The sequence below is a fragment of the Pagrus major genome, chromosome 22 (genome assembly GCF_040436345.1).
Source record: "Pagrus major chromosome 22, Pma_NU_1.0".
In the NCBI taxonomy this organism is placed as follows: domain Eukaryota; kingdom Metazoa; phylum Chordata; class Actinopteri; order Spariformes; family Sparidae; genus Pagrus; species Pagrus major.
Window position 1 is genome coordinate 16776002 of NC_133236.1, and position 119539 is coordinate 16895540.

General features: G+C 40.0%; 9 protein-coding genes across 14 annotated transcripts in view; 4 read left to right on the forward strand and 5 right to left on the reverse strand.

Annotated features, from left to right (window-relative positions):
• Positions 1-16181: 16181 nt before the first annotated feature.
• On the reverse strand, positions 16182-19289 carry LOC141017721 (cysteine-rich venom protein TEL1-like). Its single transcript, XM_073492451.1, has 6 exons — positions 19260-19289; positions 18549-18570; positions 17558-17652; positions 17205-17292; positions 16461-16594; positions 16182-16280 (listed from the first exon to the last, which is right to left on the reverse strand). Exons 1-6 carry the CDS (start codon positions 19287-19289, stop codon positions 16182-16184), a joined length of 468 nt encoding a protein of 155 aa, XP_073348552.1.
• A 4576-nt stretch (positions 19290-23865) lies between these two features.
• On the reverse strand, positions 23866-26816 carry LOC141018387 (serotriflin-like). Its single transcript, XM_073493348.1, has 6 exons — positions 26743-26816; positions 26490-26580; positions 24988-25130; positions 24772-24866; positions 24204-24286; positions 23866-23994 (listed from the first exon to the last, which is right to left on the reverse strand). The coding sequence occupies exons 1-6, from the start codon at positions 26752-26754 to the stop codon at positions 23867-23869; spliced, it is 552 nt and encodes a 183-aa protein (XP_073349449.1). The 5' UTR covers positions 26755-26816; the 3' UTR covers position 23866.
• Positions 26817-34299: 7483 nt separating this feature from the next.
• LOC141018092 (macoilin) lies at positions 34300-46311 on the forward strand. The gene is made up of 11 exons (XM_073492976.1): positions 34300-34470; positions 35948-36089; positions 36201-36327; positions 37041-37164; positions 38096-38274; positions 39495-39957; positions 40056-40214; positions 41418-41588; positions 43787-43913; positions 44605-44779; positions 45761-46311. The coding sequence occupies exons 1-11, from the start codon at positions 34394-34396 to the stop codon at positions 45949-45951; spliced, it is 1935 nt and encodes a 644-aa protein (XP_073349077.1). The 5' UTR covers positions 34300-34393; the 3' UTR covers positions 45952-46311.
• A 3664-nt stretch (positions 46312-49975) lies between these two features.
• nrbp1 (nuclear receptor binding protein 1) lies at positions 49976-61011 on the reverse strand. Of its 2 annotated transcripts, none has more exons than XM_073493009.1 (18): positions 60406-61011; positions 59906-60149; positions 59692-59814; positions 58032-58133; positions 57783-57872; positions 57649-57689; positions 57359-57453; positions 56742-56825; positions 56600-56658; positions 55920-56018; positions 55685-55817; positions 54609-54699; positions 54333-54383; positions 53865-54000; positions 53476-53529; positions 53085-53148; positions 52334-52389; positions 49976-51613 (listed from the first exon to the last, which is right to left on the reverse strand). In XM_073493009.1, exons 2-18 carry the CDS (start codon positions 60119-60121, stop codon positions 51518-51520), a joined length of 1590 nt encoding a protein of 529 aa, XP_073349110.1. In that variant the 5' UTR covers positions 60122-60149; positions 60406-61011; the 3' UTR covers positions 49976-51517. The 2 variants fall into 2 exon arrangements, with proteins under 2 accessions (XP_073349110.1, XP_073349111.1); XM_073493010.1 differs by having other exon boundaries at positions 59906-60146; positions 60406-60495.
• Positions 61012-62753: 1742 nt separating this feature from the next.
• capn3b (calpain 3b) lies at positions 62754-78776 on the forward strand. The gene is made up of 23 exons (XM_073492372.1): positions 62754-63126; positions 66420-66489; positions 67650-67768; positions 68556-68689; positions 69153-69321; positions 70234-70317; positions 70410-70501; positions 70793-70870; positions 71246-71406; positions 71511-71680; positions 71783-71794; positions 72340-72548; positions 72704-72740; positions 74004-74027; positions 74239-74325; positions 75155-75232; positions 75343-75400; positions 75597-75661; positions 76618-76686; positions 76771-76849; positions 77179-77295; positions 77571-77629; positions 78286-78776. Exons 1-23 carry the CDS (start codon positions 62809-62811, stop codon positions 78310-78312), a joined length of 2316 nt encoding a protein of 771 aa, XP_073348473.1. The 5' UTR covers positions 62754-62808; the 3' UTR covers positions 78313-78776.
• Positions 78777-78781: 5 nt separating this feature from the next.
• znf106b (zinc finger protein 106b) lies at positions 78782-90577 on the reverse strand. 3 transcript variants are annotated; one of them, XM_073492371.1, is made up of 21 exons: positions 90557-90577; positions 89868-90016; positions 89160-89221; positions 87269-87472; positions 85840-87159; positions 85399-85753; positions 85239-85299; positions 84731-84885; positions 84577-84637; positions 83734-84496; positions 83600-83649; positions 83341-83483; positions 83004-83138; positions 82636-82752; positions 82285-82476; positions 81852-81914; positions 81453-81572; positions 80593-80664; positions 80417-80488; positions 80128-80274; positions 78782-79985 (listed from the first exon to the last, which is right to left on the reverse strand). In XM_073492371.1, exons 2-21 carry the CDS (start codon positions 90012-90014, stop codon positions 79929-79931), a joined length of 4296 nt encoding a protein of 1431 aa, XP_073348472.1. In that variant the 5' UTR covers positions 90015-90016; positions 90557-90577; the 3' UTR covers positions 78782-79928. The 3 variants fall into 3 exon arrangements, with proteins under 3 accessions (XP_073348472.1, XP_073348470.1, XP_073348471.1); XM_073492369.1 differs by lacking the exon at positions 90557-90577 and adding an exon at positions 90494-90530; XM_073492370.1 differs by lacking the exon at positions 90557-90577 and adding an exon at positions 90283-90479.
• A 78-nt stretch (positions 90578-90655) lies between these two features.
• On the forward strand, positions 90656-92866 carry churc1 (churchill domain containing 1). Its single transcript, XM_073492373.1, has 4 exons — positions 90656-90856; positions 91112-91247; positions 92284-92354; positions 92516-92866. Exons 1-4 carry the CDS (start codon positions 90818-90820, stop codon positions 92606-92608), a joined length of 339 nt encoding a protein of 112 aa, XP_073348474.1. The 5' UTR covers positions 90656-90817; the 3' UTR covers positions 92609-92866.
• Positions 92867-94892: 2026 nt separating this feature from the next.
• Positions 94893-106732, reverse strand: ttbk2b (tau tubulin kinase 2b). 2 transcript variants are annotated; one of them, XM_073492611.1, is made up of 15 exons: positions 106635-106732; positions 103525-103647; positions 103282-103429; positions 102472-102545; positions 102226-102366; positions 102009-102113; positions 101398-101463; positions 101219-101311; positions 101007-101132; positions 100759-100916; positions 100316-100505; positions 99393-99607; positions 98809-99277; positions 96957-97654; positions 94893-96180 (listed from the first exon to the last, which is right to left on the reverse strand). In XM_073492611.1, exons 2-15 carry the CDS (start codon positions 103591-103593, stop codon positions 95829-95831), a joined length of 2904 nt encoding a protein of 967 aa, XP_073348712.1. In that variant the 5' UTR covers positions 103594-103647; positions 106635-106732; the 3' UTR covers positions 94893-95828. The 2 variants fall into 2 exon arrangements, with proteins under 2 accessions (XP_073348712.1, XP_073348711.1); XM_073492610.1 differs by lacking the exon at positions 106635-106732 and adding an exon at positions 104119-104289.
• Positions 106078-119539, forward strand: part of mideasa (mitotic deacetylase associated SANT domain protein a) — a 13769-nt gene continuing 307 nt past the window's right edge. The window contains exons 1-14 of one of the 2 annotated variants that reach the window (XM_073492608.1): positions 106078-106588; positions 107049-108810; positions 110932-111150; positions 113354-113708; positions 113797-113863; positions 113941-114077; positions 114178-114281; positions 114991-115066; positions 115196-115284; positions 115808-115891; positions 117268-117411; positions 118036-118155; positions 118403-118566; positions 118915-119539. The exon at positions 118915-119539 is cut by the window's right edge and continues 307 nt beyond it. In XM_073492608.1, coding sequence (XP_073348709.1) covers positions 107320-108810; positions 110932-111150; positions 113354-113708; positions 113797-113863; positions 113941-114077; positions 114178-114281; positions 114991-115066; positions 115196-115284; positions 115808-115891; positions 117268-117411; positions 118036-118155; positions 118403-118566; positions 118915-119176 — 3312 coding nt within the window. In that variant the 5' untranslated portion in view covers positions 106078-106588; positions 107049-107319 and the 3' untranslated portion in view covers positions 119177-119539. The remainder of the gene's footprint in view (positions 106589-107048; positions 108811-110931; positions 111151-113353; positions 113709-113796; positions 113864-113940; positions 114078-114177; positions 114282-114990; positions 115067-115195; positions 115285-115807; positions 115892-117267; positions 117412-118035; positions 118156-118402; positions 118567-118914) is intronic. The other variant, XM_073492609.1, reaches the window with a different exon arrangement.

Sequence of the window (119539 nt, forward strand, 5' to 3'; positions counted from 1 at the left end):
AATGCTGGTGTGAACTGGAATGCAGAGGATGATCGCGCTCCTCCTCCTTTCCATCCCCGGCCAGCGCTCCCCTCGTTTCCTGTGGCTTGAGCTGAGGGGAACAGTTGCACACCCTGATAAGCTCACTCGGAGGGAAGCCTGTGCAGGCGGGTAATCAGCATGTTAGATGCTAGCAATCAAGAACAATCACAAACTCTCATCATGTTTATGTTGCGGTGGCTCTTTATGCTATTTAAGTGAACGGCAATTACACAGCATCCCATAGTGTTTCACGTCAAAGGGTTAAGAGGGCGCACATCTGGTAGGGTTCAGGTGAGATGGAAAGAAACTATGGCAACAAGTAGAGGCCAAAGAGAGACCGTTAAGCCTTGAATGAATCGTCAGATAAGGTTTAGATAAGAGACATACCTTTCTGTCAGTCAAACATTGCCTCTTCATAACATAACCATTCCCTCTTACACCAGCAGCTGCGTACTTAAAAGGCTCTGCACACAACTGCAGATGCTGTTAGTCAGTGCTGTTTGAAGACGGCTGAGAGCACCAGAATGCTTAACAGGTGTGTGTGTAGGATTTAGCGCCATGCCTATCGTGTTACTGTGGGATGTGCAACGGGCATCAGTCAAAACAGTGCAGACAGAGGAGCGTGAGTACAGTACGATCACCGTGGGACCAAAACCACATGTGCACAACGTGATACAGAGAAATTGCAGTTATGTGTTTTTCTGTGACAGCAGGAAGATGTACAGTGATAGACTCTCTGAAGCCTGTTCATGCTTTTTAAAGATTTGTGATTGTTACGAAAGGTTAGAAGTTTAAATTCTGGAAGATTTTAATACGTTTTTGGCAGTAGGGTGCAGTTTGCTTGCAGCTGTGGAATTCAGGGCTGCAGCTAACAGTTATTTTCATCGTTGATTAATCTGTCGCTAAACCTTGATTGTTCGGTCTATAAAATGTCAGAAAATGGTGAATAAATGTTGATCAGTGTTTCCATAAAATGTTCTCAAATGTCTTGTTTTGTCCACAACCCAGTTTACTGTTATACAGGAGTAAAGAAACAAGAAAATATTCACATTTCAGAAGCAGGAATCAGAAAATTTCTCGTAAAAAATGAACCCAAATCGAGTAATGGATTTAAGCTCTGTAGCTCTGTAATCAGTTAAAGATGCATCAAAATGTAGGCATTTACAAAAGATTTAAAGAGAATAGTCTCACTTTATGGTAATTAGATTTACATAATACTCTGACGGCATTAGCTGGTTTCCTGTGTTGGTTTGGCTCCACGAAGACCTATTATGTCTACAAATACATTTCAACCCATGCTTACTGATTACAGCTACAGTACAGTATGCGGTCTATTTGGGGAGGGGGTGGGGGTGATGGAGGATAGTTTGGTTACTTTGCAGTGTCGTGGGAGTCCCTTCTATTTGCTCACACACTGAGATAAATCTTTGCTTTACTTTCAAGTTTCCTCAATTACGAAGATAACACAAGCGAGTTGTGGTCCGAGGCTGCTACAAGTACAAAATGTATGATAACACTGTTAAATTTTAATTCTGACATTTCTTCTGGTGGAGAAAGTGACGAGACATGCATCCAAACAGGTCAAGAGCTCGACTTGAACACATAATGCATTTTCCTTTTCAGTTTTAAATGTCAAGCTTATTGTATATTTAGCACACTAAAGGTATGAGTGGAGATGCGTTAAAGGGCACGTAATATACCTCTTTTTTATTTATTTTTGTGCTTTTGATTTCCCACAGTCTTTATCCTTAATCCACCCAGCCTGGAAGGAATTGCTGTCATATTATCTTTGGATGAAAGCCTTTTGGTAGCTAGTGCTGCAGCTTCCTCTGTAGTACACCCTGATGTCATGCCACCTTTTAAACACATAGCCTCCCTGCAGTGAGGTTGTAATTGCGTTATCTAGTGCAGGCTTCTTTAAATGACGCCTAATTGAGGGCTTTCGCCGCACCCTTTCCTCATGTGGCTCCGAGCAACAATCAATCTGCCACGTTATCACCACATCTTAATAAAAACTAAAATGATTGGGCCACAGCCCAGGACTTCCCTTAGAAATAGGAAAGAGAAGGAGGGGTTGGGGGGTAAAAAGCAACCGAAAAAAAAACATCCTGACTTAAACGACATGGGGAGTGGGCTCTCAATGTACAGGATGTAGAGAGATTGGTGGTTTAAGGCATGTCAGCGAAGTAGAAAAGGGAGGAAAAAAATTACTTGTCACGCAAACGACAGAGCAGACCGCACAACTGGGAGGAGCGTTGTGTATATGATGGAGTTAATAAGTCTTGTTAAACCTAAAGCAATTACAACACTTACACACTGAAAAAGTGGCTGGCATCCAGTGGAAACAAACAACAGTCGTGCAAGTTTCATCTGTGTGAAATAAAATCCCTCCTGAAAATATTGATTTAAAGGAATTTACTGATTATATCAAAGGATTTCCAGCAGACACATGAAGCATGACACATGTTGAATGTGTCTTTTGTATGATGTTCCAGCTGTTTAAATGTTTCCCCACATGCTAGTTATTATAGGAGGCATGTTAATTACATAAGGGCTGCACGGATCTACAGTATAGTCCATTTACTTTATATGGGAGACCATCTGTTAGTTCTCTCCGCTTAAAGCTTTTCTCATGACTGTTTAACACCTCAAGCCAAATCAGTGATAGAAACACCATCAATCTGGAGAGACATGGCTAACTTCACATGTAACAGACCATGTTTAGGTTATACAAACAGCTTGATGTAATAATGTTTGCAATTTTCTGAGAAGGTATGCGTTTGTATATGTCGGTGCATGCAACATTGGTTTAAGTTCACTGTTAAAGTCAGGGAGGCGTATTGAAACGCTAACCTTACTTTACCAAAAAGAAAAGATTGGGTAAATGCAGCGGCAGTGTTAGCATTTAATCAATCTACACTCAGTAGACTTAAAGGTAGTTTCAAAGATGGGATTGCCTTATGGAACTTGAAAATCAACTAAGTGCCTTTAAAAGCTTAAAAGCTTCAAGTCATGCTTATTCTTGTGATTCTACTGTGATATAAAGATCGACTTGCTTCTATATATCAACCTTTCCTTAAAATGAATCAAATCAGATCTGCTTATCATCATTCAAACAATAAGCAAGCCAAATTTTTAGAGCCCACATGACTGCATACAATCTTTCCAGTCAATTGAAAGAAGTGACTAGGTCCGCTGGTGAAAAAAACGGTTCTGGTCTCTATGGCATGACAGCTGTACGGGGGTGAATTTTTATATAACTCCTTATTTAAATTATATTAAGGCTTAAAGATTCATTACATGTATTTATGTGGAGATATGGCTGGTTGTAACACTCACAACTTTCATGCAGGAGACTAGAATTGTGCCTTGTAATTAACCTGCAATTAACATTCACCTTTTCACCAACCGTGGCCACAATCTTTGCTAACCAAAACCACATTTATTTGCCATGACCACCATCTTTTCCCGGTGTATATTGTAGAAAGAAGTAATTTCAAAAACACTTGCACTGTGCCCATTAGTTAGTTCCCTTATTGTCCAACTTTAAAGTTATTGTCAGGGTTGGAATATTTTATCAAAAATACACTAAAACGGGCCAGAAACTGCAAGAGGCAATTCTTTACCATCATGTATAGTGAACAATGAGAATACTTCACATGCCTGCAGTAAAATAAGTAGTACCAGCTGCAGTTGGTTATGACAGAGCCATAATTTAGAAGATTATCATGACACTTGTCACACTTGACACAAAACTTGTTTATCATGTTCAGTGCTCCGTGTTGTTTATGACTGCACAGCATTCAGTGGTGAGCTGAGACCTTTCGATTATGCAACTATGGACATAATTACCAACTACGAATCTCTCTCCAGCTCAGTTTATAGTCCCCATGAAAGTTTGGCCTGTCACAGTGAAAATATGTGTTGTCTCCCTCAGCCAGATGCAGATGTAGAAAATAACAGAAAACTTATGAGGAATTTCTAAACAAAGACACACACCCCTGGCTACATCAGTGGCGCTGAGGTGGAGCGTGTGAGGAGTATTAGGAATCACAAGAACCACAACTTTTCCCCATCAACACCATGGTGAAAAAAGCACAGAAAAGGCTCTACTTTTTTACGGAAACTTAAGAAGGCTAAATTTCGGAGCCAAATTGTTGTTAACCTTCTATAGCGGAGCAATAAAAGGCATCTTGACTGGAAACATCTCAAACCTGCATGGTTTGTGCATGGCCCAGGCAAAGAAGGCTCTACAGCGGGTGATTAAAACTGTCTAGAACACCAGGAGTACCCATCTACTGAGCACCAGCGATATCAGTGAAATGAGGTGTCTGCACAGAACCCAAATTATACTAAAAGACAACACCCACCCCAGCCGCAGTCAGTTCACCCTGCTACCATCTGGAAAAAGACTCAGAAGCAACTGCTGCCATATCACCGGACTACAGAGCAGCTTCTTTCCTTCAGGCTTTGGGACTATTTTATTCATCCTCTGCACTTCACCATATAAAATAGTTGGTTTATTTCTGATGTAGCATAAGGGGCCTACTCACATTTTGTCCTACGAGCCTGGTGTTGTTAACTGCCTCTTAATTGAACCTTTGAATCCTGTTATTGAACTGAATCAGCTAACTGCCAGTACGTTAGCATGCTAAAGCTTAGATGAGGAATGAAAGATCTAATAGTGATGACTTTATCTGACCTTAAAATTTCAATATGCTTTAAATTAATGATGTAAACTGAGAAGACATTTCACAATAAACACAATACACATCACTTTACAAAACGTTATGCAAATAATATAGATTAAATGACCAAATATCTTCCACTCACTCACTTCAGATTCATACCCGCATTTACAATTGATTGGTAATTAGCTTTAATACGTCATTAGGCCTCCTAGAAATGTTATTTTTGAAGGTTACATTGCAGCTCTTGATGCTACAGTAACTTCCTGTTTAGCATGACAGAGGACAGCATTATTATGGCTGCCATTTTGTGTCGCTGTATTGCTTGAAATTGAACATTTCTCGGGGGTAGAAATGTTCAGTTTTAAGGGGGGAGGTATGACGACCCCAGAGGTCGTATAAACATTTCTATTGTATGTGCTTTAATTTCCTGTGCTTCAATGCCCCTCTGTTGTGTTACCTGAGTGTGTGTGTGTGTGTGAGAGAGAGAGAGAGAGATTGGTTGCAGGTGTTTGGCTACAGATGTTTTCTGACAACTGAGCTGTGCATTTGTGTGCTCTTCGGATTATCCTGTTTCCCTGTTCTTCTGACTTCAGTGTGTTCATGAGCTTTTAAGTCGTTAGGTGGAAACTTTAAAAAAATAAAAATACTGACATTGCGGTATTTTTGGTTATCTGCAATATTCTTTATATTGTGATATGAAAAAATACTGAAATTTTCACCAGATAACTTGAGTATCGCCATACAGGCTACGGATTCACCATGATGACAACATGAATGGCAGAAAGTCTACTGAGTAGCAATACTGTTAATATTTTTTCAAGTGCTGCAATCTTCAGCCTGAATGCAACAAAACTCAAAACAACTCAAATGTTAACAAGCCGAATTCATTTGCATAACTTGACATCGCACATCCGGCGATGTGACTATTGTGCATGCACACATTGCAGTGTCGATGCTAAAACAATGTATTGTGCAGCCCTAATGGAAATGACATGGAGGCAAAAAAGTAACATTTATGATTAATCTAGGTCACTCAGGTTACAACCTGATACCATATTACATGTGGGCTAAAATTGCCGTGCAATATGTGAATTAATGAAAGGTTCCTTACCTCATCAAAACATTTGTCTGCCATGTTTCTGCGTAAATGTTGAAAAATTGGCACGTCATGTTCTGGAGATTTTTGCGGCCTATCCGAGATGTGGTTTCAACTTGAGGGAGCGTTCACATGAATTTTCCCACTCAAACTAATTTACTGATTATTCCGTTAACACATTAATGCACATTTATTAACTGATTACTTATGCCTTTTCTTTACCAGAAGTTATTTAAGTTTAACTAAGGGCTGGGCGATATGACCTTAAAATTGTATCACAATATTTTTAGGCTATATCGCGATACACTATATATACCTTGATATTTTGAAATCTTCTGAAAAGCACACCTCAAAAGGCCCTACTTCGATATTAACGTTGAAATGATATTGTAGCGATGACTATAGATGTTTTCACATTGAGATTTCTGATAAATAATCATCAGTAATGTGGATGCAATGACTAAGTGGGTAAAGACAAGTATTAGGAAAAGTAGAACAGTAGTAAGTAACAGTGGTAAGTTTAGAAAATGGCATGACTTAAATGTAATGCAGCCCTTAAAACCAGGTAAAAACAACAGTTTTGCCATATCACAATATCCAAAATCTAAGACGATACATGGTCTCATGTCACGATAACGATATATATCGTATATATTGCCCAGCCCTAGTTTAACTTTTGCAACCTGATTAAGTAAATCACTGAGTCGAAACTAGCTAATAGTTACCAAGAACTTGGTAGGGATTTTACACACAAACTTAATGAAGAATTTACAAACAGCTGGTGCAACTCAGTCTTGAACTTCTTTCCAGTTGGACTTGACCTTTCAATCTATCTACTCCCACATCACGTAACTGCTGTACCAGGAATGCATCGGCTGCCGCTGAAATAATGAACCGTGAGTGATTGACCCTTGCATGACCAAGCCATTCCTAAGTGAAGCTTATGGATTTGGCCCTTGCATCTGTCTGACACCAGCTAATGGCAAACAGATTTACTAGGATGAGAAAAAGGAATGTTCTCCCCGTCTTCTGTGTAAATGCCAGGCCCGGCAAACGTCTGTGTCAGATTACCGTGGCAGCAGCGATAAGCAGATGTAAAGACCCGTGGGGCTTATTTATTATTGAGGCCAAGAGTGGAAAAAATAGCCAAAGAACTGCAGTGAGAAAAGCACTCTGGAGAAAACAACACGCTGTCATGAATATTTGTCAGGACGTTAGGCCTCTCTTTTGAGATAATACGCTGGGGTGGATATATGGTTCATGCATTTTTCCCAGACACCAATTTCCAACAATTTCATATAGAAATATATTTCAGGAAATATGCAATATTAACATTGACAGGTACATTTGCACAAGGCACAGAAGCCAACCTTTGAAATGTATCTGATCCTGAGTGCATAAAAAATGTGGTTGTCTCGAAGTTGCAGTATGTGGAAGAATGACACGCACTCTATCCTTTAGGGGTATAACAGTATATCATGGCACAACACATTGCAGTACTAAAGCATCAGTGCTGTGAAAAGTACCCGAAAATTGTATTTGAGTAAAAGTAAAGATATCTGCATCAGGTACCAGCCACCTAAATACACCAGTTTTTTTTTGTTTTTATCAAGATCCTTTCATTATTCCCTGAGAAATTAACAAACATGCCCTATCCTCGCAATGCTAAAGAAAGTGAGAAAAGTTTTTCGTCTCTTTATCCAGATCCGCACCAAAAGTTAATGGGGTCTATTCTGGGCTGAGACCCATCCTCCATCAAAGATTTGTGGAAATCCGTTCAGTCATTTTTGTCTAAAACTGCTGACAAACCAACCAGACAACCAACAAACGGACACAGGTCTTGGCAGAGATAAAAATCCTACACATGCCACTTTGCTAGCATTTTTCCATGCTAATGTGAATATGACTTCAGAAACATCTATAAAGCTCGAGCTCTCCCAAAAACTGGAAAATAGCTACCATGTGAAAACACTCCTCGGTCTGTGAGGCTCAGGCCCTTCCATCAGGATGTCTTTGGGGCCCCGGCATCAAAAGTAACAGAGCCAGGAACTCTTTCATCCCATCTGCCATTACACTTAATTACACACATACATCAGTTGGACGCTGGTTAGCAGGTGCCCGCATACAACTTTAGTTTACACATGGAATATTTACTACTCCTTTAACACTACAGCTGGTATTGTGCTAATGTAGTATATATACAGCTTTGTTGCTGCACTTATTTTTATCTTTTTCATCTATATAAGTGCTGCAGGTCAGTGCTTGTTTAGTGCTGTGTTGTTTTCTTCTGCCTGTATGTTTTGGTGTCAAGTGGGCTGTCACCACCCTTGGGTGTCTGTTATGTGTGGACTATTTCTGTGTTTTTATTGTGTATGTTGCCTCAATGTTCTGTTTGCCCACATGGCAAAATATGCAACAAACAATATACATTATAGTGCTGAAAAATAGCTTGAAACATAAATTAAATCTGTTCAATTCTGACTCCCAAAAGGAACTATGTATTGTATTCATACATTAAATACGAGAGGGAGAAGTTAAACGTCCTCTGCGGTCTGTCAGAGGTTTCATAGTTGGAGGGTGTTTGGAGATTGTAACTCTAGCCAAGTTTGTGTTTGCTCTTCATCATCATGAAGGCACTCTTGTTTGGACATTTACCGTATGTTTAGTTTGATGTATATACAGATATATACAGATCTGCTTGTAAAAAAGCTGCTTTTCTTTTTCATTTAGGGGAGTTACTTTTTGGTACCACCTCCTTTATTAAGGCTTGCAACTAAGGGCTTTTGTAATGTTAATAAATAATTGAAGCTTTATAGATCAGTCATAAACTTTCTATATCAACAATTTAATTTATAAGGACTATGGGAGGATCTGGACCAAAAGCACTTATAAATGGATTGGTAAGATTTCTTACAACATTGCTAACATGCATGCTTAACAGTTTATAAAGCAATTAGGCATCAACAATAATACATATACTACAACCTTTTTGTTTTACATGCACCTTGGATTTATACCAGAGAGAACAAAGAGAAAATATTACTCATGAACATAGGGATGATAAGCTTCAAACATACAGTACAATCAAACCAGTACAACACCTTCACGCTGCCTGCGTGAGGTCCGTTTTCTTTAAAGAGACCTCACGCACAAGAGCTTTAAAGAGTATTTTTAATCATAAAAAGGCCAATAGTCACAACTTTTATGCTCTACATTTTATAAAGGTGTCTTATTTGTAAGTGTTACTCTGTGAAAACACCCCAACGATGACATTTTATATCAGTTTGTTTTCCTTCCAACTTGGAAAAAAATATCATGAGTGTAACAGTTTGTGAACCCTTTTTTGCTTAACGAATGAATGTTTTGCCACATATTGTGTTTGGTATATGCCTACACCCACTTTAACCATTTCCTCCGCTGCTGGCTTGGGACCCCTCTCCCAGTGTTTGTTTAATGTACATTTGCTGGAGGAGCATTGAATGAGAACAGCTATCAAACAGGCAGCGGCTTGGAGAAAGAACAACACCCGTCTGCTCACGGCTGACATGAACCAGGCCTACTGTATTTAGCTGGGTATGCTGGGAGAGATCAGTCTTTGGCCATTGGTTGAACTTGTAGCATCACGCTTGTTTATAAAACAAATGGTCACTCTAACAGGCAGTAGAGGAAGCACAGGGCACACAAAAGCCCCATAATGTGTACTCAGTCCATAGGTTATGAGCTTCTCAGGACAATATAGGGAAGTATGTGGTTACTTTAGTACCAGCTACCACATACAGATTAGAAATAAAGTGTTTACCATGGCTACAACCCTCCTTCCCTCAGGCCTTTATCGATGAAAGTGATCTGTCAGTGTTTCTGCATGTGACGGAGGAGATCTGTTGTCAGCAGGCTTTGGTTGAAGGGGGTTCTTGTGATGTTCTTGTATTTGTGATGAAAGCTTAAGAGGCGAGCTGAGGAGCTTGTTAGCAGGTTTTGTTGTGCTGCATCTCAAAGCACTCAATGAGAGGAAGGAAGCTGCACAGCGACAGCCCTCTGCTTTCATTAGAGGGAGGTTCGAATGTGCTGTAGCACTCAGTGGGCAGGAGCTCACTTCCAAACAGATGACACTTCAATACAGTGGGGTGTCTGTGTGAGGCTTACAGCCCTGATCTGTGGCAGTTACACTGTGTAAAGGGCCGTGAGGGCAAACAGATATAATCTGAATGGCAGTTGAGGCAGTACAAACTCACCTCCCAACTCCCACCTCCCAATTGTGTGCTGTGCTGGAGGCTATATGAAAAATAAGACTACTATAATCCAATCACCAGAAAAGAATGTCCACAGCGAACAACCCCGGATTACATCCAGTGCCAGTGGTTTTAAACAGGCAACAGACCATTCTGGAGTAAATACCGAGTGCACAGTATAATGGCTGAAAAATTGACACCATCCCTGTATGGTTCCCTGTAAACCTCGCCTTCACTAGGCTATTCTGTCTGCCACCAGGCTCGATTTTTTACCTGCAAAAATGAAGCAGGTCTGCCATTACGCAACCAAAACAGGAAGAGGCATTGTTTTCCCTGGTCGCTATCCCCAGGTAACGGTGGAACAACTGCATTAACTGTGGAAACTCTACACAGTAAAAGAAAAAGAAGCTCACTGATTGAGGAGACAAAGAAGGTGAAGAGGGAGAGTGAGAGAAACTGAGGTAAAACAAGAGTGAACAGACGGGCATTTACTTAATTGAGAGTGTTGATGTCATTTCAAAGTCTGTTCCCTTGCTGATATGTGTTTCCTCTCACCAGCGGGACTTAAGAGGGTTCAAAATTGGCATTCTTTCTGCTAGATAAGTCAGAAACAAAACCTGCCTACTTATTAATATAGCTGGGTCTTTACTCTGCCTTTTCTCAGCACTGAGATCAGGGTTTCTAGGTCAAATTCGGACTCTTATGGTTGTTTTTTTGCTTTGGACAGTAGCCAGGCCGTTAGCAGTTGCCACGTTGCTAATGCCGCTCGCCAGGAAACACAAGTAGCTGAAAATGGGAACCGGAGACCAATTGGCCTGGTCGATGAAGAGATTTAGTACCCATCTTTAGCCGTATTTCCGTGGACCCTAATATTCCACTAATAATCAGAATAATAGCCCTCATGTAATAGACTCATGTAAACACCTCAATTGGAAGAGACTGATCAGATCCGGCTTGATCTGAATGAATTTTAATTCAGATCGAGAGGGGTAGTGTAAACCTCACAGTAAATGTGATCAATTCTCTCTCTGGTTGGAAGAAACATCTTCTTTCTGTGCATGTTCGCCTCAAGTGAGAGCAACATTAGGGGACTTTTCTTCTGGGAGGGACAGAAATATGGCAGTTTCAAAACAGAAGTGGTCAGCAGCCTTTTTTGTTTTGAAAATTGAAGTACATGGTCAAAAGGTTCGGAAAACAAGTTATTCAAAAAAGTGTTTGAAAACGTGAATGAAGCCAGAATTCACCAAAGCAGAAACACAGATTTGTTCCCTTGAAACAGTGTGGGTCCATCTCAATGATTACATTAACAGGTGGAACTTGTTGCATGTCTAAAAAGTTATAGTCTGATTAAATGCTTTGGATCATATTTTTCAACTATCACACTAGGTGTTGTCATGCCTCCGCGCCAGCATTAACTGTGGCCAGAGGAATTATGTTTTTGGGTTGTCTGTTTCATTCTTGTGAATGCAATATCTCAAAAAGGCCTTGAGGGAGTTTTTTCAAACAAATCCACTAGGACTGGATAGTTGACTCAGTGTTATGGAGTATTTAATCTTGGTTGTAAAGTCAGTTGAACACATTAAATCAAATACACTTAGCTGCAGTGAGCCCTGAGATCTTTGTTCAGATTCAAAAGGAGTGAGCTGCTTTTTTTCAGCATCCTGTTTCTAATCCAAAGGGACTGTGATGTGACAAGATAACAGCTCAGACTAAATGAACTGTCTTCAGTCTCGACAGACTGATGTAACTGATCTCCCATCGTCTTCCTGCCTGTGAAAATGCCTCTTTGCGTTTCCGCCAACTTATTCCCCTCTTTCTCTTCTTCTTGTTTCTCGTTCTTTTTATTTTTTCACACTTTTATCCCCTTCTGAACAATATTTAATAAAAAAAAAAATATCGAGGGAAATTTATACCCTTCACCTGATTATTTTCTCAGTCTTTAGACACACAGACAGCTGCCTGGCGGAGCTGCAGTACACTGTGTTAACATTTGATTTGGACTCACCAGGTCACATTGTTGTTTTATATAAAATCTACAAAAGCAGGACATGTACATTATTTTTCCCATATGACACAATCTACTGTTCAGGAAGACAAACTGACGCCAAAGTCATAAACATTTTCTGGCCCCGGGACTAACTGTTGAGGCTTGCTGGTGGAGTTGATAAGCCCCACAGGATGGCACAGTCGGGCTTATCGAGCTCGGCCAAGCCAGAGGACCTCTGCTATCGCTGGACCAACTGGCAGAGGAAAAACTCATCCCCTTATCTCCCCTCTGCTGGGGGAATAACACTCCTTCCAGCTACCCTGTCCACTCACTTCAGGTGGTGCTCTCATCTGTGTCCTAACTTAACCTCATGGGGGATTGCAGTGACGGAGCAGAAACAAGAGGCCCAGACTTTTTATTTGACTCCCACATGCTGTGGTATGAAGAGCAAGGCTCTTTTGGCATAAAGACAAGATTGCAGAAATTCGGCCCAAGTGTTTATTTTTAATGAAAGAAGTTTGTTATCACACGACGGGAGCTAATGTCCACACAATAGCAGTGCGTGTGACAGTGTGGCGATAGGAAATCTAATGTTGAACTTGGAGTGGATTACTTTATGAGCCAAAATGAAAACAACCTCCTCTGTAAGTGCAGTGTGGAAATTCAGAACAGGAAACAAAACCGAAGAAGGTCCAGTCTGGATGAATTTCATCTGTGCTTCTCAAGTGTAGACTGCATAAGCCCGACTCATACAAACAACCTTGTTAGAACCAGTAACCTGCTGTGCAGCCGGAACATGTGCAGTTGACCCCTGAGGAGAGGCAGACTCGCTCAGCCTCAGATGTGGCTAAGTAGGAGCATCTTTTCTTTCAGATGCAAGTAAAGCATGCGGTGTGAACGGAAAGTTGCAACCCGACATGACTCAGGACATCCTACTGTTCATGGAGGCGGGAATTAGGGGTGCTGAGGGGGTATAGAAACCATCAATTGATAAAAACAAAGTGTGATGCAGACTCAGCAGAGAGCGAGAAAGAGAGAGGCACTCATGTGGAGGAGCTAAGAGGGAGCTTGAGAATATGAACAGAAGTGTCCACAGGATATAAAATCTTTCTGTGATCATGAAGCCTGAAGTTTTGTCAATCAAGTGAATGAACTACACTGCAGACTGGAGTCTCTGTGACGAGCAGGCAGGTGTGCGTTAACATCTGCATCCTCACTGCACTGCATCATTATAAACTATGAGGCTGTTTGTTCCTGGCATTTATCATGTGTCTTTGGTGATCTGATCACAAGGGGGACAGCTCGTCAGTTCACACCTGGCATGTGACCACTTGTGATCAGATCTCACTTCGCCACTCTACGCAAATAAATGTACATCACTGCGGCTAAACAGACATTACGTTTTTTACACAAAGAAAGACAGAACTTAATGTGTGACATGCCGAATTGACAAGAAGGCCTCAATAATTAAGAATTCGTCATAGACAGTGTTTCACAAAGTTTCTTATAATCACACAAAATGCTAATTTCTACATAATGTTGCTTTAAAATAACAAAAGTTGCTTCCTTAATAGTGTTACATATATTGTAGGATTATTATCACTGAGGCATTAATGTGTGAGCAGCACTTCTGTCATAGCTCGTTCAGGTGGAGCTGATTGTAACTGCTTTATAGATATACGCAAAAATAATAAAAACACTTGTCAATAATTGAGTCCCAAAATCTATAAATTGAAGTGCAGTCTGAATATTTATTATGTAATAATATTTAGACCTGTTTATAAAAAAGAATTTGGCGCCATGGCGAGATGAAAAATGGTTTAAACATTGCCACAAAACTGGCAGATAAAAAATATTACTTTAGCGCTAACTTTCAGACTAAAATGACTCGATAAAATGGATATTATTCGAAAGATAATTGCTAAACATGCAAATAAAACAAGTAACTACAGAGTAAAGAGTCAAATATTACCCTCTGAAATTTAGTGGAGTAAAAGTGAATGTATTTAGTTAGTTCCACAAGAAGCCGCCCAAAAATGTACCTGATGGTGTTTCAGTGTATCATGCTCTCTTTGGCCTTCGAATATTAATCCATTCCCCATACTACCAAAATATTGCAGGAAATCTGGATTCAAACTGCTTGAATCTTGGATATCATAGTCGTCTTTATTATTACCCACAGCAGGCAGGTATGGTCTCAAACTGTAGTTGTTCTTTGGCTCAGCTTTGGAGCAACTCTGTGGAATTAACTTTTCCACCCCACTGCTGCCAAATCCACCCTGTAAAGTGGGTTCACCTTCCTCTTTGTGAGTTTACACCTTACGTACAGTCAAAGGGCATCTGATTCTGCAGGGAGTGTTTGTCGAGAGAGAAACTGTGCCAAAATACATTTCCTTCTTAAAGTCTGCTGAGCAGATCAAATAAAGTATTAAAGCAGAGGCACACAACCTTGAATGCTAAGTATATTTATTGAAACTGACTGACTGATGAGTCACAGCTTATGTTGACATGCGGACATTTGAATGATCTTGTTGGTGCATCGAGGCTGTACACTAAGAGATGACGTTGCCGCTGCAGCCCCACTGATGCTTCAGATTACAGTCTTGCTACAGAGAAAAGAGAAAACAGAAGATTAGTGTGTGCATAACAGACAACGCCACTCACTGAAGTCATCCAGTTACAATTTGTGTGTACATTTTTAGTTTTTGCTGTTTGACTTGGGATGATTTTTCTGATGATAATTTATGCATCTTTACTCTCTTTTGGTTGAGGACTACATTGGAAATAAGTTGGAGATTTTATTGTGTGACCCTTTTCCAGTGGTGGAAGGAGTACTGAAAATCTGAACTCAAATACAAGTAAAGTTATATTACTGAAATATTACTTAATTACAAGTAAAACTACTGTTATTAAGATAATACTTAAGTAAAAGCACAAAGTATTCTTCTAAAACGCTACTCAGGATATTAGTTACTTTTTAACTGTTGATGTTTTATGCATTATCAACAGCAGGCGTTCAATCAAGAGGGTTTCTGTTTCTCCAAATCTTAAGTCTAAATTACTCCTAACTCCTATTCTGCTCTGATCACTGGTCATGATCACCTCTCAGGTTTGGTGTGGACAACAATGTATAGACTGGTGTCTAAACACATTATCAGTGACAATACAACAATACAGTATACCTTTTTACTTTGTTGTTTTGGATACTCATCTAAAGTATTACTGTCCTATTTCTGTCTCTGCAGGTGTATGTGTGTTAATGCCTCAGCCAAACTGTAGTTTGTAGTGAGCAACAAGTGCCGGGGGCGGCTGTGGCTCAGGAGGTAAAGCTGCCATCTACCAATCATAGAGTCGTTGGTTTTGATCCCCGGCTACCGCTGTCTACATGCTTCTGTCAGTGTGTGAGTGTGTACAGTATGAATGTCTTGCACCTGTCTTGCAGGAAACAAGAAGTTTTTATCATAAAATTTGACCAAATGTAGAGGAAATTAGAAAAAAACAGCCTATCTTTAATATAATCCGACTTTAAATACAGTACTGTCAACAGTTGAGGTAGATACAGGCTTTGGCCACTGTCTAAAGAAATATGTATATATATTCATACAGGTAAATTTAAACATTGACAAATACTCATGAATACTATTCATTGTTTACATGGTGCTTATAAAGTGTAACTCAAACTCCAATCAGCCATTCTTCTTTGTTTTTGCCACTTACTGCACAGTTTGTTTTCACAGGCATTGGGACAGTCAGCGCAAGAGGGTCCTTTCTTGTAGGGGAATAGGTAGTTGTAGTTTCCACTGTAATGTAGTCCAAAGCATGAAATATTAAACATATCTGCACAAAGACTTGATCTGAGTAGCAAAACACTGTTGAATTACTACTGCAAATTACTCATTACTGCAGAGCATTACCGTGTTCTTCTTGCATCAACTTTAATATTCTTTCAAGGATTGCAGGTAACCCACAAAGTGCTTCTAACGATGTTATGACATTATTTGTATTCAAATCAATAATGTCTATAATAAACACAATACAATTGATATTACATAATAGAACTTTAACTCAAGGGACACACAAATATCCATGTAATTATTCCCTAAAAGATAGGAAACATGCTAGACTTTCCACTGAAAAGCAGGAAAAGTGTTCTGTACTTACGGAGGAGAGTACTGGCAGACGTAGTAGTACTTATATTTAGCTTTGGGACAGATGGCCATACCGCAGCCAATCAGGTTGGAGTTGGCCCAGACAATCTGTGTAGATAATGACCAATGAAATACAAAATCATCAGGACCTTGTGGCATTAATGTACTGTGTAATATTGTTTTAATAGTCACTGTTTTGGTTATAGAGTCTCAAGCCAGTGAAGGCCAATTTGTATGCAAGTAAGCCAGAATCAACAAGTGCTTGTAAAAAGCATGATTTTACTGCACCTGTGTGAAGTGTCCGACATTGCTTCCTCCCCTTCCATATTTCCAACGCTTTACCTCATCGTACCATTTCTGGATCGCCATGTCCCAGCTAGCTGCTCCCCCGGACATGTACAGGTTCTCTCCAAATTTTTTATCTAGAGTTTAAGAGAAGGAGAAAGATACTTAAGACTTCTTAAAACCTGTAACACCTACACTTGGTTTACAATCATGCATTTCAATCCAAAGGCAAACACAATTAAGTTACCTATAATGAGAAATCAAATTAAGGATGTTGCTCTCAGATGTATAAATGTCCTCCATATTCCTATATAATTGACTTTTGTCTGTCTTTGATAACATTATCTTACAGAATAGTGTTCCAATTAATTTATACATTTTTTTTAAATGATGGAATGTTTGGATGGACCAGTCTGATCATCACCACAAGACCCATACATAATATATTTACATGTATTTCATTCATCCCAGCTACATTAAAGAATTGACACTATAAACTGCTACATGAAACCTGCCATTTCCCATTTATGTACTGCAGGGACTGTTTCTGTCATGTATTATATGGTTGACACGGTGCCTTAAAGTCCTGCTAGAGTAGTCTAGATGTTTAAGATGTCTGAAATTGTTTTCTGTTCGCTGTTTCAGATGATGCTCTCTGATAAGAGTAAAATGCTTATTAAACTGGTGAAATAACACCGTAGCTCTGGCTTATCTCTGGCTAAAATGAGTGTGTTATAATGATCTTACTGCCAAGCTTTCTTGGTGCTGGTGTGTGGTTCAGGGTGCAGCGATCGGCCCATCTCTGAGCATTGGCAGCAAACTCCTTGCTCCAGCTCTGTGGAGAGCAGAAGACAGAGCAGAAATAAGCACATTTAGACAACTACAGTATACAGCATATATACCAGAGAAGTTTGTTATGTGCTTGTTCGTAAAACCTGTATCTCGTACTGATTTAGGATTCAGGATGCAGGCTGGAGAATGTGTCATATCAATTCCAGGACTATTAAGCTAGATCAAGTGATCCATGTTCATAAAATTCAGTGAGGCACACTTTGCTTTGAAAATTATGAAATTATTTCAATGCATAATCAGCATGTTACCATTTTCAACATGTTTGTTGCAGTAGGTTGAACACCTCTTCTCAGGTCGTTGTGCTTGTTCACAATCTCACGCGGGTTTACAGAAGGGCTTGAGGGAGGGCCCCTGGAGCCCCTGGAGCCTCTGGAGCCCCTGGAGCCCCTGGAGCCTCTGGAGCCCCTGGAGCCTCTGTTCAGACGTTTATTCGGGTTCGGTCTTGGGTAGGTGACCCTGTTGGTCGGGCGAGGTATCGACGTACGTCCTCCATTAGAGCCACTGGAACGGGTGATGGTCTTAGTAGTTATGGTCGTACGTCCTCCATTAGAGCCACTGGAACGGGTGATGGTCTTGCGAGTTATGGTCGTACGTCCTCCTTTTATATAAAACTTGCCTACATGAACACAAAACAAAACAATAAAATAGATTTTGTAAAGTTTGAATACATATGAGTATCCTAAATCTTGTAATAATAATTATTAGAAAAACTCACCAAATGCCTTTTTTGGGTGGTAGTTTTCAGATATAAGAGAGAAATAGTGGATAAGTTATTGCACATAAGAAGCAAAATTATTGTACGTTCGGAAAAAGCTTGATTTTTACAAAACAAAAAAATAATTTCAATATAGTTCCCTATTAGAGAGGACATTTTTTACTTACAGGTATCACGATGAAGTCTTTCCCCGAGTTACCAGGCACCTGAAGAGCAAAGAAGGCAAAGGCGCACAGGAAACTCAAAGTGTACAGAGACATGGTTGAATCCAGGACTGTTAACCTCCAAGAGCCACAGGTGTGCTTTATATGCTCATGACAACACAGACATGTGACAAATGAACACACAACCTCAGGGCCATCCTGGTTTCGAATGAACCAGACTGAAGATAGCATTTGTCAACGTGGCACCTGTGAAACGTCAGGTCATCCTTATGTATTCTTTATAATAATGATGACGTGTTCTTCTGCCTGTTCCTTGTACTAGTGAGTGTATGTCCTCACCTCTTCAATAAATCCCTGAAATGTTGCTGTCTGCTAGGGATGTCTGTGTTTGGATCAGTTACCTTTGGTCACGCACTCACCCGCTTGTTAATAGTGTTTTAAAATCTCGATGTTCAGTCCATTCAACTTTCAAATTCAACTTTAACTCTGTTGTCCTTGAGTGGAAATTTGTTTTGCAGCAACATGTACAATGTTTAACATAAATCATAGTAAGATACGTAAAACATATAATAAGAATGTAAAAAAAAAAAACCTCATCAAAAATAAACATGTTAATGGCATTTACCACATATACCATGTACATCAAGTGATGAAGTTATGGGAATCACGTTGCCATGGACTGTATCCACTGCCCCTTTTTCCTGCTTGTAATCTTGCCTACGGTATTTTGTATCTTTCGAGCTCAACATAACCAGCAAAGACCCATTGGCCGACAAACTGTCACCTACCGAGTGACTTCATCCCCTACCTCACTTAACTGGTTGCCGTAACCTGTCTTACTCTTGCTGCTTACAACATACATGTCATTACAAATGACATCAGGGAGCCACAAACTTCTACTGTCCTTATTGCACTTCTTACTTTTGTATTTTTTAATGTGCTCTTGTTGTCTGTGTCTTTGCTGTACATGTTTGTACCTTGTTTTCTACCTGTTTTGTATTTTGTTTGTGCTCTTGCATCTTTTGTGTAGACTGAATGTTGCTTCACTACCACTGACTGTTGTCTCCTTACCTCCACCAAGGAGATTATCTTTTCGCCCATGTCCATTTGTTTTTTTGTTGGTTTGTCAGCAGGATCAAACAAAAACTGCTTAACAGATTTCCACAAAACCTGGATGGAGTATGGGTCTTGACCCAAAATAGACCTCTGCAACTTTTGGTGTGGATCCGGATTTCCAGAATTTTCTTTCACTCGCTTTCTATATGATCGAGCACTTTCAACATTTTTGTTATTTTCTCAGGGGTTAATGCATGGATCCTGATGAAAAAAAATGTACATAATTTTGTGAGTGGTATGTATCAGTGAGTACAATTGGATGCAGATCCAAATAAAAATTCTGATCTGGCAGATTTGAACACATTTTATTTGATATTTGACTTAATAGAATTAAAGGGGACTGCTGGGCCTTGGTGGAGGTATGCACTCTACTGAGTGCCATTTTTTGCAGTCAGTGGAGCAGGATAAAAGATTTGTTCCTCTATGTACTGCACAGTATTCAGCCCTTTTGTCTCTGATCTCTAATTGTACATGGTGAAACTTGCTTTCTGTGCATTTCACAATAAATTATAAAGCAAAAAAAGGCTCTGATATAAATTAATGACCAATTTCAACAAGGGACTTGTGTTGTATCGGGGTGTCAAAATTGTGTTTATAGTAATACAATCACCACTTGCTAAGGCATTCATAAAGTTAGTTAAGAGTGGACCTGTCAACATTGGACGATTCTGCAAAACCCAATGCCAGTTGTTTTTTAAATTCTTGCTTTCTGTAATATCTGCATATGGTGACAACTGTATGGGTAAGGCCAATAAACAGGGAAAATATAAATAAAAATGCTTTATAACATAACACATGAGCTCAGACTTGAGACCAAGTCGGCAAATAACTTTGTCTCGCAGGTTCCTTGACTTGGTAGTCTCCCTCCATCTCTTTATACCCATAAACCCTCATGCTTTTTGTAATTTCCTTTAATCAGATCAGATTAAACGCTTGCTCGTAATGAGCTGCATTCCTCCTTTTTTCGTGTGAAACCAAGACAGAAGTGTTTTTCTTGAAATGTCTGTTTGACTTAGAGTTTGCATAAAAACCTCTACATTTTCTCTGTTTGCATACTTTGGACAAGTATGTTTTCTTTAAGTCAATATGTGTGCAAAATTAAGGTCCTGCGAAAGTTCAGTTAGAAGAACTTTGCATGCTAAGGCTTTTAGTTTATATTTCTTACCATGCTGTTTCGGGGCTTCGGGTGTTGCCAGCAGATATTTGGATAACAGATATCCAGACCAAGATGTCCTCTTCAGTGTGCCTCATTTTGGCTAACCCGTATAAACAGACAGAAATTAAAATAAGTAGATAAAAAGATAAATCGTCTTCAGACAATTGTCCAAAGGTTCTGAGATCGCATTTTGGCCAATGTGATCTGCCAGTGGTGGACTCGGGATGTTTTGAGGGGCAAGGGGTGAAAAAATGAAAATTGCACCAGCTGTATGTGGTGGGACACCAGCGTGCAGAAAGTCATGATACATTTATAGTGAAATAGTTATAAACCCTGGTTTCAATTAAAAACATATGTGATTATAACTACTGCACTTCACCACGTTTTGCCCACTGGAAGGGAACCTTAGAGGGCACTTTATCATATTTAATGTACCATATGGGTGTTTAAAGGGCACTTTCGCTTTATTTTTTCTAACATGGGGGCATCATTGTGTTCTGCATAGTTGATTCACACTCACTTTTTAAGTTCTTCAAGTGATTGGTCATAACTACTTGGATTATAACAGACTACAAACAGAAACTAGAACACTTCCGATAGCAAAATCTTTTTCTTTGCCCACAGATTCTGCATTTATATGCAGATATCTGTTAATATTGATTTAAAAAAATGATTACAAAGAGACACTGTGTACCTTTCAGTTTTGGTGTGCTCCCATAAAGGAGGGGTGGGGGGCCTTTAACATGTCCGTGTCCAGGGGCCCTTGTCTCGTGATTCATACATATATGTTAATGAACAAGCACTTGAATGTTTGAACAAATACAGGAGATACTGCAACACTTTCTCATTGGTCCTGATGCAGGGCACCTCTCACAAGCAGTTCTCCAGGCAGTTTAAAAAACATATGTCTGTGCAATTAGACAAATTCAGGTCAAATAGCTTGAAGTCAATGCTGGAAGTGTAGTTCACGTCAAAAAACATTTACATCTGCACAGTGTACACATTACAGTGCATACATTGATAGAACAGTTGGCTCTGCAGGCAGTGTTTGTCCAAACAGGAATCTTGCCAAAGTAAATTTATTTTTCTATATCTATTGCTGTGCAGGTCAAATAGCTCGAAGTCAGTGCTTGAAGTGAAAAAATGTAGTGCTGTTGCTCACATAGAGCTGACCTTATTATTACCCCATAAATCTAGAATATATTTTATGTTCTTCTTCTGTTTGAGGGGTGGAAGTACCAAAAAACCTATTAAAAATATAAAAAAGGAGGTGATGAAAGTGCATGCAAATTGAAAAATGATATTATTATATTTATATTATAACTATCAAGTGATTTGATTAATTTGAAGCCGACAGTCTTGATATGATGAAAAACTGACAACGCAAAAATGCCATTTGCTAATTAAGCAAAGTGACCCCAAGGGTGGAAGTACTGAAGCAAGAAATACTTGACAAAGTTGAAGTGATGAAAATGCTGAGGAATTCATAATAAAAGTGATTGAATGAATGTGAATTTTAAAACAGTGATAAGTGAGTGATAAACTGTCTTTGACACACTTGACTTGATACACTTTTGTACATTTCAAACAGTGTTGCTGTGATAATCAGCTGGGATGTTACTTTCCAACATTCATTACTCAATTCAATTCCGAAAGCTTTATTGGCATAAAAGTTTCAAACATTATTTTGCCAAAGCAATAGGGGTACACATATTTGTAGAATACATAGAAAAACATTAATATAAAACTATCTACATGTATTTCTAATTTAAAGTGTGTGTGTGTGTGTGTGTAGATGGTGTTTTATTTTGTATCCCTCAGTTTGTTACATGCAGCACACACTGTGCTAGTAGAATCTTAAGCTTTTGATTCTGATCAAATGTGAATATTGGTATAAATCATTCAGTTTTTTTCTCATATCATTATATTTTTCACATTTTAAGGGGAAGTTCATCTCTGTCTCTACCTCACCTGTCCTGTAGTGACCACAGACTCATTCCTCTGTCCTTAGCCAGGACTTGCATCTTTCAACACCTAACTGAACAGCAAGCTTTTTTTTGTTACTTCCACCCAAAATGTCAATCAAAAACCACACCCACTGACTAACTGATCAAGAATCAAGAACTTGCACACCTTGCCTGTTCGTGAGAGAATGAATCCTACAGAGATCCAGTGCACACGTACACAGGTATTTCTTAAAACTAAGCTTTTTCTATGTGTTTTGGCCCTCCGAACACACGTAAACAGCATTTCAGGTCACTGTAGACGGCAACACAGTCTGTCCTGATCCTGTCATTTCTGTCTCCTTTGATTGTGTTTTCTGGGGTTTTGTGGTGTCTTCTTAGTTTGCTGTTTTGCTCATGTGTTCCTGTGCTTCCCCCCTGAACACACCAACACATCTGCTTCGTTAGCCCTGCCCCCAGTGGTTTTCCCAGCCTATCAGCTCCCTTCCTGTTCTCCTGTTTCTTCACCTCCTCAGCCAGCTTCTTGTTATCGGAAGGTCGCTTCTTCGATGCCCCTGGTCTGCATGTTGAAGTGTCCTTGGGCAGGATACTCAACCCCAAACTGCTCCTGATGTGCTGGTCTGCACCTTGCATGGCAGCCACCGACATCAGTGTTTGAATTACTGTAAGTCGCTTTGGACAAAAGCGTCTGCTAAATGTAAATCAGAGCAACACTATTTGAAATAAAATGTCAATCAAGTTTATCAAATCAATTGACTGTTTATCTCTCTGTTTTTGAATTCATGTTCATTTCATCACTTTTAATATTATCTAATAAGGCTGACTGCCCAAGATCACTGTCCACCGCATCTTCTGACCATCCAACCTGACCAGCCAGAGAGCCCCAAGGAGAGAAGGAAGAGATCCAGGATGGGAGCAATGCTAATCCGGCTTGGATTTATGGCTGCCCCTGACTACTGTCTGGTCGCAGAGAACTGAACTCTCCGCCACAACATTGCCATCTTCTTGCTGCTGTTTACATCCACCTCAACGCAAATTTGAAAAATGCACTACATGTTTAAATACTGTGTATATAAATGTTGTATATACTATGTCTGTGTAGCATGATGGAGTTACCACCTTGTATTTTGTTACGTAATTCTATGTTGCATAATGACAAAAAAAATCTACTTCTTGGCCTATAGTTGTGAAATCCAGCTTGTCAAGTGTGTTCTCCTTCCTCCTTATGAGTTGACACCTATACAGTCAAAGGGTACCTGGCTCTGCAGGCAGTGTTTGTCTAGAGAGGAACAGTGTGAGAATACATTTCCTTTTCACTCTGTGCTGATAACTGAGCAGGTCAAATAGCTCTGACTATTAAAAAAGAGGAACACAAGCTTTAATGCTGAGTATGTTTATTGAAACTGACTGAAGAGCCAGGGCCGATGTGGACATGCAGGCATTTAAATGATCTCGTTGGTGCACTTGCAGGAGGCCTGGCACCAATTGGCCACATCGCTGTTGCTGCAGCCCCACTGCTGCTTCAGCTCTGGACAGTTACTGTACTTATCAGCATATTTACAGGGGTTGGCTGGAGGAAAAAGAAAATTAGAAAATTAAGGGATGCATAAATAAAAAACACTTAGAAAACATTAAAACATAAAAATAACTTCTGTTGCAATTAACACTATTAGAAAGTGTAACAACGTGACTGTAGATGTCATAAGGTTTAACTCAAAGTCCAATAAACCATTCTCAAACAAAGTAATTAAGTCTTTCAGTGTTGTATTTGCCACTTACTGCACAGTTTGTTATCGCAGGCACTGCGGCAGTCACCGCAGGTGGGTCCTGACTCGTAGGGGCGAGCTAACTGGTAGTTTCCACTGCAATTTTGTTCAAAGCATCAAATAACAAACATCAGCAGTGTAAATGTTTGGCACAGCCCATACATGTCTGATATTATCTGAGAAGGCAAAATGCTTTTAAATTACTACTTAAAGGTGCAATACATAACACTTGTCAAATTCATATTCAAATACTCAGCATAACGCCACAGTAACAGCTAACTGCTACCAAGTGTAGCTGCCATCAGCTAGTTTGCTCAATTAGCCAAGCAGCTGGTAGTTCAAACTGCTAGAGTTTGGGTGCTAACGCCATTATCACAGAGGCTTTAGAGTGAGACAGGGCTAGTGCGTTAGCATGTTCACTTCAGCATACATCTTTTGCAACACAATACATACCGTCAGAACTGTTGTTAACATTCTGTTGTTGATTTTAGTGACGTTTTGAATTTTTTCAACCAGAATTCTTACATATTGCACCTTTAATTACTACACACCACTGTAATTGTGTTCTGTAGGCTACTCACGGTGGGCAGTAGTGGCAGACGTAGAAGTACTCGTATTGAGCGTTGGGACAGCGGGCAAGAGCACAGCCAACATGGTTGGACCTGTACCAGACAACCTGAGCAGAGAACAGCAGATTAAATAGATTTAATTAATTACAGTTTTCAGCAAATTATGGACAAGGTGTATGCAAGTTAGTCAGAGTAACATGTGTTGTATAAACTGTTACGGAAGTGCACCTGTGTGTAGTGTCCGACCACCCCTCCATTGGTAGATCCGACTCCGTAACGAAAGTCCTTCACCTCGTCGTACCAGGACTGGATCGCGTTGCTCCAGGTGTTCTTAAAGCTGGACATGTACAGGTTCTCTCCACAGCCGCTAGCTACAGTTACAGAGGGAAGAGAGATACTTAAGAGAGTCCTCTTAAAGGGGCAGTTCACCCCAAAATCAAAATACTAGATTGATACTAGATTGTTGTCCTGTGTCTAGATCTAGTTGCCCAGAGATCAGCTGTAGAAATGTCTACCTTCTCTCGAATATAATGGAGCTACACAATTGTTATACATGTTTTCTGTGAATTGATCAATCTACAAGTTGTAAAGTTAGAGTTACAATAGTTTGCAACTAAGGCCGCCTGTAAAGACGGACAAGTAAGTAGATGAGTCTCTGTGTTCGGTGTGATGACGTTAAATGTCCCGGACAACCTCTGTGGTCTCATTTAGGCATTTGTAAGACAAATAAGCGCTTTATAATTAAATTGTGGGTCATTTAATGATGTATTGTAAATATCTTAAGCCTGTGGTAATCATAGATCTTATTTCAGGCATTTAACCGAAGTTCAAAAACCCATTGATTTTGAGACAAGGGAACCTGATGTGCAAAAATGCCATCTAATATCCAGTTTCAGGACTCATTACACCAGCACTCTATTGTATATAAATTAGTAAGATTAGCAGACTTTCGGTAATAGGAGGGAACAACCTTTTGCCTTGTCATGATAATGGGTTAACTTATCTCATTATCTTGGGATAACAAAGCTTGTTTTCTCAAATCTCTGGAAAACTATCCCCTTTTTTCAGGAAAACAAAACAATTATTCAGTGATAATGACATAAATAACTGATGATCTTGAGAAAAGAAATATAATCTAATTCCTTATCATGAGAAAATGTAGAAAACAATTTGTTTGACCCATGACCGATTACATAAATTTACACCAACTTAAAGTTATAGAAACAAGATGTCCATATAAAAAAAACACAAAAAAAACACGTCATATCGCTGAGAAATTAAGCAATACATATATTTTTTAATTCAGTCCACGTCTATCATTGTGTGCAAACACAATTAAATTACCAATAATGATTAAAATAAAATAAATTCACTTCCTATTCCTATAATATAGTTTTTCTGTCTTTTTGATAACACTTTCTCGGATGGTGTTAATCGAATTAATAAATCTAACTGGTGCGACTAAGTGGTGGCATATTTCCATAAGTATCAGTCTGGTAATTGCTCATACAAATACATTTGTATTTGATTAGAGAAATTACACAATAAACTGACACATGAAACTACTCTTTAAAACCTGCCATGACATTTTATTTACATTGTATATGTATTTACTACAAGGACTAATGTTTCCCTGACCTTTTTCTGCCATTAAATACCGTCAATAAAGTGGATACAGAGCCTTAAAATAACTTTTAACATAAAACAAAGAGGTGTTATAATGAACTTACAGCTGATCTCTCTGGAGCTGGCAGGACTGTGGTTCATGGAGCAGGTGTCGGCCCATTTCTGAGCGTTGGCTGCAGCCTCCTTGTTCCAGCTCTGCAGGGAGCAGAGGAGAGATGAGCCATTACACATGTAGCAACTACAGTACATACACCAGAAAATCTCCAAGTGCTGTGTCTGGAAAATCAGTTTCTTTTACTGATATGCTGCACAAGGGAGAACTTGCAAAATCAATCTAGATCCTGTGAGATATGTTACCATTTCCAACATGTTGCTAGCAGTAGGCTGAACACCTCTTCTCAGGGTATTATGCTTGTTCACAATCTCAGTCTTATCGGAGGAAGAGACCAGGACGGTGCCTAAATAAACAAAAATAAGACCAAGGAAAAGAAATGAATGAGTGAATGAAAGTGAATGAAAATCCTAAATCTTAGTGAAGATTATGTATGAATAATAATTCCAAACACTCACCCTTCAGGTATGGATTTCAGAGATGAGAGAGAAAATAATTCAGTTAATTTATTGCTTATTAGTATAAAGACAAAAAATACTTAATAAATATATAATAAATAATAAAATAAATATGTTTTAAGATAACAAATATAGACACCATTTAATTCCTATTTGAGAGGCTATTTCATCTACTTACTGCAAAGGGCTCCATCTCCTCCGCCAAGGTGCCAGGCACCTGGAGAGCAGCAAAAAGGCCCAAGGCACAGAGGAAGCTCAAAGTGTACATGGTGATGATGTCCACGACTACCAACCTCAGAGAGCCACAGGTGTGATTTATATACAAGGGACCAGACAAACACGTGACAAATGAACACACAAACTCAAGGGCATCCTATCTTTCATAGTGATGATAGGGTTTTGTCAACGTGGCACCTGTGCAGGGGAGGTTCCTCCTGTAGTGGTTAGTGCCACTGCACCTGTGAATGTTCTGGATGATGTATGGGAAGCTGTAGGTTCATGTTTACATTGTACATATCTGTTTTTCAACTCTGATAATGGGGCATGTAATATGTTCTGTACATTCTCCTTGTGTGGCAAGGTTATAATAGGAGGCTGTGCGATATCAAACGGAACATGCTATCTAAATTAAACTTTGATAATTAAAAGGTTAAACTAAGATTAGGAGCATTGATAAGATTTGAAAACACTACTTGCTCTCCGGTGTTTGACAGCTTATGAAGATCTTTTTGGACACAGCAGGCCTGTATGTTCAAATCTTTTCACATGCTGCTGTAAAATACATGATATCTGGGTTGTCAATTTCACAAATGGGAAAAATAATCAGTATAATCAGAATTGTGGTGGCAGACTTAATTACTTAAATAAATAACTGCATAGATTGTGTTATCATAATATATTTACCCAAAGATAAAAGATAACATTTATTATCTTGATGTCCAGTCCATTCAACTTTAACTTTATAGTCCTCAAGGGAAAATTTGTTTGGCCGCCAGGTGAAACACAGGACATGTGCATTGTTTTACATGAAACATGATAAAATACATAAACATATCGTAAAAAGATTGTGAAATATCCTGATTGTATATCTGTGCTTAGGAGAAATCGACATTGCAGTGACCTTCTAATTTTGACCTTTAATTGTGTGATGTATGTTCTGGTATCATACACATGATGTGACTTTATTTTGGCACGTACGGACTATTTGTGGAACTTACTCAAGTGCAATATGCTCAGCTGTCGTCATAAAAATTAGATTTTACTTATAAAACATGTGAAGTATGTGAGTTTACTCCTTTGTTGTAAATTAAACTACCCAAAAGTACATGCAATTAAAGCTGAAATTATTTGTCAGCTGAAAGAAAATTAATAACCAGCTATTTTGATAGACATCAAGTCACTTTTTTAAATGTTAAAATGCCAAATATTTCATTATTCTAGGTGTTTTCCCACCGTTTACAGCCTCTTAAAGAAGCCCTCTCTGGATAATTATGTTTTAAGTAATTGTAGTCCAGTCTTGAAGCTGACATTTTCAATTGGTTTCTTTATCGAATTTTAGAAAAAATTCAATCACGTTTTCACTCTCTACACTGCACTGAGGTTACCTACTGCTTAGCTCAGCACACAGTGGACCACAATGTCTGAATTGACCATATTCACAGAGCAGCCATGTCCCTCACACATCACACTCCAGGTGGGACGCTCAACTATGGTACTGCTGTGCTGTGGTTGCTAACTGTATAAACACAGGGAATCTGACAAATCCTTATCGTTTCACTGTTTCCAGATTGATCAGCAACTGAAAAGACAATCCATGATGAAAATCAGGAGAGACATTGGGCATACATTTTTCAAGGTCAAACAACATGTTTGATGACCCATTAGCTTCTGTTAGAAAAAAGCTAACAGTAGCATCCAGCCAATTTCTAGCTAACATTACTGTTTGATAGTATTACACTTCATGATAGGAAAGGCCTAAACTAGTTCTAAATTATCAACACATATCTTGTACACATTTCTTAAAACCCTCCTGTTATCCTTGGGGTCAATTTTGTCATGATCCAGTGTCTTGTTCTTGTTTTTCTTTTATTTTGATATTATGCCCACTGTCATGATTCAGTGTCTTCTTGTTTTTCCTGTTTTATTTTATTATGCCCTCATTTGTCACTTCTTGCTTTTCAGTTCCTCCTGTGTTTTCCCTCCCAGTGTTTTTCCGCTTGTTCCCTCACCTGTTCCTCTTCCCTCCTCACTCCACCTGTTCTTGATCCCCTCGTTAGTGTGTCTGTGTATAGTCTTTGTTCTCCCTCACAGGAGGACACAGGATCTAATCAAACAGTAATGTTAGCTAGGAAGTGGTTGAATGTTAATGTTAGCTAATGAGTTATTAAATATGTAGTTTGACCTCAAAATATGGCCGAATTCCCCTCCAGATTTTCATTGTTGAATAATTTTCAGTTTATCAGGAACCGGTAAGTGATAAAAAACTGCAACACAGCAGTATAACATTATCCCAGCACTGAAGCTTCGCACACTGAGCACGACGAGAAAAATGGCCACCGTGGGAATAGGGTCAATTTACTGTCAGAAAAACTGTCTTGGCATCAGTGATGTGGCTCTGCATGGGCTAAACTCTTATCTGTCAGATATCTGGGAGATGCTTCCTCCACCCTTGCTGCTCTCTTTTGTGGGGTCCCCCAGGGGTCTATTCTGGGTCCCCTAACTTACCATGTTCTATGTCTATGTATGTCTCTTCAAAGGTGCTCTATGTAAAAATATGAAGCATTTAACATGTATTAATCACTTCTTCACTGGCCATATATGAACACGGTCGGACTAGGACGAAAACATCACCTCCGAGAAGATGGAAGGAATACAGTACTGAGGCAGTTTTCTTGCTAGATTTTTAACCTCAGCAAGGACCGCTTACCGAGCAAACGACAGCGACATTTAGCAGCAGTATAGCACTTAATTTAGCAACAAAGCTACCGGTATCTGTCTACCAGGAAACTCCATAGATCACCTTGATAGTGCAGCTGGCCTCTGTTGTCTTTCTCAGAGGCCGCGTACAGCCCTGGTCCGGAGGTGTTCATTGAGAAACTGCTGGTTATCAGTTTGTTAGCAGTTATTTTAGTGACAAGTTAAGCTATCTGTCCAGAGTTTCTCAAGGTAGAGCAGCCCGAGGGCAACGGAGGGAAAACCATTTTCTCCATAAAACATGACCAAGTATCACCAAAAATTAGTGAATAAAATTTAGTAATCTGTGAGGTCTGGTCCATAGCTTCAAACTCTTCTTGCAACATTCTTTTTATACATCCATGGCAGCGTCATAAATTATAGAAGCGTTTATTGAACATCAACATTTTTAATGATTTTCTAAGAACTCTGAAAAGCATTTAAAAATACCTTCAAATTGGCTTTTTTGCAACTATTGGACCTGATACAGGCGTATAGGTGAGATATGGAGCAAGACATAGGTGGAAAAAGAAAGAAATTAGAAAGCTAATATTAGTTTGGAAATGGAGTCTGCTAACGTTAACAAATGCTCGGCTTCTAACATAACACAGTCCCACATAGTTCCTTTAGAGCCTGTTACCACTTATGTTTTCTGTATTATGTCCTGTGTCACTAAAATTAAGAATTGGAAGTACAAAAATGCCCTGCAGTTGAATGACCTGACTGAAGTGGTGCAGTCCTGTGCTTTAATCTTACTTTAATCAAAATCAGGTCATTAATTTCCTCTTCAAATCTAGAAAAGGTTATCCATGTTTATATCTCCTCCAGAATTGGCAATTAAAATGCACTTTACTCTTATCAGTAGATACAATATCAAAGGACTGCAACTAATACTAAACACTGCTGCCAGGCTTTTAACACACACCGGAAGAATCAAACACATCACACAAAACATTGCTGCCCTCTACTGGTTCCCTGTGAGGTCTAGAATTGATTTTCCTTTTTGTTTTAAAGCCTTTAATGGTCAGGCTCCTGTCTGTAAACTTTAATCTGTAGAATAACGACCACATTACATATTTATTATTTATAGCAATTAAAGTACTACCTGTGAAGAACAATCCATTTCGATCAAAGCATGAGGTTACAGCAGAGCTTTTCCTTAGTTTTCCTTTTTTTAATCATCAGTCACGCAGGATCATAGGAACCTGTATTTATCTTGTGTATTTTTTTTTTTCCCCAAAAAAATGTTCAAATGAGTAACCCCACGTGACTAATGACTGAATATAGTCTGATACACAAAGGGCTGTATCTCAATAACTACAAAGAGTTATATCAGATGCTTGGCACTATTGGATTGAAAACAACTTCAATTCCAACAATATGTGCTTTGGTCCAGTGTAAATCTGATATTTAGCCTGTCAAATAATGGATGGAATGGAATGTAACTAAGTACATGTACTCAAGTACTGTACTATTCCATTTTCTGCTACTTTATACTTCCACTCCACTACATCTTAGAGACAAATATTGTACTTTTTACTCCGCTACATTGCTTTTACACATGCTTTTACAACATTGAGTAAAGATAATGTGTTAAAAACTTACTAGTAATAGTAAAAGTGAAAGTCAACCATACGAGAAGTTCCTGAATAAAAGTCTAAAGTATCTGATATTGATTGAATGTACTTAGATATCAAAGGTACAAGTAAAGTAAAATTATACATATATTTACCTGCATGTACGCATATATTGTACAGTATGGGTCAACAGGTGATCAGATCAGATCCGGTATTCAACATTATTCTTTTTATTTGAAGTAGGGTTTTGTTTTGTTTTTCGTTTTTTTTTTAAACTGATTGCCATATTAAATGTGCTACTATGGCTCTGATGCAGCATGCAATCTACAAAGTCACTTTAACTAAAAATAAAATAAATTAAATGGGGTAAAAGAACAATATTTGACTCCAGAATGTAGTGGAGTGGAAGTATAAACAGGCCTGCGGAGTAATGGAATACATACATAATTAGGATACAAAAAAGAGTGAAACCAAATATACTTACTATTAAGATTGAATAAAAGTCTTTTTATTGATATTTCTCTAGTTTTTATTTGCACGTGTTTGGTAGTGAGGTTATTCAAGAGTGATGGAAAGTAATCAAGCTACATTACTTTACTATGATACTTGGATTACATTACTGACAACATTTTTTAATAGGTAATTAGTAACTGTATTGGAATAGATTTTTAAAGTAACCCTCCTAACCCGATCAAGTATCAAAAGTACAAGTAAAATTATTTTAATCAGTGGGGTTATTTAATGACTGAATGAATGAAATTATACATATACTGTATGTATATGTATATATTTACATGTATGTGCATATATATAGTCAGGGTTGGGAGGATTACTTTAAAAAATGTATTCTGATGCAGTTACTTATAAACTGTTAAAAATTTTAGTCAATAACGTAATCTAAGTATCACAATATTAAAGCAATGTAATTTGATCACTTTCCATTACTTTTGGATTACCTCAATACCAAACATATGCAAATAAAGACAAGAGACAATTAATCTTAATATGGTTTTATTAAGGATCAGAGTGATATTGTGTGAGACTCATGAAGTGATGTAATGTGTGCACATAAAAGACTAGTATATCATTCTTTATTTTAAAATTGTAATCGCCCTTTTTACTGAATTTATCTGCGATCTGATAACGTCTTTTTTTCTGCAACTTTACCAGAATACAGTTACCTTTTTTTGTATCCTAATTACGTAATCCCATTACATGTATTCTGTTACTCCCCAAGCCTGTGTATGGTCTACCAATGATCGGATCAGCATGACTAATTTATTGTTCCATTAGAGCTACTTTAAGAAAAAAAATGTTTTCAGTATAATTATTTAATACAACATACACTACTCAAAATGAGTTAGGGATATTGGGATGTGGGTGCATATATGCATAAATGTGTCCAAAAATATTCACAAAACACAAAATAAAGATTCAGAAAACAGGATGCAAGGAGTGCTGCTTCTTTTTGGAAAATAGTGCCCCTCTGGTGGAGACGGATTGAAAGGGCTCTAACAAAGAGAATGTCTCTGGATATATACACTGAAAGCTGCCCAATACCCAGGTTTGAACGGGGAACTAGACTTTTCTCCATTTTTATAACTCCTTTTTTCTCCCAAGGCATCTGAGACCTTAAAAGTCTGAAAAAGTTATTCTACGCATTTAAGAAGTGACTAATTGATGCTTTTCTGAGTGTAATGAAATAATTAAAAGTTTGAAGAGTTTGTGTATGTAAATTTTTCTATTACCTTGCTTACTGTTTGGGATTTTTTTCTGCTTAACTTGCTTAGTCTTTTGATTTTAACTACCTAATTATGTGACTACCAACCTGCTCATACTGACGATGTGACAGTCTACCTACCTGCATAGTTGTCCAGACCAATCATGTTACTGCTCACCCGTCTTCATTGATCATGTGGCTGACTGTCTAGACTAGGGCTGCACAATATTTATCAGACAGATAAATTATTGGCCCAATAATGTAAAAAATTTACATTATCGGTTATCGGCAGATAAAGAAATTATAGCCGATAATACAAAGCCAAAATGCTTTTGTTGACTTAACAAGTGCAGCATCTACACACAGTAGGTGGTGGTATGCACCTTTAAAGTTGTTTTGTGAGCAGCCAATAGAAACAGAGAAGAACAACAACAAACATGCTGTTGTCTTGCTCATAACGCTGAGCTGCTTGGCTGTGTATAGCACAACACAAGGGGAAAAGTCTTGTCACAGCAATGAGTATCAAATAAATAATCTTTGCTCACTACATCTTAGCCTTTCTTACACTCAGGTTTGCAGGTCGGGTAATTATCGGTTATCGTATCGACTTAAAAAAATTAATATTGTGCATTCCTAGTCAAGACCAATCATGTTACCACTAACCTGGCTATACTGATCATGTGACTGTCTGCTAACCTTTAAATGTAAGAACCCAAAGGTGGCCATTTTGTACTGCCCTGATGAAGGCCTAGCTGAAATGCATAGGCATGTGTTTACTGATGTTGTGATTGAACAGCCATGATCAATTAATTAAAGGCTTCTTGACTCATTACACTCTTGGTGCCTCAGACTTTTTCAACAATTCTGAAAAATCCAGATATGCAACAGAATTAACAATCAAGAGAAACACTAAAATATGCCTGACTAATTGTGTTGGGTACAGTGTGTACAGTGTGCTCATCTGCTCCCCTCCTGCGATGAACACTTGTAGGTACAACACCCACTGCGCATGCGCAGAGCCGACGGCCGCCTTGCATTTCTTCCCAGACATCATCACAGGTTGAAGTGAACATCCTCCTCCACCAGGAGCGATCTTCTGCCTTTATTTCTGCTCTGTTTTTCTTTTTCTCCGCCGCTGCTGCTGCCGCGGTGTGAATTCAAACAGCACGGAGGGAGCAGAAGCCATAAGATGAAGAAACGCTATGTGGACGCGAACAGGCTACGGAAAATGAAGAAACTGAAGATAACGGAGAAGCTGTCTGAAAGGTAGCTAGCGCCCGCGAGAGCCGCGTCGCCTGGCGGAGGCTGCTTTTGTTGTGGTGTCCGTCTTTGTGTGAATTTCAGCCGTCGTCACCTGTCTGCCTCACATCTCCGTCACTTCACCCGTGTCTCGCGTTTAAACGGCGAACCGGTCCGGAGCTATAATGCGGTCCAGTAGCGGCTGAGCTGCGGGGACGGGCACGTAGACATGATGTGCGAGTTACTTCAGCCGACATTTGTTTACAGAAAGACAGAAATGAGCAGCTGTGCAAGTTAACGTCGGCCTGCTTCTCCCCAGGCTCTTACATCTGCTTTTACACCAAGTGACACCCTCGTTTAACGCGTTATTCTGGTGTTACGTGTTGATATTGACTGTGTTCCCCCAATAGACCGACGTGAAACAGCTCGTCCTGCACATAAAATCATAATTTGAAAGCGTCTAGACAGAGTCCAGACAAGAAAATGTTGCCTCAGCAGAAAAGAAACCACTTGTTTTAATTGTGCATTGTTTCACATGAGACGGGGAATTAACACAGTTTAATATCTTGGATTTTAAAACCACAAACATTGTCCTCATGAATTAGCTAGGCAGTCACTGCCCATTATTTAAAGTAACTTGCACATGTGTCAGCTATGCTAATGAAATAAAATTAAAAAAAGACCTGTAATATAAACAAAAATACACTCTGTTGGTAATATTGCAAGGTAGACTTGCTGTTGTCCTTCCTTCCTCTCTCTCTCTGTCTCTGTACTCATAAATCTTAACAATGCATTTTTGTTTAATATTTGGCAGATTTATTTAAAATGCTAGTGAAGCAAATTAAAAACACACTCTCGCTAAAATTATGAGGCAAATATGAACTTATATAAAGAATCCAAGATGCTGTTGTCATCCCCTTTCTGTCCCATCGCACTCTTATAGTGAAATTATTGCTTTTTGTTGTTGTGGAATAACTTGCACGTTTACTATCTGTTGTAAAAAAAAATACAAATACACTTTATATAAGTAACATTAAAAAGGGAGATTTGGGCTACGTGCAGTAGGATGCTGTGGTGCTCCCTCTCTCCTCCAGATGAAATATTGCCATGGTTACCAAACAAAGAAGGGGTGATGTGATAGCAGCCTATGGATGAGCAGAACAAAGGAGCAAACCACAGCCCCTGTTTGGCTCGTGGTTGCCTAATAAAATGAATGAGGGAACAGTCATTGTTCTTCAGCACCTCTACTTAAAAGATCGGACTGCATTTGTAAGACGCAGCTGCTCAATTATAGGTTTGGAGACGTGTATCCGGTTTCTAGTTCTGTATTTGCTTCTGCTTAACGCCTTGGCTTAACAGGCTTCATTGTATCTAGAATGTCTTTATTTACCAGAATCAGAGCCAAGAGCAGAAATCTTTGTCCGAACTGAACACACCCCCTCACTGATGTCTATTGATATATAAACAGTGATGGATTTTCTACTATTCTTCTGTCTTTGTGCAGTGCGTACACCGTCCTGAAGTTTATGATGATGTGGACGCTGGTGCTGCTGGCAGATTTCATCCTCGAATTCAGACTGGAGTATCTGTGGCCATGCTGGCTCTTCTTTGGGAGCGTTTACACCACTTTCCACTGCCATGGGCTGGTGAGAACCCCTACTGTGTGATTTCATCTCGTGTGAAGCGGCCCAGATGATTATTATCCCAGAGTGAATCCAGTGTATCTTTACTGACATTAATGTTTTCTTTGTTTGCAGGTTATCTGTGTTGTTTTTGTCTGTGCTGCCTTCACTCTGGACATCTTTTGTTTAATTTTTGTTCCTTTGCACTGGCTGTTTTTTGTGGCTAGCACCTATGTGTTATTCAATTACATATGGCACACAGGTGAGTATGTGGATTATTGTTTGTTTTTGCCCACATGTGTGATAAAATATGCCAAACTCTGTTCTTCTCATAAATATCAAATGATAAGTTTGCCCCAAAAATGAGAATTCAGTCATCATCCTCTCACTCTCATGCCAATGGAAAGTCGGGTTAAGTCTCGTACTCCACAAAACATTTCTGGAGCTTCACAGCAAAACAGTGTTCTCCTAAAAAACTGAAGCACATAAAACGCCTCAAAACAGCTCGTCTGGTATAATCCAAGTCTTCAGAAGTCCAGAGATCCCAAAATTGGTTTTAAGATTTTAAAACATATTTGTTTATTATATTGATTTAAACCCGTGTTGCACAGTTGAGCCCATGCACCCACTTCAGACGGGGCGTGTGCTAACACTGTTAGCTTAGCAGCTACAGTGAAGATTTTGGCTTTAAAAAGGGTTTAAATAACATCTTTTTAATGTTGGACAAGCTGTATGGAGCCTTTTGTGTTTTGTTTTGTTTTCTGTTGTACTTTTCGTTTTAAAACAAGTCCCCATCTACATCAGTTCCAGAAATGTTTTGTGGACTACAAACTTCACTTGACTTTCCTTTGTTGTGAGGGTGTGTAGATATCGACTGTTTTTTCATTTTTGGGTGAACTTATACCTTTTAAGATGCGTAATGAAAGCGGTCCTTTTCTAAATTGAATTTTGAGTATTCTTTCTTTCTTTCCTCAGAAAAAGGCATCTGTATATCAACGGTATCCCTGTGGATTCTGCTCGTGTACACAGAGGCGTCACTGCGACTCAAAGACCTTAAAACCTCTCATGCCAACCTGTCTCATCTTTTTGCTGCACACTGGTACATTGATTTGATACAAATTAAGACCATTGGATTTTAAGAATGTTGATGTCTGACATAAAATGAATTGCGCTGATTTAGAATTAAACTTGTATTAATCTCCTGTTTGATATAATGAAGTGGACTTAATGTTTTTCATCATAGTTTCCTGCAGTCAGTTCACTTTTATGCTACTAGGTGATGACCTGATGAAGTAAAAATGTATTGGTGCACAATATATATTGGGATATTATGAACTGTATATATTTATTGGTATCAGTGAAATTATAGCCGATAATTAGAGATGATAATATGGGGCCAAATTGCTTTTTATTTCATTTCACTCAACCAGCACATCATCTACACTCTGGAAAAGTAGGAGACAGTGTGTACTTTCACAGATGGTTTACAATCCGCTGATAAACACAGAGAAGAAGTGCAGAACGCAATAAATGTTCTGCAAGTGTTCCAAGGGTTTTTACACAACAAATAGTTGTTTTTCTTTTCAAAAAAGAGACAAATCCAACACACTCTTCTGGCAGAAAGGTTAAAAAGCCTTTATTTAGGTGGCTATTTCTTACTGAAATTAAAAGCATTGACAGTGCACGTTAAAGATGAGCTGAGTAGCAACCGCAGCACCCTTTATAAATATACAAGATAACTGCACGCACCTCATCACATCTTGGCCTGTCTTACCTTCAGGTTTGCATAAACTAGAGTGTAGAAACCTCCTTTAAATTACAAAAATGTGTAATTATCCTTTATCTTATTGGTATCGGCCATAAGAAGAGGGTAATTATCGGTTATCTGTATCAGCTGAATAATATCCATATCACGCATCCCTATGAAAATATATAAATAATGTAATGATTAATAATACAAATCTGTTAGCCAGGATGTGTTTATATCACATATTCTAACTGTGTCTTTTCCCCTTCGTGTTCTCATTCAGCATCGGATATCCTGTAGTGTATCTGGGGTTTTATGCCACCTGCTACTTCACCAACATCTTTAAGTTGCGCATACAGAAAGCAGTGCAGAGTGAGAACGACTTCCACATGCACCTCCTGCAGCACTCACTCCCTCCAGGCCTGCAGGTTTACCCCAAGACTGGCACAGATGGCAGCAGCAGTGAGTCTTCTGCACCACTTCCATTTATACACACTTGTTTCTGCCATTTTTACAATCTGCAGGATGATTCTAATTTAAGTTTGTTTGATCCATGAGATCAGAGGGTTGAGTTTCTGCAGGCGCTGCTCTTGTGTTTGTGTGATCATCACTCAAAGTAACCACTCAGTGCTCTGCTGTTTAGTCCAAATGAACAATGGGAAAGGTTTGCCAGAAACTGGGTGTTAAGAACGTCGATTATAAATGCAAAAGATTATCATACACTTAATAATGTGTATCAGTGAAATCCTCTAGATTTTCTACACTTCAATCTAATTGAAGTTAATTCACAAATTCTTCAGTTAATGAGTCATGCTTTTATCACACAATTCAATAACATCCCTTATTTTTCATCCAAGTGGAAATGGTGACAGAACTCGCATGGCAGCAAATATTTCTCAGAGAACACAATTTTTTGTGTCTGCTTGGTGATGTTAATTTGTGGTTTGTGATAAGCGGACGGCTGCACTTTCATTTTAATACTTTTTGATGCTTTTTTCTGGTATTAATACCAGAGAAGGTCAGTTAGGGAAGGAGTAAAGATGAGTCAATCCTGCGTAGGTAAAGTTAGGAACAATCCTTTTGACTGCAGGGAAAAAAACAATGTGTGTCTAAACCATTTTCAAATTATTTTTTTTGTTTTTTTTGTCTATACACAACTTACTCCCAGTCTGTTTAGTAAAATTTCCCAAATCCATTGTTACATATTTCCAGGACAATCCTCTCTCAATTTTCCATTAGATTAACAATTGCGACTAACAATTATTTTCATTGTTGATTAATGAGCCAATTATATTACTTTTTAAACAATTAATCGTTTATTTGTGATGTCTTCAAATTGCTTCTTTTGCCCAACCAATAGTCCAAAACTCCAACGACTCTTAATTTACTATCATAATTGGCAAAAAAAAAAAAAAGCAGCAACTCCTCACATTTAAGAAGCTGGAGCCAACAACGTTTGAGATTTTTGCTTGAAAAATGAAATGTATGTGGGCAGTGATTGTTATATAGATTGAAACTGATGTATATATTTTTGTACATGAAGAGCATAAACAAGCCTTAATTGTTGCAGCTCTACAAAAAAAACGTAAATAATATTTTCACTCTTCATATGCCAGATACAGAATTAAGACCCTAATAGAGCAATGATAGTATCCTTTTTTGTTTTTTGTCTGTACTCACAGGCTCAAAATGGAAGATAAAGCCTGAGTCGACTCAGTATCAGTGTCAGAATGGTGCTGTAGTGGCCCACGATGAGGGACACACAGTGGACTGCCTCCAGATCCGTAGCGAGGACAGAGCAACGGAGAAAGGAACCCACGAGGTGAGGTCAGCTGAATCAAACCGGCGGACGTCATCATCCAAACCCGGTGAGTCCAGAGATCTGCTCCACTGTGGGGCGGGAGGACCAGAATCCTCTATGACCCCGGAAAATCTACCTCAAGATGAGCAAGGAGGCAAAGCCACACGGACGGCTAAAAGCTCCTCGCCGAAAGCCCGCAGAGGCAGCACGAACACTCCTTCACCGCCTGCAGGGAGGACTGAGAAGAAACAGAGATCCAGCTCGAAGACAGTCAGCCCAAACCGGGATGTAACAGACAAGAGTGCCACAGCAGCTCAGAATTACCACGCTGAACAGATGACCAAGTATGGCACTCTTGAAATTGCTTCCGTTCAGCTTGAAAGTAGGGCACGTGAAGATGAAACCAGAGCTAAATATCTCTGTCTTTTGCTTTAATTTTCAGGCTGGAGCAGGAGCTGAGGCGGCTGAAGGGCGAGCTGCAGACAAGCCGGCAGGGTGAGCAGGAGCTGCGGAGCCACATCTGCAACTTGACCAACAGCGAGAGGAGCCTGAGACCAGAGGTTTCCCTGCTCAGACAGTCCAACATGCTGCTCCAGAGCAAGTGAGTCACCCACCAGAACCACTGCTGAGATCTTGTCTTTGGCTCCCTCTGTGGGCTGTTTTACATATTACATAAGTCTATAAATAAAAAAGTGAGTCCAAGCAGAAATGCTGCGAGAACTGATGTTGTCTGTGAAAGTAAAACTGTTTTTTTGGGCAGATGTTTTAATCCTCAAAAGATCTGATGGATCTATTTTTAAGCTGGGCCATAATTAATATCATATGAAGTCATATTTCATGTTGCGGGATTGTGGCTCGCAATTCTCATCCATAATTCTCATCCATAAATGAATGATAAGTACTTGAACTAAATCTTTTACAGCATTAGATCTTAAATTCATGAGAATATTTGATTTTTATTTCTCATTCAAATTGTTTGTGGGCTACTATAACACAATCTGACCTGTGTGATGAGCCTGAATTGGAGTTTGATCATGATACTTCGGAAGCTTAACCCATTAATGACTAACAACTATTTTTAGTATGTTAAGGAAAAGCTCCACAGATTTGTTTTCTGTAAGAGGTAGAAACGCAGAATCTGCTGTGGAAACTGTGAAGACAGGTCGCTACACATGACAAAATTAAAATTTCTGATTTCACCTAGTAATCATGCCTTGCCAATTAGAAGACAAAGAATCACAATCGAAGACGATGAGTTCCCACATGTTTCTATAGGGTTCATGTTTATGGCTGTGTTCTGGTCGACTGAACTGATGACATCTGTTCCTTTTTGAGATGTGTGTTTGTCTGTGTGTGTGTGTGAAAAGTAAAGGGAGACAAAGGAACAATAAAGTTAAGATGGGTTGAAAAACTGAGATTTAAAACAGCTATTTATTTACACTGAAAAAGGAAGACTATAAAAACATGTATTGTGTTTTACTTAGTAGTAAAAATGTGACCACACAGTTTTATCTGGAAAAACAGATTAGTACTCAAAGCACATTTACTCAATCCTTCCAGTCACAGATGAACTCTCTGAACACATTTCCACATCAAATCCACATCCACCTGCCAGAGGCTTCTAATCTTGTTTGAGATGAACATGTTATGCATAGTTTTGATAAGACATGCTCCAGTTTTTTTAAAGCAAGGTGTTCCCCAGTGACAACTAAAACATCTCCTGTCTGTTTTTGAGGCAGTGACCCACTTATTTACAGCCTCATGTTTGCCATTACTTAAAGTGAGTTTAATGCTTTTCCTTCAGGATTCTGTGTCTAACTAAAACCAAGCAGAGGGACAAACAGAGCAGCGCGATGCTGGAGAAGAAGACCAGAGCAGAGACGGAGGCCAGACTCTCTGCCGAGAGACAGTTGGCTGAGCTTCAGGCCCAGAAACTGGAGGAAGCAGCCAGCACAGCACGGAGCCTAACAAACAGGTAAAATAATTTCTGCCTGGAAAGTAAAGCTGGATCTGCAGGTGTTTGCTACTGATTATAATTAAATGCTGTCATGAGCGTATCCCAAACATTTGAAGAAATTGTTTGAATTATGATTATTAGTTTGAGAGTTTGGTTGAGGAGATCGATACCACTGTCATGTCTGTGTTCAGTACAAATCTGGAGCCAGCAGCTGATTAACTTAGCTTCACATAAAGACCGGAAATCTCTGCTCTCTGATGGTCAGAAAAGCTGCCTACATGTAGCGTTGGGAAGTAACGTAGTACAGATATCTGTATTTATTTTATTTATTTATCTGTATCTGTATTTATTTTTCTGACAACATTTTTACTTTACCTCTGTGCATTTGAACACAAATATCTGTACTTTCTACTCCTTACATTTTTACAAAACTCATTACTTTAGTTTTAATGCATTTGAGGGGAATTATCAATTATTTGTATTTTTGCATTATTGCATGGTGTCTTCCCAACATCACAATATCATGCATGGCAGATGTAGCAAGACAACACAACTTAAAAGACGTAAGAAGAGAGAAACAGACAGAGAGTAAGACTTGAATCAAGTCCCCAGGAAGAGCAACAGGCTTTGAAGCCAATTTTCGTAGAGGCCAAACTGTGCAATTACATCGTCACATGATGCCTGACTTTTTGCCATAAGCTTACATTGTGAAAGCAGCTGTAAAAACAATGGATCCATTTATTTGAGCATCACAACCCCCGCAAAATGATTTGTTTCACTGTCAGAATTTGATCCAATAAAATTTGGAAAGCCTAGAATAGCCGCAAGATTAAATTATTTCATCTCTATTTAAGTTAGCCGGGCGCTAAACTGGAAGTTAGATGGCTCGTTCAGCGCAAGTCAGTGACCCTGCAGTCCTCTGCCTTATTTTCTCAATTTTATACTGTGCTCGGGATGCTTTACCAACCCAAAATGTTGGTATTTGACATCCTGGGAATCAACTATCTCTGTGGTGTGTTTACAAACAGCTCAGACAAGTCGTACTGATTCTACGTTTAAGTTTAATAGTCTTTGAATTATATTAATATGAAGTGAAGCTCAGTTAGCTTTGCACAGAAATGGCAGGTAGAAATGTCCTTAAGAGGGAAACTTTTTACTTCTATACTTTGAGTACATTTCAGATCCTGCACTGTCTTACTTTTACTTGAGTAAAGAAGTTGAATCAGTACTTCTACTTTTAGAAGTTTAAGTATCTGTACTTCTACTTGGATAATGAATGTGTGTACTTTTGCCACCTCTGCCTACACGTTATACTACAAAACACCATTTGTGGTTCCTTGGGCTGTAACTAATGATTATCTTCCTTGTTGATTAATCTGTCAATTATTTTCTTTTATCAGTGTCAGAAAATTGTGAAAAAAAATGTGTGTTTCCCGAAGCCCAAGATGATGTCCTCAAATGTCTTGTTTTGTCCACAACCCAAAAATATTCAGTTTACTGTCGTAGAGGAGTAAAGACACCAGAAAATATTCTCATTTAAAAAGCTGGAATTTTGACTTACTTAAACCTATTAATCTATTTTCAAAATGGTTGGCAATTAATTTAATACTTGACAACTACTTGATTAATCCTGGCATCTCTAGTGTTTTCCCAGGGGATATGTGTGGGAGTATTTCGCATATTTATTAAAATATATATTTAAGTCACTGTGAACAGCCAAGAAACAGTCCAGGACAAAACAACCGATTTTTGTTTATACACGTTTGATTTTGTGTGCTTTTAAACAAACAGTATATCAATAAAATTAAAGTTAATCAGTGAGCTTTAGAGGTGTAAATAAGTGGATATGGTTTTCTTTGTACCGAACCAGGCTAGCTGTTCCCCTCTGTTTCCAGTGTTTGTGCTAAGCTAACTGCAACTTAAAATACAGATATGACAGTGGTATCGGTCCTTTCATATATGTTTTGGCAAGAAAGTGAATGACAGTATCTCGTAAAATGTTGAACTATTCCTTTTATACACAAATGATTTTTTTTACAGATTAATATATTTTCTTGCATTGTATTCAACCATCTTCATTAGATGTGTGGAATATAAAGAAACCCAAGACGAATGTAAAAATGTCATGTTTCTTTCTGTGTGAACTGGTTCTTCATATCCAATGAAAGCCCTCTGTCACAGCTCAAAACTGATATTTTCTTCATCTCCTACACCAGGCAGGAACACTGTGAAACCCAAATGTTAAGGAAAAGAGTTAAAGATCTAGAGACAGAGTACAAACAACTACAGCTGGAGTATCAAGTGAAAGAGAGTCGTGTGGTAGATCTAGAGAGTGATGTTGAGGTATCTGTTTTTTTACACTATTTGGGAATGAACCTGTGAGTTTAAGTGTTTGTGAGTCTCAAGTGGTGCGGTACTTGGTTGTCATGTACTCTTTTTGCTGTTTGAGTTTTTTTTTTTAATGTCTTTAGTTCTCTGTGTTTGTAAAATTATTGGAAAAATGAATTATTTTAATCGCGAACATTTAGTATTTTTTTAATTTTATTTTGGCCTGCTGTCAACATGTTGCACTTTGTCATCATATCAGTATGTAGTCGTATCGTATGGGTGTTGTACTGTGTGGTATTTCATTTTAGTGACATACTCTCCATGAAGCATGCTCAAACAGAAGCCAGGTCTTTCATAAAAACATTGCACTGCTTTAATAAAAGAGCACAAGTCACCTCCCTCGAAATGTGAGAAACTGTTCAAAGGGAACACAGAAAGAATCATCCCTCAGAGTGTCTCTGTAATAATGTGCAGCTTTCGTGTTTTTTGAATGGCTGGCAAGTTCATCATCAGTGTGAGGTGATTGTTCCCTCTGTGGTGCATTGGTTCCCGAAGTGAACAAACCTAAACAAGAAGAAACAAGAAACATTGCTGACTATTAAACTTTAAAAAGGTGAAAATACTTCGGAAACCAAAGCACCGACTCCCTCAGGTGTGCATCACACGGAACTTCGCACTTACTGTTTAATGTGTTCTTTGGACTCAGGATTTGGGAAAGTACCGCTGTGTGGAAAAAGAGACAGACATGCTGCTGTCCACTCTGTCAGCCATGCAGGAGAAGGCTCAACATCTGGAGTACAACCTGAGCGCAGAGACTCGCATCAAACTCGACCTGTTCTCGGCTCTGGGAGACGCCCGCAGACAGCTGGAAATCGCTCAAGGTTCTCACTCTTTTTCTTTGTGCATTGTAATTTCTTTCATTTACAACTGACTGTCTCCAGTAGAAGAGTTACAGTGTGTGATTGTGTGTTATTTTGACAAGAAGTAGACCGTGAACCAACAAACAAGTGCTGAGTTTTTGTTGGAAATCTGCATCCAATAGCAACACTGTGTGGCCATAAAACGGTATATTGTGGCTCCACTCCTTTATCTTGAGGCATAGAAATATATATTAAGCTTGGCAGTCACATGCAATTGGATCTCACTCTCCCACTCTAGTTGCAAATAAACAAATACATCACTGGGACAAATGAACACAATGTTTTTTATACAAAGAATGAAATAACTTAATGTCTAACATATGCTGAATTTATAAGAAGGCCCAATTTTTTAAGGATATGTCATAGACAGTGTTTCATGCTTCTCATAACTTAACAACTCACAAAATTGGATTATTTTCAACAGGCGACAAAGAAGTTGCCCTTAGTAGTTAATGTTTACTATATATGTAAAATTTGCCCTGTTTACCGTCAATAAATCGGTGTCAGGTAAGGCACACACTTTTTGCTTTGTTGCAAAGTTTCTCCTCACACAAAAACTCTCAAAATTGTGTGATTGGGCATGTTGCAGATTCTAGATAAATAATGCAAACAGCTGAAACAGACAGTGTGTTCACAAACATCTGCTGCATACATCAGACAGTGTTTAATCAGTTCTGTCTGTTGTGGCTCCTTCTTCTTGTTTCACACAGTCTAGCAGCATTAAATGACCTAAACAAATTGTCCACAGGCTTGTTCAGGCAACTCAGCGACGAGGAAGGTCTAATTTTTCACGTCATGTTACAATCCGCTAACATGGCCAATAAAAAAGTGATTAATACATGTAAAATGCTACAAATTGTTACATAGAGCCCCTTTAAAATATTCTGGATTGCTACATCCCACTGCATCCACCCTCTCATAGTGCTTTCGTCTGTCTGACAGATAAAGTGATGAAGCAGGACCGGGAGATAAGGGAGATGAAGCAGAAGATCGCGGAGGTGATGGCCGTCAGTCCCGGTGTATCCTACGTGGCGCCTCGGCCTCCGATGCCACAGTATCTCAACAAGCTACTCAACTCTGAGCGCTACATGCTGAATCCACGAGCACTGATGTACCAGTGTCTGAAGAAATAAAGGATGCCGTCACCTTTTTTTAGATCCTCAGACCTCTTCGCCGCACCCCGCTAGCCCCCTTTGGCTAATGGATTTTATTACAGAGCTAAATGACACCATGAAGTCGTCTACTTCCAGCAATGAATGGAACCAGAATGATCCTCCACAAATCGAATGCCTTTTGCTGCACTGATGGTGCTAACTTGACATTATTATATACATTTACTGATTCATCACACATCGTTGAAGAGTTTCACTCCAAAATAAGATACCTGATATGCAGAACTGCTGTAGGTGCAACTTTTATGTTGAGATAAAGTCATCCTAACAGCATAAACCATATTTGGGATGCAACAGAGAAAAGCACAACATTTCTTTATATTCAGGAGCTGTACAATTGTCTAAATGAAAACCTGGTTTCAAGTGATAAAACAATGAAATAATTGTCTCCTAAACTCAAGTTAACGCTTTGTTCAAAGAAAGCTGCACCCCAAAAAATAATCTCAGATCAGTAAATTAATTTGTTGTTTACCAATCCCCCAGTATCTTACTATCCTACAGGCCCTCTAACATGTCAGTTAGAGTAGCTTTAATCTGTGCTCCATCTGTGAAAACGCAAAAAAGAGAAATTCTGGAGAACTTAGAAAAAAAATGTTTTCATGTGTGGAAACCAAGTGGGGAAAAGAAATTTAAGGAGAAAAAATATTTAATTAAGCAAAAAAAATATATATTTTTTTCTTTCAGGAGAAATTCTTTTGTTGTTTTTTTCCCCGTGAATGAAACTGAGTGTTTTTTTTTCTTTCCAGGAGAATGTTTCTTAAGCAAACAAACAAACAAACAAACAAACAAACAAAAAAACTGGCAGGACAAAAGAGAATGTGTCAGGCATGGGGTTATGGTGCACGTCAGCCTCTTGTGGTCAAAATGAGTATCACAAAAACAAAAACTTAATCTACTCTAGAAATTTCTCCTACCAAAACTTTTTTTCTCCCTCAGTTTCAAGCATGAAAAAAAAAAATTCTTCCAAAACATTTTTTTTTTTCACAGGTGGAAAAATAAATGAAGGAACTTAGAAATCTTCCCCTGGAAAAACTTTAACAAGTCATGAACACAGGAGAGAAAAGTTTAGCTCAGACTTAGAAAATGGATCACCAGACTTAAAGAAAAGATCTTCACTTGCCCTTCAGGGCCTCGGTACTTCAGTGTATTTCCTGGCAAAAAAGTAAAACTACCAACTCAATATTATTATTAAAAGTATTATACTTATAAAGTTGCAAGATTTTAGAGAGTATGATAACCTTCGTCTTAATTATTTCAGAATAATTTTGATATGCAGCAAAATTCAGTCAAGCATTTAAAACATGATAAAATGTTTAAATCCTGTTTATCCCTTTGAGCCAAATGATATATTAGAACATAAAGATCTGCAACGATTAATCGATTAGTTGTCAACTATTAAAGTAAATGCCAACTGTTTGATAAAATATCTTTTGGTTGTGGACAAAACAAAACATTTGAGGCAGACGTCTTGCGCTTTGAGAAACACTGATCAACATTTTTCACCATTTTATAGACCAAAAAACAAATTGATTAGTCAAGAATGAAAATAATCATTAGTTGTGGCCGTACATTTTGACTTGTGTCCAGCTAAGCCATGACAGTGTGACAATGAGTCGGCATACACAATACCAGTACCCTGAGACTGAAGCAGCTAAATTGAATCCAGCCATCATCATTTTATTATGGACACGTCCAAATATCCTCTGTGGAAAAGGCCCATTTAAGATTTCATGCTGCAGATTTTGGTAAAACGTTTTGACGTGAGAACTGTGAAGCATAATTTATGTCTAGAGATGAAAAACTACATTATGGAATTATCTCTGAGCCCTACAGTATCTACAGTAGTTATGTTCGAGGGCTTCCTTTTCATTTTTAAAATGAAATAAACCTTAATTTGATTAGATACAAATATTCGCTCCAACAATATTCTATAAACAAAAAAAGAATAAACATTATTATTAAGCAACAACATTAACATATTCTACATTTTTAAGGAAAGTATGCAACAAGATGCTCTTGTCTGTGCCTGTAAATAGTGGATTTAGATGATTTGAATTTTGCTGAAATTCAGAAGAGAGTCATCAAATTACTTTTTAAAATTTAAAGTACACAGTATTTTGGAATGAGACCCTTCAGAGTCGCGGACATTTCGGTTTTTACAGGTGTCGGGTTTTTTTTATGCTGAAATCTGGGAGTTTCTTAAGAACAATCTGCAGTGATGTTTAATTGCCTGATAAAATTGAGGAGATGCAGTAAACAAGCTGCGATTATCTGTCTTTGTTTCAACTGACAGCTACATTTTGATGTTTGGCAGCTCTCGGCTCCACAAAGACAAACTCCTGGAAGAGAGAGAAAGTGAAACAGCTGAGCTGAACGGTTGCCTTGTGGAGTGGAGTTGTGTATAACAAGGAATGGTGTTGACCAAACATGGTTCATGAATTTAATTACTGTGCCTATATACATTACTTTCAAACTGGGAAGTAAAACACAAATTTAATGTGAAGAGTAATGTGTTTGAATTGAAGTGCTATGTACTGTTTTTGTAGTTTTTGTTTGTTTGTTTTTTAAATTCACAATGTACAGAATTGAAAATACCCACGCAGTTGAAAAACACTCATGAACTGGATGTCGCCATTTTGGTAGCTTTTTATTTAGAGTGTGTTTCTAGGGTGTTTTATATCAAAAATATTTTTTAGTCTTGCTGTACTTTTATTATACTGCTGTAATTTTGTACGGCAACGTGTTTGTCAGCATGAAATGTGTTTTATTCAACTGTTATTTGAGCACACATTGTGACATTAAGTATGTACATGGATATACTTGTACAAGGGCTACAGTTTCTTAAAATTTTGAACAAATAATTAATTCAAACGGTGATGCTCTGAGCGTAGAGGTCACGCTCCTGATACACCAGGATGGTTTTTTTGTATAAATAATTTAAACAATTGAATTTTGTCTGCTTTGTGTTTTTCGGTATATAATTTTATCTAAAACATATTTCATTTAATTTTCCGATCTTAAAGATGCAATACGTAAGCACTGACCACCTGTCGAATTAAAAAAAAAGAGTAACCGCTAACTGCTGCTAACCTTAACTGCCATTTGCTAGTTAGCTCAGTTAGCCGTGCAGCTAGCAGTCCAGACTGAGAGGTCAGAGAACCAGGAGACAGTTGGTGTTTACTTATCAGATTAATTTGTCATTTAAACCTGCTTTATTTTAGTCCCAAAGAGGTTAAACTTGCCAGAAACATTTTCTGGAGTGTTTTTTCTTTTTCCTGAATTGTTCTTTATACATGCATCCAGAGTTAAGTGAGCCAGGTTATGTAGGCATTTATTTTTAAGTGTTTGACTTGGCTTTCAAACCATGCTGTTTGCAAACTCTAAGCAAGGAACCAAGTATTTACTGAGGAAATTGTTCTAACAGACACAATATATAAGTACCGTCTGCATACATGTGAAATCGATTAGGGTCAGTCATATATTCAACATAAGAAACTAAAGTCAAGTGGACCAAAGACACAGCCTGTGGAACTCCTTTTTACTCTCTCACTTTCTTTTGCTCAAGTTAAAACATTTTTACTTTAATATTGTTATTTGGAGCCAGTGTATTGATATTCGTATCGCAAGAGAAAGTGATGTGATTATATATCATATGCTTTATCGTAGGCAACCAGGACCTGGATGACTGAGAACCTTCATCAACAAAGTGATGTGATATTGCTGAATTTAGATTTTGTCCAACCCCTCATTGTCATCATGTCTTCACCTTAATTCCCACGGCTCTGGGCATACATGCTAATGCTAATCACTGTCATTTGCATCGTGAATGACTGTAGTAAAGCATAAATCATACTTTCCTCAAACATGAAAGTAAATATTTCAGTCTAAAGCTTATTGTAAGGTTTTGTGTACTGTTGAAAAAAAAACCTCATACGGCAGTCATGAATGCGTGATAAACACAATATGACACACCAAAGGCCTGAAGTGCTGATAGTGTAAATTTTTATTTCAGGAAGTGAAAAAAGAGGGTAAATGCGTTGCAGAAACAGAGCACAGTGTCCAGCATACAGTGTACAATATGGTTACAAGCATGCCAGGCAGTCCCACTTGTATCTCGCAGTATCTACAGACCCTGTCAGAAGGTAGTCACAGCATAGATCAGACAAGACTACTTTTTTAATGACGCCATTTCCAAATCATCTAAGTCCCTCCTGTTGTTGTGAAGGAGCCAGAGGCCACAGGACATTTCAAACAGGATATAAAAGTGTACAGCAGTGCAAACTAGCAGAGAGATCCCCAAACAGTTAACATAGAAGGGTGGTCTGAGCCAATGACTGAATATCTAGGTGGGAGTGCAGGTTTTACAAGACCTTAGCCATTAAGAAATTGTTCAGAGTCGCCACAAAATTGTAATGTTGAGACATCTCAGCTGCCAAAACTTGAATCTTTCACCATCATCTTCAACAAACTCCAGAAGCAAGCGCAACGCATGCATCAGTTTCCATTTAGACACAGAAAAGCATACATGCATTCACCAAACCTGTTGACAACACCCGTCAGATCATTTGCTTCAACGTTAAACTCAAACAACCTCTCCAGTATAAAATGCCCCCTAAAGACAACTTTTCATTGACCGCGCCCTAATCAATAAGTGCTGCAATGGGCTACTTGTACAACAGAAGCTACAGTAGTAATTGGACCACAGTTAAGATACGGCACCCCCCTTTTTTCCCTAAAAAATAATGTAAAGATGATGTAAAGAAAGAGCAACTAAAAGCATACATTCAAACAACCACCAACCTTAGTGCTGCAAGTGAATCACAGGACACACTCAAGAGAAGATACACAAATAAATAGTTTGCTTTTTAATATTTTAGCTGCAGCTCTTTAGATTGTGTTGCAGCTGCATGTTTCATGACTACGTTGTACAATTACAGAATTTTGAAGTAAAAGTGACGTTGCATCGGTTGCTTGATGCGTTGAAGAGTCTTCGAAAAACTGATACAAGGTAGGAAGATGCCTCACTCGCTGCTCGAGAGAATAAAAAGAACCAGACTTAACCTTACAACACCATAATACATACACTTCAGTATGCGGGACAAAGATTTTTTTCATACAGACGACTATTTAACAGTTTTAAGTAAAAATATTTAAAATACAGTTTTAATACTGACTTAAGGAAAATACTGCTGTTATCCAGTTTTATGTGGCTTACCTTTAAATAAGCCAAAAAGTGAAAACATTTGTATTTTCCTTTAAGTTGCGACTAGGATTTCCTCTTTTAAAAGAGAAGCAGATGGCTGTATTGGGTGGGAGAACAAACAAAAAAAAAAGATTGAAAGCGACGACCACTTAGTGGCAGCTTTTCCCACCAGAAGATACAATAACAGGCTGCAGGATCTGCAACCAGACCAAGGCTTCCTCCTCTGTCCTCGCAAAGCTTTCCTGCAACTTAGAGATGGAGCAAAAAGCTAGTCCTGTCGTAGAGGAAGAGGAGGTGCTGAGAGAAGGCCGAGCGAGTCCCCTGCTACGAGGAAACAGTCACCGGATTGAGAGAACCGTTCCGGCTGTAGAACTTTGAGAAGGCCTCTTCAAGAACAGATGCAAGTCGTGGCTGATCGCCCTGTAATGGAGAGAAAGCGAGATTAAATATTTCTTTGGGGCTGTTTTATCCGCAAGCTAATGGCATTTTTCCATTACATCTGTTGGTTTGGCTCTACTTGGTTTGACTCAACACATCAGCCCAGCACGGCAGCGAAGAGCATTTCCATTACAACAGGGCTACCTGCTTGAAGGTGTCTCTTAAAATGAAGACAGGCTTCACTTGTGTAGTGGTCAAAGGAGCGGTTATAAACCCTTTTCCTACCGCAGCGCTATCGAAAAGAAAAAAAAAAACCCACTAACGAAGGTCTTGGTGGCAAACATGTTTAGTTTACTATCAATTCTTTAAAATAAAAGGCCTCCATTATTTTGTTATTTCAAAGCTCCTATTATGAAGCAGCAAAATCAGGAAATGCTGGGTTTTCACCAGCAGTCACTTGACACGACCCCTGAAGCAGCTGAAAGCAGACACGATGAGTACATGAACAGTAAAATACAGCAGATATCTGAAAGTACGAACAAGAAAACTGGAGATAAACTACAATAGAAACGCTTCTCTCTCAGCACAGACTGCACAGACATGCGTTGAGTCTTGCAATACAGGCCCGTTTGTGGGAGAGAAGGGGGTCGGCATGCGTAATGGAAATGCAAACCGCCGCGGCTTGGTTTGATTCGCCGCTACCAAAAGTGCCGGTGGAAAAGTGTTCAGGTCAGCAGGATCGTGATGATGAACTCCACGTACCTCACTGATGAATCCCAGCTGAACGAGCTCCACAGCCAGCTCCTGCACGCTCTCATCTGAACAAAAATACAAAGGCAGTCAGAATACTTGCAGCAATTGCATCATTTCAGTAATAACAACTACCAAATAATGTGCTTGTAAAGTAATTAGTTGTTACTCAAGTACCATTAGTGTTGCTGATTGTGAGAACAGCTTCCCACATTGTGTGATCTGGATGTTCAACCAGCATGCACATAAATTAAATCCATAAGCTAAGGGGTGATGTGGTATTAACACCGTGACTCAAATCAACATTGCAATTATTTGTCAATTTTTTGCATGTCATTCAGCCCTAAATAGGATACTTTCAACACACAGAAGGAGGAAGTTTGTGTAAAAGTAAAAACAAATGAGTCCTTTCCTGGCAATGTATGATGAGCCACACTAGTCACCACATATTTTTTGACAAATAACTTAATTTGTGCTCAAAGTAACTACATTTAAGCTGTTGCTAATATGGAATAATCAAGCAGAGAAGTTTAGCAGAGGAGTTGTCTGGTGGCAGTAAAGTACAGTACAGGTTACAGTTAGACCATGAACAAACTCCTGCAGCGCCTCAATACCCCAGAAGAGCCTCTGTTTGAGTGACAGCTATCACTAAAGCCATCTTAAGTTCATTACCATGCACAGTCCCTGAGCAATAAACTGAACAAAATAAAAAAATACATTCAACAACCATTCCGGTACCTTCAAATAAAATAAAGATACATACTTGGTAATAAATCACAGCTTAAGTGCCTGTTCAACTTGTCCTCAAGTTTCAACAGCAGGGTCAGCTGAAAGCAGAATAAAACAAGTCATTTCATAAGTCTAGCAGCACATTATAATAATAAACTGTATATGTGCAGCATTTTTCAAAACATAGTTACAAAGTGCTTAAAAGAACAAGATAAAAACAGTACACACAGAGCACATAATAAAAGCACGCAAAACAAAAGTGATACAAGAAGGATCAGACCAACAACACATTTACTATTTAAAAAGCCTTCCTATAACAGTACATTTGGAGGAGAGATTTAAAAAAAGGAACTGACTTTGCAAGTTCACAGAAAGCACTTTGACACATGACATGGCAATACTTAAGAGGAAGAAACATTACTTACATGATGCTTGGTGCCCTCGTCAACAGGCTCAATATTACACTGCATTTGAAGGACCTGAGAAGCACCAGAAGGACACATCAACATGCAGATTAAGATCAGGAAAGACTGAATGACACATGCGAATAAAGTAATTCGCAAATAATTTATCACCTAAAAGACAACCTGCATACAGCATGTTTTATTCTGCAGGTAGACGACACTACAACTTGTTTTCAAGCAAACAATGGGAACCTTAAAATGTACTTTCAATATTTTAAATATCCTCAACTACTTTATATTCTCCAGCTGTTCCCTACCACGTCTTGGATAATTAATATAGTGGTGGCTTATTTATAAACATTATTAGACACAGATCGCACGTTGCTGCGCTCCTACATGTCAGTTCTTACCTTCCTGGTCTCCAGCTCTGCAGGTTCAGGAGTCGGGGTTTTCACTGAGGGGGGCACTATGGGCGACTTCACTGTCTCCTGCTGAGGCTGTTGTGGACATGGCATCCCAAACGCAGTCAGAGGATAGATCCCGTTCCTGGATCATCAAAGGAAAAGAAAAAAAAGGCACAACCTCAGAACAACTTCAGATGATTTCCCGCTGTGCAGTTGTGCCCTGAATACTGGAGGGTAATTTTAAAAACGAGGGTTTTGCTGACCACGCATGATTATTATTATGTACATACCATGACCTACTTCTCATTTTACAGAACAACAAGTTTCTATTTTTGGCTTCAATTTCATTAGATGGTGAGCAATTGTTGTGTTACTTTACCAGCAGGTCCAGGCATTAAAACTAGAATATTTTAACTACAGGAAAATTCAAAGAATATTTGCTTGTTTCCAGCTGAAGCATACTTGTTTTCTTACCTTACATCTTCCAGGAACTTGTCCAGCTCAAGGGCAGGAAACTGAGAGAGTCTGAAACAAAAGGAAGAGTGTTAGTTGTGCTAAATACTCAGGACAAGACTGTGTCTTTGTTTAAAAGAAAGCAGTAATGTAACATCCAGGAACAGAAATAAAATCAGAATACTATGAGGAACCAAAACTCCAGAAAAATACATGTTACAGACTTCCTTCCTTTAAGAGGTTTTTCATCCAAGTATCTCTTTACATCAGTGTTGTGTAGTTTTGTGATACACTTACTTCATCTGAACTCCATTCTTGACCTCAACAATCACCAAATTAGGGTCCATGTTCTTCGTCATCTCTTCTAAAGCATTTTCTGGAATCATATCTACAAGTAAACAGAAAAGACAGCAATGAGATCAGAGTACTCAACCATGTTTTATTGTGACTGTGTCGCTTTGGGACTTCATGTCCTACATGTTTGTAATTTTCTTCAGTCTTTGGCATATTAAAAATGGCCAATTTCACCTTTTTATGAAAGCAGATTAAGTATCACCTTGATGACCGACGTTAAAATACAGTAGCGTAGGCCTACTCTCTTGTTAACCGTCATCAACTTCAGTTTCAACAAAGCTACTCGAAATATTCTCCTCCTGCTTTGCACTTGTCTTTATCGATAGTTCTAGTCTGCTTACTGTCTTGCCATCACAGGTTGGGTTTAGCTCGTAACTAATCTTGGATGGCGAATGCATGCCCATCGTGCATAAATGTGACAACATAGACACATTACATTGTTATTTTATAGAGGTGAGAATCTTCACTGGCATCACAGGGTTAAGTTGACATCCCTTCCTCAATTCATGGCTGATTAGCTGTGATCACTGTATTCTTACAGTCACAGACTTTAGCCTCAGATGAAACCGGCTCACATGGTTAGTGTGAAATTGTTGTGAAGCTGATGTTACACACAGCTTTTGTCTCGACCAGTTGGTGCTTCTTAGCAAATTCATATAATCTGAAATGTGGCCAGCTTTAAAAATACCTTTTAAAATCACTCGCTGCTGATATCTGCCTTCCTCTGCGGTATCTCTGAACATATGCCGAGTTGGCCTAATGTTCACCCACAATTCAATGCAATACAGCAACATTGCAAGTTACCATTAGAGCTTTACTGTCCAGTCAAGACCTGAAAATCAACAATCAACATAGGCTGCAAACTCCTGATTATGCTCTGTCACCACATTGATCAATGTCACCACATCTTAGACACAAGGAATATTTCACACCTCTAATATTTACTGTTACACCTTTAAAGTGAAGATACCGACTGCTTGTGTTGATACTGACAAGTGTGAGTATTTATTTACACTTACGCTGGTGGCCGACGATGCAGTGTGCAGCCAGCAGCTTGAGTAAGGGCACCTCAAACAAGGCCTGGTGAAACAACAGCTCCTTCGCTGTGGGTCGCTTACTGGGGTCCACCTCCAGACACTTCTGGATAAATTCCTGAAAAAAAAAAAACAAATGGGGAAAGAAAAAAACTTCAGCTTATTGATTTCTCTTCCAAACAGACATTCTAGCTTTAAATGTTGCCTCTTCCTTTCTCACCCGTTGTAATGGGTCCTCGAGGGACTGAATGGCACTGTTTATGGCTTCTTGGGACACATAAGACGAATCTCCATTACTCTGGATTTCCAACACAGCCATCTGAGGAAGTGATGGACAAAGAATCAGAATCAGCTTTACTGGCCCGGTATGTGTACACAGACAAGGAATGTGACTCCAGTTAAATGTGCTCACAATGTACAGGGAATAGTTTTTAAACATTAACTCTTAAAAGAAAATAAATAATTGAAACATTAAGACTAATATGAAGAGAAGAAGATATTTCCAGCAGTATTTACATTAAAAACAGTATTTACATTAAGACAGTGGCAGGATTTATTGGACAGTGTTTTATCCTGTTACATAACACAATCTGAAGACATTGGTCATCACTGCAGACCTAATCATGACCTTTACACAGAAGACTGAAAGATGAGAAACTGTATAACCAACATCCTGATTTCTATTTCTGAAATCACTGATGTGATAAACAATCCAGCGCCAACGTTTAAAGCAAAAAACAACACAAAACATGTCTAAAGCTGGAGTGACTTTCCTGTTAGCTGTTAGGAATGTGGACCACAAGTCCACGACCAAACCTGCATATTTCCCACAAACAAAAGAGTGATTACTCTCGTCAGTATGCGACTAACAGCTCAGAGCAGAACAAGGTCTCCCCTCACCTCTAAGGCGCACATTCCAAAGGAATAGATATCCACGGCTGTGGTGACACTGGCAACAGCTGAAAGAGAAATGAGCTGATCAATATCACATCAACACTACAGCACAATGCGACGGCATCTGAGACAAATGAGAGGATCTTACCTCCGTATTCTGGAGCAAAGAAGTGAAGGCTCTTCTGCTCTTCCCGACAGGTTTTCACATGGTTATTGATCGTGTCTGGAGCAACTGAAATAGTGAGGGAAAAGCCTCAATCATAAATAAAACATTAACATAAGACCTATAAGTTAAGCTAAAGAGGGACTGTCCTGATCTCATTTTCTGAACCAACTCTCGTACTTGAAATGAGTAGAAAGTAGCAGATCATATACCTCATCATTTTTAATTAAGTCTTAATATTTTTCAGAGCTGATGACAGAAGTTGCTAAGGAATGAGACATCTCGCTTCTTTCTCCTCTCTGCTGAGAGTCGTATATACGCAGTACCGATCACGCTGTACTTTTTTTAATATCTTATTCTTCAGTCTATCTTTCAAACTCAGCAGACTGAACAACGTCCAAGAGACAGAAGAGAGACAGATGGACAAAAAAACAAGCCAGCATCCTTAACTTCATCACATTTCATAGGGGCAAAAATCTGTGATAAACACCTGTGACAACTGCAGAGTCATTTGACGCGGGAGTGAACGCCGATTGTAGCCATTCAAATTAAAGAAAAAAGCCAGATGTTAGTGGGTGTCGGTGGGTTTGAAAGGGGTGTACCTGAGCCAATCTTGATGAGGCCATTGTGCTGGATGAAGATGGTGTCACATGTCAGGTTGCCATGGATGATGGGAGGTTCACAGGAGTGCAGGTAGCTGGAGAGAAATCAACAAAGGTAAAGACAACAAAATAACATTCCACTTTCTTGTAAGTTGGTGAATTATAACATTTAAAAAGTCACTTTCAAGACCCAGACCTCCGTAAAATAGCTTATCTTTTGAAGTTGTAGTACATATATTTGCCCACACCACAATTTATTCCTTAACAAATACATTTTTTGTTATACTGACCTGAGAGCAGACAGGATTTGTATGCACCAGCGCTTCCAGGCCTGTCACACCAAAGAGAGGTTAGCAACAACAAAACTTAAAATATAAACTGTGTTTTCTTTACATTTTGATCAGTTACAGCAGAGCTGTCGCACCTTCTCATTCATGGTCTTGTGGTTTTTCTTTGTCTTTTTCAAAAACTGTTTGAGACTTCCTGATGACATGTACTCTGTGATGAAAATGACCTGCAGACAGAAAAGAAATGCAAACAGATCCCCATAAAAACTTTACGACTCAGCACTTTTTATATGATTTCTTCTATATCCTGTGATTTTGCTGAGCTTACAATGACAACAAAGGCATTCTGATTCTGATGATTTGATAAAAAGATGATGATCTCCTACCCTCGCTCTGTTCTCTTTGACATCAGCCCAGTACTTGTGGAACTTCACAATGTTCAAATGCTCCAGCTGGATCAAATTGTCAAAAACTGCTTTGACTTTTTCCTGTGGAAACAATAAAAGAGATTAATCATTAATACATAATCGTCACACATTTTTAACAGTACTCAGAGTGTAGAATATTTCTCTTTGTTGTCTAATTCAAGTTGGATTTACTTTTTAATTGCAAAAAAAGTTCAACAAAAGTGAACAATTCAGCCTGCGTGAGTTCATTATGTCTTAAACACCTTAATCATTTTTAAAGGTCCGGTCATCTCTTAACCAGCAGGTCCAACAGACTCTCTTGTAAATCCCACAGCACTGAATGTGGGTCCATTAAAATATTTAAAGCTTCAACAGTGTGAGAAAACCTGATTTTCTTTCATTTCTGTGCATATTAAAGCAGCTAGAAGACAGCACCTGAGGACAAAGAGGAACAAAGTAAGCTTTGTTTTAGTGCCGTAACCATAACATGAGACTACAGAACAGCTCGTTTCTTCATGCTGTGAAACTCCTCAATTCATATGAATAGTTTGTAAAAGTGCACACATCCAAGCATGTTGTACACAGAGACGCTGGAGAGAAGAAAAACTGAACAATACAAAAATTAAGTCTGATCACTCCACTACCCCTCTATACCTTCTATAGACATGTTCACTCCTGGATTCAACCTCAGCGCTCGCCATAAAAAATACATTTTAAGAAGTCAGAATTTGACCCAGTATAGATTAAAAATAACTACAATAACTTTGAAGAAAAGGCCAGTCTTCTTGCTGATGGTATTGTTTGCTCATGTAGGTATCAGACTTGAATTGAGGCAGAAAAATCACAAGAAAACTTCAAGGCACTTTCTTTTAAACTATTTAAATTTCAAGGCATGGTCATGGTCTCTGACGCGTTTCGGCATCAAGCCCTTATCAGGGAGTCCTAACTTATATTGAGACTGTTTGCTGACCAGGTAAAAGTTACTTTAAGCGCATTTAAAAATGTCCTGAACTATCTAATCTCTGGCCAGCTCACACTATAGGAGCTGTGGGCAACAAGCCTTGCCCAAGGCCACTCAGGAGTAGGGTTGCAGCGATATACTGCTTTAAAGGTCTACCATGTTATGACAATTGACGGTCATTATACTGCGTGCATTTGCTTATCTATGGCATTAAATTCTACCATATATGCATGCTTAAATATATATATAAACTGAAAATCTCATACCGCTGCAACTCCACTCAGTAGCTACCCATCACCTAAACATAACCTTTACTGTACTTTTATTTGAACAAGTGACAGACAAAACAGAAATCACTTCAGAATGATGCAGAAACATCACGCTCAATGCCAAAAGGTGTTAGCACATGAGAGCTTTAAATACGAGTTCTTCTGGTCGGCTCACCCCTCCAAATTTCTGAAAACAGTCTCTGCAAGTACTCAGGTACAGTGTGTACTTTGCAACAAATCGCCTAAGGAGCTTAGAGCTTCTACATTGTTAGTAAAATCACTCAACACAAAACACTAAATCTTTACAACCTCATCAGGGCATTTTATTCCATGCAAGTACAAACGTTGTCCTCTTGCTGAACAATGTGTTTCATTCATAACTGCTTGAGACACAACGAGCAGCACCCACCTCCTGTAGTTTGAAGTTCTTCCTCTCTGAGAACATGACCTCATTCCACACCACCTCCACTCCTTCCTCAGTGTCCATGGCCAAGTAAGCATTATCGATCCCGGGGACATTTCGCTGATTTACCTGCAGGCAGAACCCAAAACAATGCATCAGGCACTGTTTACATTAGGTAAAGGTAAACTCCACTCCTCTGCTCTGCTGACACATCCCATACCTCTTCTCTGCGTTTCTGCCAGCGTCCACACGGACTCTCCTCCAGTATCTCTGACTCATCCTCGCTCTCCTCCTCCTCATCCTCTGTGGCAGCAGTAGCTGGAGGCTGGGTCACCATGGACACAGGAGGAGACACGGATGACACTCCTTGACCTGTGGATTCAGACTTTCCATCCTGGACAGTGTCAGGGGCCTGTTTGCTCTCTCCCTCAGACATATTCCTAGTTGTCAGGCCCAACAGCCTGCTGTGAGACACAGACACAATGTCAGCATCATTGTCAATAACACTGGCTTGAAGTAAAACACACACACACAAAAAAATGCAATTGCGTCACATCTAAAAGCTAGCTTGAATGGTATGAACTTGATAGATATCGCTTGCTAACATAGCTGCAGCATAGAGACTCTGCAAAAGAAGTTAGCTGATTTAGCACCTAACAAGAAAGGCCACAACAAATCGCATTACACATGAGCAGAAGTAGCATATATGGTTGGACATACGTGTTAGAGACAGGAAATGTGACGATGCCAGCTCCAGTTTAACAGCCTCCCTCCGTCGCAGACCAATCCCAGTTTGTGTTGCTAGCTTTATTAGCTATAAATCTTCTCGCTTCACCAGCTAGCTCTGTGACGCCGCTAGCTCCTTGGCTACAGCCCGTTACTAACTTAAGAACCGGCGACAGCAGCGGAAAACCACCGGCTAGCTTGTGCTCTGGTCCACGGGCGTGTCTTTATTCACAGTCACGTTAGCTGTCTCTCGGTGTTTTAACTACCAGCTAGCTAACTAGCTGCTCCGCTGCTAGCTAGTGACAGTCGTAGCAGCCCACCGCCCCTTGCTGCTTCTCAAGACTCTGCTAATGTGGGCTGCGCTGACAAAAACTAGCCACTGCTAGCTAATGTGAGCGAGCGACACAATATTTCAACAGTCCTGGACGCGTTTACTGATTAGTAGCATCACAGCAGCTCAGAGGAGCTCGGCAGCAGGAACAAACAAGAGGTTAATGAGGTCAGTGGCTTTGTATCCTCGGACACAGCGGCTGACTGACTTGAGAGAGCTAGGTTAACATTTAGCCAGATATGATGGCGACAACTTCCAGATGCACACTGCGCCGCGAGCTCGGTCACGTGACAGCCGAGTGCGGTTGCCAGATACAGTTCGTCCGATCCCCCCTTCTGCAGCACTGTCGCTCTCACTGGTGCGACTGGGAGATAGGGTGGGGTTATATGGTATGATGAACATACAGGGATATTTACAGTAATAATAATGATAATAATAACAACAACAATAACAATAATAATAATAATAATAATAATGATGATGATTGTGTAATACAGTAAACTGTGATACCATGAACGTGTGATATTTTCTAAGATCAAATGTAGGTCGGTGAGGAAATTTGCAAGAACAATAAGGCAGATCCTGCATTGTGATGTAACTTTGTCTTGAGAGTAACCTACTGTCAAAATCTAAGACAAGATAATCCTCTATTAGTCCCACTACAGGGGAAATTTGCATTATTACAGCAGCAAAGGGCATCAATCAAAACAGTAATAATAAATAAGTAGAAAATGTAAAGAATATACTTTAAAAAATAGATAATCAGGATCTTTCAAACGCCATTTCCTTTTTTTTTTCTGAGCACTTACTGTCCATGTTGGTTCAAGTTGTTTTGTCAGTTTCTGAGGTCATAATTGACCTTTTAATCTCAATGTAATTGTTGTAGTGTAGTAGGAGACATCAGATTTCGTTGACACACAGAACTGCAGCCAGTTAGTATTATTTTCAGGATGTGCCGGTAAATTTCGGTCTGCTGTGTACACACTGTAGTTAATGGGAACTTAGATGTGACAGGGCACCTGCAAATGATCTGAGACTGAGATGGAAAAAGTCACTAGACGATCATAAATGCGATTCAGTGTTAAATGTCTTTATTTAAAGTGCATTAGGGCAACATTTACTGTGGAAGGCACAGTCAAAAAACAAATTGCCAGACGGCCCTGGCAGATATTACCGATAATAGCTTGAAAAGTATAATAGAAGTCCATTTCTACCAGCGAAAAAAATGTCAAAAATTAGAAATAATCATGGTCCATTCGTCCTTGTTGATACTCAAACAAGAACGCGGATTTTCCTCAAACCTGGCAACCCTGCGCTCAGCAGCCTCCCTGGTCTGGACGTGATGAACGGTCTGTTCAGTCTGACCAGCTGGAGAGGAAGTAAACGTCAAGGCGTTTGTTTTACCACTAGGTGTCATTATAACTGGATATTATAGATGTAGAACTGAAGTTTGGAGTCATTACAATCCAGTAAATCACATGATGTATTAAAATAAGCTCAATTAAGCTCATATATAATGAGTAATTATCAGTAAATATTTAGGTTTGTTGTTAATTATAAGCACTAACTATTAGCTTTTTATCCCCTAGGTCACATTTAAAGGCTAGTGCACACTGGATTCATGACCTGATTTTGATACAATTTTCCAAAAGTGCTTCCTCGTATATTATCTTAGATGTACAGATTTTGGAGAGTCTCCCTGATCAGCACACTGTGATCTGAAACCCCTGTGACCGGGCCAGTGTCTCTCTTCGAGAAGCCTCCTCCCCTCCTTTAAACAGGCCTATATTTAGGTCCAGCCAGCTCCAGGGACGCAACAGTGAGCGCTGGTGTGAGAAGCTGTTGGTTGGTGTGACCGGCTATGAGCAGTGACAGTATTTCCAGCAAATAAAGGAACTAAAAGTGATTACAGAGGACACAGGAAGTTTCTTTGGGCCGTTTTGCAAGTTGAAGCTCTGTTTCCACACATAAGGAAGGACTCCTGGGTTTCTTTTTCTTTTTTTTTTTGCACTTTATAAACTGACTTTGAAACAGAAACACCAAAGGCTGAAGTGTTCACTGATAAAATGGGGGACGAGACATATAAAGGTAAAGTTCCTCTGGTTGAAGACACAAAGGTGAAAGCGCTTTATGAGACTGAAGCATCACATGGGCCTGATGACAAAGCTGAATACCCTCCCGCTGGGACTAACTCGATCTACTCTGCGATTCTAAGCAGAAACGAGGCTGTCAAGGATGCCAAGCGTCTCAAGACTTTCTTGGAACTGCGAGACAAATACGTGAAGAAGAAGGTGGTGTTTGAAGACCCTCTGTTCCCCGCAAACGACTCCTCGCTCTTCTACAGCCACAAGTCTGCCATGAAGATCGAGTGGAAGCGTCCCTCGGTGAGTGCTGGTCGTGTGCCACGCAAAAGGGGCTCTTCTCTAAAGTCCCTGTGTTTCTCACCACTTCCTCCACAACACATGAGTGGGGTGGCCACATGGTTGTGGGCGCATAGCTCTGGGTCGTCACCTTCTACAATCACAGACAGCTGACTCTCACACAGGAGGTCTTCCAACACAAATGGTTCTGACTTAGCCCTGAATTCTAGCAGAAGATATTTAGTTTCGTCCTGCACTGTTGACTCAAAGTGCACAATAAATACACAATAAATGACACAAACCCTGAAACAACACTCAAGTAGCTACACACAAAGTAAAAGTACTCTGTTACAGTGTTATGAGCAAAAATGAGAGAGCTCTTTCAAGTCAAGATGATCTGTATCAGACTGTTATATCAGCATATATATTAGACTAAGTTATAGTTTGTATATCAACAGATCATTATTATTATTAATGCATAAGTAGCTTTTTTCTAGCGAATGTTTTTGTCGAGGGTGAGCTGTTTAACACAAGTGCACTTCAATAAGATCGCAATATCAGGGTATTGGTTGACACATTTTTTTGCAATGAGCCCTAATATGTTGTTATTGAACAGTTGTGACGAGGATATTTTACAGTTTAACAGTAAACCTTATTGTCCAAAATGACATCAGTGCACTGAAACAGTCCATTTCTCCAGGGAGTTGAATAATTATGTTTCCCCCGAGCATCTTTTTCTGTGTTATTATCTCTAAAAAACCCAAACTGTATCTGCAAATACAGATATATCAGTGATAGGCTGGATATAATGGTCGGGCTCGACTTAATTTACTGTCGGTAGTTAAATCTGGAAAAAAAACTTTCATATATTTTTGCAAAATCTTAATCTTCAAGTAACTACAGACGCCAGGTAAATGTAGTGAAGTACCCATATATATGGGTATGTTATATATACCCATTTATATGTGCTCAACATATCATTCTGAGGCGTTATTTATTGATTTTAGATATTAACATGAAATTGCAGAAGATAAAGGGAAGTCCTTATCCTTACAGTCTTTATGCTAAGCTAACTGGCTGTGTTTTTTTTTATATTTACCTCAAAGACTTGGGAGTGGTAGGCCTAAAAATCCTCTTGTTAAATTCTGGGCATTAAAGCAAATGAAGTGCCTTTCCTAAAATGATGAACAAGCAAAAGAGGTTTTTTTTAAGCAGCATTAAATAGAGAAATACTTAAGTAAAGTGCAAGCGCTTCAAATTGTACTTGAGTAAAAGTACTTAGTTACTTTCGATCACTGCCCAGTATGAGCTTGACTGTTAATTTCTCTCAGGTTTGTGTGATTGGAGAGGAAACTTAAGAAAGATGAATTCCCACAATATTACATTATTGTATGTGTCATGTATATGTTTTTATTCTAATTCGAGTCAACACATGTGACGGACTGAGCATAGCAATGATTCAGTGTAACATGAATCTGAAACTTGATCGTTGCCTAATGACTGATGATGAATGCAGCTCCGGCTATTCGGCTGAGATTAGTGATACATGAATCCCATCCAGGGGGTCAGCAGGAGAGCAGCTCTAAATCAGGAACATGAGGCAGCGTTTGTACGACCTCAGTTACGGTTAGTCGTGTGATGAGGGGAAACACAGTCACTGCTGTGAAGCTCCTGAATCAAAACATGTTTCTGATATCTTTATTCCATCCCTTCTATCCCCCTCTTTATTTCTATCACTATAACTCTTGAAACTGAGTATTTTTTAGGTGTAAGAAAATGCTGTTTCGTTTTCTGCCTGATAAGTGTGCACAACTTGTTTATCCAGACGGGTTTCAAAAGGTCTAACGGGCAGACGCAACAGGTGAAAAGTAGTTTGTAGTTTAATGATGCATTATCTAATTACATATTGGCTAATTTGCTTAAATTTCCAGAACCAAAATCTGGCCATTAAGTGAAGCCAAGTTCAAAATTCTTGTTTAATTTTGTTGACACATCAGAGGCAAAAGTTTTACAGAGGGAATTTTGAATATCGCTTTTTATCACTCCATAAATCAGAAAATACAGACACAAAATCCATTTTTGCCATGTTTTTAATAAATCTACATAAAGACAGTTATTTTTTGTATTTTATGTTCTCTGATCAAACAATGTTTTATCAAATGCTGCACCAATTTGCATACATTTCAAGAACAGAAATCTGAACTAAAATAAACACCTGAATATCTATATTTTAAGTTTTCTTTAAACTAATCTGAAAGAGGCATGTTATGAAGCAAAATGGCCCCAAAATCTCAAGATTCACTGGGAAAAAAACAAGATTTCATGTGTAGTATCTCCCCTTGAAGACCAACAATATCCAATATTTTCAAGAAAATAGAAAAAGAATAGCACAATTGTTGAACAGAAATAAAAAGAGACCATGCAATCATCCAACAGGAAATCTCTCTCACAGCAACAAGGAATATGAGCTCATGTAAACACAAACATACCCTGTAAAACCTTCCAGAGGTCAAAGAATGAGAAGAATAAATCATAAAATTCATTCAGTAAGAGTGTGAATATATGATAGAGATGGATAATAATTTAGTCATTTCCAGTAGGACCAGAGACACAGTCCATAACTCTGCCCTGACAGAAATACATAGTTATGAGGTGAAGGCTTCTTTGCATTCAGCACGACGTTATCACTTGTTTAGACGAGTAAAGGGTCGTGACCAGGCGACCTCCACCAGCTGCTTTCTCATTAATGTGCAGCGAATGCAGAGGGGGGGTCATGGTCCAGGCAGGTCCGAGTCAGCCAGGGGAATTTCTCCCACTCGCTTTCAGTTTCAGGGTCAAGTCCTCATATTATGAATCATGTCAGGTGTTGATTTGTAAATACAGATTTTAAATCGTTGTGAGGTTTTAGATGTTGACCAATACCAAAATGATGTAAAAAAATAGGAGTATACATGCACAGAAAAGCCTAAAAAAGTGCAGGTGCTGAGTTGAAAGTGAACAAAACAAATTAAAGACATGATTGAGGTTTCTAATCATCTATTAGATTCAGTATTATTATTATCCAGTGACGGTGAATGGCAGTAAGCATTTTTGTCCGAGGAGCAACATTACCTGATATGTCTTTTTGACAACGAGTTGTCTTGCTGGAGTATTTTTCCTCGTTATAGAGATTGGATCAATACATTTAAAAATGGCAATAATGCATCTTTCATTTCATCTCATTTCACAGTGAGAAAAATTATGTGAACTGTGGGGTTGATATTTTGCAACATGCTCATAAATCACAACCTCTAACTCTCTGTTTTTCTCTCTGACAGGAAATTTGTGAAAACCCCCAGTTCATCATAGATGGAGCCAACCGGACAGACATCTGTCAGGGAGAATTGGGTAACATTTAAACAGTTTCTGCTTTCGAACAAGTGATTCACAAGTACTGAAGTGCACCGTGCTGTTGGGGAGTGGAACTGGAATGGGGAACTGAAATAACTGATCTACTTTCCCTGATTCTCCAGGCTATATATCAAACCTTTATGGTGAATTTTAGGAAAAATAATCATTTTTTAATAAATAGTATTCAGTTTTTTTAATTGTTCTGTAAAGCCTTCTAGTTCTCATTAGTTCTCAGTCAAGTAACGAATACCCTTGAGTCATGTGTCAAATTATGCTGTGTTGTGTCTTTGAATTTGACGGAATTAGGCCTGGAAAGTCCTTGAAAAGTCCTTTAATTTAATGTTTAATTAAGAAAAAGAATAAAAATAAGAATGTGATAGAAAACAAATTTACTGACTGTGGAGGGTCTTGAGGGCCAAAACGAAATATATAAATAGAAATATAGATACTTAAATAATAGTTTAATTAAATGCCTAAATAAATGAATAAATACATAGTTGTATAATAAAATGCTGAAATAAATAAATGAATGAATAATAAATTAATTTGTGCTTAATTGTCATTGTAAATAAATAAATAAATAATGTTTTTATTATTTATTTGTTCATTTATTTAAGCATTTAAATATAAAATGATATGTTCATTAAGCATTACTTTTTTCTTTTTTGTTATGTAATTATGTTATTATTCATTTATTTAGACATTTAACTATACAATTATTTGTGTATTTATATATTTAGTTTTGGCCCTTAAAACCCTCCATAACCAACAAAGGTAGAGAGAAACAACTAATTCAGCTGCTTTCAGTGTCTGATCGATGTTCTACAAAAGATTGTGCAAATTAAGTTTTTTACAGTGAAAAACTTCAAACGTGTCTCAGCTTAAGACAGCTACTTATACCTTCTGTACGAGCAGATGAAGTCCTGTTGGGAGACATGGCAACAAAGTAAAGTACAGCCAAGACATGTGGGATGGAAACTAGAGTTGTGAATATGCTGAACAGCTGCAGTAACTGAGAATTAACCGTACCCCATATACCTGGGTGATGTTGATGACACCTGCAGCAATGTAGTTTTAATCTGTGACAACTGCGGCACTTCACGAAGCGGTATGCCTGGATCAAGTGTTTTCATAGCTCATGAATCTGCTGTTGACAGGTGACTGCTGGTTGCTGGCTGCCATCGCCTGTCTGACGGTGAATGAGAAGCTGCTGTACAGAGTGATTCCCCCCGATCAGAGCTTCACTGAGAACTACGCCGGCATCTTCCATTTCCAGGTTTTTAAACGGATGTTTGACATATTGTGCATTTTGTGGTAGTGGCTCTTAAAGGTCCAGTGTGTAGGATGTAGAAGGATCTATGACAGAAATGGAATATAATATTCATAATTGTACGATACGATACGATACGATACGATATGATGCACTTCCATACAGTACGATACGATACGCTTCCATACGATACAATACTAAATACTTATTATTTTTTACTTACTATTAATCCCCTGGTGGGGTAAAGTGCAATTGTGCATACAAGACACACAACAGGTGGGACAATAGGAAAAAGTAAACACATTTAAAGGCAGTAGAAAAGGGGAGAGCACATATGATTTTTTTGTGTGTTATTTCGGTTTAAGATATTAACAGAAAATTGCAGGACAGAAGATAACTGTAAGTTGCAGATAATTTAAAGAATGTTTCCATTTACATAGTTTGTCCACCATAGAGCACTGAGTTTTATGAAGTTTATTGTTTAACTGTAAAATGTCCCATTTAGTTTGTATCTAAGTCATAATTGTTTAACAACAAAATTTTAAGGAGCCTTACTTTTAAAGAAATAGTTCAACATTATGGAAACTACGCTTTCTGCCGAGAATGCCCCCCAAAACAGCAAAGTAGTTGGCAGACATTATACATTTTTTCAAATGTTTTAACAGACCTTGTTTAACAGATGTGAATCAACTGATAATCGAAAATCTGACATGAGCTTTTCTTCACTCAGTGATAAATGATCCTCTGTCTAATCACTGCATGTTTTAAATCTGTTCTTTCTTCTGATACTCAGTTCTGGCGTTATGGCGAATGGATCGATGTGGTTGTGGACGACCGCATCCCCACCTGCAACAACCAGCTGGTTTTCACCAAATCTTTCAGGAAGAACGAGTTCTGGAGCGCTCTTTTGGAAAAAGCTTACGCAAAGTAAGTACAGTCTGTTAATGTCCACTGCAAAGCTCTCCATGATGTTATTTCATTAAGCTGAGTTCGGTGTCTTCAGTTCTTGTGAGGACAGTGAAAGCCTGGTGAACATGAAACAATTTCAGGTGTTTTAGATGCAAAGTCACCGGTTTTCATCAGTATCAGTGAAGACACAAGGAAAATCACCCCACTGACATCAAAATAATGCCACTTGATCTTAAAAGAAGATGACTGATGCTTCAAACTAATGAGCTCTTGTCTCACATGCATAATATTTGGACTTATTTCAGCTGAAACAATCTTTAAGATTCAATTTTGAGCTAAGTGTCTCATTAAGCAACCCGGCACACAACTCCTCTGTCCTCATGTTTCACAAATTGGCAGCAGACACAGTGTAGAATCCATGCCTTACATGTCATACACTATATGTCAGCGCATTGACAGGAATGATTGACCTCTCTCTCAGGTTGCACGGGTCTTATGAGGCACTGAAAGGGGGCAACACTTTGGAAGCCATGGAGGATTTCACGGGTGGCGTTACCGAGTTCTTCGAGCTGTCTGAGGCGCCCAAAGAGCTCTACAACATCATGAGGAAGGCGCTGCAGAGAGGCTCGCTAATGGGCTGCTCCATAGATGTGAGTGGTCATGAAAAGAGTGAAGTAAAGACCGGGAGAAGTCACAAAGTGCAGCGATGAAAGCATCACTAACACAACACTGACTGAAATATAAAAAAATCTAATTCAACATCAGCTGCAAGAAGGAAGAGGTGGACATGTAAAAAATAGAAAAATAAACCTCATCAGTAAACATTTATTTATATAGATACAATTATTTTCAGCCTGTACCTCTAGATAGAGGTATCTAGAGGTGGAAATAGTATTAATATACTTTTACTTAAATAAAAGACCTAATACTGATACCACAATGTTAAAAATACTATATCACATGTGAAAGTCCTGCACAAGTATGTGCATATGATAAGGAAAATGTACTTTAAGTGCTCAACGCAGAAAAATGGCCCCTGTGACTCTACCAACAGAATAAACCTCATAATTATTCAAAGTGGATCAAAATAATCCTTAAATTCTTGAAGCTGTAACCATGAAATTGTACTGTATGAAAAATGACTGTCAACAAAGTGATTAATTATCTGTCAATCGACTAATTGATTAATCCAAAAGTAATTCTAGATGTACTTTCATATACATTTGTGTAGTTTAATTTATAACAAAACATTAGATTTATACATTATTGTGAGCTCTTTGTCAGTTTTGTATGCAGTATCAATTTGTAAAGTAACTCGTAACTAAAGCTGTCAAATATTTCCCTCTGAATTATAGTGGAGTAGAAGTAGAAAGGAGCATGAAAGAAAAACTAAAGTTAAAGTACCTCAAATCTTTTTTCATTTGATTTCAGAAAACCTAAATTGTAACCATCAAGTTCAGAATAAGTACATTAATAAAGAATATCTTTTAGCGAGATGTATCACCTCAAAATGTCTGTCCAGTCTGAATTTTGCTCTGATGTGTGTTGTATCTGTTTTTCAGGTTTTTTCAGCCAGTGAACTGGAGAGTCGGACAAATCTGGGGCTGGTGAGGGGTCATGCCTACTCCATCATCGGCCTGGCGGAGGTAAAGTAAAATGTCTACGTACTCAAAATGCACATTTGTTTGTGAGGGAAGACCTTTTAAAGTAATGCAAACAGGTTGGTTTTTGTTTCTAGTGTGACGAAGTTGCAAAGAACACCAAAGTTCGCCTGATTCGCCTGCGCAATCCCTGGGGTTTCGTGCTGTGGAAAGGACCATGGAGTGCAAAGTAGGATTTTTTTAAAAACTTTATATTATTATGAAACTATGTCATTTTTGCAATAATTCTGTTTATATGAAGCTTCTTACTGAATAGAGCTAAGATGTATAAGGTTTCTACATTTGCCAGCATCATAAATATTTTATTATGATGAATGAAATCCAATAGTGTTGTTGATTGTTGTCTTTATTCTCAAAAACAGGGAATTATTTCCAAAAATATGACCAAGGCCTAACTGATGCTGCACTGTGATAGTCTTCCTTTACTCTTTATTATTCCTTTGATTTTGTTTTTCCACAGTTCGAAGGAATGGTCGACCATTTCCACCGCAGACAAGGAAAACCTAAAGAAACAGACGATAGAGGCGAGTGAGTTCTGGTGAGTAGTTTAGTAGAGCAATTTAGTCCAGAGTAAAATCAACTACATAATCATGAAACTCAAAACTTCTTTGTCATTGGGAGTCTTCACACCGATCACTATCAGCCTCAGCTGTACTTTTAATTGCTAACATGTTCAGTATTAGTTAACTATACACGTGTTGTCAGTCTAACAGTCTCAAATCCTTGTGTTTTTCCTTGTCAAAATAAAATATTAATTTAGCTTTGTAGTTGCCTCCCATAAGATGTAACAAAGACTTTTTCTTAAGACCTCTCAAATGTGGGTAAAATGGAAGAAACCAGAGGAGGTTTTTTTTTTTTTTTCTTCCAAAAAGTTTCCTCCCCTACAAGCTTCCTCTTTCATGTTCCCCTCCAGGATGTCTTTTGATGATTTTAAGAGGAACTTCACCAAGCTGGAGATGTGTAACCTGACCCCCGACACACTGCAGGGTGATGAAAGACACAGCTGGACGGTGTCCGTCAATGAGGGTCGCTGGGTGAGAGGCAGCTCTGCTGGAGGCTGCAGGAACTTCCCAGGTGGGCCCTTGCTGTTTTCTACTTCCAGCTTTTATTGCAGCTTTTAATCCTCTAAACGCCAATATTTATCTAATTTTTCTGTTTTTACCTCTTGTGTTTTACAGAAACGTTCTGGACGAACCCTCAGTATCGGCTGAAGCTGTACGAAGAGGATGACGACCCAGAGGACGGGAACGTGGCATGCACTCTCGTCGTGGCTCTGATGCAGAAAGGTCGAAGGATGCAGCGTCATCAAGGGGCCAGATTCCTCACCATCGGATTTTCCATCTACCAGGTACTGAGGACATGACCCTATATCACTCAGTCTTCCTAAGACACTGGATAAGCTGATGTACACTTACTGGAGTTAAACTTAACTTCTTCTTTGTGTCTGCAGGTCCCGAAAGAGGTATGCCCATGTTGGAGAAGGATGTTATTTAATGAAGTCAGTGCTTTCACAGCATTGACACTGTATCTGCAGAGAGTCCTGTTTGTTTGTGTGTCTGTGTTTGATTTAACAGTACATGTGGTGGTAGTAGTAGAGGTTGAAACCTCTATGTTCACAGTACAACTCTACTCCTAAATGTGGAAGAAGCATTATTAAAGAAAAAGTTTTACATTTTGGGAAAAATCGTGTTTTATCTGTACGCTGAATATAAAGCTAACACCAGCAGCCAGTTAGCTTAGCATAGCATAATGATCTGAAGCGGGGCCAGCCTGTCTCTGTCTAAGAACTTGCTGCACTCGCACTCGGCCAAGAAATAGTCCAGCACATAATCCTCCATGAACCCACAACTTTTAGTTTTTACGCTTTGTTTTTTCAACAGACTAGACCAACAAGAAAAACACTTATTTCCTGACATTTTTGAACTACTTTCCTTATTTGTGGAAGTCATTTCCAGCCCACCAACGTTCACTATTTCCATGCTTTCTCTGATTTCTTTCCAATCATAGATGTGTGGACAGAACCAGCATCTGCAGAAGGACTTCTTCTTGTACACAGCCTCCAAGGCTAAATGCAAGACCTACATTAACCTGCGGGAGGTCACGGAGCGGTTCTGTCTCCCCCCAGGAGAGTATGTCATCATCCCTACGACCTTTGAACCTCATCAAGAGGGAGAGTTCATTCTCAGGGTCTTCTCTGAGAAGCAGAGCACGTCTGAGTAAGGACCACCGAGGGTCGCAGGCCATATTTGGGGGTGCAGCTGATGTTATTTTTGGGGAGGGCTCACCGTAAAAGTGCAAAATATATCAAAGCCTTGAAATGAAGTCCAACAATAAATGGCAGGGATCCTAATGTGTCTGTGTTTCTTCATAGGGAAGCGGAGAACATGATCGGCTCTGACGGAACGCAGGTTTGTAAAGTGATTGAAGAAGAAGTGGGGTCATAATGTATGTTGATATTTCTGACTGATATCGCAGTGGAGAAAGGACTCAGAACAAACCTCTGGGCTTAAAAACACCAGACACCATTTAAAAATGTATTTAGAAACTCAACTGCTTTCAGTTGCTATACACTTTTTTAAAATTTGTATTAATTTAAATGTATCAGAGAATCTAGGAAGTAGAACAACGATTCATTCATTTTCACGGACAAATGCACAGGTACAGTTCGTGACACAGGTATTCAGGTGCTGTTGTATGGAGCACTTAAACTGACAAAATAAAAAATAAATAAATAAATGCTCAATGAATAAATATACTATTATATGTAATAATATAAATAATATTTAAAAGAAATGTAGGTATTAATAAATCTATAAAATGTGACATAAATTGACATTTCTGTTTTAATTTGCATCTGAGTTTATTTACCATTGTATAAATTCCCCTATTTATTTCATTTGTTTTACTGTTTTATTTATACATTTTTAATCTATTAATTTATGTATTTATTTATTGAATTATGTTTTATCTTGCAAAATGAAAAATATTTTTTTTAAAACTTAAATAAATAAAATTGGTGAACGAATAAATGAAATGGAAAATTAAACAAGGAAGTAGATAAATATGTAAATACATTTTAAATGGATTAAATACAAATTTAAAAAAAAAATCAATTTGTGTCACATTTTAAAAAAATATTTATTTCTAATATTATTTTTGGTGCATTCAATGGCATATTTACTTATTTATCAAGCAGTTATTTATTTCTTTATTTAGTTTTAGTTTAGTTTTTTCAGTCCCCCATACAACAGTACCTGAATTCCTGTGTAATGAACTGTACTTGACCCTTTTGTGCATTTTTGGTGCATTTAACAGCAGATAATATCTTTATTGAGCCATTTATTTATTTATTTGATTTTGATTTTGGCAGGTTCAGTCCTCCATACTGTTGGCCCCTACTATTGAAAACAATATTAGGCTTCTTACTCCAACAAGAGTATCACGTCTGTAACACTGCACTGTCAGTTTGACTTTGATATATTGTACACTCCAGTAGTGTAGCATGCATACTTCATCTACCTCTTGAAATCTCTCTGTCTTGTCCCAATTCATACCATGAGTTCACTCATTGATTTTCCCCACAAGAGTAACTAACAGACTTGAAAATTAGTGTTTTCCTCCTTTTCATCTCATTTCATCCTTCTGTCCCTCCTTGTCTTATTGGCCATCAGCAAGAAAAGAAAAAGAAAGAAAAGGTAATGAATGCAAGTGGCAATAGCTTTGTTAGGCTGCTTTCAAACTTCCTCGCTGCTTCATTCCATTATGTCAGTGCTGGCAGTTATAGTTTGTGTCATAATCGCATGAATAGATTATAACAAGTGGAGTAACTATAAATTAACTCTGTCTTTTCTGTCTCTTATAACCCCTCTCTCCTCTTTCCAACCACTGCCATTACCCACATGCCAGCCTATTGTATTTGTGTCAGACAGAGCACGAGCCAACAAAGAAATCGAGCATGACGGCATTCTGGGAGAAAAGAAGAAGAAACCAAAGGTAATCAAAGGAGCAAAAGTGTTATAGTTAAGCCAAAACACCAACACTGCAGCCACACAGCACGTAGCATCCAGAGACCTTTGCCCTGTCGTAATTTCTGGAGACTGACGGCTCTGAAATGCAATCTTGACCAGGTCAAATAACATTGGTGGGAATGAAACAATCGAGTCTGAAGCCAGCAGGTCTCAAGTGGCTGAGCTGCACCTGTTTTCCTGTAAGGCCTCAGTATATACAGGCCAAGCCGTCTATGTCTTTCTCTAACGTGCTGCTCTCCTCTGGTACTATAAGGAAATGCATTCAGAGCTAATCACTAAATGTAGTTGTTATGTTATGTTATGTTATGTTATGTTATGTTATGTTATGTTATGTTATGTTATGTTATGTTATGTTATGTTACATTATGTTATGGGACAATACATTTTTATCTTAATTTCTAATATTAAACCATAATTTATTTAATTAATATTACTACTCTGAATTTCCAAAGTAACTACTGTAGGAGCTAAAGTTGCACATTATTTTAGTGGATATATAATAGTACAATATCGACCTCTAAAATGTTGTGGAGTAGAGGTATAAAGTGGCAGAAAATGGAATCATTCAAGTAAAGTACACATACTCAAGTGAAGTACTTGAACAAATGTACTTTGTTACTTTTCAAAAAGTAGTTAGTGCTCACTGCTATGATGGAGTGGATCTACAGTCTTATTTTTCATATATTAAAACTACTCAGTGGTTAATTTTTCCTGAATCTTGAAAGCATTTCAGAATTATTTTTTTGTACCAGTAACTGGGTTTATAAATTGATTCTTCCTTATCTGTCCCTCAGCGAAAACTACTTGAACCCGAGGAAGAGACTGAAGAGGAAAAACAGTTCAAAGTCATTTACCAACAGATTGCTGGTGAGGTGAGTACACAGAGAGGAGAGAGTGTTTAAAAGAGATAATGAGGAGAACACAGGCGTGGAAGTCTGAGTGAAATATTTAATATATATTAAATACATCCTCCCTCTATCAGGACATGCAGATCTGTGCCAACGAACTCATGAAGGTCATGAAGAATGTCCTCGCCAAACGTGAGTACACTGGAAAGATTACAGGAGACATATTATGTTCATTTTTAGGTTCATAAATTTATTTTGGGTTACTTCTAGAATAGGTTTACATGGTCTAATGCTCAAAAACACATCAGCATAATAAGTCCCCCTTAAGATCATTATTGCAGTCTTTTTCATGTGCTGATCATTCATACCAAGCTGTCCTTTTCCACAGATAGTGAAATAAAGACAGAGGGTTTCAGCCTTGAGACGTGTCGGAGCATGATTGCCCTGATGGATGTATCCTTTCAGTTGGGTAAAGCTAGAGGAACGTGTGTAGTGGTGTATGAAGGTGACAATAGCAGGCTGTTGGCGACTCTGTCCTGTGGTTTAGTACTAACAGGAAAAACATTTTTCCTGTATGCTTTAGGCTGGCAACCAAATATCCCGTATACCAGTGATGCCATCTTGCGGTGGTGATGTTTGGAGCCAGAGTGTGCGCAGTAGTGACGAGGCGGTGGAGGAATGGTGTCGACTCAATTGCGAGCAGGGCTCAGCTGTCAATCGTGACATTACACCTTCTTTTTATAGCCTCAAATAATTAGTAAAAACCAAACTTATCAGAAAAAAAATAAACACTTGAAGATACATTACCATGATAAGAACAATCTTAAATGACAGAAACTAAATCTATTTGACATGTAGCCTACTTTGAATTTTTAGTTTGGTCCATGTCCCATCTGCTATCATGGAGGTGGCGGGATTTATGACTTATACTGCAGCTAGCCATCAGGGGGCGATCAACACGTTTTGGCTTCACTTTTGGGGAGCTTTCATCTTTATATACAGTAAATGGGTAAAACATAAATTATTTAAGATAAAAGACAAGATAAGATAATCCTCTATCAATCCCCAGAGAGGAAATTCAGATGTTACGCCAGATGAAATTAACATTTTATTGACAAAACATGTATAAAAAAGTGTATATGCTGGGTTCACCTGATTGTAAATTTTCGATGGACTGTACTGCTATTGTAGAGCACTGAGGTAAGGCTCGGAGGAGGTAGGAGGTAATGCCTTTATTTTCAGCAAAAGCGTTGGTAAATTGGAATTTAGTAAATAGTACATTTAAGAATGAATTGTCAATGAACCTTTGGTGACACGATCATAATCTCATTCAGTAGTTTAAAAAAACACACAAAAAAGAGGAAGATTTGGTGCTTTTGATGGTTTTTCCATGGCTGAACTATTCTCAGACTGATGGGACAGGAAAGCTGAACCTGCAGGAGTTCAAACACTTGTGGAGAAAGATCAAAGCGTGGCAGGTGGGACCGTTTTACCAACCTTAACTTCTGCTCATGTTCAACAAATCTACAAGTCTGACTGTCAATATCCTCATGTGCTTTCAGCTGATCTTCAAACGTTACGATAAAGACAAAACCTGCTCCATCAGTAGTTTTGAGATGAGAAACGCAGTTAATGATGCAGGTGAGCAGCATCAAAGAAATACCTTTTAAGATTTAAACACTGACAGGATATTGATCTTGACTACCGTGTATTTCTATTTTTAGATTCAATGATTTTTCAGAGCTAATAATTTAACTTTTCAAAACACTGGTAGTACATAGTCAGTGACTGGCTGTTCACAATATGATTTAATATAATAATAATACTGTGTAAAGGTTCAATTTCAAATTTTGTTCCCAGCTTTGTCCTAACTCTTGTAAGAAATCCCATACTTTCCAGTCTCTTTTTGGAAATCTGTAGCGTGATATGAACTTTTGACCATGTACCTGATCTGTGTTTTGTCCTCAAAGGGTTTCACCTCAACAACCAGTTATATGACATCATAGCCATGCGCTACACAGACGAACACCTCAACATCAACTTTGACAGTTACATCTGCTGTTTTGTGAGGCTAGAGGGCATGTTCAGTAAGTACCAGGACCAAGTACCAAATTATTACAGAACTGAAGTGTTTTATAATGAAAAAGATGTAGTCATCGGCGTAGTGATTTACTTCATCCCTTTACCTGCAGTTTTTAACAGAGTCACTGCTGATAAGAATACACAATATTTCCCCCCTTTTTATGAATCTTTGCATTAACACATGTAACTCATAGGTCTCACTAACTGCAGCTTCGGCCAACTCTATTAGTTTAAGATTTCTAAAGAGATTAATGAAGACAAATGTATTGTGTCTCTACAGGGGCTTTCAATGCTTTTGACAAAGACGGTGATGGAATCATCAAACTCAATGTCCTGGAGGTAAGCCAGTTTCAGTGGTTTTTACAACATGATATCCTAAGTTTTTTATGTAGAAGTCATTATTTGAATGCAATTATCTAAAGATCTCAAGCTAATTATCTTGTTATCTTGAGAAAACGAACTTTGTTATCTCTGGATAACGACATAATCAGCCCGTTAGCAGGAGAAAATTGCGATTAGGTGTGCAATGCCAACATGTATAGATGGCATCTTGACAACTGTAGCAACTGATTTTAGATGAAAGCGTCAGATTAAGTAGTACGCATTATTGGTCATTGCATCAGACTGTACTTAAATCTTATTTATTTATATACATTCAAGTAATTCAAACAAACACTAATGCTGGTAGTCTCTTTTCCTTTTCCCAATGACAATTCTTGTTTGGAGCCTACTGGACAGTTATGCTAAATGCATAACATCTTGTTTTTGCCTTAACGGGTCTCTCAATCAGAACAAAAGACAAATGATCAGACAAGCTCACTATATATGTGGTGCAGTCCAACACAACAGCAACACAAACTACAGCTTACAAATGTACAATGAAGTTCAATCTACACCGGTACTGTTGTTTTTGATTGCATTACAGTGTAAAGTGTTGTGTAATTTCAAAATATAACTTTTTGAGCTCATATTTGTTTTTCTTTTGTTCTTTGCAGTGGCTCCAGCTGACTATGTATTCTTAACTCACCCTCTTGATCACTGATGTAGCTGCAAACAGTTGGTGCTCACAATGATGACCTAAGTCCTGGACAGAATCTTAAAGGGTTAATGTGATATTTTTATGTGATATTTTGATTTCAGTCACCACTCCAGCTATGATGGTGTGGACTAAAAGTCAACTTTATTTTAGCTTAAAAACTGACATTTTATCAGTAATAAAGCTGATTCCTGGAACGTCATCAGCTTTTTAGACTCAACAGTGTGGATGAGAGCAAGAGAATCTGTAAAATCTGATAATCGAGTCACATCAGTGTTTGAAATGAAGCAGGGATAAAAAATGAAGTAAAGAGGTGGTGTAATGATCAGAGTGAACAGATGTTTTTACAAATGTAGACTTAACCTTTGATGCCATGTTGAAAACAATACGTGATGTTAAATGCAAAGCTAGACATGTCAATATTAAAAAATAAATGTTTGAATACAGCAACTGAGTAAATGCACATTTTTTTACTTTTTATTGCTGTACACATACAGTAGGTATTAAAACGATCGAATACACACTGTACAGTATAACATACAAAAATTAAGGCAGCAAGTTACTTTCTGAACGGTTTGGTCTGACAACAGAGACAAAAGAGATGAGTTTCAAATATCTGTTATACAAAGTGATAACAAGGACAAAAGCATTGCCAAGAATGTCAAAATGTTAAAAATTAATGAATGTTTTTTTTTTTTTACATTCAATGAAGCAGGGTATATTTGTATAACCAAATCTCAGTCACAACCTAAGAAATTCAATTAAAAGTTCTCAGGTGTGATGGGAGGCAAAAATCTGAGTCAGGAATTAATTCAGGATACATTTACTCCAAACTGTGATATCAGGAAAAATAACAAGCCATGTCAGTATACAATAAAAAATGGAATACATCCAAATCAAAAAAGAGACATCTGTATCGGAGTACAACGCTAAATCAGTGGAGTACTCTTGTGAAATGACAGAAGGACAGTTTCACAAAATGCTTGTTGAGATTTGATGTATAAATTAAGGATTTTGTTCAGGCTCAGACACTGTGCCATTTCTGGTGTGCTGCTGCTCAACAGATTCAGCCAACATTAAAACCGGCTGCCTCTACTTCAGAGCCAATCGGCAATACAAATCACAACGAGATTGATGAAGAAGGCAGTTCATATTAAAAGCTGGCCTGTAAAAGCTACTCTGAGGTGTTTATGCCAGTGAATAGTCGTGGAAACATTCCAAGAGAGTAGCTTCACATATAGTATGGCATTTCTGAGATGAACAGTGTCTAAAGCCATGTTATGTATCAACCGGGATAAGAAAAGAATGTGCTGACCAACAGATCAAAATTGTAATGAATCGTTTTACTCTTGAAGCTTATTGACTGATAATTTTAAACGCAGGACTGATTGAGTGTCAGAGCCTTAACCCCAAACCTATTATGAAACAGCTTCAGCTATCAATAGCAAGTGGCCTGTCTGGTCTCAGTGAGACCAAAGAGATGTGATCAGCACCACAAAAAGCAGAACAAAAAGGAAAAATGGGACATTAATGGAAAATACAACTGAAAATTGAAACTGATAAATCAGGTGGTGTGTTGTAATAGGTGAAACTCCAGCGTCATCAAGGCTGCACTTTACTGTCTTTCTCCGCGTGGCTCTGCATGTGTTCGGGCAGCTCCTGCAGTAAAAATACAAACCAGACTGAGGAGGTCTGAGGGTAATGTTCAACTGTACTCTTGTTAGTGTGAAGGCACTCTAAGATTGTTTTTATAACAAAGCTTTTAGAGACCGCTGAAAATAAGATGCCGTCAGTTCATTACCTGCCTAACTGACTGCTTTTGGGCGAAAAAAGCGCTGCAGCCTCTCCAGCGACATTTGACCATCTCCAGATTGGGGTTGCTGTGATCTCTAACGAGGTGCTGCAAGAGATGATCCGCCAGGCCGAAGATCAGAGAGCAATTCTGCCACTGAAGACCAGACAAAGACACACGATAGTCAAAAAATATCAAATATTATTATCCTTAAATATCATAAGAGGAATGTTTATCACCTGACTTAAAATATTGAAAGAAAAGTTTAAGTTTCACTCTCTGTGTAATGAGTCCTTACCCAGCAGCGGTGGTTCTTCATCAAGTTGAGCTTCACAGCTTGAACACTACCGTCATAACAGCCTGTATAGATCTGACAAACAATGCAGATGTATAATTTGACAGTTTACAAAATTGAAATCTGTCATGCAATTTTAGATTTTAAAAAAATGGCTGGGTCAGTTTTTATCCACATACCGCACTCTTATGTACAGCCATACACATCACCATGTCACTGTGACCCCCGTACACCTGCAGACGGTCATGGGACTAAAAAAGAAACAAAGACAAAGTTGAAATGACGTCCATCATGAATTTCTCTCATTGGTAAATTGCAAAGACATCTCTGTCCAGATTTCGCTTTGTATTTATTGGCCTCACAGACCACCGCCATTCTGCAACCCTGCCTCTACTTTTGCCTCTTTCTCTTAAAAGGTTCATTAATACAACCTCCTCCACCGTCACGATGTTTGTTGTGTTTCAGAAACATGACTCTGAGCTGCCAGACAAATCTATTTTTGTACTGGAAAGGGGCATAAATGAGCCTTAACTTGAAATAGCCGTTATATTGTCCTCCTCAAAGCCACCAGACTCCACTGACAAAAACAGTAATTTTACCTTGCAGATCATGGTAAAACAAATGTAATTAAAAATTATCCCAAACAAAATAAAACTCACGAAAACTGTCTTTCTTAGTCTTTACACTTTACCAACAATCGCAAACTCTATAAATAAGAAATTCTGATAATGTTCTGGCTCCACACGCTGTTCTTCCCTGCTGTAAATTAGAAACGTCTTCAGCTTCATTAGAAGCTAGATACCATAAAACATCAAGGAAAATATGCACTAATTACCTAACTTCTAATACTACAAAGGGAAACTATCAGAAGTGTAATCAATGAAGGAAAATAACTTTGTAATGAGTATTTTTCGATGACTAAATGAAACAAGGTTCGTTGCATTCTCTGGATTTTTAGGAAGCTAAGAAACGCACTCAAAAATCAGTGTCCAGTTTTTGAGCTACTAGTGATTGTAAAACTGAGTCATAAATACTGTACCTGAAGCTCATATACTCGGACCAGTTTATCCAGACAGGCCGTCACCATCACCTTCCCTAAGATGACTATCGATGTGACAGCATGACTGTGACCCTTGTAGATACGAACCAACTCACCCGTCTGCAGATAAAAGATGGACGACAAAACTGCGTGAAGTTAAAACGGAAAAAACAAATACACAAACCCAGACACACTCTGTATCAATTAACATCTGAATATTTTAAGATTATCACTCAAAATAACCTGAGCTATTGTACTGTTGTGTCACCTCAGTAACTACATCTGTGCCAAAGGCTCGAAGCACAAGAAAGGTTCAGATGAATTTATTTTTAAAGTTAAAAGGTATCAAAACAAACTTCATGCGCCTGTCCATCGATACTCATTGATAAATGCACTTACATGGATGTTGTGGGCATGAACAGACGTGTCACTGGAGCCACTGAATACCAGGTCATTCACCACCTGAAAACAACAAAGGAAGAATGATACAGTACACCTTGTACATGAAATCACTGATGATCTGCATTTCATCTACAAGAAATAAATTTGACCTTTTAAAACCAAAACTACAGCAATTTACTACAGCATTTAAAGGAAACAAACTATTTACAGGATTAAGAAAAAGTTAATTTCATTTTTAGTCATTTTGAGAATCATCTTTAAGTGTCAAAATTTGGATTTTGACCCTGATATGCACGCAGATTTACTGTTTTCGTAACAGAATGAACAGTAAGTAGCCTTGTGTAATAACTACAATTATTTTGTCTTTTTATCTGGACAAAAACATTTTTAAATTTTAACAGCTGAAATGGAAGCGAGTTCATCTCCTCACCTTCATACAGAGTACAGTTTTGGTGTGACCCTCCAGCGAGCGCAGCAGCAGGCCATTCTTGGCATCTCGTACGCTGATGGTGCTGTCGTAGGAGCCGACCAGGAGTACTCGCCGGGCGCCCTCCTGTGCCGTACCCAGGCAGCTCACACCTCTCGGGCCGTGGCACTCCAAGATATCTAACTGCTTCAGAGTCTAATGAGAGACGGAGAGAGAGAGATATGATAACAGCGGAGAATGTTTTTTCTACTTGGTACCAAATGTCATTTTTGTACATTCCAACTTTCTATTGAGGTTTTCGAATGATGCTGTAAACAGACATGAAATTTTGAGTATTCAAATCATTTCACTCACCTTTAAATCATAGCTGGCCACTGATCCATTGGCGAGTCCAGCAAACAGAATGTTCCATGCGACATGCAAACACAACACTCTGTCTGACAGAGACATCTGCTGCAGACACTTCTTAGACTGGAGGAGAGAGCAGGCAAACAAATCACAAAATTAAACAGCAATGTGGTTAAAAACCATCAGTAACTCAACATGTTAATTGTAATTAATGGGTTGGTATCATACTTCAACTTTGGCTACATAAAAACAGCTGATGGGAGAAATTCATGATAGCTGCAGGTGTGTGTTCAGCAAAATAAATGTGCAGCACCAACCACTAAAATGATTCCCTGTCTAATAAGTGTTTACATCACAAGAAGGAATTTTTGTACCTTTATGCTGTAACAGCGGATCGTCTGGTCGCTGGACCCAGTGAAGAGACGTGCTGGCAGGTTTGGGAGCGACGACACCAGCAGACAGTTGACTTTGTTTGTGTGACCCGTGAACACTGCTTGGCATTCCCTGCTCTGGATAAACAGAGACAAAATATAAAGCTTATAGTTTCACAGATTATATATTGATACAGATCCATTGTCTTTGCTGCTCGGTAAAAACAGTCTGCTCTATTCAGAGAGACTGATTTGGTTTCATTATATTTGCCAATTGTCTGAGGAAGGATACACTCTTACAGAAGAAGTGTGTGTCATTTTTGGACCGTGATCAACGCACCATCAGACTGTAGGCGCGTGCTGTGTTGTCCCCCGAACATGTGTACAACAGGCCCTCGTGAACTTGGAGGCCGTGGACCGGGCCTGTGTGGTTCTCAAACGCTCCCAAGAATGGCTCCTCTTCCTCAGCCCCCTCAACACACTCTGGAAAAAGGCAGCAATTTTGTTAATAATGACATTTTCAGAGCTTTATTTATTTTTGTATCCAAACATGTCCTGTGAGCGTTAAATTCAACTCAAACAGGAGACACAATACTCACCTGGAGGAACGCTGACATCTTTGACTGGCACAAGAGTGGGCTTAACTTTTCTGAGCGGTCAGGAGAGAACAAAGACGGTCACATTTCACATTAAGAGTAAAGCAACCAAAGATAATCTTATGTAGTGACCTCACCTCTCATCCTCATTTTGCTGAAGCGTCTGTGTGCTCATGGCGTTGAACTCCACACTGACAGACTTCTGAGGAGGCTCTCGTTGGACAGGAACATTTGAGACGGTCTCCTCATTGTCCGATTCGTCGATATCAATGATCTCCAGGTTGTAGGGCTCCATCATTTCGACGGAGTCATCGCTCTCGTTCCCTGCGCCATCTTTCTGAGCTGCAGCGAATGCATTTTGATCTCTTTCAGGAACAAGGGTTGATACAGGTTTCTCTGTTGTGGGTTCTTCCTCAGAATCACTGTCAGCTTCGTCTCTCGCTAACTTCACTGTTGTTACAGAGTCTTTAAACCTCTCCCTGGTCACTTGCTCCTGCTGCCTGACAGATGATTCAGGAGAAGGACTCACAGATAAAGAGGATATTGTTTTGAGTTGTTTCAGAGAGGTGACAGTAGTTGTGGGGGCAGCTAAGTGTGACGATGTAAGCAGCAGTGAGGGGAGCAAAGCATGGGGAAACAGGGTCACAGGCTGGTTCACAGGTACCTGAGATGTATCAGGGTTACAGGAGACTGTCTGTGGTTCTTGCTTTACTGGCATGGTTGGCAGGGCAAGAGGGGTTGGATGAGGTTGGTTGATTGAGGATGCTGGGTTTGTGGAGGGCGAATGCTGACTGGAGGAGGAGGGGAAGGCACTGAAGGAAGGACGGGGAGAAAGCCTTGGTTGCACGGCAGCAGCAGCCCCTGCTGATGAAGTGGTGGCTCTCTCTGCTACATTTGATTCTGGAAGAGATTGAGTGAGAAAAAGGTGAACTATTTGTTGAGTGTGAAGACATTTAAAGCAAAGATTTAATCTACTGTACCTTGCATCCCCTGCAGGATCTCAATGCGCCTGGTTCTCAGACTGTTGACCTCAGCAGTACACTGAAAGAGCAGGAAGAACAATTTAATGTAATCTCGTGAAAAGACCCCTAAACGTGAAAAGATTTGTGATATCTTCTTCAACCATGGTGGTACCTGCTGTCTCAGTAGCAGGAGTCTTTGGACTTCCGTGTAGGCAGCTTGCAGGGCGTTGCGGGCCTGGATCAGAGACCTGTCCAGATCCTGTAACGAGTGGCTCAGCTCCTCCTCCCTCAGAGACACAGCCAACAGCTGGTCCATTTGGTTCTGGTCTAAAAGGTAGGAAAAAATACAAACTGAGATTTACTGGATGATATTTGGAAATATTCACAAACACGACAGAGAGGTTGAGTTGGTGGTGGTCTATTTGAAGTGGCTGTCAAACAATGTTAGTCAGCTAAGACATACATTTTAAAATGAAAATGCTTTAAAAGAGTGCTTCAGGAAAGGAATCATTGTACTGCTTTAACATTGTTGGATTAACAGTAGACTTCAAAATAATTGAAATCAATGCAGCTGAATCTGAGATATCATTCACATTACCCACAATGCAATATGATCACTGACACTTCGGTCAGAGATTACAAAAGATACAAAAATACAAAAAACAAAATCTCAGGATTACCCTTCTTTGTCTTTGTTTTCCTCTTTTTTCCTCCTGGCTCGTTATCAGGAATGCCATCACGCTGTGAGAATGAAGGAGAATTCAATTCCAATCATAAAAGTATCATCAAGTTAGATATTTCAGCTATGCCTTATACTTAATAATACTGTACACTACTCACTGGCACCACTTTGCTTTTCCTCTTTTTGGCACCACTGTGGTCTCCTAAATCTCCATCCCCGTCCGAGTGTGTTTCCACCTTCACAGAGACAACTTTGACCGTGTGACTGCTGCGACCTTCCTGTGCTGCACCAGGCTGCTCCACAGCCTCCTGCATCTGAGAATCTGATGGTGTTGCTGCGTGAGGTTCATTAACTGTTGTGTCCTGGGCTGCAGGAGGAGGTAGTCGAGTCCAGTGTGCACCTGAAGCACTGCCTGGGAGCGACTCCCAGTGGAAGCCCTCTGACAGAGGAAAGTCCTCTGCTTGTGTTGAGATTTCTTGGTCAGATGAATGGTTCGCCAGTTCGATTCCAAACCTGTTACCACACACATTAAACGGATAAAATGATGATTTCTGCTTGGAAAACACAGGGTAAAGGGATGCATGAAAGAAGAGACTTACCTGGGAAAGCCTTTGATCCTCTCCTGCTTCTTCCTCCTCATCTCCTCGTGCACCTCCCTCCAGTTCAACTTACTCTTTGCCCCTGATGAGCTGAGCAACTTATGCATGGTTGGTTTTTGAATTTTGCCTGATTCATGGGCAATTCGAACCTTGTGGGCGGTGTTCTGGTTGGACTCAGAGGATGCAGTCCTGCCCAAACATCGGGTGAGTGAGGTCTGGCTGTCCAGGGCCTCCCGTGATTCTCTCTCTCTGCTATTTGATGGTCCATTTGAGGTACTCGCAACCACTGAGCTCTCCTCCAAATACTGATTTGTTCCTTGTGTCATTCTGACCGTCTGTTCTGAATTAGCAGGAGCATAACTGGAAGGATGAACACCAGAATGGGATGCAGGAGCAGGGGAGCTGACTAGTGAGGACTGCACGGATGTAGTACCAGCAGAGGGGATGGAAGAGTTTTTGTAGAAGACACCTGCTGGCTGCTCCTTCTTAGCTTCAGCTTGATCAGCCGACCGGGTAGCTGCCTCAGTGTTCTGCCTCCGGGCTTCACGATCGGCTCTACACGGCTCCCTCACACCCAGCGCTCTTCTGATTTGCCGTAGCATCTCGCTGACGTCGACGTCCCGTATTGGAGCTGCGTTAGCAGGTTTATTTGATGAAGCAGGTTGAGCTGAATCTTCTTGTTCCACCTGAGAAGGTCCCGTACTCTCTTTCTGGTCGTGATGAAAGATGATGGCTCCATTCTGAGGGAGTTGATCACTGGTGAAGTCTGCTGCACTATCATACTGCTTCTTGTAATGGCCTTGCTGTCTAATAGCAAGCCATGTTCTTTGTCCTGGCATGTTAGTGGCACCTCCTTGAGCACTGTGTTGTCTTCTAATATTTCTGTCCGTTTGGGAATTTGCAGTTTTGACTTTGCTGTACTGACTGTTGCCAGAAAAGTTGCCATCATACCTCATCTGCTGAGTAGACTGGGTGAACTGGTCCCGAACATAAGGTTGATGCCCACCTCGACCTGCAGGCTCTCTGGACAAACAAGCCGATCTGTCTGGTTTGAATTGCCGTGTTTGCTCTCTTTGGTGAGGAGGTCTTTGTAGACTGGACACTTTATTCTCTTTGTTTTGAGCAACAGCATTTTTGCTTCCATCCTGGTGGGCTTCCTGCACCTGTTTCAGTATCCTCGGTTTCACTTGTTTGGATTTTTGCAGCTTCACTAATTTGGACCCCACTGTGTTTTTTCTGGCGGCTCCCTGTTGCATTTCTGCTTGCTTCTGACCAGCTAACTGCTTCTGTTTCTTTTTTTTCTTTCTTATTTGTTTCCTCCTGTTATGGAAATAGACAGTGTGTCAAAATACATACAAAAAATACAAACAACATACTAAATCATTGAAAGAATAAAATGCACGCTCTAATTCTATGGTGAATCTCTTACTCCTGAGTCTTCAGTATCTTGTTTCTCTCCAGGATTTGGTCCAAGGTCTCTGTGCCCAGGATCCTCTTCAGTGAGGGGGGCTTTGCATTTTTAGACATCAAGCTCTTCAACCTGGCTTTATGTTGAGCGGTGGAGATGTGCTGAGCATACTGTTTTAAACCCATGGAGGATTCCTTACACGCCTGACATTCATGAAATAAATTCCTGTTGATAGAGGAACATAACAAAAGATATGTCAGATGTCTGCAGATGTCAGAATCCCCACTTTAAGCTCTAGAACTGATTTTAAGATCAAAGCTTGATTGTGATTGTGTTATCTCAGTATGGCTAGTGCTGATTCAACACCTGAGTTTCAGTACAATGCCAAAACTATACTTTTTGATATCCAAGTATACGGAACACAAACATGTTTTTCTACAAGCTGATCTTTTTATAAGTCATACTTCTTAAATCTTCCATGACAAGCAACGTGCAAGAACTTTGCCTAAATAAATAGATGCCTGAACACATTTCAGGTGGCACAATAAAGTATTGTGACTCAATATCTAGCTTTAAGGAATACGCAAAACGTTCAATCCTCTTTCTCTGATGATACTAAGCCTCAGACAAAAATGTCTTAAGTTCATAATGTACCTTTCACTTTGAAAAAACTACTGTTTTTTTTAAAATGTGGAAAATGTATATTTCCCGAAACGCCCTTCTTTTGTTTAATTTTTTTTTTCATCTCTGTATAACTTGTTCATATTTTATTAATTTTCTCAAACTCAAGACACCCCATGTTCTGTCCGTTTTGTTTTGTGTTAAAAAACGGTTCACTCTGTGAAAAGACATATCTAAAGATGAATATGTAATTATTGTGAAGATGTGAAACCAAATAAAGGAAAAAAAATTAAAAAAGAAAAAAACTACTGTTTTTTTTAATCTTTCATGAAAAACAGAACAGGTCTAGTAGACCTGCAACAAGTAGTTGATTAACCAATTAATAAATTGAAGGAAAATTAATTGCCTATTATTTTGATAATCAATCAATCAATCAATGGTTTTGGTTATTTTTCAAGCAAAAACATTTGGTGGTTCAAGCTCCTTTTAATGTCAGAATGTGCTGCTTATCTTTGTCATTTTTGATAGCAATTGATGAAACTTTGGGTTTTGGCCTGTTGGTAAGACAAAAGAAGCAATTTGAAGAAGTCACTTTGGGCTAGGGATGGGGCGATTATAGATTTTACTGCAGATCGTAATGAAAAACACTCACAATACATTGATCAGTGGGATTTTTTATTCCTTTTTAAATTATAATAATCGGGAATCAAGATAATAGTGAACATCCTCATATGAATTACTGTGCTTAAAAAAGCTGTCCAGCTCACTGACATACAGTCCTATATTTGTTTTCTGTTTTATTTTGAATTGCCTAAGCCTCTCACCATGAAGGCACAGCTTGCACATTGTATCTTCCACAAAAACAAGTCGTAAATCGGATGTGTGTAAACGACAGGGAAATGTGGTCACCACCATTTTTTTAATACTTTATTTGTACAGGAGGGACTTATGATTTATGATTACTTATTTCAGATTCTTTGATTGTTTGTTTCACACTTAGAAAAGATGTGTGTGCTATCTGTGATGCATGAAAAAAACATTTGTTTCTGAACAAAAATCGGGGTTGAAGTAATTCCAGTGTCTTTAACGCCATTTTAAGCATATTTTGATGATTATTGAGATACTGTGAATTACATATGTTGGACAGGGTAATGGTGAAATGATTCTTCACATTTTTGACATTTTATAGACTAAAACATTAAGCATGAACATAACAAATAGATTAATCGGTTATGAAAATAATTATTAGTTGCAATCCTACACATTCGTATCTTTTACAAACATTACTCACTTGCCCAGCACCGTCTCCAGCTCTCTGTGATGCAGCATGCCATGCATATGCTCTTGTGCTTCCTGTAGTAAAGAGTCATATTGTCAAGATTAGAGATCATTTGTAACAACTGCATTCTATATAACCCAGCACCACGACTCATTTAAATTAGGGATGCACGATATATATTGGACCAAAACATTTTCAACGCAATTATGGAAAATGTACATTATCAGTTATTGACAGGTAATGAAATTTTAGCTGCTAAATAGAGCCCATAATACAAAGCATTTGTTTACTTTTTGTTGAAGCACTCATTACATCTAACTGCTGCACCTGTGTAGAGCCACGCAATGAAGACAAGAGCCACACGTCATAGCTGGTGTGGACGTTTTTTTCTAGAAGTTCAGAAGAAGACAGCATGATTGTAATTTGCAATACGTGTTCTACAAGTGTTCACAGAGGAGTGAAAAAGTCTACAAAACTTATTAGAGCTGTGGGATAGCCAATCAACCATCTACAATTAGTACACCTTAGCCTCTCTCACACTCAGGTGTGAATAAAGTATAGTTTAGGAACTTCTTTTTCAAGTTTAAAAATGTAAAATTATCAATTATCCTATAGTATTGGCCACAAGAGGCAGGTAATTCTCGATTATGGGTATTGGCTGAAAGAAATCCTTATCGTTGCATCCCTAATTTTAAATGTCTCTGTGAAAGAGCCACTTACATGTTTCAAATATGACCTGCGACACAAAGCACAGTAGACATTTTTGACCTTCTGGGAGGGTTTAGATTTGTTGTTGTTGTTTTTGTTGTTGTTTTTCTTCCCTGGGGTTTGAGCCACCTTCTCATGTGGGGTTTGAAGCTCTGCCATTTCTGAACAGGTGAAACAAGAACATATAATAACAGCACACGTATTAAAGCTTTGCACTAATACTAATACTAACTCTGCATTAAATATAGGATGAGTAAATCCAAACTCCAGTGTCTCAGTAGACATCAGGGAATAAAGACTATAGCCTATACGTAGCTTAAAGTTTATTAGTGGCATTTACGTTATATATACAGGTAGGCATTCGGGTGAATGCTGGACACCGTTTATAACCCATAACACTGTCACATCAGTCAGTCTACACGTATACCTGCAGCAAAACGTGGTTATCGAGTCAGACCTGGTCAGCCAGCGACCACTGAGGTAACACGTTTGACTAACGGTGGACTAAAACAGTTGCAGGTAATCGGTCCCTGAGGTCAATGTCACACAAGCCGGTGAGAAAAGTTAATAAAACGTTGGCTAGTTCATCATACTGAACGAAATATGTTGTGTTTAAATCGTAAACAGATTGTAATTACCAGACGAATTTCACATGGCAACAACACTCAACTGCTGCCCCACCGCCATGTTTGTCTACGTACGTTACGCGACGGCTACGTCATCCAATCGCACGCTGGCGACGACACCGGAAGTATGGCGGCGGCCCCTTTTCCGTAGATCTCCAGAACATGAGACGTGGGATTTTGTATCGGTGTCCGGTCATGACGGTGTGTTACAGCTCTAATGAGCTATAGAGACCACCGCTCTGTGCGGAAGAGGAGTATCTGCTAAAAAAAAAAACACAACCCAGAAAAACAGTTTGTTAGCCGAGTTGACGCCTCCTGACGTTTTTAAAAGTTAAAATGTGTAACGGCTGTGTGCAAAAAGAATATCCCGACCGGGTAAGTTGAAGCACCTGTAAGGACCCCTGTTTTATTTTCACGCACGAATGCTAACTTACTACAGTAGCAAAGTAACTAGCTAGCTACTGGCGTTACAATTACCCGCGAGTAACGTTAATATTTGGTTTAAATAACAACCTCAAACGCCGATGCTTTGGTGTAACGCGCATACAGTCGCAGTTTGGGATGTCACTGAGGGAAACACAGTGTTGAGTGATGGTGTCTGAATAGGTGTTGCTGTCTCTTCTTGCTCAGGGGAACACCTGTCTGGAGAACGGCTCCTACCTGATGAACTACCTGGGCTGTGCCAACTGCCATCAGAGGGACTTTGTGCTGATCAGCAACAAAGCCACAGAGGATGATGATGGAGAGGAGATCGTCACATATGACCGTCAGTCTGTCTTCTTCACCTCCAAGTTGTTTTCAGATGCCAGTGAACTGTAATGTTTTACCAGCCAGTTTTCACAAATCAAGTAGTTTGTGTTAGGGGTCGACCGATATGGCTTTTTTAGGGCCAAAAGAAACCAAGGAGACTGATAACCAATATTTGTTGTTCTTAAGTACAATTTTCAGGTACTTTACTGGAGTATTTTCCTTTTCTGCTACTTTCTACTTCCTCTCCACCACATTTATTTGATAAATTTATAATCATTTTTTGATTATATTCTATTAACTGTGATGCTTTACCAATCAGATAGTGTTGTGGGATGGGACAGGATGTTGCATCAGGGCCAAATTTGTTGGTTTTATCTGCAATCTGAAAGAAAGATCAGCAATTTCTCAGGCGTCGTCAGGACCCCTTAGTTAAATATGATATATGTCCCAAGGGTTAGGGTTAGGATTAGGGTCCCCATATGATGACATAATTTTTTTTTCAAAAACTTCCTGTTCAAATATGATGTTTAGTTTTTATACTTATCAGGTCTTACTAATCTCAAATAGCTCGGAGAAATTAAAAATGCATAACAAACAAGAGCTCGGGTCTCAGGAAGTTAATCTTAATGCTACAGTATGCATTGATTTTTGTGCTTCCAACTTTGTGGCATCAGTCTGGAGAAGATCCTTTCCCTGCTTCAACATCACACTGCGAAGGTCCATAAAGAAACATTTTCCCAATTTGATGTGGAATTTAAACCGTTCTTTCAACCTCATCTTAGTTTTAACTCCAAACCTTGATTAAACTTATTAAAACTATTGAGTTTTATAATTTTATGATGCTGCTGAATTTCCATTAAGATGGAGCTGAGCACGAAGATTGGGCAAACTCTCAAATATTGCAGTGAAAGAAATGCAGCTGCACCACCAGGCTCCAATTACTGGTATCTTATGTGTTAATCCTCCTACAAGGTTCCTGTGAAGAAGAGAGAATTACCAGACTTATTCATAAAAAATAATCCACCAATAACTAACTCCATTTGTCTTTTCAGATGTTTGTAAAAATTGTGACCATGTCATCGCCAGGCACGAATACACGTTCTCCGTAGTTGATGAATATCAGGTAAGAAATCTCTTTGCTGCTTTATGACCTCAACTATGCAGATGTATATCTGAGGACAAGCTTTTGAATAGGGCCAAACTTGTTATCTAACACTAACTGGTTAGTTGTTGACACTGTGTAGTCTTTTAGTGTGTATATTAATTCTGTTTTGTGTTGTCCAGGAGTACACAATGCTCTGCATGCTGTGTGGAAAAGCAGAGGACTCCATCAGTGTGTTACCTGATGACCCCAGACAGTCTGCACCTCTCTTCTAAACCTGCAGGTCACGATTCACTTTTTAGATCGAGTGTCACCACCACGGATGACTGCTGGCTGCTCGCTTCACGGGTCCAACCATTTTTTGTCATGCATTCGAAATGTTACGCACACTTTCAATTGTGATTTTAAGGTCTTGGTTGTTTGTGAACTACTGTATGCTGATATCAGTATAACTTTTTATAGCCCTTGACAACAATAAATACAGTATGTATGTCAATTGACAATGTACTTCAAATAAACATTTTTTACTACTAAGAATTGTATTTCCGTTTGCATTCTACTCCTCCAGAATGTGAAGCAGTAACTGTTTTGATGTTATGACGACTATATTTTGTGTTGCAAAGAACGTTTAGCATGCTAACCAGCTAGCCCCGGCCCGTCCAAAGCACCTTTACTAGTGGTATAAACACCAACGCTTCCTCAGTGCTTTGAGCTCCCGGTCCAGACTGCTAGCTGCACGGCTAACTGAGCTAACTAGCTAACGGCAGCTACTGTTGGCAGAGTTTAGCGGTTACTAGAACAGTTAGCGGAGATAGGCTAGACCCTATTTGTTCTGAGTATGAATTCAACAGGTGGCCAATTCTTACATACTGCACATTTAAAGTTTAAATGTCAGAAATGTTTTAAAAATAAAAGTATATCTATCTCCTTAGAGATTAAGAGATTAAGTTATCTATTTAGCCAAATAGCGTATCCCAAAATAGTAGGGCTCACAGCCATGAAACTGTTTTGATTACATTCAGCAGTCTTTACAGTTAATAACTTATTTATGAAGTTGTTTGACATTGAAAACTCACTCCTCCCTCTGGAAACAGCAGCTGACAAATAAACCCATGGCAAGGTCACGAATAAATTTTGAAAAACACATTTGTAATGCAACATAAACAAGAAGTCCTTTAGGTACCCGACAATTGGTCTGGTTTGCATCTTTGTGGAGACGGATTCTACTGCAGGAAGGATAATGAGCCCAAACACACCTCAAAGCTTTGTAGGACCTACTTGAAGACCAAAGATCCAAGGAGTCCTGACTGTGATGGACTTTCCTCCACAGTCACCTGACCTCAACTCCATCGAACATTTGTTTGGACAGGACTGAGAAAGCCAAACATTCTCTGACATTACAAGAAGCCTCGTGAAACACCATCAAATCATGCTGGGATAACATGACTCATCAGGTTTTGCACAAACTTGTGCAGTCCATGCAAACTCCAGTGGATGCTGCTATTAAAGCAAAACATACCAAAAGATATTCTGAAATTTGTGGACATTGTTTTCAAATATTCAACTTTTCACTGAAATTATCCAGCTGATACCATGAGAGTGAGTGAGTTGTAGGAAAAAAATCCAAAATAGAAGTATCTTGACTAGTGTTGTCTGACTTATGGACCCTACTATACTTTTCCCACCAAACTGAGTGGCACTGAAGTTGCTTGTTATTGTGTCAACATCTGGCCTTTTGTTGTGGTTTCCTGTGAAGCTGTCAAGGTTCATTACCAATATGTATCAGCCATACTAGACCCCTCACATCTAACACAGCCACTTCTTCATTGCAAACACGGATAAACCCGTTTGATGTTTCAGAAAGCCCAAAGGACTGTCGTTGTCCATGTCCACATGTTTATTAACTTCCTGTCACTTACCGCTGTTAAACATCTGGCTACATATTGTTCCACAGAGAGAGCAGGCTTCATTTCCCACCACCCCCTCTAGTCAGTCGCCAGCCTGTCAGCAGTCTCTCTTGTGCTTACAGGGACGTCTTTCTCAGAAAACAGCTGCTTGGGCAGAATTTGACAACCAACTGTTCTCAGGGGACATCGCAGTCTGAATCGTTGCGACTGGAGTTTAAGTGGAGTAAAAAAAATCCACTACTTCATCATTTTAGTCAAGATTTAACTGTCTACTTTGTCTTTCACTCATTTGTCTGATCACCGACAGTGCTGCTAAGCTTGAGACCGTTTCTTCTGTAGAAACTAGCTCTTATAACTAATCATTCAGAGTAACTGGGACACTGCTGCAAATATATTTAGTTCTCAGTTTCCATTGTCTGAAGTGCCACAAAACAAATTACATTCAGTTTCGTTTTGCAGTCCGATTTTCCATCAGCATGGGGGTGAGAAGATAAGGACTGAATTCTCATTTTTTGGGTGAACTTATCCTTTAAAACTTGGACAACTAAGTGCAAAAACCATCTACATGGCTAGATACTGCTAGGCAGGAATAAGGAAGTAGTGAGATATGGGTGAACTGACCCTTTAATCAAAATAAAAACTACAGCATGTGTGACCATGACATAACATTTTTGAGATCTGGCATTTATTGAATTTACTCATTTTAAAGAACGAAATGCAACAACATGAGATGATGAAAAGGTTCCATTTATATCAGTTTTCTTCCTTTACCTTCTACATGGTGTATGAAATAAATATGCACATCGTTGCTGGTCTACATTATGATGCATTTTGATCAGAAGCAGTTCAATAAAAATACAGATGACTTAGCGGATTGTACAAATGAATAATAATAAAAAAAAACATTTGCGTTGATACTCATGCACTTTTACAATACTTAAGAATGAGTGCGCCTACATGTACATTCTAAAATGCTGATGCTTTTTGCATGACAAATATTTTCTAGCAAAGTAAAAGCACACTACTACACTGTGATATGCCAAATGAGCAATTCATTGTTACACAGAATAATAAATCTTTTACAGGAGTGAGGTCAATAAGGGGCTGCATGCCCTGGTTCTGTACATGAATGCTGATGTTGGTATACTGCGCGTGGTGTTTACTATTAGTGTTCTTAACGTGAGTAAATGGTTTCTATTAGTGTATACCATTTTCTTAATGGTACATATCTACAATAAGCATCATTTTTTACATCCCTCAAGTATTAAACATTATCTTTTTGGTCTCATATTAGGCCTATATGGAGAGTTAAGAGAGGAGTGAAATGAGAGGTAAGGAGTTGGCAATCTTAAGGTTTTCTCAACCTTTTTCTTTCAGCTGCAGGTATCGAGCCACATCGTCAAGTATTTTGAGAGACACATCCAACAAATGAATAAATAAATAAATACAATTTATCATACATTTTACATTACATACAGTACATTCCCTTGAGTAAATACCGTATTTACACATGCTATCATGGACTCGATGTGAGACAGCCTCTCGCTACAGTTGCACCATCCATATCAGTCACTTGTGTCAAATACAGTCATCGATTCACTTTGCCGGAGCCTTTACCCTCGTGGATTAGACCTCTTCCTCTGGAGCCGTGGCCCCACAGACCCTGCCCTCCGGGCCTGTCCTGTGATTGAGCGTGCCGAATGGGAGGGGAGCCGGAGAAGCTAGATGGAGAGCGGCTGCGTCCCTGCAGTGCCCCGCCCTCGCGGAGCTCCTGGCGGGAGGGGGAGGAGCTTAGCGAGCGCTGCAGGGAGGAGGAGGAGCTGCGAGGCCGAGGAGGAGGGCTGAAGAGCATCCCGCTGCGATCCTGCATCAGCTGAGTCAGACTGGCCAGGAAGTCTGCGTCGCTAGTGCTGCTGGCTCGCACTCTTAACCTCCGCCGCCTGGAGAAAAGAACATAAGACAATATGATTGTGATTCCTTCTGTTTGATGACTCCTCCTCTATAACGTTACAATACTTCAGATTTACATGATCTTTTTTTATTATTTATGGTCAGCATTTTTCAGCAATGGCCATTTAGGGTATCTACATTCTGTAATAAGCTCGCTTGTAGTTTTTGTCGTAAGTGGAGTCCATTCCCGCATTGGATTTATTTTGCCTACCTATTCAAAAAGTAAAGTTAATCGTAATGCAAAGTGTAAATTTCCTACTGCTGCCATTTGGCATTAAAAAAACATTCAACCAGCGAAACATAGGGTGGTTTTTACTCTGAGGCATTCACAGGAAATGAAATGTATTTCTCACAGAGATGAGTGTGACAAGGATTATTAAAAAATAAGATAACAGTATAATTTTCATCACACAGCAGTTTTAAATATTGCAGAGAGAAATAGACAAATGCAGCAGTCCAAGTGGGCTAAATTGAAGAGTCTGAAGCACCTAGATAGAAGGCCAATTATTGTCCGACATATTTATTAAAACAACATATGTTTCTTTGGCTGCACTGAAAATATCATATTTCATATTTCGTACTTCCTTGCTGCTTGAGTGTTTGCTGTAGTATTTAACTGCAATTGCTAATACCACAATTGACCACACCAAATCAACCAGGGCTGATGTCTTAATGACTATAACCTTAAATACATTTCATCCAACAAAAACAGACAAATGAGTGATGTGGATGGTTTTATAAAGCCTTCACAGAACATAGTTCATACCTGTTGTCCACACAGGGGCGGATGGGAGGTTTCCCTGGAGGTGGCCGAGGCAGAAACTTGCTTGTGAGTTGCTCGGGTAGAAAGTTGCCGCTCACTGGACGTGGGATCTTACTTCTGCTACCTGATGAGGAGGACAGAGAGAGAGGGTCTTCTCCTCCACAGTCGGACCTGGAGCCTCGCTCTGAGGAGAGCCTGTCCCTCGGCAAAGCACAAGGCAGGTTGTCACAGGACAGGGATGGAGAAGGTGAGTGGGTGGGGGAGCCGGGGACCGGACTGCTCCAGCGGTGACGCCGCTCCATGTTGAGGTCCTTGCTCGGAGAGTCCAGGACGCTGGGGTCCCGGACTGGGATTCGACTCAATCTTGGGGATGAGGGAGAGTCTCTTCGCCTGAGCAGAGCTGGAGGCGGAGAGGAGGAGACGGTGACGGTGCTCTCCATAGCGCCTCCCACTGCGTCGGCTTGAGGCTGCTGGTTCGGCTCGGAGGAGCGATCGGGCAGACCGGAGTCACTCTCTGGGTCTCTGTCGTTTGTCAGATGAGAAGTGGGGCCTTTGGCTGGGCTTGGCACTGGAGCTAACTCCAACTTCCCTCCATCCTTTAAGATTTCCTCTGGGACTTTATCAGATTCACCTGATGGTGCCTCTAGGGGTATTGCATCACTCGTCTCCTGTATCGGGGACTGTGGCGCACAGCTAGAGGACTGAGAAGAGTTTGATGATTGTTAAAGGGTATGAAGACAATCAAAAACAACAAACAAACAAAAACTCCAAAAGAACCTGAATCAACTTTCAAGAGCATGTCCTGCTGATGGAGATAAAGGTCGATGGATCCTAATCATTTTCTATGGATGGCAGGAGATCCAGCCTCACAGAGCATGATGGACACAGCAAGGCGAGTTCATGTACATGTATAAAAACAGATGAGCCAAAACCAAACAACGCCCAACTAGCTGGTACGTCACCATCCACAAGCTGCAGCTCCTGGTTGTCTGGTGCGTTCAACTGTGTCCTTGCCAGATTCTGTGTGTCTGTACCAAAAGTACATCCAACCCAAGTTGAGGAAGTGAATCGTGAAAAGGTTGAACATTTATGGTTACATGGCAATGGACTATGTTTATGCTGCTTTCACAAAATGTTGGCAGAATCAGGAGCACGGCTGATCATGTATTATTCCGACTGAGCGTTCATCCATTATTCCAAGGTGGTTAGCCCTAATACGAACCATGTACTGTACACCAGATTAACAGCCTAAATTAGCTTCTTTTGTGGTTTTTATAGCAGCAGAGCACTAACCAAGTGCACCCAGATACAAACGAAGCCCCTAGAAAATTAGCTGAAACAACTGTATTGGTATAAATAATTGATTTTATTTTGATGTAGCTGCCAGCGGTGGTGTATCTGCAGCCACTCCTCTGACTTCTGTGGGTCGTTTTCTCTTGTGGGAGACATCATCAGTGTCCGCAAAAATATATATCTCCGACTTTGAATTACTACTCCGAGGCTGACGTGAACCTTTTCCTAGCCAGCTGATCGTAATTATGGTTTACAGGATATGATGTGAACGTGGCATTATCTACCATACCCAAAGTGCAATACCAAGGTTGTATACTGTAGTACTTACGCCTATATCCATTTGTCAATGTTATTGTTTCATAGGAATGTGTTTAAATTCAGAGTGTCTTTGTAAAAAGCATTTCACTGTGAATCTGAGGTTCCTATATTGATGATTATAACTGGATTTACCGATGAGGAACCTGTAAAACCTTGAATTGGGGTTGTTTTCTCAACTGTTATACACCCAACTTCACAATGCTGCTTTCAGTTCATGCACAACAAAATGCTTGATCACGTCTACCTGGTCCATCTGGGGTCTTCCCATCATGACTGAGGGCATTTGTCCGAGCATCCCGGGCAGCCTCCTGTGGCCCAGTAACCACGTGCCAGGCATGGACATCTGCGACAGGACAGGACTGCTCGGCACTGCTGTGGACTGGCCATCCTGTGGCTCAGAGGACTGGTTTTCAGTCTCAGCGGGCGTGTGCATCCCAGGTTTGTCCTCGTGCAGAGCTTCAGCTGCAGGCTTGGTGGCACCAGAGCCGCTGCCTTGCTCAAGCTCCAGCATCACCCACTCCTGAGAGTCTCCCTCCTGGGGCACAGGACTGAGGTTCACGGCCACAAAGCCACTGCTGGCTGCACCCTCTTCTGGATCTGGTGTTGCCGTGCCCGAGTGTTCCTCGTTGCAGGAAGCCGTGTGCTGCCCGTGTCCCCTCTCAGGAATAGATTTCTCCCCGACTTGAGAAAGGACAGGACGCTGTTTGCCCAAGCTGAAACAACATATTTTACGTGTTATGGTGAGTTTCTGTCTGTCTGCCATAAATACAAATTTTGCAAGCTGTAACAAGCGGATATATTGTAATTTGGCGTGAAGTGAGTACTAACTAGGCCTCGAGGAAGCGTTCGATGGTGGGCTTGGGTTCGGGTGCAAGCCTCTTTTCAAATGCCAAGCTTTGGCTGTGCCTCATCCTGCGTAGCAGTGGTGCAGCCCGCTCCAAGAACATGGTCTCTGATCGCACCCGTCGAGGAGAGCTCTGCATGGAGCCGGTGTTGGGGCTCTGGTTCCCCTGGTTCTGACTGTGTTCATCCTCACTCACCACCTGAGGAGAATGAGCAACAAAGAGGCCCAAACCTGAAATAATGCATTTTTTTATGCAGCTTATTCAGCTTTAGGTTTCAAAGGTAGGATTTTTTATATCTTCCTGTTAAAGAAGCAATTTCCTAAACTCATTGCTGTGTCCTATCCTATCTCAGACCTCACATCTTACCTTAAGAACTCCTAACTATAACTGTAAACTTTACTCTTCAATCAACCTGTCATGCCTGTATCTGTGTCGAAAATATTCACAGTCACCACAGTCTTAGCTTCAACACGCTAACATCAGCGTTAGGTTTTCCAACACTTACAGTCTGCGTATCATTTCAATCATAATATTTCTGTGTTAATGCTGTTACCCACCTTCATTGTCACTTTGTTATACCAAAAATCCTAAATATCGACCTCAACTGAGTCAAATTTCACTTATGTTTGAAGTTTCTGTAATAGGCTCCATGTCTGAAAATAGGGATTTTATTCACTAAAGTATCAGTAAGGGACTGGGAGACAGTAGGTGGGCTCACTGTTTTCTACTCAAGCCCAGGAGGGGTAGATGTAGTTATAAAGGTTGGCAGAATTAATTATCATATCTCTAGGCAAAGTTAATGCAGTCTTGGGGAGAGTAAATTTACATCTCAGTGCACAGGACAAGTAGCAGTTACATAAGAGTAATATCACAGCAGTAGGTAAAAACGTTCTACGTTGCCCCAACCTTCCTGATCATCGGCTGGGCATGTTTATGATTTCGGTTGCGGTCCATCTCTTCCCATACATCTGCACCAGGGGTGGTCGGCGTGGGGATGGGCGGGCAGTTGTCAGCATCGCTGAGGCGTTCCCCTTGCAGGACATCTTCAGTGTTCTCCCTCTGCAGCTCGCCCGGCAGCACTGAGGCATTGGCCATGCTGTGGAGGAGAAGGAAGGTCACCTTGCAGCTCATTTCCACAGCACAATTTAGAGCAGCCATTTCTCAGGGATCTCTGACTGTGCAGATTTCTAATCTAAAAAAAGCTGCAGCTATACATTTGCACTCATGTCCAACAAAGTGTGAAGGAAGTCTGAATAGCACAAGTGAAACTGCAATAATGAGCCAGCTGCAAGTAATGGAATAAACGGCTATGTGTAAAAAGTGACAGAGCCTTCTTTGACTGTACATACCCCAAGTACGCTGGTGTGAGGCGAGTGAGCTGCTGAGCAGTGGTTGTTGCGGCAGTGATGGTCAGCACATCCGTGGAATCACATTTCTCCCAGTCATACGGGTCATTCTCCAGCACGTTGTGGCTCTTCATGGCACTCTCAAACACTGACATCAGGAGCTGTCACAGAGAAAACACAACCGTCAGCGTTTGGCAGCTGGAGAGGAATAAACGGTGCGTGCAGAATATGCCAAACAAGAGATGGCCAACCTGATAGTCAGGCTTAGTGAAGTAGTCCAAAGTCAGGATATGATCCAGGAAGGTACTAAACTCAGAGGGAAGGTGCTTGAGCATGAGTCGATGGTCATACGTCTCTTTTAGATTTCCGACTTGTTCCTTAAAGCAGGGAGAAGATAAATGGATTAATGGATACAAATACCATGAATATGTTTCTATACTGACTAAAACAAAGAGGCACATACTTTATCTTTAATTTTCCTCCAGGGCAGCTGACCAACCATGAATTCAACCAACATGTAGAAGAGGGACCACAGGTCGTCGTGACGGCCCATTTCCTACAGATTAAGATTCACATTAATGAGTAGTTTCAACCTTAAAACAAATATGTCGACAAATAGAAATGCTTTCGGTCCATGCTCACCTTATTTTTATGAGCATTGATTGAAGCATATCGCACAGTTCCTCTGAAGCCTGCCACAGGACGAGGCTGAAAGAGAATTCAGATTTAGTAAAATGGAAAACAACTGCAAAGATGAGGAAACTGAAACACAAATAACACAATGTTTGTCCACTAACCCATCTTTATATGTCCTAGATAACATTTTGAGGTATCTATGGATATTATTCAGGCACTTAAACCTTTTTGAGATGGTCATTGATGTCACATGAGAGCCATTAAGGCCAGACAGCAGTCACGTTACAGTCGTTAGGGTCACGTAAATGACATTGTAATTTGATGTGAAATGTGTACATTCGTGTGCCTTTAACTTAAGATACCCTATCATTAATATTGTCTCGTCAAAACACCTGTGCAACCCAAAATGGTACATCTGCATTTATATGACACAGTATCTCATTTTAAATTCTTTTGGATCCATTTTGTAGTGCCACTTCTTGCTGGACTAGACCTCTAACAGTTGACAGACTGTGCTTCAAAACAGCTTCTCAGAGGATAAGTAACTTCTAGGATATCTGACAAAAAAAAAAAAAAGGCAAAACAATGCTTACAGGAAGGTGACTTAGAGTACTTACTGGACGGACTTCCTGGCTGGAGTTGGTAAACTGACGTGCCAAGCCAAAATCAAGCATATAGCAGCATCTGCAGGTACTTGCTAGTCGTCCCATTGCAAAGTTGGACTGCAACAACATAGATAAACACCAAGTTAAACAGTATATTGTTCTATATAAATGTAACTATCGCTCAACTAGCATGCATTCACAAATCATAAAGAGTTTCAGGTCAACTTACAGGTTTAATGTCACGGTGCAGGAAGCCTACAGAGTGAATGCTTTCTATGGCCTCTAAAATCTGCTTGCCGAGTCTCAAAGTTGTGGAGACGGAGAAGGTGGCTCGGGTCATGGTCCTGCGCAAATCTGCCAGATTCCTCCCCTTAAGACAGGAAATGAGTGTTGTGTGTCACATTAATGATGCAGAGTGATTCTGCGTCAGCAGAAAACAACATACTTGACGAGCATTGAGGGGTAAAAACCCTACCTGGAGCTCCATCACCACATAGTTGAATCGATCATTTCTGCCACATCCTACGAAGCGACACACGTGGTCTTTACCTGTCAAAGAAGAACATGTATGTATACCAGTGGGTAGACTCATTGGTCAAAATGTATGCCTGCATTTCTTAGTATTTATATTTATTGACACTGCTCCAGACACAAAGATTAGGTATAAATGTGTGTATACAAATGCTAAATCATGGTTAGTAGAATGGATTACGGGAATGTTTCAGGATTAGTTAGCACAATGATATCTTCATGTTTGAGTTGTTCCTGGAACATCACAATTAATGTAGCTCCAAAACCATTACTGAAACTGACCAGTCACGTTTTTGCAAAGTCATGGCTTATCAACTCAGGGAAAAGTATGCACATGGGAGAAGTTATTCTTTCAAATGTGTTTAACATTGTGAAAGAATATATTTTAACACAAAACTAAATGTAACCAAGTATTTTTATTGTAAGAGTACACAGTATAATGATACCTTCCAAATGGGTATGAAGCCCATTCAACCGTGATGGCTTGTAGCAGCTGTGATTTTTGCCGATGCTTTCTAAGTTGAAACTATGATCGTCGAGTTTCAAGCCATGACATCCCATAAGCATGATTATTAAGTTGCTATGATGGTCCTGGAACAACTTCAATAATTACTTTTTTTAAAGAAAAACATCAACACAGCAATATCAGATCACATCCACTTCCTTGGCTGCACAAATTCTTCGGGGGGAGAAAGTGTTAGTCAGTCATTTTCTGGGAGTTTTCAGTCACTGACAAGGGGATGGCATCACTCACCCTGAAGCTTCTTCAGCACTGCCACCTCCATCTTCAGCACCTGCTTGGGTTGTTGAGCAGACTCCACCTTTAAGGCGACAGTGGCCTGGCTCAACTGATCCAAAACCTCGTAGATCTCCCCAAACCCGCCTCCGCCTATCTTCCTCGCCTGAAAAGAAGGGAGTTTTCATCAACCCAGTGTGCGACTGTGGAGAAACAATTCCTCTTGACTGGGGACATTATTTGGTGATTTCTCTTCCTTACCACTTTCCATCTGTCTCTGACCACGTCTGCCACTGACAGGATGTCTGTGTGCTCTCCAGCCCCACTCATCCTGAGAGCTCTCAGCTACAGCCTGCACCTGGCATCAGTGACGCAAGCACCCCACTGAAAACAGGGAACAGATTTTAAAATTCAGTTCCGTTTTTCCCCTTGACAAATCACTGTGCACTGCATGCTAACGGGCGTGCAGAGGATGGAAAGAGGAACAGTAACTTTTATGCGGATTACACATCCATGTGCAGAACACCATGTACACAGCTGCATAGCTTTAGCTACACCTCACGTCTCCAAGGTTCCCGCAAGACGCTAACCACTCCTAGATGGTCACGAAGAGATAGCAAGCTAGCATCGTCTGGTTTGTTTGACTCCGAGCCAGAACACAACTACCGAGTAGCGCAGCGTCAATCACTGGTCATAAGTGGACGTGAACCGGTCGTTTGAGAGGATTAGCCGCTAGGAAGCTAATCTAGCTAGGTGACGGCGTTCAATGCGGCGGCTCTGGCAGTCCTGTAAACAAGCTAACTAGCATATTTACTAAATATAACCGCTGGCTAGCAAACCTCCCTGACCTCTTACCTCGCTTCGCTGCAGAGTTGCGATACCAGTACGTGTGTAAAATCCAGGCAGTCCCCATGCTCCCTCTTACTAAAGTCAGGTCATTCCAGTAGGCTGTTTATTTTCGAAATGGGATAATGGTGATGGACCATAGCTGACATTAGCTCCAGTTAGCCAGCTAGCCTGCTAATGGATGGGGAATGATGCCCCGTGCTCTCTCATAGCGGCGCTGGTGACGTCACAGCGCTAGTCTCTCCTGATTGATCCGCAAACTCCTGCATCCTGAGACCCTGACAGAGAGGAGCAACAGCACACACTGTTCACACTGCACACACTGCACACACTGCACACAACACACACTGCATCCTGAGACCCTGACAGAGATGAGCAACAGCACACACTGTTCACACTGCACACACTGCATACTGTACACACTGCATCCTGAGACCCTGACAGAGAGGAGCAACAGCACACACTGTTCACACTGCACACACTGCATACTGCACACACTGCACACAACACACACACTGCACACTGCACACAACACACACACTGCATACTGCACACACTGCATCCTGAGACCCTGACAGAGAGGAGCAACAGCACACACTGTTCACACTGCACACACTGCATACTGTACACACTGCATCCTGAGACCCTGACAGAGAGGAGCAACAGCACACACTGTTCACACTGCACACACTGCACATAACACACACTGCATCCTGAGACCCTGACAGAGAGGAGCAACAGCACACACTGTTCACACTGCACACACTGCATACTGCACACACTGCACACAACACACACACTGCACACACTGCACATAACACACACTGCACACACTGCACACTGTACACACTGAACACAACACACACTGCATACTGCACACACTGCACACAACACACACACTGCACACTGCACACACTGCACACAACACAGTACATAACACAGCACAGCACATAACACACACTGCACACACAACATACAGCACATAACACACACACAACACAAGGTGCATAACACAAGGCATATAACACACACACAACATAAAACACACACAGCACACAACACATAACATACAGCACATAACTCACAGCACACAACACACTGCACACAACACAGCACACATCACACGGCACAGCACACAACACAAGGCACATACCACACAGCACACACACCACAACACACAACACACACAGCAGACAACACACTGCACACACAACACATAACACCAAAGTCTGTGACACAGGCCAACATGTGGTCCAACAACACTGCACCACCAGCAGTGTTGTTGTAGTGGTGGTGATGTTTAAAATCACACAACCACGATGTTGTCTGTTTACAGCCTGACATCAGCTTTTTACTTCTAACGACTGTATTTTGATTCAAAAATCACAAAGTGGTGTTCCTAAAGAGCTTACATTCAAAAATCCAATTCAAAAATCTCACAGGCTTTTTGTCGAGGGGAACAGAGTGATACTAACTTCCAGGTTAGCCCACAAAATATGTCATCACCACACTGGAAACCTCTTTTTCAAAGCCTATTGTCGGCACTCAGCTTTCTATATGTGTCACACAACTGTTTTAATGAGCAAAAAAAAAATGGATGAGTTGAATGAATTAAACAGAAATTAACAGAACAGGTAATCAAATTAAAAGTTCTCTTGCAAATTATAAAATAAGATAATCCTTTATTAGTCCCACAGCGGGGATATTTACATTATTACAGCAGCAAAACAACAGAAAAAAGAAAACAAAACTTGCATGATGTTGGGGGGGCTGCTCGGCCTTGACCTCAGTGCCTCTAACATCCTGTCTACGGCCCTGATGTTTAACCACAAGCTTTTTCCGTGTGATGAGCTGAGACTCCGCTCTCCGGGGCGGCCCGTGACAGCAAATCAAACGTACACGGATACAGCTCTGGGAGTGGCCAGACGACCGGATTGGACAACAGGACGTGAGTCGAGCTGTTTTGGGGTGAGGCGGTGCGTTCCGGGGTGCACAACTTTCTGCGTGTTTGCGCAGTTTCGCAGCGTTTCATCCAATGTGGATAAACCGGAACTGAGAGTCTGTGTGACTCGGGGCTTTGCAGGGGCGCTAGTTGAAATCTGCGTTTTATACCCGAGCAGGCCGCTGCACGGCGGAGTTGTCACGCAGTCGCCGTCTCATGTGCGGTTTACTCGTTGATGCGGGGAGAAAGTTGTGGACATGTTTTCCTGAAGCGCACGGCTTCACGGATACACACCGTGCAGCGCTGCTGAACTTCAGCGTTAAACCGAGCCTCTCCGGACTTTGGATTATGTTCTGCTGGGACCGTAAACTCGTCTGTTCGCCATATTGCGCGCTGTGAAACTCGAGGGAAAGTTGTCAAGAGTTATGACATTTGCTGCGCACAATCCCTTCATGGAGCTGCATGCAGTCGACTTTGATCGAAACCAAAGTGACTCCATGGAGCTGGCCATGGAGAGCTCCGCGCACCACTGATAAGGTACATACTTGTGTTTTTACTAACTCTTACTAATCCGCTATGTTACCCAACGGCACTCGGCTCCTCTGGCGCTTCCTCGTTGCTGGTTTTTAACATAACATCAGTGGCTATCGCTCGGCTGATTGCACGAGTCCCTTCGTTTCCTGTATTTCTTGTTGTGCCAAATGGCAGCTGCCCTGCAGGCGCCTCCTTGTTGCTGCCGCTTTCCAAAACTTCTCCGGCTCTCTGCCGTCCTCTCTGCACGCACCTGGACGTGATTATCGAAACATAGGTTAACCTCAGCAGCCTCGCTGTCTGTCTGACTGACTGATTTTCAGCTGTACTCACTGGGCTGTTTTGCTTGCGTAGGCCTCGATTTCCTCTTTGCTGCACACGAGTTGAAAGACGACTCAAAACTTTTTGTATGCTTGTGCTATTTGAGAGAAAAACACAGTGTCTAACCCCTCCTTTCTCTCACAAGGTCCGGCACCATAAAGTGGATGAGAAGAATGGACAGCAAGCCTCAGATTTGATTCTGGAAGGAGGGTTGCATGCTCCCCACCCTGCACTTTCCTCTGGGATTTATATTTCCTCCCAAATACCTCCTGTATACAGATTTAAACAAAGAATTGCTCAGCCGCAGGCAGTGAAAGCACACTACAGGGGCAATAACTGAGCGGTTTGCACGCTCGGAGATCAAGATTGAGAGCTCTGACTCCAATACTTTCCTACCTTTTTTTTATAATATTACTATGAGTCTTCCTCCTCAAGTTAATACTGACAAGAGCGGCAAGCATCGGGCTGCAGCCATGAAAGAGCCTGTGCAGCAGGACGTTTATTATGGCATCGGACCTCCGGCTTCAGAGTCGAGCCACAGTGACTCTGCTAGCGTCTCCGGTGTTTACAACCCAGAGAAGGGGCCCCAAAGTCTACCGCACTATCCACAGGCTGCTCCTGTAAAGTGGATGCACCAGGACTCCGTACAGGCCCCCGGCTGGTCTCAGGAGGCTCCTGTGCCAGCCTGGGGGCAGAACTTTGGCCCCTACATGAGCGGAGTGAACGTCAGGGGTCAGATGGCGTTCCACAAAGGAGTCCACGAGGGCGTAGCTCTGCCGATGGGGGGAGAGAATCAGCTGCCAGGAGCCCCCGTCGAGGCTTACAGAGATGCCACCCAGGGTCAAGTTCAGGGGAGGGGGCTCGAGTGGGAGCAGCACGCTGTGGCCGCGATGCACCAGGCTCAGCTGCAGGCCTATCAGCACGCCCACAAAGGTGTGGAGCACCAAGGGCAGCCCCACGGGCCTTCTCACACTCTGCAGCCGCCCATGTTGCAACCCTTCCAGGCAACATTTCGGCCCAGCAAGCAGCAGTTTTCATCCGGATATTACCCAGTTTTTCCGGGCAACAAGGGAGTGGCGAGCCTGCCATACGGCGAGCAGCCTAAAACTCAACAACAGCTGCTCCACCAGATGCAGCAGCAACAAATGCATCACCATCACCAGCAGCAGCAACAGCAGCAGCAACAGCAGCTGCATCAGCAGCATCAACTTCAGTTGCAGCAGCAGCAGCAACATTTACAGCAACAGCAGCAGCAGCAACAAATCCAACATCATCAAATGCAACAGCAACAAATGCAGCAAATGCAGCAACAGTATCACCAGCAGCAGCTACAGGAGCGTCAACAGCAAATTCAGCAAATGCAACAACAGCAGCAGCAACTGCAGCAACAAAACGTGCCGCAGCAAGAAACAACGCAACTACAGGTGCAACCAAAACAGCAACAAACCCAAAACTTTGTGACCTATCAGTCTCCTGAGCCTCGTCCGCCCGACACTGTGCCTAAAAAGGAAGACTTCCAGTCAGTGGAGCCGCAGCAGGAACCAGACGCTCAAACCGATGTGTCACCAATTACCAACCCAGATCCTGAAAAGGTTGCCACAAATCCTGCAGAGCCTTCTGATTCACCTTTGGACACGCCAACGGCCGCACCTCGCCGCTCGCGTCGCCTTTCCAGAGACGGACAGTCCCCGCTGGGTCCCCCTTCGACAAACGTGTGGTCCCAAGCGTCCAAAGAGCCTCCACCGTCCCAGAATGGATTAGCAGGCGTCCGGGCGGTGAAAGGAGGGGAAAGCCAAGCGCCGACAGGAGGGGTCATCCAGATCACCAGTAGGAGAAGGAGGGCGTCGAAGGAGATCAACCTGGAGACTCTGGCCCAGCAGGCGTCAAAAATGGAGCCCGCTAAAATGGTCAGGGTTAAAACGAATCACTTTCTTGTTTACATAAGCCAATTTTACAATTTAAACACTTGCTTTAGGCCCAGGCTACTTGAGTAAGAAGGGCAGGATCAGCTAATTTGTGCACGTAAGAGCAAATTCTCTGATTTGGCAAAGTTGACAAGCAGCTGTACAAAGAGGAAGAACCCTGTTTCTATGCAGCACTTCCCTTTGGTTTACAAAACTCTCTCCTTAGGTCTGTTTACTTGATTTCTCCAGCTGTCACAGTCCTCGCTATGGCAGGCTGTTTTACGAGCGTGCACAGTCATGCTATATAGTACATTTTAATGCAGCAGACTTACGATTCCTCCTTTTTGGATTTGAAATTTTGCTCTCGTTTTATCGCCTTTACAAAGGTGATACTCTTAACCTTGTTATTCAGGATTTATACTGTTTACATTTTAGTGGCACACCCACTGCAACTGACTTCTTTATTTACTTTTAAGCACCTTCGTTAAACAGACGAGCACAAAAACAAGATAAATTCAGTTTTTCTTAGCACAGGGACGCTTAGCGCGCTGCCCTCGGGGGGGTTTATCAGGCTCGTCATAGGTTTTTGTGCAGAGCGGGCATGCTGGATGCACAGTTGGAGCAGCTGCATGTCTGCACACCTCCACATTCCTCAGGCTCTTTCCCAGTCATTCAGCAGAGCCAGGGAGGGGCCGAGCTGTCAACCTGAGCAGCTACGCTCCCTAACGCACACCAAACAGGTTTAATATTGCTGTTCACAACTCAGAGCTGTCGCATTGTGTTCAACAAGCAGCACTTCTCTGTGTAAGGACGTGACATTCAAACCGCCGTCCTCAGCTTTGTTTGAAGTTTAATCATAAAACTGATTTATACGTTTCTCCGCCACTGACTACAAATATTATCAGCTCGACCAGAAATACCAGGGAGTTGTGTTCACTCCTACGGAAATATGTGGTTATAAAATAACTGTGCTCATTTATATAAAAGAAAATGTTGTAATTCTTCTGTTACATTTGTCAGAGGCACCGCTGCAGATTTCCTTTTTTTTTTTTTAACCTGTAGGACATAAAATCAATCAACATTTTGCATGGTGAATGCATCTTTAAAGTAAAGTAGCCATTAATTAGCTATTTGTTCTCAGTTGTGTCATTTAGAGCCCAAACAAACAGTCAATTAATCGATTAAATCATCTACAAAAATAAAGGTCAACAATTTTGATAATAGATGTATTGTTTGAGCTCGGTATCGTTAAATTTTTTGACACGGATACCTCGACTTCGATAATGGTTCCTGAACGATACCAGTTTAATGAAATCCATTTTAACAAAAGATCACATTACACATACACGTGGTGAGCTCGAGGCAGCCAGCTCCATTACATCTTGGCCAAACAAGCATGCTGCATTCTTATTGGCTCACTGAAAAGTACATAAAAGTATCAAAGTTCGATACCCAGCGCTACGTTTGAGTTGATCAATCATCAAAAAATTGTTCTGAATTCAAACATCTTAAATGTGTATTTGCTGGTCTTCTCTGTTTTTATCTGATTATATATTCAAAGACATTGGGTAATAAGACAATTGAAGATTGATTAATTGAAAATATATTAAATATATTCATATATAGTCAGGGCTCCAGACTAAATTTTCAAACTGGTTACACTGGTGCGCTTAACTTTTCATTTTGGAGCACCAGCACATAATTTAGGTGCATACAATAATACATTTTCTAACACATTATCTAACTGATTGGTGCAAATACGTGTTTTCCTTCACTTAAATTACAAGCAACAAGAAATTGCAGCGACCTCGGTTTCTTAAAAAACAAACTGCTAAATTTCAGGCGAACTGGTGCGACCAATGAAAATGTTGAGTTGCACTTGAAAGATTACTGCGTGCGTGTGCAGCAAAAATAGTTGCACCCTGGAGTAAAAATTTGCAGCACTAACATAATGCATTATGAATTATATATATACATTTTCTTTCAGGAAGGAAATTAGTGTTGCAGTTGATCTTCTGTTTTTATATCTCATTCCCTTCTCTGTTTTCCCTGCTATTCTCTCTGTTACTTTCTCTTTTCCATCTCTCCTCATCTTCCCGCCTCTTTGCTTTTCTGCCTCAACAGGAAGACGGTCCTTCAGGCAGACAGGCCACCATGGTGCCTCTGGTTATCCCTGTATCTGTGCCGGTGCACCGGAATCAAACAGATCCTCAGGGCAGTGGCTGGACTCATGGACGACTCGGCCTGGCTGAGCGACCTGCAGGACAGCCCGATCGCAAACCCTCTGTCATAGTGGCTCGTCGGCGGTCGCTCCGAAACTCCATGACGGAGAGTTTTGGCCAGGTTAGTAGTGTAAGGAGATGAGGTTTGAATGCCAAAGATTAAGGATAGTCTGAATTCACTCCAGCCTCTTATACGTCAGTGTTGCCTACAGTGGTAGAAAAAGTATTCAGAGTTCTCGCTGAAGTCAAAGGTGCAATTTAACAATTCAAAAAATAAACCAAGTTAAAAGTCCTGTATTCAAAAAGTATGAAAGTATTACTAGCAAAAGTAGGAGTCATAATCAAGCAGTAGAATGGCCCCTGGGTGATATATTACATTATTGTATTATTATTACTGATTCATGTTGAGCTATTTGTCTCATAGCTCAACATGAAGCCACAGTCAGCAGCCAGTTAGCTTACATTAGCATAAAGAGCTAGCAGTTTGCCTGACTCTGTCTAAAGGTAACAAAAAGACATTAATGTCTTACCAAGTAACACTTTAATGTCTTGTTAGTTTAATTATTATGGTTGCTTTTAGCCTGGCGCTAACCTTTGAACAGAGCCAGGCTAACTGTTGCTAACACCTAACCCATTCTCAAAACTGAGGGCATCATATCACTAGAGTAATCGCTAAGTGCTGCTAAGTTCAGCAGCTGTTAGCCAATTAGCTCAGTTAGCTGTTCAGCTGGCAGTCTGGACTGGGAGTTCGGAGGACCAGAGGAGTATTGGTGTTTATACGCTAGCACAGGAGCTTTGGACTGGGACAAGCAGCGCTAGCTTGTTAGCATGCTACCTTTTTCAACACAATTTACTGGCCTACAACATTCTTTTGATAACTATAGCACATTTTTTAAATATTGTTTCAACTAAAATTCTTGCACCTTTTTTAAAGCACAGTTCTTGAGTAATTGCACTAAGTTACATTTCACAATGAAGCGTGAATGAGTCAGGGTTGTAAATGTTTATTACTTAACTACCTCAAGACGCTCTCGGAAGTTCTCATGAGTACAAAAACACTTTAAAAGAATCCAACCTTCGAGTTTTTACCTGTAAAAACATCCCATGTCTGTGCCGTGGTTTAGATAACGTGACTCACTCACTCTCCAAAAACCTGAACTACATGAACAGCTGTTTTCACCTGGGTGTGTAGGTTCACAGTGCAGCCTGATTCAGCAAGTGCACAATGCATGACTTATGTCATGGTTATTAAATGTACAAGGAACTTCTAACTGGTTATTATGAAACAGTCTCAGTTTAGTACTCATGCCTCTATATGACCTACATAAGCACTGTTTGCGACAGATGTGTTTACTGCTGATAACATCAGTTGCAGTGTAATACTACAGCTCATGCTTGCTAAGCGGCTGCTGTGTTAGAAATACACTGGAAGAGCAAGTTCTTGAACTGCCTCTACATGCTTTGCATGGAGCAAAGACTTTTCCACTAGGGCTGGGCAAAAAAACGATATTATATCGTTATCATGATGTGAGACTATATCTTGTTAGATTTTGGATGTTGTTATATCGTGACATGGCATAAGTGTTGTGTTTTCCTGGTTTTAAAGGTACAATATGTAAGAATTTACATACGTCTGCGTATTGTGTTGCAAAGATCTACTTTGATCTACTGAAGTTGGCACCATTCTGAGCTCCCAGTCAGGATCGCTAGCTGCATGGCTGCACTGAGCTAACTATCTAATGGCAGATACAGTTAGCAATTGTTCGCTGTTACCCTGGTGATATGCTGCCACCTATTTGTTTGTTGGCTAAATTACATTTGACATGGTGCGACCCCCATGATTACACCCCCTTTCCTTTTAAACTTTATGTAAGAAAGGGGAATTCCTCCCTCCAGGGCGCCTGAAATTGGTTTAAATATTTTTAATTTTCTCCATATCTCTGTCCATCTCTCACTCACTGAGGAGGATGAGGCATAAAAAATGAAAAATTGTCATATATTGGGAGAAATATAGGAGACATGTGACCCCGGGAGGAAAACAGGAGTCTCCCAGGAGGGTTGGCAAGTAATGCCCAGAATATTGAAAACTGAATTGCTGTCAAAAAATGCAGAAATAACCTTTGAATGATCAGACAGACGGGGTTTGTGCAAAGTCTTGAAAGTCCGGACTTGCTTAATTTTAACGGTCATGTTTTCAATGTTAGGAATGAGCTTGAATTTGAATGGACTGCTTTAGAAATGATTTGATCCATGATCCATGAGACTGATGTCAAAGAACACAAATTAAATGTCTGATCAAACTCCTCAATCCTTTGTCTATCCAGGACGGGGAAAGCGATCCAGGACTGGACGAAGATGGAAAATCCAAATTCAAGCGCCGACCTCGCCCCGAGCCTCTCATCATCCCGCCGCACAAACCATCCACCTTCATCCCTCCATCCCTCTACTCCAGCATCTCCTCCTACCAGAGCAACCTGCGCTCTCCAGTGCGCCTGCCGGACAACCCCACCCTCCTGCCCCCGTACACGCCTCCACCCATCCTGTCTCCTGTGCGAGAAGGCTCGGGACTCTACTTCTCCACCATCCTCACCAACATTGCAGGCAACCAAATCCTGCCGCCGCCACCACTGCCGCCGCCGCCTACACCCAAATCCACGACGCGTAGCCTGTTGCGGTCCAGTACGTCTTAGTTGTTGTGCTTGCCTTGACAATTTTTACTAATGAGGCCTGATAGTCTCTAAAAACAATATTTATTTTGTATTTGCAGCGAGTTCAGATATCACTCCTCCTGTTCTGCCCTTGTGCGCCGATGCCACACCTGTTAGCCTCGAACCGTAAGTAAACAGGCCTCTCAGGTTATCAGAAATGTACTTGCATCACCATAACTCACTGTGTTTTTTTACTTGTCCAGGCGTATCAATATCGGGCTGAAGTACCAGGCAGAAATTCCAGAGTTACAAGAACAACTTTCCTCCCAGGTCGACCAGCACAAGGCTGACCTGGTTTGGCTCCCTGTGGATGACTCCAACCTCAAACATCAAGAGAGGAGTTAGTATCTCACCGTCACTTGTTGTTCTTTTCTTTGTGAGAGCTTTTTTGTCACCATCTCCTCCCCACTAATTCTGTCAAACCTTTGTACTTTTTTTAGTGGAGGATTTGATGCACATGGCTTGTTCCAGTGTGCTCAGAGGTGGAGGGACCAACCAAGAGCTGGTTTTACACTGTTTACACGAATGTGGAGGTGATTTCCTTGTGAGTATAGTGACTCATAATGACTCACGCAACCTACTGTAATTCAGTTTGCAGGATAACTTTTTAAAGGAGACATATTCTGCTCATTTTCAGGTTCATAATTTTATTAAACGTATCAGTTTTCTCAGTGTTCCCAGTTCCCCTCTGTCTGAGACGCCTTGTTTTAGCTCCTGTCTCTTTAAGGCCCCCCTCCCAAATACCCAGTCTCCTCTGATTGGTCAGCTCACACACGCCTGAGCCAGCACTGCTCACTGTGTCTTGGGTCGACTCTGTTGTGTTTTCAGCTTCCAGTTAGCTTCACTTCTACTATGAATATTGGCATAAATTATGCACATGTACGACATGGTGATGTAGCGTGATGTCACAAAGTCATGGCGTTGAAGGTGGAGCTACTGACGAGGCGTCTCAGGCACTTCGGGAGCAGTGTTTTCTGTGGGAGAGAGGAGCTTCTGTTGGCGTGGACTTTGACCTTTTTAATTTTCAATATCTTTCACATGCACAAGAACTGATATAAAACACTGAAATGAAAATGCCTCCCTTAATCAAATCGCTGAAAGCACATTTAGTCAAAATCTTAAATATTCTTGAGTAGCATGCATTTTAAAAATATTTCTTGATTTTAACTTTGAATTGGTAGTTGTTACTGTTGTGTTTCACAGTTAAAGCACTCAAATTAAGAAGACTGTAATTAATCGTGTTCATTTTTTAGGAAACGCTGGGACGTTTGATGCATCAGGACCCGGTTTTCCCGAAAGGCCATCAACTGGCAAATTATCACTACTCAGGTGGGTATTGACATTAAGAGGAAAATAAAACCTGCCCCCATCTCTTCATCTTCCTCTTTCTACCGTCTTTGCTTTAATTCTCTTTTGTGAGCACCAGACACATTTTTACTACATCTGATTTACTCACAGGCTCCGACTGCTGGACCCCAGAAGAGAAGCGCTACTTCAATAAGGGGATCTCTGCCTACAGGAAGGACTTCTTTATGGTGCAGAAACTGGTATGCTCGTTAATTTTACTAAATATGAAGAAAACGTGCATTTGATTTGAATTTAATGTGCTCTGTGTAGCATTTCATTGCAAATACATCGTTAACACATTAACTGTGAAGCATTAAGTTACACTATGAAGCTAGATTCAGATGTAATAGAAAATGTCCTCTTGCAAACAGGACAAGAGTACTATTTATCACATACACCTAAGCCTTCCCAGCAAAAACTGATCAGATGGTGATGTCGTGTACAAGGCCAAAAAATGGTCCCCTGTCCGAGGCCATTAGTTCAGTGTGGTTAGCGGTGGACGCCTAGATGGTGTCGTTTCCATGACCAGTAACTCCGGTCAGACACTCTCTTAGAAATTAGGGAATTTTCATCATATTGCAATGAAAAGAGCAAATGTCCTTTTGTTTTTTGTTAAAGATATAATATGTAGGAATTCTTTATTAAGATGTCCAACAACAACTACGGTTTTTGTTATATATTTTGTTGATTTGTGTACTTATATTATCCCAAATGTTCCACAAGTTTACTCAAGGTAACGGTGCGTTTCATAAAGTCGTCGATGCTACTTCTAGGATTGGAAAGTCGGCGAACGAGACAACACTTCAGGTGAATAAAACTTCCAAAGTTGTTAAAAGTGAAGCAGTCACCATCACAGTAACGTGACATAAACACAGACAGCGGACTAATCCCAAAAGTTAAAAAGTAATCTCTGACCTCTCCTCCCGTCAGTAAGCGGCTCCGGATCAGAGCAGAATCCGATATGACTGTTTATTCCTCAGGTCTGGTTTAGCCCACTGACACTCGCCAACTCTAAGCTGCAAATGTTTTGTGTTTTGTTTTGTTAGAGAGCCCCCTAGTGGCAGAAATTACATTTTGCATGTTTAACACACTGGACCTACGGTTCACATGGTTGTGACGTCCACTCCATGTACAAAGATGGCGTCCATTTTTTAATATACGAAACACATTTATGCCTTTTTATGTACATCTACATTTAAATTATAACCCTGTCTCATTGTTTTATGTGTGTGGTGATTGTTAGTGCCAGAAGTTGTCTTTGTTCGCACATGGGAGAAGCTTGACCTGAGGACTTTGTGCCAGAAAGTCAAGTAATAGTATAAAGTAGAGCCTGACCGATACCAGATTTTTTGTGCCTATACCAATACTCAGGGAGCAACATATGTCTATCGATATATTGGCCAATATACACGCATATTTTTGCAGTGATCTCTTAAATGTGGTTATCAGACACTTGTGACAAAGATATGTAACGGAGGCAGGATGTTTTACAGTTTAAACATGACATCTGTGCACTGAAACAGTGAATTTAACTTGAAAATTAATAATTATAAATGACCTCAAGCATCTTTTTCTGCATTTTAATCTCTTTAAACAAACTTACCATATCAGCACATATAGGACACAATATATGGCGACACTGATATGTGTGATAGGCCAATATTGGACAATGACCTCAGCCAACCAATATATTGATCTGGCTCTAGTATAACAAGCTGAGTCGGCAAAGCACAGGACCGGGGTTTGTGTCAGATGTGAGTCAACATTGATTTATTTTCATACTTTGTTGACTTATTATTTTCAGTTTTTAGGATGTGTAAAATTGCTGCTTGCACACTGTGTACCTAATCATTACATTGAATAGATGAATTAAGTTTTCCTTCGAGTTGGGTTGAGATGGTTTAAAGACACTCACCAACACACAAACCACGATATGAAAAAAATTCAACTAAACACGTCTTGTGACAGGAAACAACTGGATTTAATAGGAAATGTGGTCTTCATTTTGAAGAAACCTGACAATAACAATACCATTGGCATTAGACAGGCTGCCACTCACTTAAAGCTTGTTTTTTTATTTACAAAGTTTAATGATATGTACACAAATCAATCATTTATTTGTCAAGATTAATAAATGATCATATTTCTGAATGTGTTTTTTTTCTTTTGGTCTTATTTTAAAGGTGCGGAGTAAGACTGTGGCTCAGTGTGTAGAGTTTTACTACACGTACAAGAAACAGGTGAAGGTTGGTCGCAATGGGATTTTAACCTTCGGCCCTCCAGATTCTCCAGAGGAGAAGCACCAGGAGGCCGTGGTGGACGTTAAGGTAGAGTGGCTCGAACGTACCATGTTAATGTTTGGTAAAGCATTGCAATAGCATTGATTTTATTGCATGTGTGCACTATGTGTATGAACAGGGGTTGCGAGAAAGATGATTTCTAGATTCTAGTCATGATGACTACTTTTTCTTGCGTGCTAGACTGTGTCAGAAACAATTGTGATCAATGGTCATTTTTTAAGATCAGTTTATGCCACTAATGAACTTTTAATCTTAATATTCAGGCATTGGAATTGAAATGTGAAAAACATATTAAAATATCAAAAATTTAAAAAACATAAATAAAGAAAAACCCACACAACCGAAACAATAAATAAAATGAAATGAAAAACGTTGCCTCCAAGTCTAAGGCCTAGTTATACTGGCACCATGTCAGTTAAAATATAGGTAACACAACTGGATAACAAGGTCAGCAAATCTGATTAAGTTAATGTACATATATTGATAATTATAATTACAGGTTTAATGATTTCATCCTTCATCCTCACCAACTTCCCTCAGTCATGAGGAGGAGGGACACTAAATAATCCTTTTTAAAGATTTCTTTGAATCAGAACTCTAAAGATGTTTCTAATATTTTGTGAAATGATTTTGGTATTTTTCTGGTTACAGAGTTCACAGCAGTCAAAATTGGCAGATGGAGATGTCAAAATGGAGGTTTCCTCTTACGACCAGAGTCATGAAAGCAGCCAGCAGGCGAGGGTTGCTCAGTCACTACAGGCTCATGACTATGTAAGTGTGGTAGTCTTCTTGGCAAGTCTAAAATCTGTTGTGCTAAATAATCCTATCTGAGTCCGAGTTACGTGGGAGCCAATAAAATCACAGATCTGTGGGGGTCCTTAATACTATAATTTATCTATCTCCACCCCAACATTAGTTAGGGTTAGTTATTTTAGAGACCCCCCCCACAAAGACTATACCTCGAATCCTCAATGCAGCTGATAAAGCAACTAACGCCTGCTGATGTTTGGTGCTCCAGGCAGGAACAATGGTCATGATGAAAGAGCCGGTCACTGTGAATAAGGTTCATCACCCGGCAGCAGCTCACAGGCCTCGGGCTGAGCCTGCAGCAAAGAAGAGCAAAGCGCCAGTGAAGCCCCCGCAGGATCCCGACGCAATATTTCCATGCAAGAAATGTGGCAGGTACGGTACAAAAAAGTTTGTTTTAAACTCTAACTTGAAGCGACATTATGTAGAAATTGACATTTGTGCGCATAGCTTCTGAGTAAAACATCTCTGTCATAAATACAAATCCCAGGTCTGTAACAATTTGTCAGACATAATGTAGGTGCAACAACAAACAAAACTCAATACGTCATCACAGTGTTATGTGTTGAAAGAATGTATGTAACGCTGTGATCCTTCCCTCTCACTGAAGTTAGAGTGCAGAAACGAGTGATAGGGAGGCGGAGTGGCTGAGTCCTTGTCGTGGAGTTGTTGTAAACGTTGCTGTTGTGTGTAAAGTCGCATACTTCTCTTCTTGTACCACAGGGTGTTTTATAAAGTCAAGAGTCGAAGTGCTCACATGAAGAGTCACGCTGAGCAGGAGAAGAAGGCTGCAGCGCTGCGCCAGAAAGAGGAGGAGGAGAAGGCAGCAGCCGAAGCTCGGGCCAGGAAGGCGGCGGCTGTGGCAGCAGCAGCGGCGGCGGTTCATCAGAGAGGAACTGGGAATGGAGTGACAGAGCAGGCAGAGGGCAGCAGCCAGGAAGACTCCTCTGAGGTGGAGGATGATGACGATGAAGACTGGCACTGAAAGACAAAAATCAATCAAATCGAATCAATGAGTGGGATCGAGGGAGAGATGATAAAAAAAAAATGTAGGTCCTCCTGTTTACCTTCACACTCCTCACCTGGCTGAGCCTGGCTCTGTTATCATAAGCCAGGCAGTCACACTCCAGTTTCACACATTTGTATCTTTTAAATATTCAGAAGAAGTTTATTTTTTTGTAAATGCACTTATTCTGTATGCTTCAGCTTTTTGCCAATATTGCCTTTTTATATCCTTTATTTAATTGAATATATGTCAAAATATTACACCTTTTCATTGCGTGGACTCAATGGTTATATGATATCTCATAAGATAATCAGGATGTCTGTTTAGCAATAAAGATCAAAG

Bases quoted from the DNA above. Each gene is read 5' to 3' on its own strand.
- LOC141017721 (XM_073492451.1), bottom strand. From the start codon at position 19,289: ATGGGCGAAAAGATAATCTCCTTGGTGGAG. The intron at 18,571-19,259 runs GTAAGGAGACAA...ATCCAAACACAG, and splicing joins AGATAATCTCCTTGGTGGAG to ACATCCCTAGCAGACAGCAA. The intron at 17,293-17,557 runs GTAACATGCTGA...TGCTCTCCACAG, and splicing joins CAACAAACATGTTGAAAATG to AGCTGGAGCAAGGAGTTTGC.
- capn3b (XM_073492372.1), top strand. From the start codon at position 62,809: ATGGGGGACGAGACATATAAAGGTAAAGTTCCTCTGGTTGAAGACACA. The intron at 63,127-66,419 runs GTGAGTGCTGGT...TCTCTCTGACAG, and splicing joins TCGAGTGGAAGCGTCCCTCG to GAAATTTGTGAAAACCCCCA. The intron at 75,233-75,342 runs GTGAGTACACAG...TCCCTCTATCAG, and splicing joins ACCAACAGATTGCTGGTGAG to GACATGCAGATCTGTGCCAA.
- znf106b (XM_073492371.1), bottom strand. From the start codon at position 90,014: ATGGCAGAGCTTCAAACCCCACATGAGAAGGTGGCTCAAACCCCAGGG. The intron at 89,222-89,867 runs GTAAGTGGCTCT...TCTTTACTACAG, and splicing joins GCAGGTCATATTTGAAACAT to GAAGCACAAGAGCATATGCA. The intron at 84,497-84,576 runs GTACAGTAGATT...AATCTCTTCCAG, and splicing joins GATCCTGCAGGGGATGCAAG to AATCAAATGTAGCAGAGAGA.
- ttbk2b (XM_073492611.1), bottom strand. From the start codon at position 103,593: ATGAGTGGGGCTGGAGAGCACACAGACATCCTGTCAGTGGCAGACGTG. The intron at 101,133-101,218 runs GTATGTGCCTCT...CCCTGCTTTAAG, and splicing joins GGAGGAAAATTAAAGATAAA to GAACAAGTCGGAAATCTAAA. The intron at 99,608-100,315 runs GTTGGGGCAACG...CATTCTCCTCAG, and splicing joins CCCAGCCGATGATCAGGAAG to GTGGTGAGTGAGGATGAACA.
- LOC141018092 (XM_073492976.1), top strand. From the start codon at position 34,394: ATGAAGAAACGCTATGTGGACGCGAACAGGCTACGGAAAATGAAGAAA. The intron at 36,090-36,200 runs GTGAGAACCCCT...CTTTGTTTGCAG, and splicing joins CTTTCCACTGCCATGGGCTG to GTTATCTGTGTTGTTTTTGT. The intron at 39,958-40,055 runs GTATGGCACTCT...TTTAATTTTCAG, and splicing joins CACGCTGAACAGATGACCAA to GCTGGAGCAGGAGCTGAGGC.
- nrbp1 (XM_073493009.1), bottom strand. From the start codon at position 60,121: ATGTCTGAGGGAGAGAGCAAACAGGCCCCTGACACTGTCCAGGATGGA. The intron at 56,659-56,741 runs GTAAGATCCTCT...TTTCTCTTTCAG, and splicing joins CTTTGCTCCAGAATACGGAG to CTGTTGCCAGTGTCACCACA. The intron at 54,001-54,332 runs GTAAGAAAACAA...TTGATGATCCAG, and splicing joins AAGTTCCTGGAAGATGTAAG to GAACGGGATCTATCCTCTGA.
- churc1 (XM_073492373.1), top strand. From the start codon at position 90,818: ATGTGTAACGGCTGTGTGCAAAAAGAATATCCCGACCGG. The intron at 90,857-91,111 runs GTAAGTTGAAGC...CTTCTTGCTCAG, and splicing joins AAAAAGAATATCCCGACCGG to GGGAACACCTGTCTGGAGAA. The intron at 92,355-92,515 runs GTAAGAAATCTC...TGTGTTGTCCAG, and splicing joins CCGTAGTTGATGAATATCAG to GAGTACACAATGCTCTGCAT.
- LOC141018387 (XM_073493348.1), bottom strand. The intron at 25,131-26,489 runs GTAAGTTCATTA...CTGTAACTGTAG, and splicing joins CAGCTCCAGAGAGATCAGCT to CTAGCGGCTGTGGAGAGAAC. The intron at 23,995-24,203 runs GTAAGTGGCAAA...TTTTTCCTCCAG, and splicing joins CTGCGATAACAAACTGTGCA to CCAACCCCTGTAAATATGCT.